The 136,223-nt window shown below is 36.4% G+C and overlaps 1 protein-coding gene across 1 annotated transcript; it reads left to right on the top strand.

Annotated features, from left to right (window-relative positions):
• The first annotated feature begins 82,033 nt into the window (after positions 1 to 82,033).
• On the top strand, positions 82,034 to 123,229 carry LOC108668489 (nephrin). The gene is made up of 14 exons (XM_018155720.2): positions 82,034 to 82,877; positions 103,030 to 103,156; positions 104,295 to 104,503; positions 104,800 to 104,910; positions 109,018 to 109,221; positions 109,690 to 109,841; positions 111,781 to 111,925; positions 112,670 to 112,800; positions 113,385 to 113,544; positions 115,436 to 115,719; positions 117,755 to 117,886; positions 119,290 to 119,719; positions 120,041 to 120,141; positions 122,576 to 123,229. The coding sequence occupies exons 1-14, from the start codon at positions 82,109 to 82,111 to the stop codon at positions 123,119 to 123,121; spliced, it is 3,501 nt and encodes a 1,166-aa protein (XP_018011209.1). The 5' UTR covers positions 82,034 to 82,108; the 3' UTR covers positions 123,122 to 123,229.
• The last annotated feature ends 12,994 nt before the right edge of the window (positions 123,230 to 136,223 follow it).

Genomic DNA, 136,223 nt, shown 5'->3' with positions numbered 1-136,223 from the left:
TGTGAATTAGACGCCTATAAAGTTATTCAATTTTTAATGAAACACTATTTTGTAAAAAGTGTCAAAATGGGCCCATTGCCCCACCCCTGGGGCAATGGGCCCATGGGCTTGGGGCAAGGCGCCCACCCTTGGTCCCTTTACCACAATTGCATATTTTTCGTTTAAAAATGATAAAACAACACTTTACAGTTAAAAATAAGAAAAATGTAATAAAAAAATGACATTCATTTATTAACAACTCAAAAATCATATCCATAAGGACCATAACTTGAAAAAAATATACTCTTGGCTTAAAAAATCTATCAGTGACGTGAAGAAAAATATTTCATTGACATAACATTATATATCCTTGACTTGAAAAAGATATCGTTGCGATAAAAAATTCGTCCTTGACATGAAAAAATGTATCCTTGACTAGAAAAAATATATTTAGTTGATAAGAAAAAAACTTCGTTCCAGTTTCGTCCATAATCCAGATATTATGTGCAGAGATTTTGTACCTAATCGTGATTTCAGCCAACACCATAAAAACTCTCATCAACTTTTGGCTCATTGGTGTTGACTGACATCAACTTTTGGCAAGGCAAGAGTCAATAACTCGAAAAGTGGTCATAAATACGCATAACTAGAAACTAAACCTGCTGCCTTGAGGCGGCAAATAAAAAAATCATGCAATATGAAGTGTAATTTGTAATTCAAAAAGCTAGTCATAGTTTGAAAAGGTCATTGAGACAAATCTAATGATGTATAATACAAGACTTCACCATGGGCGCTTTGCCCCGTGACACGCGTGGGCCCGTTGCCCCCACTAGGTATCATTTCAATTTATGTTGTGTCAACATTTTATTTTAAAAGCTAATAGTCTAAACTTGGTCTCAAAATTATCCCTATAAATATTACTCTGAAAAAATAATTAAAAGTAATTTCAAAATCTTCATCTATAGTAATGGAAAAAAACTTTATTTAGCGGCAAAAAAATTTTTATCTGGACAAAAACAGTTATTCGCAAAGAACTTAATAACGCAAACATTTAGCAAAACGTAAATCCGTGCACTTCATCACAGTGAAACTGTCGACCGGCGGTAGAGAACACGGACCAATATCTGCCATACTTAGCGAGAAACCCGCTATGGGCCCGTGACCCGCAGTGGGCTCGCTGCCCCATGTTACCCTATCTAATCTCATGCGCCGAGAAGTTAGTTTTTATGAATTACAGAAGGTATGAGCCCATTTAAAATTGCTCGTTATATAACTTAGATATGTAGCAAAAATGTACTGGAACTCGAACACCAAAAATTCTCACTAACGGGCTGAAGAAAAATACGCAGCTTTCCAAAACGCCGTTGAACCAATAATTGCGATATCACGAAACCGTTCGGAAGGCACAAGGCCAGTACGGCTTCACCAAAGGATGCAATTGGCCTATTATAAATTCACTCTCTTTTTAATTTAACTTCTGAGCGGTGTATCTCATTAAACTTTTTAAACAGTTTGCAGACACGCAATTGAAGGAATGAATGTTTCTGGCAACGGCACGGATTGGACGGTAGAGGAGGAAGAAAACTATCACTATATATCAGCGTTCACCTTATTTGGAGAGCTACGTCTCGTCTCACTTGTCCGGATGATCTAAATAAGTCAATAATTATTCAAAATATTCAGCGTGCTGCCATGGTCAGCTACCGACTGTTCGGTAAAACTCCATTTACTATTGAAATCAATTAATTCCCAATAAAAAAATTAATAATCTGCAGAATACCCGCTATGTACAGTGATTCAGTTCATTTTAGAACAGTGAATCTTATGTTAACTCTTCTACATTATGTACGCAATTTCACACGACGGTTACAGTTTTTAACAACCAACGCCAATGAAGGTCCTGTAAACACTATAAGAGAATTCATTTTTCTTGTAGATTTTTGTTGTCTGTTACTACCCTCTTGATCTTATCTCTGTAGCCGATATTCATGGCCAGCCTCTAGAGGCTGTGCAAATGAAAGGATGGTTCATGTGGGAATTGTCACCAAGGTCGAGTATTGTATGAGGAACCTTAAGAGGATCACATTGATTAAGGAAATGATTGTGGACACTCTACGTGATGAGCAGATAATTTTTCGTGAAGCCTAGAATGAATAAATTAGCAGTAGCAGAGCGATCTGCTACTATGTTGATTATGTAGATGCCTGATCACATTCACGGATCAAAGGACGAGTATAGAATGCTAGGAAAATATTAAATAAAATTATTTATCTAGATATATAATGAAAATCAAACACGTAATTTGTTTTATTTTGATTCATTCTAGTTTCTTTGTGTGATTTCAATAATGAGCGATCATTAAATCATGTCGGGTTTCATTTCCTAAGAATAATGAACTAAAAACATGGAAGAATAACAAAAATCGTTTTGCAATTTATTAAAGATGAGCAAGAATTATTTAAAATATTTCTTAGTATGCGTGGAATGAGGTTTTAATCAAGTACTTTCCTATGCCTAAAACAATGGTTACTTGATCTTTGATCGGTAGCCTTGCCTTATCGCAAGCTCTTGAGTGACCACTTTCCCCTACGATTACTCAAGGGCCAGGAGTGAACGATTCATTTATTCTGATGAATAATATGTGGTCTTTACGCGATGGAGTGCACCAATGTATGTAAGTGCCCTGAGTGGCCAATATGTTTTAAAAGCCTTGGTGTAAATACAAAGTACCCAATTAAGGGCCAATGTGGGTGTGGCTTGGGGAGTACGCTAACATGTATATGAGTTCAGAAATACAGTATCTGCAGATCAGAAAGCGTAGTAATTCTAAGCGTTTGTGTCTCTCCAAATAAAAAAAATTTATTAATACAAGGTGTTCGACGAATTATTTGCTGTATAGCATTTTACGTGTAAACCATTTTCACCAACACTTCACTTCAGGCGAGCGAGCGAACAGATTTGACAGTTCCGCTTTTCTCACCAACCTTGCAGCTAGGAACAATAAAACTAACTGCGCGGTACTCGACCTGTGAAACCTGGAAGAAATGTTCAATACGAAACAAGCAAGAAGCTTATTTCACCTGACTTGCATGCTCCCCGTAATGCCAGACGTCACTAATAATTTATTTCTCTCAGTCCGTTTTGACAGCGACAAAATTGCGTTCCATTCAAAAAGCTATACCGACAATAGGAGGCCATTTCCAGGGCAGTTCTGGGATTTTCCGTCGCTTAAATCAGCCTGACACGGCCACTTTCTTTCGATAATTTCCGCAATTCAAAGGAGAATTTTGTACTCTCTGCGATGTCCTGACTTACGCTGGGAAAATTTTTTTAATCCATTGCAACATTGTCAGTGGCAATACTTAAGGTTAAAAATTCAAGCATCAAATAAAATTTATGTACGGGTTAAGCTTTACTTTAATGGGGATGGAATCGAGACCGAATTTTTCTTAAAATGTTAAATTTAGGAAAAATTTCAGGTAAGTTCGTGAAAAGTACTTAGTTCACAATGAGGCCGCCTCAGCAAGTCCCCTCGGTGGCATCGCTTCATAACGAGGGCTTCCGCTGGACGTTAATAGCGGCTCTCTGATTAATGAGAACATCTTCACTAACTTCTCTGCAATTTATCATCACCGCGCGTGAAATTTATGTGCGCCTATCCATTTGATGTTCATACTCATACACTTTAAATTAATTCAAATTAGATTTTACGGAATTAGGTTTCACTAATATGAGTCTTTATGTAAAAAGGAAGTGGAATAGAGGAGTTAAAATTGCCGATAAACAACTTATGATGAAGCGTAAACGGAATTATTTAGATGGTTCATTAGTTTTAGTTATATACTACTCGTGATTATGTTTAAGTGGATATAAATGAGAAAAATCATCGCATTTTTATAAGTTGTCTGGGTGGAAGTTCACCAAAACCACAATCATTTTAGTTCAACCAATTTTAATGAATTTGAAAATATTTGTCAACATTTCTATGCCGAAAATTTTGATGTTATATTTTCGTTTACCTTCAAATGAAAATTGGCATTGTTGGCCATTTAGAACGTAAAACATTTGAAATTATGTTAAGTGATTTAGAAAAACATTCTAATGGGGTATTGTCTACATTTTTAATCTCATCCACATGTAAATTTTTTTAATATCACCCACTTTTAACCGAAAAAATTCGGCCTTGGCCTCACCTGGCCCCGATTCCGTGTGACTTAAAAGCGAGGTGGGGCAAAAAAATTGCAAACTTTCACAGCGTCGCGGTGTAAATAGAAATTAAGGCGATTTTTGGATCTGAATATATTCTTGAACGCCGTACTCATGAATGAGACGGTTTCTAAAAATCATTTTTCTGAAATAAAACAGATTGTGGATTGAGAATTACAACCGTTCTGTTCATGCAGAAATGTTAAATGTTTTCAATTCAAGTCGGTTTACAAGTACCTGATTTATGCACTCTTCAGTTACATTTCAAATAAACCGTCTGCAGAAACACGCGCAAATGTGTAGGACTGGTTTGGGCTGCAATGTATAGCATCTCAGTATGAGTGAAAAAAAAACTCGAGAACAATATTAAACGTTGTTAGGGACCGCCTGTAAACATAATAATTTTATCGATAGTTAGGTTACGTGTTTGTCATTTTGTTTTTGAGTTACTATTACGTGACCTCGTGTAGACCCGCTATGTACCTCGTCATTGTTATGTGATCCACCACAGAGGTTAGTACCTGCATTGTTTATCGTGTGTTGGTCTTCGTGTTGATATAGTGGTGGGTTTTTTTGGTGATATTTAATATTATTATTTATATTAGTTTTTATTTATGTGTTATATTCATTTGTTAGAGTTCCGTTAATTCAAGTCCTTAATTTGTATTTATTTGTGTTTTTTCAGCGGGGCTCCGAACCTAGGACATGATTAGGAATTATTAGGCAAGGGCTATAAAGAGACATGGTTTAGGGTTTTGTTTTCTTGTATTTATCGTTCTTTTGTTATTATAGTTCTTAACTTATCAGTGTTTATTCATCCTTTTTTATTTGCGATCATTGGCCAAGTGTTCGGGGTCAGATGATGTTTATTTATTGATTAGTTCCCAACAACGTTCATCCAGTATTGCAGTTTTGTGACAAGTAAATCGGAACAGAAATACTTACGTAATCGAAACGCTTTTAGGCTGGTGCGAGGAGATATGTGGAAAAGGAACTTGAATTTTGGTGTAAGAACTGGGGCAAGCACCGGCAGTCAATCAGCAACCGTCAGAACTCTTTACTAGCGACACTCATGCGCTCCGTTCTCGAGTTGGAGTCAACTTCATTATCCCTGTTCTTGAACTCCACAGATTTAATTCCTTATTCCTGCATTCAATTCATTTTTAATTCCTTATTCCATTATTCCTTATTTCCTTTAAGTTGAGTGTATGGAATGTTAGATTATCACTAATATGAAAAATTTAATAAAGTTGTTGCCGCTGTTAGTGTTACTGGTAACTGGTGTTAGTGTTACTTCTTCTGGTAGTGTAATATTAAAAGCTTAATTGGTGTTAATGTATACGACTGCATCGCATCATAAAATACAGTATTGTTCAGCACTAATGCATTGCACTCAAGAATTATATTCCTTCGCAATCAGTCATTCGATGAATTTTAAATCCGCACCAATTAAATACTTAACATGAAAATGCCCTTACACATTAAAATATTCATATATATATGCCTAATTAAAAAATTCAAAGGCCTTCATCACCTCTGAAGCGATGCAGCTGTTAGCCTCATCCGGCTTTTGAATTATCTGTAATAATAAATAAACTGTAATACACTGCAGTTATTAACTTGTAGCTCGCCGGTACACAGAAATCATAAGGCACTTATGGTGTTTGTTTCATTAATGCACCCAAACGCCGAGTTGCTCAGCAATTATTTTTGCAGCGCCCTAGAGCGCTAAGTTCATGGAGCCTCGGCAACCCTCTTAGGGATGTGGTTGCAGCGATGCTGCAAGTTTGCTTCTCTGTTAATTTCCCAGGAGTCACGGAGGTATAACAATGCTCGCAAAAGATGTTTCTGTAAACCCTGACTTCTACTCCTTGGTGGTGGCAGGAATCCCACACAATATCGGAGTTTGTATATTCCCGAAGTAGCTCTCCGAAGACCAATTGAAAAATTATATTAGCAAGTTTATATTCATAGCACCATGGTTATAGTCAGATTTCGTTCTCAATAATACGAGTTGCGAATCACAATGAGTGCTTATAGGAAAAAGAACTAAAAGTTGGCAAAAAGTTTTATGATATCAAGATAAAGTCCTTTCGCATCTCTTGTAAATTCATGGTTTTATATATTGATTTATTGTTGTCGCAGCCATATTTTATGTATTGATGACATGAAGGCTGCGACAAAAATCACAATAATCAATCTCAATAACAACGGATTTTCATACTGTACAAACCCGAAGAAAATTCACAGGAGCGCTTATTAACATGAATGAATTGAAGGCCCCAATGCATATGTGATTGCTTTAAAAAAGCACAAGTTGGAAAAGACCGAGAACGCACGACAGTGCAGGGACATTGCTGCCAATGACCTCTTCTGGCTGATTGGAAGCGAGTCTTTTAAGCTCGACAAGCTTAATGAAAACCACAGCCATTCAAGAGAGGCCAGTCGACGGCCGACGCTCGGCCGGTGCTGGCCGGACACACGTCGTGTTAAAGTTCCTTGCTCTAACGAAGAGATTCGAAGAGATTTTCTGTTCTGAGCACTACAGTCATTAACGCCCTTGCAATTAAACAATTTTGAAAAATCCAAACCATTTTATAGTTAAATATTTCATATTCAACTGATGGACAAAATTAAAAAATGTGAGGAGAATTTCAGCAGTAAAAATCTCCATTTGACGCTTGCGATTGGCGACAATACGAAGGGCGTGTATGAAATAATTTTCTCGAATTTGCATCGAGCATCACTGTATTGAAGGGCCAGTGTAATGTCACAGTGCCTAAAGCTATCTGTTACATCAAGCTATATTTATAAAGGCCGAATCCTTCCTTTCTCAACACGCCTGTTTAAAACCATACAAATTTAATCATTTCTATTCAAAAATATTGAATAATGAATTTAATCTTTAATAGAAGATTACTGTGATTACCCCTAGATTACCCCTAAGTAAGTTACTGCGACTAATTCAACTATTCAGGTAAATAAGAAAGGATTTGCTACTAGAAACTGGACAAGCTTTATTTAAGTTCGAAGGATGGATTCACGGCTGGCTCGTTCATCCATGACTGGCCATGAACATCACACGAATCACACCTGCACGTAAACAAACCCAAACTTGAGAATTATTTGAATAAAGCACTTGGCTAATTAATATCAGTGTTCAACAAAAAATCGGTAGAATTCACAAATTTTCAACGGTCCAGTCCTAAAGGATCATCCAGTTTTGAAAAATTGGCTAGGAGCGATGTAAGCAAGGTTCTGGTCAAGAATCAAGCCTCACCTCTGACGTCTCCGGAGCTTCCAGGAGTGTAGCACCAGAGCGCCGCCGCTGCCGAGCAGGAGAACGTCGAAGAGTTCCAGGTATGAGAACCACGCTCTCGTCGAGCCACCACAACGTCAGACCAAGAGGAGAGCAGGACCGCGGCCGAGGTAAGATGCTGCAGGTATGCCTTAGAACTGTTAGGCAAAACACCGGTGAAGCGGAAGCACCGTGTGGTTTGAGTGGTGTCAGAAATAAGAATATTCTTGACAGAAAGATTTTTCTTCAGCTTCGGCTTGAAACCGGCCAGAAAAGCGGATTATTATGACTAATAAATTTAAAATTAATTCCACCAGATTTTTGTACAATTTCAAGCTGTGTTAAGCTGAAAATTCAGTCTGTACTAGACGCCTTTTTAAATGCCCAACTAAAATGTTTATTGAAAGCTTTTGATTCGACCCGTTTACCTGATATTCTTCCAATAACTTTAAAAATTTATCATTAAATTTCCCTCCGTTACATCATCCACAGCGTCTAAAAGAAACAATTTGTTACAATACGCCAAGGGGTCATTAGGAAATTTGTATCCGTTATTTGTGAATCATCTATGAGTTAGATTTCCTAGAAATGATTTAAACATATTTCTGCCAAGTCTATGCGAGTATACGAACTATTCATGCGCTAGAATAACGGCTAGATCGACTGAAATGTAATATTCGGCGGAATTCATTTCCCTTACTCGGAACGCAACCCTCTATTTGAAGGGTGATTTTTCCAAAGCGTTATTTGTATCTATCATTTTAGAATGTATGTTCCTTCAGAGCTCAGGCATTATATAGCCTCATCATTTCCACCATCAGCTGGAAATGTTCCCAGCGTGAATATTTCCTGAGCGTTGCCAGGGAATTCAGCTGCATTGCCATGTTTTTGGGCCATTAGCAAGGCTCGCTTCTTATAGAAGCCGTCCGTCCTCGCGAGCAAGACTGCAAAGTATGGCGAGCGCCGAACTCGGGGCCAAAGTCTCGCAGGATTTTCTCGTCTACGAGACAGAAGCATGTTTTGAATACCAAGCGCCTGCTTCAGACGAGACCAGCCTCTTTAGCATAGTCACTCTTGCTCGATGAAGAGTTAACAGAAGTTGCTTATGGGCAGTGAAAATAAGACACGGCACGCACGCATGCAAAGCTTGCATGCATGGACTACAGTGCATGGGTATGTTGTCTCATTGTAATCTCTTTTTTAAACTATTTTAGTCTTTAGTTAATACAAGAGCTATAAGATTAATGAGTACAGCTATGTTACTGAGGTAGAAGAATTAAAATTCACGAAAGATTTCACAAGTGCTTTATTATTTAAGAAATTACCGCACACGTGATGAGAGTTTGAAAACTTCAGACATAGATTTTTAACTTGAAAAATCGAACCCTCGCTCTTATTGCTCGTCGGATGGTCTAGCAATACTAGTTTTTAACTCTATCAAGAAGTAGTTTGCCGAAGTTAATTGGGCGTTAATTCAAGATCAGCTTTACTTGAGTAAGAAGCGGACAAAGAGCTATAAATATCAAAGTGGAGGTTTTCCAAGATACTCCTAGATATAAACCAATTCATCAATAAGTAATTTACGAATAACAACCTATGCTTCCCATGCAGAGAAGCTGTGCCCTCGCAGCACCAGAACTGCACTCTCTCGGTTGCAGCATCAGAACAACAAAACCTACGACTTTTGAATCGGCCGTTTTAACGAGCCCCACGCCCTCCCCCTCTCATGTTGTCTGTCCAAAGTCTCTCAATGAACGTAAATATTCGACAGACAATGCTCGCTCCAGAGCACGTTCTTCGTGACTCTCAAGAGCCCATCAAAACTCTTCGCCAGCATCTCTCGCCGCCGACACCAACATATTCGAGTTCTGATCGACGACTGGGAACCGATTTTGTTTTCACTGTTAACGCGGTTTCTTTGAGAGACAGAAGGCCTGGTTGTCTTCTGTAACATTTATTTGCGTCATCACTTTCTGGTAATCTCAACAATAATGCCGCTCATGTCTTCATGGCGATGCAAGTTTTGTGTCTGTTGCCCAATTATATGTATTTAGTGCCGATGGATTATGTAGCCGACATGTATTTGGTTACTTCTGTTTCTAATTTAATTGTTTCATTTTCCGGCAATAATTCACGAGGTTAAAAGAATTCTCTAGAATGCACAAAGCCAAACTTTAATAGAAGGATAACTTGAGAAATAATCGCTAGAAATTATGTTTCAATTTAATCATGATGAACATTTTTATTAAATCAGCAGCTTAAAGTTACAGACGAATTAACAGTAAATTTGAAAAAAATAAGTTTTAAAAAAATCATTAGGAGCATGATATCAAGCTGATTTACCATCTAGTCGATATCATTCAGCTAAACTCTAAAGCAATGTATAATGTAAAAGGGAAAAAATATCTCGTCGCTTTGAAGCCACGTATTGACGGAAACCTACTTCCATGTCTCATGATGTTTTGCAATCATTGGGTTTGATCTTCCTTGCCCTACTCTCGCTTGCCGACGGCTGTTCAGAGCGACAAAAATTTTTCAGGGGAGATGCCGGCCTGAGTTTTTGGGAGCTTAGCAATCATCGAAATGGAGCGGCATGTTCTGAATTCCTCACCAAAATGATCGGTGACATCAAGCAGTCGAAGGACGGCCCCTTGCGTTTGTATATAGCAACGTTCGCCTCACTTTGCTGCTTGCAAGACACGATGTTTATTTTCATTTCTTCTGGGCTTTGAGTACGATCAAAAATTTACCTGAAGTTTTAACCTACGATAAAGGAGCAGTGGAAGCGCGACTCTTTTCTTTTAGTGTTCTTAGCATTTTTTCAACACGCACCGATCACTGCAAGTGATTTGTATACATCATAAGTATAATGAATAAATGCTTGAAGATTGATTCATTTTGCTATTTTTCGAAAGTGTTTAATTTTGATAAATGAGTAATTTTACATTGTATATTCGTTTGCGAAGGATTTGCATTCACAATTTTCCTTCGGTCTTTTTTTATTCAAATATAATAAGATCAATAAATGTTAAAAACTGGTAATATAAAATTAGCATTTCACATGATTTATGATTGAAAAGTAAAATCATCCTTTTCGAACGTGGGTCTCGACATTATGCCAATTGTATATAATCAAATAAATCTTCATGATTAAAGCACATGTATCAAATTATCCCTTCTATTAACTCGAAAGCCAGCACCAAACTAAAACTTAAGATTCTAAAAAAATATTACAGGTATTTTGTGAGTGACACACGTGTCCCAGGCAAACAGGATATTTGAAATGTGTGTTTGAGTAGAATTCAACAAACCGGATATTAGATTCCAAGCGTTATTCGGTAGATTCTATTGATGCTGCCAAGAAAGTGCTTCCCACTCTTATAAATCAGTTCACTGTTTGCTGCTCACCTAGCTATCAACTATAAATACATGCGTTAAGCTTGTTTCTCGAATTTGATTCCTTATTTAATTAAATTTCTGATGCAGAGTTACTCTTATCGTAAGACCAATGGGTTAAATTTTGAAGTTGCAAATAAGTCGTCAAAACGCAGCAAAATATCAACCTTTAGAATTATAGTTGATTAACAACCGAGACTTCTTCTAGTTCGTGCCTATAATCTGCAGTTTGTGATCGTGTGAAATTTATTTCCCAAAAGTCGCCGAATTGAGGCAAAAGTTGCCATAGACTGGACATAAATCATGGAGCTGCAGCTTGGGCTTGCTATAAAGTTACTTAGGAAAGACCAGGCTGGCCTTTCTTCTCATATGAGACGGGTCGTAAATTTCCTTCACGCCGACCGACTTGTTCTTTATGTTTAAAAAAAATAAATGTATCCTGAAATCAAGAGGGAGTCATCGGCCACAAGGTTTCGTTGAAGGAAGGTTTGCTGGAAGCGATGCTCCTTTGTTGGTCTCATCAGAGGCAAGCTTCAAATTATAAAGCTTGTAGCTCGAAAAAGGCCGTGGCTGAGTTAATTAATTTTAGCCTGATATCTACATATGTATAGTTCGATCAGCAATCTCATGAGCAGTTAAATGATCGATATTTATGTTAAGGAATCTGTAACTTGGAGAGGTTTTCTTTAACTGAGAATCAGTTCATAAAAAGTATGAAATTGAAGTTATTGTTTAATTCAACAAGTTTTTAACCAATGAAAGCGGGAAAAGTTGCGTAGATGGTCAAGGTTTAATAGAAAACTAAAATTTCTGATCTCACCAAGAAAATCCAAAAGTTTTGTAAAGTTAAAAAATACTTAAAATTTTCAATAATTATTTATTTTATTGTTCTTAGTTGCTGCACAGATTTTTAAGATCAGAAAATCTACGGAACGATCGCTCGCCCTGCGCGGTCTCTGACACGTCGTGATTTATACCTCGCAAGAACAAAGAAAGCTCAGCTCTGAAGATTGACTTCAAATATGCCATCAATCATTGCGGTCTTCATGCACCTTCACCAAACCCGCCATTAGCGTTCGTCAAAAGACTACGTGAACTAAACAAAGTGTAGATTTACATTTTCGCTATTTTTTCTGAATTTTAAGGGCAAGAGCACTAAATAATGAAAACATTTATACAAACACTCGATATATTCGCGGTTGTTTCTACAGAATTAAACGTATTTTGATGTTTGCATTACGAATCATTGATAATAATTTTCTTGACGTTAATATCTTTTCGACGTGAAATTCGTCGTTATATTTCAATATCTCGTTTTATAGGAAGCAATCACTGACACCGGTGATTTATTTCTAGAACGAATTTTAATTAAAAATTCTATTTTTACGTGCTTCGTTTGGCGTCGACCTAACGCCAAGCCCTGGGTAGTGCTCGCGAACGAACGATTGTCCAAATAAACCTTGGCGAGCCTTAGTTGTGAAGCAATTGCTTCTGTTTGCTGACTCTCCGTTGCCAGATAAATGCTTTAACCTTACTATTTCTGAAGCAATAAAGCTCTTCGTGAATCTGTGGAATTCGAAAACCCTGAATTCCAAGACTCACGAGCTGCAGTCTGGCTTTTCCTCGCTGCTGGAAGCCAGCTGCGAGGCTTGGGTATTTCCAGGCTCCAGCAAAATCTGCAGGGGCATTTCCACTGTACAATTTTTGATTCGTTGAAATGAAGTGGGAATAGATTTTATTTAGCACGACTAGTTTAGAACTAGAACACATCTCACAGCTCTCTGTGACTTAAACTTTATTGCGAATCCATTTAATCGAAGTCGTTTGTTGAGCTGAAGGTGCTTTTTGAGCGTCAACTATTTAAAATCTAAGCCAGCTATAAACAATTATTTAGTTTATTCAATATTTATTGTCAATGCAATAAATAACAAGTTATTGTAAAGAATTTTCGGCTCGAAAGCGATGTAGAAATATTCTTCTTCAATTTTTTTTGTATCGAAGGTAAATTACTTCAGTGTAGAAATCGTCTAGCTAACACGAGAAATTAGACAAAATTTATTATATTTGGTTGAATACTGCAGGCTTAAATATTGATCTGATGTAACATTACTGAACAACGAATCTAAATGGTTTAGATAATCCAGCATGTAGGATTCATGTACTTAAATCGTGCAGTTGAACGCAATTTATATAATAAATATATATTATATATATAATATAGTATATACATATAACGCAATATATATAATATATTTTCTTGCCGGTGTTCTCGAGCTGCACATGAGTAGCTTGTAAGCAACAGCTTCCCGTGCTCTTGGTTGCGACGCAACTTTTAATTAGAGATTAAAAATGCGCTGCAATATGCATTCAACTTTCATAGGGGTCAGTGGAGCGGTCCTGTTGGAATATTAATCTTTTCAGTCCACGAGCCAAATAAATGGCGCTTTCAACGAGAGATGCAAGTTTAATTCAACTTTGGGACCGTCGCGTAAATAATTTCTGAATGAACGAGGATTATTTCAGTGGTGAAGGAGTACGTCTGCGTAGATTTATTCACGACCGATGACAAATTCAAATGTTTCAGTCAAGGCTTTAGTGAAAAAATTCCGTTGAAGTAATGGAATATGAGTTTTTAATTTATTTCATATATGACAAGTATGAAAATAAATGTCTCGACGATAGAGACTAGCATTAAAATGAATCATTAGAGAACTCTTTTTCTCTTTTTTCTTCTTTTTATCTTTTTATTTTATCATGTGCAATCAATACAAGATATTTCCAGAACTCGAACTAAAATCTTAATTAATTTAAACTAATAAGTCGAAATTAGTATCAAATTTATTAAAAAATGTATGTCCTGAAGGTACAGGCTCTATTCTTTAACTCATAAATGATATTGTATATAGTTGCAACTTTTTAATATATTTTTATGAGGATTCATAAGTTCGTTTCCCGTTTTGATTAATTAATAACACTAAATCCAGAAATTTTTAGGTCAAAATCTGGCTGGAACCTGATTTTATTCGAAAATATAGGTATAAATTTAGGAGGAAGAATTTCATTAGATACGAGTCGAAATTGATTCGGCTACAAATTTGATTAACTTTTGCCAGTGTATAAATAAGAACGATATTTGATTTTTGTATAAAATCAAATTATATTCGACTCAGCTATAAATTTGAACAGAAGCCAAACTACAACTGTACAAGAATTTCAAAGGTTCCTAAATGAATTAACACCACACGTCATCTATTTGCCGACAGCGAAGCCGCCAATGACGAAATAAAATCTAATTTCGATGGCGTGCCTCCACGAGCCGTGATGTTGGACGATGTCTTGCGATGTTCCGAGTCCTGCTGATCCTGTCGAGTAGTTCATCATAGCGAGCAAAAATGCAACGCCAGGGCTCGTAACCAAATCATCTGCTTAAAAATTCTCCGTGTTTTCGTTCAAAGTTACCCTTGGAAATTTAATTGATTTCCTCGAAAGTTTAGATGGGAGCGAAGTTAGCAGGTGCCATTTTTATCAAGGAGGATTGAGGAGGGCAAAGATCAGACGGAATCAAGAGCCAATTTATATATGACGAAGGGAACAATCATGTTGGTACCTGCGCATGATCAAATTGAAGGATTTGGAGGCAAGAAATTACAAGAAATGTTCGATGCTTTTGGCAAGTTTGTTGCTGGGCGTCTGAGGTTAGACCTAAGAAAATAATTAATTAGCATTGATCACGTACAACACAAAATAAAATTTCAAAGACAATTTTCTAACCATTGAAATAGAAGCGTGAAAAAAAGACAGGATTATCCAATAATCGTGGTTTGATTAGCTAAACTTGAAGTAATGGGTTGATTTTCACTGTTGGTTTATGATAAAAATAATAATAAAATTGTAGGTCATACTATCCATTCACATATTAAAATCGAAATTAAATACATGATTCTAACTGATTCCGAAACACATAATTCTAACTGATTTGAATGCTCTTTATAGTTCGAAATAAGTTTTAGTTTACCGAGGCTGCTTAAGAAAAATCATCTGCTATCACTAGCACTCCGTTCAACCCCTTTTACTTATAAACTTTTCATTCACAAACAACATAAGAACACAACATCATAGAACGCATATCATTAAACATTTTATTTGCTGGAAAAACACTGGTTCTTATATAATTACCCTCGCACCGGTGCAGACAACCGTAAGTTTTTAATGCCATAACTTACGAGTAAATTTTGATGCGTAACTTACTTGATTTCCTCGCCCGTGAATTATCAAGTTTGTTGAGTATTGATTCATCAAGTTTTATTGCTCACAGTTCACAGATCAGCAAGTGTTCTATAAGTTCAAGTTAGGTTGGAGAAATTTAACAAAGTTCTTAAATGTTGGGGCAGAGAACTGACGCGGAACCCAAAGAAGAATTGGTGGAGTTGACGCGAGTTGAATATTGGCCGCTCAAGCGTCAAACGTTTGTGATTTTTTCATCCACAATAAGGCTGCAAAAACTGTGCATCAATTAATTGAATGTATTATATCTCGGTAAATAGACTATCGTGAGTCCGATCTTGCATTCCTCTGTTGACTCGCTTGTGTCTAATATCTTTGGATTAAGAATGATTGTGAATACTTATCAACATTTGATTAATAATTAGAGAAGAATTTTTCAAATCACCATATACTGATTACAGCAGATGTACATCAAATGTTTCACTGCCTTCTATCTTTTGAAATAACCATCTAATTACTTTACGCATACTTCAGTCGGTTCTATATTCATTTCCTGGAGCTCAATTTAACTTTCGTATTCCTGAATTAATGGTAGGAGTTCAATAATAATTAGCATAGAAATGAGGGAATTTTTATCGGACCTGCATGACTACTCGTACCTGCTTCTGCCTGGGGCAGGGTAGATCAGCGGTTACCGTTCACAATAACAGGTTTGAGCAGCGAGTTGTTGGTTCGATTCCAGCTACCTACGATAACTCTGGTCAAAACCAGCGAGGTGGCCTGGCCTTAAAGCGCAGCCAAATAGGAGCAGTGAGTTGCATGTTCGAGACCTGTAATAATCTGCAAACATTTTAGGGTATTGAGAATCTGTGATTGATCTAATGGCCTTCAATTAATGCTTATAATTATGACTAATGTTTCTTTATAGCTATTACTATTACTAGACGTGTTCGTGTACTCGTACTTGACCGTGAGTATAGCTTGAGTACAGGACCTTCAAGCGGTGCGCGAAAACAAAAAGTTTGGGAGCTTCTTATTTAGGGTGAAGAATTGATAATACAGACGCAATCACGGCCAGAAGATTGATTAAAGAGCAAACCAAGTGCTGGACTTCTTTCAATATCGAGGCCAATATTCACGATTCACAATCAAGTCTGGGGCCGAATGCTCAACAATAAATACACGATTAATGTAATGATTCGAAATCTCAGTGATTCAAAATTCTAATATCTGAAACATAGTGACTCGTAACAGTTCTAGGTGAATTTAATTTAGTCCGCTATATTTATGCATATATCGTTTAACGAAAACGGTATCCTAATTATCAGTAAATTTTATTGAAGAATAGTAAATACTATATGATACTATAAATTTTACTAAATAAAGAACACACCATGACAAGCAAATTATGACCAAGATCAACAGCGCTAATTTCATTGTCGCCCGAAAAGAACGTTTTAATAGAAAGAAAATAATTATTGAGACTAGAATTTTGATCAATATTTTCCATTCTCTTAGGAAGCCGGCCGTATACAGCAAGAATTCTCATTCATCGACTGAAGCCATTGGAATTTTGTTGCCGGGCGACGAATAATGCAAGCCATACCACGCAAAGCTGTATAATCCCAGGGGTTATTTTTCCTTAATTTTGTAAAATAACGCCTGATTACTGGCCCTTTGTTACCCCTATTTGCGCAGGCATCTTTTGCTTGTCTCCTGCTAAAAAACCTGGCATGCAAATGAGAGTCAGGAATAGGTTCACCGCTCGGTGGCCGCTAACTCTGCGATAATTTTGAGGATGAATTCGAGCAGCTGATGAGCTCCAGATTTGTTCGAAGTCGGCGAATTTGAACAAATAATTTGAAGTCGAAAATTTTAAACAAATTATTTTGAAGTCGAATATTTTTGAACAAATAATTTGAAGTCGAAGAATTTGAACAAATAATTTCAAGTCGAAAAATTTGAGCGAATAATTTGAAGTCGAAGAATTTGAACAAGTAATTTGAAGTCGAAGAATTTGAACAAGTAATTTGAAGTCGAAGAATTCGAACAAATATTGAAGTCAAAGAATTTGAACAAATAACTTGAAGTCTACGAATGGCTTGCCGTTTGAACATTACTAAATTTTTAGAATGGCAGCAGAATTCATACGGATGATATAGCATTAGTACTTCGTTTATCTATGGAATGAAATGCTTTGTAGGTACTTCCTCGCGAGACCATTTGCAATCTGTTGATGTAATGTATAGTAAATTTTGAATTTTGGGGGGATTTTCTCACTGCTTAGAAGTATATTCATGGGAATAAAGCCTCAGTTCCCTTAAAAACTTTCTCAGATGTTTAAAGTTAATGATAAATCTGATATGCGTTTCTATTTACTCATTTATTGTTGAATGGATCAGGCATTAAAAAATCAGGACTGATCCATTATAAAGTCATGGAGCAGACATTAATTTACCTAAATACTCCAAATAATAAGTCTAGTTTGTGAAGATAAAAATAATTTTAATTTTTTATGGGAACTTCGAATAAGTTCTTCACAACAATGGCAAAGGAAAATGTCAGCAATAAAACATTCAATTTTATAAGTGCCATACCCCACATATCTAACTAAATAAACTAACTTTCGTAAACACATAAAAAAGCGACTAATACGAAAAGTTACAGTGAAAATGCTCAATAGTATATGTTATCTTTAGTTCCAAAAATACTTAGTTAAAAAATATTATAAGTTGAATAATTATTCCTATCTCAAAAATATTAATTTAAATCATTCGACGCACCAACAGTATTATTCACAGCGCCTAAGCAAGCTATCAAAACTAACAACCATTTATTATTACATTTCATAATTGATGAATCTCCCAGCACACAGTCGAGAGTTCTTAACTGTCTCGCCATAACGAACCTAATGATTGCATCAAATTACCTCGTAGTTCTAGAGGTTAGGGAAAGCCCCGCGGCTCCCCTGACGGTTTTGCCGCAACTTCGGTACAAAGCAATGGTAAAAGTTGGCTCGTATTCATTTAATTTCAATTATTGGAATTGAATTCAATTGCAGGAAGAACAGTTTTGGCTTGATAGCGGAGATTCCAATTTGGCTTAATTGACTGGCTATAAATGAACATTCAAATTATAAAGAATGAGACTGAAGCTCATATGTAAGTAATTCTGACGTACAATTTGTGTACGATGATAAAGCATTCGTCGCAATGGAAAATAATTGGCAACGAAAATGAATTTGAATGAGAATTTTTATGCGGACTTGGAGAATTTGTTCATATACATATATATATATAGGTGCCGCAGAATTAAGAAACAATATAAAACAATTATTGGAACGAAGAGTGGCAGCTCTGTCACGTCACTCAACGAAACCCATCTCGTAACATGAACAAATGAAATAAATATATTTGAAATAATTCTTCATTTGAAAATTAGACAAAATCATTCTACGAGAAAAGATCTCGTCGATAAGCTCACGAAGAGCTTTGGGTATGGCCTTTATTGCTGCCTCAGTCTACGGTTACAATGTCTATTTTATGTCATTTGTATCTAAAGTAATTACTAATGCAACGATGTTGCAAAATTATTTGCCTGCAATGGCTACTTGCTGAGCTCATATCCTCTCATGCAGCTTGATGAAAAAACGTATAAATGCCTCGATGCTTGATGAACTCATCAAGCATCAAGCATTTTTCGATGAATTGTGTAGCTAAATAGCACATCATGATGTGGCCAAAGAGAACACGATAGCATGACTGCAGAGCGCACGATTAAGTGGCTACCACACGATAATAGTTTTAGCAGTGCACGATAAAGTGACTATAAAGCACACCTTAAGTGATATAAAGCGCACGATAATATGGCTAAAGCACGTGATAACGTGGCTGCATAACATACTATCCTTTACTGAGTGACGGATAAGGTTCGTGATTAATGTGAGAAAGACAAGGCACTCCAGTCTTGTTGCTCAATTACGAGCGAGGTCTCGTTAAGACTGCTAGTTTAGTCAGGATAATTAAAGACCTTTTCAACTCAGCTCTTTGTACTCCGATAACAAAAGAAAGAAAAAGAGGCAAAACTGCGATCCATACACATGACCTTTACGCTGCACAACACCAGACAGAGCTTCGTTGCACAATGTAAGGCTGTAGGTTCAAGGTATGCTGGAACTTAACCGTAATCGTCCGCATGAAAGAAAGGAGTAACAATAATTTTTGGATTCGGTCGTGTATGATTCGTGATGTTGCACGATTGTGACATAAAAATTGCACGTCATGCACTTGTTGTAGGGTATCAAATTCTGAGCGCAGGTATGGGACATAGTTTGTAAAACGAATTCTATATAAATGAATTAAAGCTCTACTTAAAAACTGCCACCAAATGAATATCAACGAAAAATAAATACGTCAATATTGTTACGGATTCGCACGAAGAACAAAATTGCAGCGTTTCTTGTTGATTTTTTTTCAGAGAGAGACATTTCATTTTGAGTTAGAGTAAGAGCGAAGCTACCTAATCCACGTTCAAGGTAATTGAAGAAAAAAGTCTTATTTGATGCAAGAAGAATTTCTTTGTAGGACTATTCTCAGTTACACTTTCAGGATTGCTAAATTCCCGCCCCAGAATTTTCTGATTAAAATGCGACGCGAGTCTTCAACCCGGCGATGCGCTAGCAAGACTTGCGGCTATTCACAGGTAACACGCAGCTAAGTGACAGCCTCGCTCTATTCGACAGACCAAAATTGTGAAGAGATGACACCGTCTCAGCACTGGCATTTCAAGATGCAAGTGCTGCCAAGAAAGTCTCGAACTTCTCTGCGTACGATGGAGTTCATTAACGGAGCTCGCGCATATCAAGCTCGAATGCGTGTCGGTATAGTGTCGTGAACTGGAAGATAGTGATGGAAAAGTTGCAGTCCTCTCAAATCTATCTCAGAGCGGCATTGCAATGAGAACAGCGTAAATTTATCAAGATTGCATGTTAGAAACTTTTTTATTATAGTGAAATTATTTCTTCGTTAAAGTAACAACGAGCAAACAGCATTTTATGCTAGCGGTAACTCATTACATCAATTCACATTTTTCCAATAAGAAGTACGGAAATGCATCTTCAGAAATGGTACTCATGAGTCACACTCCTGAAATGGCGGGGTCAGCGCAACAACCATTAAGATGTGGAGCAGTTGTCATTCCTCACTGGCATTGACTTTGCCGAAGCAGACATTGATTAATAGACGACCCTGATACAGGAGGGAACTCACGGAATAACGCCATTGTTGGGGCACGGTCAATAAACGTCGGACTGTTGCACCAACAGCGAAGGCGATATTTTGTCCGCAGGAGTGACTGCGATTTCTATTTCTGGCATAAAGATACGATGCTCAAAATGCCGCGATTGAGACAGTGAAGAATTTCAATTCAATGAATCAGAACGAATGGAATCTTTTCACTTACCTTCAGTCAGTGTTGGTGAGTTATACAAGCCTTTTTCCGAATGCTGGACTACGACGAATGCATAAAATCTCGAGACAATTTAAAATTAGTTGGAGAAAAGTTGTTATGCAAAAGAATTAGTTTAAAAATTCGGTAACTGGCATCTTCTAACTGATTGGTTACGGCGAGCTACGCTAATAATTTCTCTATGCTTTTCGTTTTCGTATCCAGAAGCCTGTTGTTCGATTGCAGTGACCATCTGTTGTCCAGATTGTTTTGAAAAAAACGCGGAATTATTTTATCTTATCGTAAAACTCACAAGTTTCAATAAGCATGCAGCCTCTGAAAATTCATTTAAAGGCCCAGGCAGCTGCTATAATTAGTTGGCATTGTCGAACACGTCGGTTGGGCCTGGTTAGCGACATGCCTTAATCTCAGAACTTTGACGAGCTTTCCAAAGCCCGGCAGATTGAAGAAGCATCTTCGTGAGGCCGCAAGATGGTTTCCTTGTCTCCATTCGAGCGAAGAGCTTCTGGAGGACTCGTGTGTTCTTTTGTGTCTGCCGGGATTGCACTGAGATGGTCGTTAAAATAGAAGCGCACCAACGTCTACGAACCGAAAGATCATTGTGCGTATTCAATAGGAACTGCTTCGGCACATAGAAATAAAAAATAATGAGGTTCCACCTGAAATTGTAATGGAAGTCACAGAATTTGGAGACGTAGATATTTTTTAATTCCATCATTGTTGCACGATTAAATTCTTTGTACCATTCAAAACACTGTAGATATGTATACCTCACAGTGTAATAATATCCGTGTAAATTGTAGCAATTGTACACAAATATTTTCTTCCTATTTTTATTCAGTTGTAATTTTTGGCTTAAATTTCACAAAATGATTAAATGCGCTAAATTTTACAATATTTGTTAATTTGAATTCTGACAGCCTTTCGAGAGCTTGATGGATTATGAAGTTTAGCTGTTCCTCACATGAACGAAAAATTGGACATGAATTTTTCTTGGATTGTTATTGCGATTCTTTTCCGTATAAAAAATCACGAGCTTTGAAATCGCTACCCAAATCAAAATAGTAGGCGAATTTTTGGTGGCCAATTGATGGCCGATAGATGGTTGTATCTGGTGTGGCTCACACCACATGCAACTCTGAGCAATAAGATCGATCATCTTTTATCTGTCGAGGGAATAACACAGTATATTCTTGAGCTCTGTTTTGTTTCCGTTCACACTACTCTACAGCCAGAAAATACGGCCCACAAGTTCTATCGAGGAAGTGGAAGATAGTTTTTTAAACCAAACTTTGCGGGTATATTATTTCAAAAGTTTTATTACTTATGCATAGTGTTGACGATACAAAACCCTCACCGATTTTCTTCTTTCCTTTGATGTTACATTCTGGTAGCATAGACTTGTATAGCATTTATAAAATGATTCTTGTTTACGGGCGGGTCATAAACTGAATCAAGGCAGAGCCCAAAAAAAGAATAAAAACTTATTTGTTTAATTCTGTGTTCGAGTTTGATCCCAAGGTATTGAATCTGTTATTTATTCGATAATAAAAAGTAGCACTGAATAACATAGCACAGAGGCACGCTTCCTTCCTGATAATAAACTCCTGATAATATGCCAGTAAGCCAGCATCTTTTGTTTGAATAATTAGGCATTTAATTATGAAATTTACTGACAGATTGGAACGCTTCTAGAAAAGAGGCGGCACAACTACAAAATTTCATAAAAACTGCAGCTACTGACATCCAGCGAAAAACTCACTGATTAAGTTTTTTACATTTGATTAAGAATGGGGTTGGTGGACCTATACTGCTGTTACGTACGTCACTTAAAGTTGTTTATGGTCAGGAAAATTAAGAGTCTTGTCAACCATTTTCTTCTGCCATATAAGGCAAGAGTTTTGAGCAATCTAAAAGATACTGAAATTTTTCGAAACTGGCCAAAAGGCCTCGGAAACAGCGAAGTGGTTCTGACGACTAGCAAAGGATTACTAAAGAGAGTCCTGAGCATTTCTTCGACAGACCCACAACTTGCAGACTTGAAGTTAAGAACAAGTTAATGGACGCAAAACTCTTCAAATGATATTTTATTGGCTCTTTATAAAATGCAATCGAAAATTCAACGAGCGAGCAGCTCACTTTGGATTGAAAGTTCGAAGCATTAGTAAAGTTTATTATGGGTATTGCAAGTGGCTCGTGAACGCTATAAAAACGGGGACAGCTTAGCCGGCAAAACTTTTGATCTCAAATTTTAAAAATAAGTTTCATTCAACTGTGACTCTAAGCCGCCCGAGTCTCAATTATAATTTCTTAGTATGCAAGCTTGATCTATTCATACGAAACAAAAACTTTAGACTAAAGTATTATCAAATTCATGCACAAAATATTTGAATTTTATTTGATAGTGTCTTTGATATGTCAACGTGATGCTACCCAAATAAGTATAGAAAGTGAAGAAAAATCAACGCAACCTTGACCGGAATATAGCATAATGGGGAACTAGATTGAAAACTCTAAACCATTCTAGAACATATAAAATCTTCAATTAACGTAAATCGTGCGAAATAATCGAGCATAATATTAGAGACATCGAACTCGGATATTGCCTCTTATTTCGTGTTCAGTAAACCAGATGTGAAAAGTAATTAATTTTTGCACCATGAAAATTTTAATTAGCTTCATAACATATGAGCTCTGATATTAATAGGTGAGTTATTTAACAGTGAAGCAGTCTGTGCCAAAATTCAGATTCAGAATTGATAATGCACAGAAAATATTGGAAGCTGATTTTTTGCATCATAATTAAGGCTAGAATTATGGTCTGATGAAGCCAAGAGAATATAAATCAATGCCTGCGCCAGTCATGTGCGAGACGTCGCTCAAATGAATTCAAATTGCTTCGACACATCCAATCTCGCTTGATGTAAGCAAATTAATATTCCATCAATTTTTAGGCTTCATCGAGAATTAATTATTGACCTAATGATGCCCTTTTATAACCTTTGCCATGACTACCAACAAAGAGAAACTGTGATGAACCTTTCAAAATTCAAGGACTAAACAAACAATTAATAATTACTGTGAACCGCAAGCTATATTTGGCCGCAAGCACGCTGTTCACTAACACATTTAGTGAAAACATGTATTGAAGTTCACTAGCACGTGTGGAATAGAAACATGCATTGAAGTTCACTAGCACGTGTGGAATAGAAGCATGCATTGATGTTCACTAACACGTGTGGAATAGAAGCATGCATTGAAGTTCACTATCACGTGTGGAATAGAAACATGCATTGATGTTCACTAACACGTGTGGAATAGAAGCATGCATTGAAGTTCACTATCACGTGTGGAATAGAAACATCCATTGAAGTTCACTATCACGTGTGGAATAGACGCATGCATTGATGTTCACTAACACGTGTGGAATAGAAACATGCATTGATGTTCACTAACACGAGTGGAATAGAAGCATGCATTGAAGTTCACTATCACGTGTGGAATAGAAGCATGCATTGAAGTTCACTAACACGTGTGGAATAGAAGCATGCATTGATGTTCACTAACACGTGTGGAATAGAAGCATGCATTGAAGTTCACTATCACGTGTGGAATAGAAGCATGCATTGATGTTCACTAACACGTGTGGAATAGAAGCATGCATTGAAGTTCACTATCACGTGTGGAATAGAAACATCCATTGATGTTCACTAACACGTGTGGACTAGAAACATGCATTGAAGGTCACTAACACGTATGGATTAAAAACATGTATTGCAGTTCACAGCAATATGTGGTCATGAAAATCTATTTGATCTTGAGTGAAAATATGACTCGCTGACTAAATTCGTTTGTGGAAGAAGGCCGGCTGTTCGCTCGATGGATGTTCCAATTAGTATACCGTATACATCTCTGGTCAATTTTGTTCATGAAGGCGTTTTAGCTACAACTTTTCCAACGCTGTGGTCAATTTACAGTAGCGCGTTCGAGTTTTAATTTGCATGTTAAATATACGACAGTAAAAATTAAGTTCAAGGACTTTAGAATTTTATTTATAAAGCAAGTATTGGACCATCAAAATCCTGTTACAACTCATCATAGGAATTTTTTCTTGTATTGAGCAAGAGCTCGGAACGAAACTCAATGACTCTCTTAAATTTCCTGGAAATAAAGTATCAGAAATTTTTCCAATGAACCTCGTTGAACATATCAAAAGATTTCACATTCTGTTTTATTTCCGAAAGCAGAAAGTTTCTTGCTGAGCTTCATGTTTGAGGAGAAAAACATCGTTCAGGACTGACGACCATGATTGACCTGATAGGTTTAGGTCTTGCAAATGTCGGGTCCGAAGAAATTGAATTTTTTCAGAAACTCGACATGTCAAAAGCACGTAAAAAATCGTCCAAGTTTTTGGGACTGTCTTGCTTATCTCGGCCCTGCGTGTCGCTCGACTGGTCCCAATACGAAGTTGAACTTTGTTCAAACTGTAGGCCTATTTTCTAAAGTATTTATAAAAAAATTTGAAGCCGATTGAGGTATTCTTGTGGTGTATTCTTACCGTGGAATTATAACGCTCAATTTCTTCTAGAAAATTTTTATTACTTTTTGTTTTAGTTTATCAGATTGTTTGGTTGGAGAATTGGTGAAGTGGCCGCCGAAATTGGGATGGTTTTAAAACCTTAAATAATGCAATTCCGTAGCAATTGAAGCATAAAAGTTATTTGAAAACTTCAAAATCTTTAAATTAGTTTGTAAAGAAAGTCAAAAAATTATTTTCGATACCACCGCTTTCAGTTCCCATTTCTAATAACGTAGAAGTACTAAAAAAATGACTTTGAGCATGACAATTATTTCAATTTCTGAAAAGTTAATTTGAATGTACAATTTTCCAATAAAAAAGGCAATGTAATGTGAAGACACTGGCCTCGGAACCTCTTATTTTATTTGCATCTATTTGGCCCAAATTGTGTGAAATAACAATTTGTGTTTTCCTGAGAATCGAAAATTAATTCTTACTTCTAGGAATGAAAAGTGAAATCGAAGCGTTTTGAAAATGAGTTATGTGTAACAATATGAGAAAATTGTACTAATGCTTAAAAAGTTTTTCCGCTCTACTCAGAAAAACTTTATTTCCCTCGGATCTGAATTCACTTATTTTGTTTGGACTCTTCAGAACAATTTAATTTACCCTTTGATGCAGAGTAGACGGTTAATTTTTTAGTTGTTCATAACTTGACTGTTGAAAAGATTGACTCCATAATCAGAAAAATTTGGCAAAGAGTCATTAATTGAAACTGACAATACTCTTTTCTTCAAATGTATCTCCGATTAAACAAAAATTAATATTCTTGATCATGAACCAACTGCATTTGAAATGATACCAGAATTAATTCATGTTGAGTTTTGTTGATAATACGACGCAAATAATTCGACTGACTTAATATACTAATATTAATAATATAATATATAAAAATATAATATTTAATAATTCGACTGAATTAATAATACGACTCAATAAGGCAGTCGAATACATTGTTCAAAATTTCAATTGTAAAATGTATTGATTAAAAATCAATAACCTTGTTTATTATAATTATAATAATTATTACTCTATTATTGTGTGAATCTCGGGGAAACACTTTCAAATGCACAGATAATACGTTCACCACCTCAGGGAACTTAACCTTGGAACTGAAATATTCAAACATACCGCGCATGTCATTTGTGAAAGATTCGGACCCTAAGCGACGGACACATTTGTATTAAGAACTAAAATTCGTTAGCTTTGAGAAAGCCTTCCCCTGAAAGTCATTCCCCTAGCTTCCCCTCCAAACATTTACATTGTAGCTGCGTGCTGGCTCTGGCAGATGCATGCAGACTCCATTGTTGACCAACAAGCAATTGCACACGTAACGTGCAGGCTTTCTTGTGATTATAAGCAATAGTTTTACGGCTGGGAAGGTAATAGCTGATTGCTCCGTGTCCCTGTAGGGGTTATTGAATGCTGCCTCTAGGGCATGTGTCCGCACGCGATGCATGTCATTTAGAAGAATTTGGAGGAATTGTGATACAACGAAAGCAGGCTGAAGAGAAAAAACGTACTGTTATGCGTCGTTGGTTATTTATGAAGCGCTGTGGCGAGCAGGTCATGCAACAATAAAATTCAATTCCAACTAAGCCCCGTTCCATTCAATTAATGTGACTCTATTGGTTCAGATTGCGAGCCCCACGATTGGGTGTAAAAATATGAAATAACTTTGTGGACTATATATCGGGAAAAATACTATACCAAAATTTCGACTATTCAAGCTCCAAGTGCTCTATAGATAAATTTAATACCGCACAGACCGATGTTTCAACCGCAATGCCAGAAGGCTATGAAAAATAAGGATACAAGTGAATAAGATCTCAAAGCCCGTATTAATAGTGAATAAATTAATGGGATTCGTGATAGTGAAAATTTTACGCTGAAAGAACATTGATATTTAAGACCACAAAGTTATTTCAGCATCAAAATATTTCAGTGTACCAATCATTAAAAATCATATTTTTTACAAAAAGTCACTATAAATGAACAAGCAATATGGAAAAAAATACTATAATAGATTTTCTAATTTTTCAATCTAGTTACCAATTTCACCAAACAGACATAAGCACTTTAAATCGAGTCACATTTTAAACAGAATTCTCACAATAAAACAATTTGCGCAACATAATTTCAATTATATAAATAGAGTCAAAAAAGCCTTTTTTTATTTGGGTAAAAAAGTCTATGCTGTTCCGATACACAGCTAAACTTTTGTGAGAAAGTCACTCAGAAAAATGAGCTAGTCAGGATGAATCACTTGTGATTATCAAGTTATTTTTAAAACACTCTTTCTTACTCACTTTTACTCCGCGTCTGCTTTCAGTCAATCGATTATTCTCGAGGGGTTCGTCTGTCTCAATTCTTGGGTCACGTTAGAAGATATGTGTGGTAGAAAGAAGCGAAGAAGCCGAGACACTCTAACGGTAACAGCGTGAAAAATATTGAGCACAATACCAATGTTGAATATTTCCCGTTCAGCATATCCGATGTTATTCAAGATATGCATCAAATCATATTGACTTTCCTACATCAGCAGCTATTCAGCTTTAGCGTTCAATAAAAATTTGCCCTGCGCCAAAACCCCTAATGCACACTTGAACGTATGCCGTCCATTGCGACCGCACGTCCGAACTTCTAATTGCCGCCATTAGTTTACTGCGGAACTGATATTGATGGAGTTCACCCATGCACCTCCTGAAATTCCAAGAGTTGGTAAAATACAACAGCGTTTGCATTGAATGTCCCCATTTTGTTTACAAATGAGTTTGGTCAGCGACTGGTCGTGCCGTCCGTAGTGTGTTATTCTTATGAAATTCTCTTACTTTTGAATGACATCATGACATGAGATGTTGCTCTCAGCTATAACAGTTTTTTTATTACATGGGTAGAACATTTTGCATTATTTATGTAGTATATAAACAAAAAATTCTCTAACTTCAGTGTATTGTATGGAAAGTAGCAATTCTTTTCAAAATCTATATCAAAGCAAAGAACTGCACCATAAAATCAATATAAAACAAAAATCTCCATGGTAAGTACACTAATATCAAGCAGCAAGGCTTAATATTAGGTTAATTATTTTAAATTCCATGTTGCAATGTAGGATGATGTTGCGGACTTGACATCGAGAAAGATGTTGACATTGAAAAGACTTCAACTCTTGAATATCGGTCTCAAGATATGGTGTATTTAGAGCTTCAGTGAGCAGGTAATACGATAAATACGTGCATCAGCCGAAATAATTTAAAAACTGGCCTTGCATTTGCTAGTGAATCTTGATGGAACTCGTCGTGTTTATGCTTATGGACTTCTATTGATGGTCCTCAAAACAGCAAGTCATGCGCATATTAGGACTGAAAGACGCCTTTTAGACCGTTAAATGTTGGCAGAAATGCAAGTAGTGAGACCCTTTTCTCTGATATGGGCTTTTAAGTAAATATATATTGATATTTATGTTATTTTTCAATTTATAGAGTGGTAATAAGTATTTATCCATTCTATATATCTTCCAATGCATAGGCGTTGCTAGTATGAAAAGTACAGGCAAAAACAAAAATGTTAAGAGACACACATAAGCAATCGGAATTTCCCTAACTGAAAATCCCTGACAAATTTTACACAGTTTTTTCTTCGCGAGACAATATAACAGATTTATTTTTATTGAATTTCGCGAGATCCTTGGTGGGGGTCTAAAGAACATCCCTCAATATAAAAGAGTTAGTTTGTTTGTTCTCGAATTTTTTCAGTCAAGAATATATATATGCAAGGATAAATCTTATAATATTCAAAATAATCCGTATTTTGATATGAATCTTCCACAGTTATGCTGTAATAACAACAGTTTTAATGGATCGTCTACTATGTTGTCAAGACATGTACCACAATTATATTCCTGGGCCAGAGAAAGCAGTCCAGTCACTATAAACATGACTTGCACTCATGTTCCTGAATATGTCGCAAGTTATTCAAGATATGCGCACTAAGTGAAATTCTCTGCGATGTCACCGTAATTAGCTTAATAATTACTACAAGACTAAGTCCAAGTGAGTTCATTTTAGAAAAATTGCAACGACTGCAGTCTAATGGGTGTAATAAAGTATTTCGGAGCTGAAGGTCTGGCGCGTATAACGAGCTCGCACACAAGTCTCTCAAACGACTTGCATATTAGAGAGTGATTGTAACTATCGACATTATATTAAAATTACATAATTATAATTATTCTATAGCAATAAATGTATATGGTTCTATAATTATATTTCATATTCATTATAGCTATTATAATCGCATTTCGTTTACAACCGGCAGCGGAGCGTCGGTCATTCTTACACCAAGAGTTTACGCGAGACAGTTTCAATTATTCAAAATTAATATTAGGTACACAAAAAATTATTAATTACATAATTTTACTTTTTTGTAATATTTTTACTATTAAATAATACACTTTATAAACGTTTTTTCTCTAAGAAGAAACTTTTCATCCTACATTTTAGAATTTCATCCATGTACGAACAGTGTACAATATTTTTTTTCCAGATTTTCATTGCATAATGTGGAGTAAATCGACTGATCGACAATAATCCGAATAAACACGCATAATTTAAATGTTTGGAACATCCGAAAATACAAACATTATTACAAGGTATAAGATTTTAGAACTCGTGTCATCTCGGCAAGGCTTCAATAATTGATGGTGCTGAGAGCGAGCGCGCTTCACAGACCCTCAATGACGGAACTTCAAAGACACAAGTTGTGCTAATTGCCACATCGCTTATACATGCGCACTGTCAACCCCGCCCCCTCGTGGGACATTTGTGTAACATCGTCGATTTTGTACGGCTTCATAATCAATCAATGCAACTGTTGTAACTTTGCATATATGTTCAATATGATTATCTATAGTCTGTTTTATTAGGGATATTATCGATGAGTAATATTGGTGTTTTCTAGTAAATGTTTTACTGAGTCCGCTTCCCGGTTACATGAATATGAAAAGAGGATGATATTCGTTTCGCCGTGCAATGTTCCACTTAGGAACCAATTTAGCATTTGAAGATACTCTTGAAAGCAATATAAATGAATCAAGATATCAAATGGAGTCTAAATGAAACTCCCAGTATTCAACATTAATATTGTCAAATCCTTAATTTTCAGTCACAAATTTCACTGTTTTACTCTGCAATTGTTATTTGTGTCTCAGCTCTTGGTATGAAGCTACACTCGTAATGCGGTAGCATGGATGACCAGGAACGCTGCCGGATACATGGAAATGGAGGCGCTAGGCAGAGTGCATTTCCTGTTTCCTTCGTGGCAATATTGAAGCTCTGTTGATTCTGATCAAATGCAGCGGGGCATATATAAACATAACCTTGAGCCAGCTTAGCTCCAACAAAAAATGATGATACACGTGTGCGCCTGGGAGACGGGTTCATTCGAACGATGCATACCATGCAGCTTTGGACTGAATTTCTTACGAAATACATGCATTCTGTGTTCTGGGGTAATATTCTGTGTTCTGGAACAATATCATGTGTTTTGGAAAAATATTTTGTGTTCTAGACCGGACTCGTAATTGGGCCCTGGGTGCCCTTGTCTCGGTGGGCCTTCAACCCCGAGAAACGCAGCAATTTTTCGATCCACGGATTTCAGACGTCAACGAATTTGCAAAATAACGACCAGACATCACACAAATATTTTTGAGTCGACAGAAATTTAATCATGCGTTCATTTCTAAGAAGAAACTCAATTCCCAATGTGGTTTTCAGATTTGAATATATTTTTGGTAAATATTTTCCACGAGATTATTTTAGGTTTGTTATTGCTTCTATACAATTGCCATATATGCAAAAATTAATTGAAAATGTTTAAAGATGTCAGGGTAATTTTCTAAAAAATAAGTTTGATCGTAACAATTTAATTGATGGCGCCGTAATCTCATGACCCCTTGAAGCACCGTGCATCTCGTGCTGTAAACTCTGGACCCCTAGCAGCACCGTGTATCTCGTGCTGTAATCTCTGGACCCCTTGCAGCACCGTGTATCTCGTGCTGTAATCTCTNCTGTCTCTTATACACATCTAGATGTGTATAAGAGACAGTTGCAGCACCGTGTATCTCGTGCTGTAATCTCTTGACCCCTTGCAGCACCGTGTATCTCGTGCTGTAATCTCTTGACCCCTTGCAGCACCGTGTATCTCGTGCTGTAATCTCATGACCTCTTGCAGCACCGTGTATCTCGTGCTGTAATCTCATGACCTCTTGCAGCACCGTGTTATCTCGTATCTAAATCCCGTGATGTCTTGTTATGCCGTATCTCATGTAACACTTTGTTGGACCGAATGTCCTTCACCGCAATGTGATGACACTTTGTTCCGCCGTATGGCTCCTACCTAACTTACATAACATTTTTATGCAACGTATGTCTTTTAACGTGATTTCATGACACTTTCCTCAATAATCAATTTTCGTGTCCACGTTAATGGGGTCGTTTGTTCAACGATCGTTTACTGACAGCCTAACAATATAAGTTACTTAGACAGACATTCTCATCAACTGGTGAATAATATTTGTCGAGAGTATTTTTACGTAATATAGTTACTTTATTCGCATCTTCAAAATCGTTGCGAACTTTCTTGAAAACCGAGATCAATTTAAATTATCGGTTTGATATATCGAAGTGCAATGCTAAATATGCATGACATTTAAAACGTTTTTATTTGAAATATCACTCACCACGAAATTCGAAATTTGTTGAAATTCGCCACCACGACCGCAACTTCGTTCCGAAGATAATCCCATTATTCTTAGTGATGTCGACCTTCGCATCGCGAGTTTTCATGCACGTGGCAAATAAGCATTTGATTAAAATTAGTTTTAAATGACCCTCTGTAACCTTTGTTCGTTACGGTAGATTCTAATTAAAATCTCTCGTTCTATTCAATTTAATTTCCAAGGCAATTATTATATCTCAAAGCAGTTACTATTCTTGGCTTGGACAAAGCCATCAGATCTCATTAGATGGAAACAATGGAATCATTTGGGCGGTTAATTCAGGTGTGATATAATTAATCTCACAACTAATATCAGGTATGAACTTGTGCTGAACTTTTAAAAGAACAAGATTTATGTTACAATAATGATGTAGCTGCCTCAAGTAACCTCTGTTCGTCAGACCACCTGCAAAGTTTCATTTTATTTTACTTTCATTTCATTTAACTTCAGGTGTGATGATTTTACGTTGATAATCCATTAATATCAAGCAAAGTTTATTAAACTCTTTAGAGTGGAGATCCTTTGACATACTCAGAGCGATGATGACTTAAATCAGGGCCCTAAAAAACACTCAAGTCAAAAACAACGTCTTTAATAGTTCGAACTTCTAGAAAAATCTAGGTTTCACCTCTGAATTGACTTAGCGACATGGCGGATACAATTTAACAATTTGTAATATAAATTATAGCTGAGGTTAAATTTCATAATTGTGTTTGTTGGATCCCGAGATTTCATCAATGTCCTGAGATGTAATCCATGCGGGGACAATCGAGCGAACCCAGTTAATTTGCCTGGTGCCTTTGTGCATACCCAAGGCAATCGAGCTCTTCAGCAGCAGCACGCATGTGTGTCAACTGTGTGGGTGTGTGTTAAGCTGGTATGTATTAATTCTGTCCGCATGTTATTTGTGTTGGTATAATTTAGTGAATGGGCGTATGCGTGTGAGAGTATGTGTGCGTGCAAAACGGTCTGTGTGCGTGTGTGTGTGAGAGAATGTGTGAAATAGTTCGTGTGTGATAAGATATGCGCATTCTGAGGCAAACACACATACTCTTAACTACTGATCATACAATAGCTAACATTTAACCGTACAACTCAATCACTTCCCCCATAATAAACCCCATTTTATAATTACCTTGGCTTTTCACTGGCGGTGACTTTAATGCAACACGCCACAAATTTCACTCCTAATGCCATTATTTGAGTCCAGTGTGAAATATTATTGCTGAGGCAAAAATTTACTTCTTTTTCTCAGTTCCGTGGTGGGGATTTGCTATTGGTGTGACCGCAGAGCAATAAATTAGCGTCGGTCTTAGCCGGATCAGGAGGAGGAAAGCGACTCCGACGCTGGCTTTCTGCAATTTGAGTCAAGCTTATTGAGAAAGCGATAGGGCCTTTTTATGAATTAATTTTTGAAATTATTTCTAATTTTTACACTTATATTGTACCGCGATAGTAGTAGTATTGTAAAATTAATTTTGAAATAATATTTGTAAATCTTTTAATATTATTACCCAAGGTTGATTATTTTTAGATATTAATTCATCGAAAAAAATATTTGTAATGTTCCGAGGAGAAAATAGAGTTACGTCGAATGGCTGTAAGAAAAAATATTATTTTATTTGATTTGATGATAAAAGGGATTGTACGCCCTGCTATATAATGTGGACAATGACGATTTTCTTAGCTCACATAAAGATATCCGCCACCAATATATAATAGGCTTAATGTTCACATAATAGGCCAATTACAGGCAGCCGAGCATTTGCAGGAGTTCCGGCACTTTTGGCGTAGTTATACCGTTGAAAATCATTTATAATAATGCCGGAAAAAACTAAAGGTTGAACTGGCTGAGCAAATCAACGATTGTTAGTTCTTGAAAATTCAACACAGTTTACAGCATTGCACCCGTTTCCCCTTAACTTTCTGAACAAAACTTTTGAATTCCATGAACTTTAATCGAAAATGTTCCACCCCGACTGTGAAGTTTCACCAAGTAAAGTGATCATTATTAAAGTTATTATGTAAGTCCCAAGCTTGAAGAACAGAAATTCTTCCAGTAAAAAAAAAGTTACTCAACTTCCCTCTAGAAAACCGTTCACAAGGGACGCACAACGAACATTAGCGTTCACAATAGTAGGCGAATGTGTTACATTCGCTGGTCGTATAACTTCAGTGTCACAGCTAAGGAGGAAGATGGGCAGAGACGAGACTAGAGGTTTGGGGAACTGTATTAGGTTGAATCTGATTTACAACTGAAGGACAAAGGCTTGCTGGCATTACATTGACATACTATTGACAATATAGTAGTTCTATTTGAATTTGTTCATAATACGTAAACACATCGCGAACGAAAGACATCGTTCGCGAACTTTTCTAGCAAACCCACTAATTAAAGCGCGAGCTTGTCTTCACACCTACACCAACCTCTTGCTTGTGAATGTTTGGCAACGGCGATTCATGCAAAGCTCAGTCGTTGTAAATAAGCCGTAAAACGATCTTAGCGGTGGTGTGATTGATAAGTGTTTGATAATTTGATAATTTTTGCATCTTAATAATGAAGTTTTTATGGAACTAATTTAACATACTGACTCTAGCAGGGTATTTTTGAATTGGTAAGAATTATTTACTCTCATGAGATTTTAAAATTACATTTAATCCATTGTTAAATATTAATTTGGTCTTCATCTTGTTAGTTCCAACGAATTTCAATCTAGAAATTCAAATCTGGACTACAGAGTTATTCAAAATTTTTGACTAATAAATAAAATTATACGCGTTGAAGTTTTTTTTTAACTCATCCGTAATGCTCGTATCGGAAATATTAATTTTATAAGAATATGAATAAAATAGTGACCTGAATTTCATCAGTCCCAGATGAAATGTCACACTAAGTTTCAATGAATATTTCTTTTTCGATTAATTATTCTTGTAGTTATCTTACTTCTAATCAGTTTCGTCCATTCGACTTTAGAATTACGATTTTTTTACTAAATTAAACTCATGAAGAGAATCAGTTCCCAGGGAATAACCTGCGCACCTAAGGTGTTTTGCTCGGAGTAACTTCTTCCTTTTGGCCTGGCGCTGCTTTTTCTGGATGAAAGTTCCCAAGTTCCAGAAGATGGATGTTTTTGGTCGCCAGTTGAGATCGGGTCCACAAACCGCGGCAAGGAAAGCGCCGAAAGATAAACTAGGGAACACAACTTTTGGGTAGAATTTGGTCAACGAATTCTCTCGTTGTACACTCAGAGGAATTAATGGGTCATGTTATCAAATTTGATACAGACTTTCTTTAGGGAGCAATGATAGTATTTTTTGTCGGGCCAAACTATTTTTGGATCACCCACGCAATGTCCAAAAATGCATCATTATTTAGGGTGCATAGAAGAAACATTCAACTCGTACAATGATAGTAAAAAACATATTTCTTAAGTATGCCTACGTACAAAAGCACTTGTATTACACGTACAAGCAGATCATAAAAGTACGTTATGATACCTACTAGTGATGACACTGTATAAGATGTGTCTCCAGAGACAAGGCTGGAGCAGCTTAGCGTGACAAGCGGGCTTGCAGGCGCCACAAAACACAAGCCATTAGAGGATAGCTTCCGTGCCCAGACCTCCTTATTCATGGTGCCGCTGCCGCGCACCACGCACATAAATCCTTACGCCACAGTGCGCATGGTGCTGACTCAGGGATCCCGTCCGGAGATTATAGAATAATGTGGAGGTAAAATGTCTCCACAGCGCGCATGGTGCTGACTCGGGGCTAGCGTCCGGAGATTATGGAGAAAATGGCTGTAAAATGCCTCCACAGTGCGCAGTGTGCTGACTCGGGGCTAGCGTCCGGATATTATAGGATAATGAGGAGGTAAAATGTCTCCATACGCGCATGGTGCTTACTATAGGGGCTAGCGTCCGGAGGTTATAGGATAATGTGGAGGTAAAATGCCTCCACAGTGCGCATGGTGCTGACTCTAGGGGCTAGCGTCCGGAGATTATAGGGGAAAATGGCTGTAAAATGTCGCCACAGTGTGAATTGTGCTGACTTTGGGTTCTTTTCCGGAGATTATAGGGTAGAGTGGAGGTAAAATAATTTCCCCGCAGTGCGCATGGTGCAGATTCAGGGCTTGCATCCAGAGATTATACATTGCAGTTGATCTAGCATTACATAACGCTACGTCAGATGAAGAATTGTAAACAACTGCAGGTTAATAAGTTTGTAAAAAGAAACATACCGAAATTTTGAACGTATTTTCTCAACGTCACATTTTTCTTGTGCTGATTACCATTCAGGGACACATGCACAGACATCAAAACAAATGAAAAAGTAATCCACAACTCATCTTATCATAACTCATCTTACATGCTAATACATCACGGTGTTAGATTGCTGTGCTTTTTTTATTCCCCAAAAGTTGCACGGTCAAATGGAGATTTAGAGCGCGCCAAGAACCCCTATAGGTCAATACAGTTCGTCGCACTCACTTAGGGTTATTCCACCTTGTGGCAGTGATACGTCCCTTTGTCCAGCCAAACTGGGTCAAAATGACCCACACACAAGCAAAAAGTGCATCGATATTTATAATAAATCCCAATCGTTTATTTGAAGTAGTATATGCAGGGCGGATATTAATCTGCATCAAGAATAACATTATATTTCCAGAATAGTTTTGTCATCCGACTTAGGCATCACTAATTTGTGGATTTGCTCTATAATTACATTTTCACTTATCGTTATATTTTCTTCAACCTGTGTCTTATTTTATCATAATAGAACTTAATGTTATAGTGCTGGATTATGAATAATACATTTCACATTGTGTACTCAAATTAGTGGAACTTTGTATAAATTGATGCAATTTTGCCTTCTTTGTATGCACTTTGTCCTCGTCTGCTTAATCCTAACCAATTTGACCCAGTAAATTGCTGCTAAGTGTTACATCCGTTCTCTCTTCTTGGCATGTAAACCTGTCACGATTTGGACATAATAACCTATTCATTTTTGAGTGTTCCTTTGCTTCCCGTGTAACTCAAACTTCTTTAATAGCGCTGCTGGTGGACTAATTGTAGCTAATTTAGGTCGCACACAACTTAGCGTCGCTACAAACTTTTTTGCAGAAAATTCGTGGCTATGCTTGAGAGCTAAGACGGTTGAACGAACTTGTGTCTTGCTTAGCTTCATTTTCATAAATTGAACAGTAATTAATAAAACTTGTGCTTTATGTGAATCATTTGCTCTAAGCTTGAATTATCTATAAAAGTTCAAGTATTTGCTAAAAAATTCTCAACTGAAGAAAAATTTTAAAATGGAAGCCTATAATGAAAAATGATATTTAGTGAAATAATGACTTGCACAGTGAAGCAAATTTTGGAGGAGTGCGCAGCAAATAGAGAATTCAAACAGTTGCAATGCATACTGAAAGCTTGATGCGTTAACGTTGAATCCTCAGAGCTTATCGACTTCAATGTTAATCTCTTTTCCAATCGCAGCTGGAGTGCTGCGATTGGAAATCGCGTTGCTGCTAAATCCCTCTATTCAAGAGGCTGGTCAAGTGGCATCGCTTTGAACTTTAAGAATTTCGGCTTTGGCTTAGTGAACAACGCAATGCATTCGACAAAGATCAAAGTCCCTGGATCTATTCACTGCTACACTCGTCAGCAATCGAAGAAAGATGTGACTCTCAGTAGGTATTTAATTTCAAGCTCATTGGGAGTTGCATCGTATTTCAGAGCCATTTAGTGATGAGTTGGATTTTGAGGAGTATCTCTATTTGTACTCGGTTGATACCGCTTTCATATTTGCTCTTTGGGAAGAGAGAAGTTGTGCGTCCATTGCACGAATATTTACAAATATCTTAGTTACACTGTTGCCGAAGTCGGGAAGAACAAGCGTCGTGTAGCTGCATTCAGTGGTATATACATCTCAGTGGTAAATATCTCAGTTCTTACCATCCAGTTTACTTCACTCGCTGTTCATTACTATAGCGTCAACGCAAAAAAAAAGTTTCTCGTAGTAATAGGATAGAAATACGCTAAGCTTAATAACTATATTAAAGTGCACAAATAGTTAATTTCATAAATGTTACCTCGCTCAATCCAGTAGTTCAACCTTTCTAGGATCCACCTAGTTTTGGAAAGGCCTCTCAAAAGTGAAAAGCGTTTTTTAACATAAATTTTGCTGATAATGGACCACTCCAAGAAATCTTGCTTTCTCTACAAATAATGGATTTTTAGTAGACAAAATATTTCTGTACCACAATTTCTTCATCTTAACTAAACTTCTTGGAAATTCTCCAGGTTTGTGGTGCTAGCGCGCACATCTCTCGAGCCTTATTCCCGGCCCTGGGACGAGACGTTGGACTGACGGTAGTGCGGCTACTTGTCTTCAAAAGTGTCACATGGCGCTGAATAATAGCGCGACACCGTCTACCTCACCTGCAATGTCTGATGAGACTCATTCGAGTGCCTAGCTCAGAGTGGATCTTCACCAGGAAAAAAATTCCACGTACATTTAACATAACAAGGAAACGTTTACTCATCGAAATTCTTCTGGCCGAAAATACGGTACGAAAATCTTCCGTCAAAAAACTAGGTGGTTTTAGTTAGAATCTCATTGAAAAGCATGCCCCTGTTTCGGCTGGTGTCTACAATTAATTGTTTTACAAAGCACGAACACAATACTTTTCAATTAGTTTTTTTTTCTTGGACGTCGAAAATGCGAGTCATTGTTGCCAACAAAACATTATGTACATAATTAGCTGAACGTTCGAGCTTGGGCCGAGGACGTGCTTACATAAAGTTAGTAGATCTATCAAACCTTCTTATCTGGTAATACAAGTATTTAATCGAATATGATGCTCATTGCCGATTTTAACAAACATTTAGAACCATGAACCTTTATACTTTATTCTCCTTCATTAAAAACGATGTTCTACTACACAAATATTCTCTTCGCATTGGTGTGGTTACTGTAAAAAACGCAAATTTTTCGTGGAAACTCACTTCACCGACCGTCACAGTTGCATCAGAAGCCAGGTCCAATCTTCCATCCCTTGCGTGCTTTTGATGCATAGAATCGAAAGATGGCTGCATTCCCGCCAGGGTCTAATAATCGTGTGGAGCAATTCTCACTTCATTTTCGCCAGGTTAGATCTGCATATTAGGTTTATAATATCTAATGCAGTAAATCTTGCTTAAGTTGGAGATGTGTCGCGCATAAACGACGTGCATCTGGGAGAGAGAGGCTCACTTATGATGCGAGTACGACTTGCAAGAAATGTGCCATTAATAATTGTTCGCAGCGATGAACAGATAAACGGACTTGGTAATAAAAAACCGTGACCAGCGTTAGCATTTCTTCGCAAATGAACGTTTAAAAATTAATAGAATAATGAATTCAAACCAAATTTGCAAGCAGAGCACTCACAGGCGAGACCAAGGCTTTTGAAAAGACCAAAATGAAAATTTATAATCTTCAATTTAGATTTGTTTCTTATTTTATTGTTTTATGACAAAGTTATTTACTCCCAAGAGAGCGTCTTTTCCTCATACATTTGTCGTAGTTCTTAGCTCCTGGGAAATGAACCGCTCTCAATTTTTAATAACTTAGCATTCCGACCAATTGCTCTGCCTCAACAGCACAGCATTTAAGGTGGCTCAGAAATTGCTCGCCTCGGCCGAGACCACAGTTTCTTTTGCTACAGTCCTATTTTATGTTTGCTATCGAGATATTGAAGGCGAAGTATCCGAAGCTCTTAGGAAGGTGTCTTTTGGAGCATCCAAAGATCAAACCAATACTGAGCAAGTATATATGGCCTTCGCTTCCATAAACTGAGTTCCTACTCGCTGGCCTGCCGCCTGATACATAATGCATACACTCCCGTTGGTGGAACCTAAAACTGGCATTTCCTGTTAAAAGTTTCCATATCAATAGAATATCAATGGGAGCCTTAGAGTGAAACAACACTCAAGCGCCGTGAAAACAGGAAGCTTCATTTCACGATCGTGCCAGAATTTTCATCCATTTTATCCTCAGGTGTTATCGTGTCCAGCCACTTGCTCCGTGATAGATACGCTGTAGAGCCCAACCCGGATATTATTTTGTGTTGAGAATGGAAGTATCATTACGCTGTACATAGAGCAATGCTCCTCTGATTAAAGTGCTATGATACGCGTAGGATACGACAAAGTTGTGTTTTAAGTCGCGTGTTTTGTCCGTCTTTAAAGTGAGAAAGTGGCTGGCATTTTTCATTTAGAACTTTCACTAAATACATATACATATTGCTGAAACCTAAGGGGTTGCTAGGTCAGTCAACATTAAGTGACAATCCAATTTAAGGCGGAGCGACGTGCAACAATTCTCAGTTTGTTTAGAATTCTTTGTGATTCAGCCGTCAGGGCTTTGAGGGCGACACAAAAAAGCTTGCTCTAACTCTGTTCTTCGTTACTTCTGAGGCTCTAAAGTTGTCCTGGGAACTTTGGAAATGAAGAGACGTTTTATTCGGACGTTGCACCATTTTCTCCGTGATGAGAGGGACTTTAAACTTTAGGCTCTAGGTTTCGGTCGAGAATACCAGCACTGAGAGCAGCCCAGGCTTTTTGTACCAGGAAGACAAGTTAGGATCAATTCAGCAGCAAAAAATTATAAGATACAAAAATTTAATTTGTGGAGACGAGCTTTCAAGCAGAAATTAAAAACTTTGTGGAATCATTTTTTTTTGTCTTTGATGAAGATACGTGCACCTTGGTACCTAATGATTGAAAATTCTTTTTGTAAATGTGGAAAACGTTGTGCCATTTAAGAATTGAACCAACATTGTCTTCTAAGAGTTGCGTTGTTTTCAAATTTTGCCCACGATTAATCATAATCTCGCAGGAAAAGCAGAATTTTTGCAATTGATTAAAATTCCCGCGCTATTATTAATATCATGATCACTGTACCGTCATTAACCGAGACTGTCTGAATAATAGATTCCAAAATTTCAAAGCGAAATATTAGCAGGCATGAATGTTATTACGTCTGACTTTATTCGGGTCTTTATAAACCCAAAAATCGAGCGAGGAAAAATACATTCAATGAGCTTATTAACTTCCAACTCTAAAGAAAAAAATAAACGCATTCGTATTCTCCTGAAAAAATTTCGTATACAGATCCGTTTCACTTCAAAAAGTAAACGTGCGACCTACTGAACATGCAGGTGTTGGTATTAAATAAATTATGAGTGTACCATAGACGATGTACCAGAAAATTGTAAAATAATTATAATTATTAAGTGCCAATATTAAAAAATTCTTAATAAACCAGAGACATAATGTAGACAAAGCTATCGATATTAAGAAATTCTGAATAAACCAGATATACATAATGTAGACAAATCTATCGATATAAAGAAATTCTGAATAACCAGAGACATAATGTAAACAAAAGTATCGATATTGAGAAATTCTGAATATACCGCGGACAGAACTTCAGCATAAAGCTGTCGCTGGAGGTGTCATGGCTGCCGGCGTGTTTGTACGGCACCGATCAGGCGACGTGAGATGGCTCGTACAACGAGCCACTAGGGCGTCGTAGGCTTGGCGCAGTCTGGGGTCTACATGGCAGGGTAAAAGGGAACGGGAACTGGACAGAGGTAACAGAGCATGGAAATCAGAGCAGTGGAAAAATATAACTCAGTACTCACTGCAGTGAGTGACAGAGAGCGCATTTTCTCGTCGACGAAAACGTGAAGTCACGGACGGACAGACAGACGGACGGACATGGCAAACACAATAGTGTATTTTATCCATAAATGAGTCAAAAAAATCAATGTGTAAATTGCGATTGAAATGAGGCTGAGAAAATAAGGCTTTCACAGCAGGGCCGAGATAAGAGCAAGGGAAAAGAGTTGAGGAAACTGAGAAAAATACATATGCTGTGTAAGAAATAGCAAGAAGTTGGGCAACAGAAAATAGAGCTTCTAAAACACAGCTGGGGAAAAAGGGGGTGAAAACATAATGAGGGCAACAGATGAAATGAAACTCAGTAGGAGAACCAAATAAAGGAAGGAAAACATGGAAGATAGAATTAAGGGGAAAAACATTGGAAAAGGCACAGAAAACGATACGCAGGATAATGATTATTATCAGGAAATACGCATGACCATCACCGCAAATTAATAAATACAAGAGGAATTTAGTAAATTAAGGCGCATCGAAATAAGAATACTTGTGGAATTTCATCTTGCAGTTGCTCACGGATAAATCTAGCATTTCTCTATTGGTAATATCCGTCCGTACAACTTGTAAATGTTTTCTCGAGAGCTACAATCTCATGAACTACTACAAAAATAGCCAAAACTTCCTAAATTTCCAAGCATCGTTTGATACAATAAATAAAAAACTTCTTTTCTGTGATTCATGCGAGGCTTTAGGTGTGCGCAGCAGCTGCCAAAATATATAAACCAGCCTGAAATAAATGATCACTGGCACGCTATAGAAAAATTTTGTTCACCAAAATAAATACACTCCAGTTCGTTGCAGATAAAATACGCAGCGTTTTTCGTTGAGTTGAATGGTCCCTGTACAGAAATTTCTGGGCTTCTCTGTGACGTAAATCCCATAGCAAGATCTTCTTTCCATCGTCCGGCGATTTGTTGAGATGAGACGCGAATCCCGGCAAAGTTTCGATGCTTTCTGGACAAGATATTTTATCCGTGTCACCGGAACGGCACCCGCAATCCACCGCACGTGCTGGAGAACTTTTAAAAATCCGTAAATTGTTAGGATGGCTGAGGATAAGCTCTCAGGCACGTAAGCTTGGTTCTAGCTCTAGAGATGTTCATTTAATCTGCTCTAGTGTGGAAGTCAAATGAAAATATTCCTAGACGAAAAATAAAGGACAAGAACTTTGGACCGTTACACAGCACATGCGTTTATTTTGCCTCCACCGAGATCCTTCACGGGGAAATTGTCGTTTGGATGTACAAACACCCGTAGGTTATGACCTATCAATTACTTCTACAAACAAATGATCATTTCTCAACTACTGATTTTTACAAGATAATAAGGAGTCTGTGTCAAACGTAAAGAGTTGCAGTATCTTGCTATAGAATAAATTCACTCCGTTTATCCTCATACATTACTTAATTATACAATCAAAATCTGATGTAATAACAGGCGTTCCCCGGATTCTTTTGTCTAATGTGAATTCTGCCGCACTTTCAAAATGGCATTGTGCGTTCAAAGTTTTCCGAAATATTCCTCTGTAAAATTTAAATTCGCAAGCCTTGCAATAAATTGCATTGTTTTGTTGTTTTCAAATGGCAGCGACAGTTGATGTAAACACTTTTATTTGAAATAATTGACAACAAATAAATGAGAGTTAAGCAAAGAAACATAAGAATTATAAAGCATTTATTTTCGAGAGGAGATTATTGAGCTCATATTAACTGTTTTTTCACTCTTTCTTATATTAAATTAATAAATACAACATAAATTAAGTACTTTTTCCGAACACGGCATAGCCGATGCAAGAGGTACTTGAACTCTTGATGAGGCACTCTGTTATAAATGTTTATCGTTTTTAGCGCATTTTCTCATTTATGGAAAAAAGGCGCTATTGTGCTCGTTATGTCCGTCTGTCTGTCCGTCCGTCCGTCCGCCTGTCCGTGACTTCACGTTTTCGTCGATGAGAAAATGCGCTCTCTGTCACTCACTGCAGTGAGTACTGAGTGATATATTTTTTGAAGTAATAGCTTGCAGTAAACTTTTGAAATATAACTTCTGCCATGAGTCATGGGTCGAAATTCTTAGCGTTACCCATGCTACCATATTAGGCACAGTAAATTTCGTTTATATAGTTTTAAAAAATTTAAGCAGAGGCATGGAAACTTTAGTTTAGAAATGATTTGATTAACATCATTATGATTAGTCGATTAATTGGTTGAGGCGATATGTTACCCGGGCCTCGACTGATGCGTTGCTGAAATTATCGAAATAAAAAGAGAATCAAATATATTGAATACGCAGATATTTCGAACTACACTCATACAAAGATCGTCAGGAATGGCACCCTTTCAAAATTGGCCTATCGGCAATAATTAAAAGTAGAAGGCAAGAAGAACACTCGTCCAAAATTTTGGATCTTTGATTTTTGATCCCGCCATTGACAGTCACAAACATGCTTTGATGGAAACAGCGTTGCGCGAGGGCCATTGAAGGCTACTTATAGATAACAATGACCCATATAGCTAAAAAATTTGATCAGTACTCACTGCAGTGAGTGACAGAGAGCGCATTTTCTCGTCGGGCATGACGAGCACAATTAATAGCGCCTTTTTTCCATAAATGAGAAAATGCGCTACAAATAGAATAGGTTTTGAAACAGCGCGTGTAAAACTTGTTTCAAAATTGCTTTAAGTTATTGATTTTTGTAGTTTTAAGAGAGATAATTAGGTCAAACCAACTCTTTCATCAGTTCGTTTTATTGACTCTTCGAAATGAAGCTTCATTGAAACAACCTGTATAGTGGACTCCCAATTGATGTCGTATATTGCCTTAGAAACTTTCCACGAATAATGAGAGAGCTTTAGAATTGACAGTGCGGTCTAAAAGTTGCTCCCCAACGTGAACATCAATGACCAATCTTTCATGACAGGACTTTCAAGTTGGAACGGATAACTTTTGCTTTATATTTGAAAGACGTCGTCCCTTGAATCTAAAGTAGAGGAACTGCGATCACGAATAGTGTGAACGATCTTCGGTCCACGCGGCACAAAATTATCACCAACAATTTTTACATGCAAATTAGATAGATTTTTTCAATGTACGTGACTTGGTGGTCTTATATCAATAATAATGTCAAAAAAATCAATGTCAAAATTAAAAATAAAGATGTTCAATAAATCATAACGTAAAACTGAATGGTGAAGAAAAATTTGTCTTTTTTAATTTAATTATTTATGTTTTTAATGAGTAAGAATATAGGATTAAAGTTGTTAGGAGCTTGTTTTTATTTCCAGCTAGATTCGTGTTTTCGCTTCGTGCTGAATTGAAGGTAAAAAATGTCCCAGAATTTGACGAAAGCTTGAGACTGAAAAAAAAATCCCAAATTCTTCTGGAAAACTAACCAGGAGAAATGCGACTACCTTTTCCTGAATTTCAAATACTCTGAATAAAGAGAAAATTTTCGCTTTTGAAGGACAAAAGCCTCTTGTATTTACAACAGAGGCTCGTCAAACAAGCTCGGAGCGGCGTGTTGTCCGCAAACCAGCGCTCTAATTTGCCCGACATTTTCTCCGGATTTAGCGCTAGCTTCTCGCTACGTAGACTAAATAACGGAGGCTCGCTCTCATATTATCATCCCACGGCCGAATAATATCCCTGCGTAGGGATAAACACTGCATGTTTATTAATGAATACTACCAGCATTTTTAATGAGATTCTATTCGGTGGCCTGAACTATGGAGTAAATCGTGAAGTATATTAAAAGCAGTAATTTTTTGTTACAAGTAGCGTAACAGTCTGATTTTCAGTTACACTGAAAATGATTATTTAATATTGTCCAGATAGTATAACTTTCTGCACAAAGCATTAGTGTGTCGTGATAACGGCACTATATGGGTCAGGATGACCCACACAAAGGCATTATGTGCATCACTATTTGGACAAAGTCTCTTTCATTCCTCCGAGTGTAGTATCTGTGAATTGAATAACATGCGTTATAAAAATTAAGCATCATTGCATTATTAGTCCCTCTGTTGGTTTAATAAGGTTATACCAAGGCTACACAGAAACTAGGGAACGTTTTGTAATAAAACGAAAACTTGGTCCAGAAAAACTATTTTATTATATACATCTGAAAGAGTGACTAAAATGCTACTTTTCTACGTAGTCAACAAAAAAATTTAGGCACTTATCGTAGCGGTGGACAAGTCTTGTTGTTCTTTTTTTATTACAAAACGTTTTTGTTTTATTACAAAATGTTACCTAGTTTCTAGATAGCCCTCGCATAAAGCTTCAGGCTCCTTGAAACACTCGAATACGTACTTTTTCCTACCAACAAAATAATATCAGAACAACTCCGGTGAGCCATCATTTGGTAGGTTTGGGGAAAACATGTTCAGAATTTTATGCAAGTTTAAATTCGAGTATCCGGTTTTGATGTTGATGAAACCGGTATCCTGTTTCATCATTGATGGATCCCTGAGAATGTATGTTGAAAAATGTTCAAAGAGATTTATTGTTACCTTCACAAAAATTAAACATTTCCTGGTGCTGTAAATGTTCTGATGGGATTTGAACGATGAAAGGATTGCCCATTGGGCTCGGAATAAGTTTTGTGTGAGGATCCACTGAAATAATGGAGAGGGAGCAGCCTGAAGGAATTGCCTGGAGAAAAGTTTTTAATTGCAAATGAAATTAACTTGGAAATTTTTTCCGATTGCGTTTCCATCGCTATAAAAAATCTCGATTTAGACTTGTTTTGAGGAATTTTATTTTTTATTGCCTCGAGAATTGAGACGAGAATTTTATCCGAGGTATATTATACGCAAATATATTAAAGTTGGTTCAAAAATGTATAACTAAAATTTTAGGTTAAATAAATCTCATACACATGCATTTTGTCGTAAACTAAACATCTATACAGCACTTGTATATATATTACATATATATATGCATATATATTACGAAAATTTTGATTTTCCTAACAATCTCTCCTAGTTATAGTCTTAATCTAGGACAGATTAGTTAATATCCATTCAGCCATATATATATTTCGTCATAAAGGCATATCGAATCGTAATATTTATCGCTTGATCGAAGTTATCACGCATCCAATGATCTATCCTGCCTCATTCTCATTATAACTTAGAGAAAATAAAAGCTCTGGAAACTACGACTCAAATTATCGCATATTCCCCTCCTGCCCGATCCCGGTACAATGGAGACCAGAAGTCAACACGAAACAATGAATGCATCGCAGTTTCCGTCATCTGGCATACAGTGTGGTAATGAGAAGCCTAAGTCGAGACTGATAGTTCTCATATCCGGCGGATCTTGAGACATTATTCATGAATCTATCGTCTCTTATTCCCGACCAAGATCTCTCATTCCCGCGAGCATTACTCTCCATATCAGACTGAAGAAGATCAAGTCGTGCCTAGAGTGCAGGAGCAGGTTGGAACTGGGTTTCTTTGTTAGATTATTTTATATATATCCACATTGTTTCTAAAAAACCAATGAACGATCAAATTATTCGGAGTAAAACATCGGTACTGGCGGTGTCCACGATTTATGTTGAGAACGCTTACAGACCAATTAGTTAGCCTAATTAGAATTCTGGTCGTTTCTTGATTTCCTTATATTATTGTCGGCCTGGTAAAATAAATATACGTTGCTAGATTGCTTTTAAACTTTCGCTCATCACTGATAAAATTCTTGCCTTCATCTTCTCTTCTAACCTCCAAAAACTCTCCAAATATCACTTCCCACTTATAATTACAGCTACAGTCGCGCCCTCTAAAAAACCAACACTCCATGCAATCCCCTCCTCATTTGTTTTACTTGCATATTTACATCCATACTTGACTGCTCATAATTTGGCATTGATTTAGCTGCCTTTAGATGCTGATGATATTTGGGTGGACATGTAAGCAAGTATGCTATGCAACAATGAGACATAAATGCAGTATAGTCAGTAGTGTAACCGCTGAAAATGATCAAACTAACCTGCAAAAGAGAAAGTGCAGGTGGATAAAATGTTCATTTTAAATGTACTGTCCTTACCATTTAACCTTCAATAATATGAGGCATTCTCTTTAGCTAACAGCATATTTTTAATCAACCATTAAAAAATGTCATTACGGGAAATCACGATAACAATGAATTAATAAAAGTGCAAAATAATAAATCAAAACGTTAAAAAAAAACTCCTAAAAACTTTTTTCTCGTCACAATGTCCATGCAATAAATCAAATAAACCTTGACCGAAATATCAATCTCGATTGTCACGCAGCAGGTCGTCCGCTCGGGGATCATGAGTTATAGGTTCCATTTCTAGGCTTGACATTTAATATCAATAACTTACCTCGGCAAAACGAGCGCCATACAACAAGGTATCGCACGTTTAGGACACAAAACGCAACCAATAATCATCAAGTCGATCACGAGCGTGGCTTGGAAACTTTTCACGTGTTTTCTCAGTTTAGGCGATGGCCTCGTATATTTTAATAGACCAGTTCTGAGTTTGTTTGCTTCGTGCGATTGCCCTCTGTTTGCACGGGTTGGAAGTATCCATTGGGACAGCCAGTGTCGCTCACGAGCGCCCAGGGCTTAACAGCGAGCCGTTATAGTTCGTAGAGCAGAAGCCCTTTTCGCTGGCACCCGTTAAGAGCACGTTAGAGAATTCCTGCTACTCAGCAGGAACGTAGAAGACATGCATAAATAAAGTCTCGTATAAGCCAGGACTGCAGATTTAGAAGCGAAAATATTTGAAGAGGTTATTGATGTGGATGAATTCAGTCAAGAATTCATATAAGAGAAACTTTCGGGTTTTAATGAATGAAAAAATATGCTTTTTTAAAAGGACTTTTTAAAGACAATACTTCTAAAAACGCCAGTGTCACCAATGTTACACATGTGCAATCAATTTCTTATTTTATATTTAATTTTATGCGCCAGCGACGTTTCATGTTTACCCACCCTAATGCCATTCTGCCATCGGCACGCTAGACCATATATTGACTCGTGGTGTCTCAACTGCCGGGAATTAACTTTAGAATACGGATCAGAGCCCAGTATAAACTGCAGATTCCCTTATTTTGACTGTTTAAAAAGCACAATTTATAGATTGTTGAATATCAACACGCAGCTGTAATTATTCTACAATCTAAAAAAAATTCTGCAACTGCTTGTAAAGTAAAAGATTTCATACAAAATCCTTTTTCATACAAAACAGAAAAAATTGATTACCACTGATTGATCACTTATGCGGTGATTCTGTATTATTTCAAGCATTGTCTCCGACTTACGCACGTGCAAAACTTCAGATCGATTGACAGGTAAAAGTGTGTCAAATGTCGATTATAAGATTTGTAGCAAACAGACAAAAAACAAGAAGTGAAGTTAAAAAGAAGTGTGGCAATAAGAATGAGTTCTAATGCTGAATACAACATTCCTTTAAAAAATCTATAACTTATATCGACCAGCCAATCATTGTGTGATTTCAGAACAATATTGTAAATAACAAGCAAGGAACCGTCTTAGATTTATAAACATAAGTTCAGCTCGAGTTCGCTGAGACTGCGGCGGTGTTGGGCGGTGCTGCAGTGCGCGTGATGGCAGCAGATTGTTTTGCCCAACTACCCAGGAAATATTGCCGTGATTAATCAAGAGTGCAAGGCTGTAATTACAGACGCTCCACGCCAGCAAGAAATTCCGCTCCAGTATCGCTGAGGAGTAGACCGACTTTTTCATGCATCTTCCAAATTTACGACTTTTCTCTTCGAAGTTACGATATTTTTTCTTCTCGAATTTCACCCTTGAGCCACTGTATAAGCGGATGTAGTTATTGACAAGGGCACATGGCTCATATGTTCTGTTGCTGAGGGTTACAGCCGGACTGTGCTGTCTATATATGCAAATATTTGTCCACGATTATTTAAAATGCAATAACAAATTACTAGTAACTCTTTTAAATTTATAACTTAAAATAAAAAACAATGAATAACCATATTACTGTCATGAGAGATACTATATATCGTTTTTCAAGATAAATTGTATATTGTATATATTTTGGACACATGCAGGTATATGTTCTATAAAGAAGCAAGTATACTATATACTATCTGTATATAATATTCTACAATAAAAAGAAGCATAATATATTATTTTTATTTTGAGGGTCGTCCGACCATGTGGCTCAATAAGTAATAATTGGAGTTTAATCTTTTATTGAATAACGAATTATCGGAATGGTCGTTTAAGATTCACTTCTTTTACGCCAGAAATACTTAGATTCCTCCCACGTGTAACGAAAAATTGGACGAAACTTTACATCATTGAAGGAATTTTGTACGCAGACATTAAGTTCATTTTGAAAAGAAAATGTGACTAATGCAAATTCAATGCATTTACTATAATCATGTTTAAATAGGGCACAACAAAGACAATTAGCAGAATGTCTCAACTAATTACTATAAATTCACCGTTCTAGCTAACGGAGAATAATGGAGAACATAAATAGAAATTAATTGGACGACATAATTAGGCAACATACATCACCAAATCGGCTATAAAATATCGAAATGCACAATATGAAAAGTCGATTCTTTCTTCCATAAAGTTGTAAGACAACGTAAACCTCGTAACATTCTACACGAATTCCTATAGAGTGCAAAAAGAAAGGTTAAACTCTAGAAATGTTTTCTGTTCGTTGCCTCAAGAAAGATTCATTCAATTATAGTTGCTAAACTTAGACGTAGAAACAAAAGGACTTTCAATTTCCGGGACATTCGAGCGACACTTGTCCCTTTTCTACATCTTGCATCCAATCTTTTCAAGTTGTTCTTAAAATATCCATAGGGCCGCTTTTAGTCGACGGTCTGGAGAATTGAGTGTCTTCCGGTGGATTTTTCCTTTTTCTATTTCACTTTTCCATTTCTTGCAAATATAGCAATAATATATATAGTGCGCAAGAGTCCAATGTCCATCATATATTTTGACTGAACAGTGCACTGGCAGCCATTAAACTAACCGCGAACATTCATCTTGACATTTTTACCAAATTGCAACTTGTATACCCCTGCCACATTTTTAATCAGACATAACGTGAAAATGTTATTTTTAAAAATGACACAATATAATCAAGTCCCTGCAACCTATGGCAACGCAGTACATCAAGTAAGTGAGCTGGATCACCGTCGATGTTCATCTATTTTTAAAAGCAAGTCGATGGGCCTGGCCAAGTAATAAAGCTAGACAATGTCCTCGTTATGAAGCACGCAACAGATTTTAGGAGAGCCACGCAGCCGAGCAGAGACGCGGTGCTACCGTGATTGAGACTCTCATAAACGACAGCTATCATACTTCTGTATCTTTCATGTTGACAAATCGGGGCTCTAAAAAACAAAATTGTAATAAAACGTAGGTGGTACTAACAAAGCATACGGGTTTCTTCTTATAAAAATCGTGTATTGTGTGTTGGAGTGGAGCAAAACAATGCTTGATGTCGTAAATCACAATGATTGCTCGACTTTTTCTTGATTTGGGAATTAAATAATTATCTGTAGCATTACATATGCATGAATTCATTCATATCCCTTAAGTCATGCAAGCAATAAATCAGTAGATTGCATTCGATATCACTAGCTATTCGAGTATATTCTAGGGCGATATTAAATAATCTATCAACTTTTTTCAAGACAGACTGAAGTCTTTTTATAAATTGTACTCTGAGAGGATCACATATTTATCCCCGCGTATCCGAAAGAAATCTAGGGCAGTGGCATTTATATTTGGTGCTGCTTTCATTCTCCAAGAGGGAGTATTTTATAATAGAACATAAGTGGCTCAAATGTTTATCGGATTGAAGTTTAATTCTAATTTGTTTGATTTATTTTCGAAATTCGATAATTTTCAAAATTTCGAATACTAAAATTTAATCTATTTATTTTTTTACAAGCAAAAATAAATTCAATTTAATTCCTTAACGTCGCTGCAGAATAAAAATGACTTACTGACCAAGCAATGAGAAATTATGCGCATGTACTGATCTTAAGGAATTTAAAAGCAAAGAAATCGCACTAATTGTTAGTGCGATATAAGGAGACTGATAATTTACTGATCTTCATATGAACTTCTTCGACATTATTATCTCGTCCCCACAAGTGAATAAAAGGAACGAAGTGAAGAGCTTAAATTCCTCATAGTTCTAATCGACCAAACTATTGAATTTATTACTGCATAGAAATTATAGAACGTAATAAGGCAAGCTTGGTTTATTATGGCGAATTAAGCCCCATTCACAATTTCATAAGGCAAACGAACATAAAAACATGAACCTCGTGATCAGAAATCTAATTGTTGCATTGCAGATGAAGAGAATTTATATTTCATCGAGTAAATAACTTATTAAAATAAAAAAAATAAATAACCTATTGTTTGAGCGCTTTGATGAAATGTAACATATTATATTTATAGTACGAAAGTGATAAAATTGTTCCTGTAATATAAGAATATATTAGATTTCTTCACTTCTTGAGCACGCCGGCATCTTACATTAATCAATATTATTTTTACGGCATTTTGATACCGACGTGCTCGGGGTAGCAAAACGTGCAGTCCTATAAGGATCTCTTTCCATATGAACCCATGCGCGGTCTCGTATTCATGAATTAGATGTCAAGCATAGAATTCATGAAAAATTTTCCGAAGTAACCATGAAGTTAATATAATCATCTAAACGGGTATAAAAATTCAAATAAATAAAATTTTTAGTAAGGCTCGCAACACGCTTATGATGTCACATGTTCTGACCGCAGACGCCTCCTGAGAGTGGCCATGAATTGCACGCTAAAGCTGCAATAAATAGCACTAATGGGCAGATTACGGCAGGCCATCCATGCATGCCGGCGCTACCAAAAACCTGTAGAGGTTTTTATCGATATCTCGCCATCGTACGTTGCGAGCTGCTGGATCTTTGCTCGCCGCCTTCACCGCCAGATATACGATGAGAGCCAGAAATTGCGATCCATGCCAAGCGCCGCAGTAAAAAGCAATCTTTCAGTCCATAATTACCAAATTAAAGGTGTAAAATATACACGGAAATTAATTAAAGATAATTCAAAAAAGAAATAAAATAAACGTCACATTTAAATGAGAAAACCACTGCTTTCGTGGCTCGTAAACCAATGCCGGTGCGATTCCCAGTGTTAAAACTGCGCATTTGGACGGAAATTTATATCACTGTCTAGGACACAGTCTCTTGTAATGAGCAAAAATCTACCCAAAGATGTAAACAGTACGCACAGTTCCGCGACATTGAGCTTATATGCATCGTGAACGAACGTCGGGAAATGTCATCGTTTTCCGGCTGTGGGCTCAAGTGCTTGGTCAACTCCTAACTCCTGCAAGCGCCATTGCATTTTGCAGTTCATTTCGGGCTGGACAAGCTCCCACGCCTCGCATCTTCAATTAGTGCACAATTTAAGCTCTATTTGCACGTAATTTGTCGGCAATTGATCGGTATTACTAGAGTGATCCTCCTAATTTCTGCCTTGCCGTTTGCAGTTCTCGTGTGAAATTGGAATCGTTAGGCTGCAACTCACACCAGATACGAGATTGTCAGGCCAGGTTGGATGTGATGTCCACGCTGTGCGATCGAGTCCCTGGCTGTTCTTTCGCGACGGGAAGCTGAGTAGGAATTTCAAATTTGTCTTTTTATTACATGAACACATACAATTGAAATTATTGTTTGTTTTTATGATAGTCAGTATCGAGAAGAGTCTAAAATAGATGTTTATAAAAATGCTAAATAAAATAATAGTTTTTAGATGTGCCCACTTCAATGCCGATTTACGATAGGTATACACGACGAAAGAAATCAGCAATGGATTAATTGAGAGAGGCTTACTGTATTTCAAGTTTCCCTTGTCTCCCAAACACAGTAGACTTGCACCTAAGTTATTAAAGCTTCATGAAACCAAATTAGAACCTCCGATTGTTGAAATTATAGGAAGATAAACTGAGTTTAAAAATAATCTCCTTGTACCTCTCGCAATTTAGATGCATACCAATACGTCAAGGGATTCGCAATAAGAGCTTCCATAACTCCTATATGCCATGACTTCATCCGGTGTGACGCGCTACAATGCCGTTACTTTGCGCTTTCCCTGCGACGAAAGTTTGGATATGCCTGGTGGAAAAGCGAGGGCCATACGGAGCACTCAGCGGTGAGTACAGCCTGCATTAAAGCCGAGTGCAACTCGGAGTTTTTTTCACTCATCGCTGCGGGCATAGAGTCAATTTCCTGCATTAGAATAATGATAAAAAGTTTCATGTTGGTACATTTGTTGGACGAAGGGCTTTCCTAGACTGGACACGAAAAGACAAAAATTAGCTGGATTGGTAAAGTTAGTCACCAGCGTGTGCTTGCTGGTAATTTCACAAAATTGCATGGATATATAATTTATGGAAATTCAAATAGTTTATGATTAAGTTGTTGAATTTCCCCCAGAATCAATTTATGTATACATATGATTTTACTCAATTATCTGGATTTGAAAATAATTCTTCATTTTTAGTTGTGCTAATTGTGTGGTAAATGCTGAAATGCAAAAACGTTACCAGTCAGGAATTGGCGCAGACTGCGCTAATAAACGCTTGACACACTCTGTAGGTATACGACAGTCACGTTTCACGGCAGCAATGTCCTGATACTGTCGCATCAGGCAAGCAATGTACTCAGCATGTAAACCTACGAAGTTCTACTGTCACTTCTTTCTCTACTCGAAAAGAAACTCCTCATAAACACCAGAGGCTGGATAATTTCCCGAGGGGTTTGCCTAAATTGAATACAAATGCACGCAGTGACTTAGTAATGCGTTCTTAGGAAGCTGTCCGACCGAACGAAGAGCCTCTAAGTCCCGAGACCTGGACTGTCTTCAGGGCGAATGGACACGCAGAAAAAGAAGCTTCGAACCAACCTTCAAGTGTGACCTAGGCATCAAATTTTAAAATACGTTTGTTGACTTTTCTCTTTCTTGATACTTATGGAAATTGTCTTAAAAATGAATCAGTATTAATTTGTTTCATGTGTAAGTTTGAAATTCACTTACTTTTTACATTTTTGTGGAAACGAAATTTTGCATAAAAATGTTCATTTCATAGATGATATAAACTAAACGTGTTTATATCTAACTTTATTGTAAGCGCGGTGTTGTCCGATCAAAAGATATTTTAAGCAATGAAGGTAAAAGCAAATAAATGGAATTTATGTCACAGTGTTTGCCTTATTATCACTGCTAGCCACGAATTCATATAGAGAGAAGGACAGACACAAATCATTTAGTTTCGATTATACCATGTCATGGTCTTTTGAGTCTTAAGAGAGTCCTGCTGTAAAAAGGTAGGGTAACGTGGGGCAGCGCGCCCCCCACTTTTTTTAAACTAAATTTTTGCTGAAGTTTTAATTGATACGAGGTGGTTCTTTGTGCAATAACTAATGAGGAATGTATGATGTGAATTAGACGCCTATAGAGTTATTCAATTTTTAATGAAACAATATTTTGTAAAAAGTGTCAAAATGGGCCCATTGCCCCACCCCTGGGGCAATGGGCCCATGGGCTTGGGGCAAGGCGCCCACCCTTGGTCCCTTTACCACAATTGCATATTTTTCGTTTAAAAATGATAAAACAACACTCTACAGTTAAAAATAAGAAAAATGTAATAAAAAATATGACATTCATTCATTTATTAACAACTCAAAAATCAAATCCATAACCTGAAAAAAATATACTCTTGGCTTAAAAAATCTATCACTGACGTGAAGAAAAATATTTCATTGACATAACATTATATATCCTTGACTTGAAAAAGATATCTTTGCGATAAAAAATTCGTCCTACATACATGAAAAAATGTATCCTTGACTAGAAAAAATATATTTAGTTGATCAGAAAAAAACTTCGTTCCAGTTTCGTCCATAATCCAGATATTATGTGCAGAGAATTCGTACCTGATCGTGATTTCAGCCAACACCATAAAAACTCTCATCAACTTTTGGCTCATTGGTGCTGACTGAAATCAACTTTTGGCAAGGCAAGAGTCAATAACTCGAAAAGTGGTCATAAATACGAATAACTAGAAACTAAACCTGCTGCCTTGAGGCGGCAAATAAAAAAATCATGCAATATGAAGTGTAATTTGTAATTCAAAAAGCTAGTCATAGTTTGAAAAGGTCATTGAGACAAATCTAATGATGTATAACACAAGACTTCACCATGGGCGCTTTGCCCCGTGACAAGCGTGGGCCCGTTGCCCCCACTAGGTATCATTTCAATTTATATCGTGTCAACATTTTATTTTAAAAGCTAATAGTCTAAACTTGGTCTCAAAATTATCCCTATAAATATTACTTTGAAAAAATAATTCAAAGTAATTTCAAAATCTTCATCTATAGTAATGGAAAAAAACTTTATTTAGCGGCAAAAAAATTTTTATCTGGACTAAAACAGTTATTCGCAAAGAACTTAATAACGCAAACACTTAGCAAAACGTAAATCCGTGCACTTCATCCCAGTGAAACTGTCGACCGGCGGTAGAGAACACGGACCAATATCTGCCATACTTAGCGAGAAACCCGCTATGGGCCCATGACCCGCAGTGGGCTCGCTGCCCCATGTTGCCCTAATTGGTTTTCAGTGCATAAAGAAATCTCATCTTTTTTTAATGTGCAGGAAAAAATTTTATCTACTGATGGGCTAGAGAAATAATTTTATTTTCACATGCATATTATCGTTTTATTCTGGAATGATAAATATTTTTTTAAATATGCTAAATAAATGCTAAAATATTAATTCGTTTGCATGCTTTCACCGCATCCACTGTTCATATTAAAATGCTACAGTCGTTCACTACTCCGCTACTGCAGATGCCCTCATCTGATAGAGCGCATCATGCAGTCAAATTGGTGTATTATGAGAGTCTTAGTGAAGAATTAGTGCGGTAATTGAGCAACGAACTATCACGTGCAATGAGAGCTACTAACGCAATTCGGAGGGATAACGGAGGACGATCGGCATTGCGTGAGTCCCGACAGTAATTGAGTGACATTATCGAAAGTCCCTGGTGCAGCCTTCTCAACGCACTACGTCCTGTGAGGTGCGTGAAGTAATGGTGATATGCAGTAGGAGTGATTATGAAGAGTTAAGGTTTAGGTTGATGATTCCTGTGCTTTTCGGATAAAATCTACTGAGTTTAGATTCACCGATTCACTTTTATTCGGCCAGCAATGTACATTTGCACTCGAGGTATGCCTCTAAATAAGAATACATTTTCATTCGGGGCAGGGAATCGAATCTTGTTTATAATAATGGCTGTTATTTTTTCCCTAAAGAGGCAGTTAAATTTAATTGCATTACTTTTTATTTTGTTTTTCACAAAACTCTACATAAAAGCCACTTATTTTCATAGATCTAATATTCATGCCTTATATCTGAAGAATGGATAAACGTCAAGTAATCTGAGTTTTTTTCTCTAACTCGTACCCAGTTACGTGTTCGCGTGGTGGTTCAATTATTCAATGGCTCTTGAATTAAATGGGCCATCTTAAGGCATTTCTCAACCAATCGTTCGGCTTAACATTTGAAAGTGTGAAGTTCTCAGCTTCAAGCTACGAAGACCTTTTCAAAAGAAGTTATGTAAGTCCTAGAGACTATAATGTCTTTTCCATATATTTTCTGTTTTGCTTCATTTTGAAATTTGAAAAGTTGCAGTGCTGATGCAAGACTAGTTGATATTGACTTTGCCCTTAAATATAATTTTCAAAGTACATTTTAGATTTTGCGTAATGTTGAATGAGACGACGACTCTAACCAAAACTTGATTACTTGTTCACATTATTGTGTACAATATTTAGTTAATCTTACGTGAAATTCAGTCTTTAATGATCGTACATGAGTTTGAAGCTTATGATCGTAAACGAATTTCACTAGTTTATCTGCCTTGGCACTATTTTAATTCGAAGTAAGAGTACAGATCCATGTACCTACTCTTTTTTGCATTAACAAATGGTTCAGAGGGTTATAGCGCACCAAGTTCTAAATAAAATTTTCAAATTTTTTTCAAAGACAATCGGAAGCAATATGGAGATTAAATTTATTCCTTGTTCCCAAGTCTGTCTCCGTTCAGCCATTGAAAGGCAAAGTATCACGCTGAGAGTCTGCGTCGGTATACTAAATAAGAATGTATTTCCCGTTATTTATTTTACAAGTCAACTCTAAAACTGAGAAACGAGTGTCGGTCTTGCCATTTGGTCTCTATTCCCTTGAGTAATTGAAACATACTATAGTCGGCAGTGCTTCGAGGAGCCCTTTGAAAACCCAGAACTTTTTACTTCATTTTTGTGTTGCTGAGTGAGAATGATTTGTTTGCAGGTACTCTTCCATTGCCACCGCCAGTTCGCTTGGCCATCGCGACAAAAACCATGATGAATTTCAGCGCAGCTGTAAAAATGGTTACGGATTTAAGGATGTACTGTAGGATAAAGCATAAATATTTATTTAAGGTTACATATGAAAAAAATTTATGTGACTGGACTCAGGCAGAACAGAGCTGGTGAGCAGGAAAAAAGGCCAATTCGTGTTAAAGCTAATAAAAAATTAAGATTAGGAAGGAAATAATAATAAGAATTTGAGTGGGCAATGTTGAGGCAATTTTTAATTGAACAATAATTTATCACAGAATGTTATAGTCCATTATCAATTATTGGACTAACATTGAGTTGATGATGCGTTCAACAATGTGATATCGCACGTAAAAACCTGATGGAACGTTAATTCCATTTTTATATTTCTTATAAGTTTTTTCCTGTGAAACTTTAGGAATCAGGTTTTCTAGTGACTGCCGTACGCATATTCGTTTTTCTAATGGACGAAAAATAATAATATACGTTTAAAAATTACATTTTAAAGACAACACTTCCAAAGAATCCAGTATCTCCAATCTTACAGATGTACAATGAATTTCTCATCTAATTTTCGAAAATTAAAAAAATGTACTTTTCAATTTTTCTAATATATATAAATTTTTTTAATATATAATTTTTTTCAAAATTATTTATTCTGTTAATTGATTCATGCATTGTCTCTGATTTCACACAAGTGTGCAAAATTTCAGATCAATTAGACAGTTAAAAGTGTTTCAAATATCAGTTATAAGATTTGTAGCTGACAAAATATTTTTTCAATTTTTTTAACATTGAAAAAAAAATAATTTCTAATTTTTTAAAATCATTTATTTTGACATTTGATTCATGCATTGTCTCTAACTTTACACAAGTGTGCAAAATTTCAGATCGATAGGATAAATAGAAGTGTATTAAATTTCGATTATAAGATTTGTAGCAGACAGACAGACAAACAAGAAGTGAAGTTAAAGAGAAGTGTTGTAAAAAGATAGGAATGATTGAATATTCACACAAAGAAAACATGATTTACTATTAACTCAGCTGCATGGTTTTGAGCGTACACTTTAACACTAAATTTTGTATTTTAACTCAAGTAATGTGACATTTGGAATTACTTATTTGAATTTAAAATAATGTAACATGAACATATACATATTAATATTTCACATGAACATATACATACATTTACGGCATAGATTCATAAATTTCCTATACTTACCTTAACCTTGCAGCATTACTGCAGAAATACCGGCATGCCATATGCAGTGATAACGGTTAAATTAAGGTCCAGCAGCCCTTTACCGTAATTACGGCCGTGCAGGCCTCTGCCTTGTTAATATCTTGCAAATCTATCGACGTTTTATGTCACAAAAAGTTCTTAAGTTCATATACATTACAGCTGTCATTGATTTATCTATGGCATCCTTCACTAATGCAATAAAGATCAAGACGCAGGCTCATCGCGTGAAGTACGGAGCTCTTCAAGTAATGAAAGGATATAAATTATAAGCAGAAAATGAGTACCTATGAAAGATTAATGGTTAGATTTCAATTGATCCTTTAAAGAATTTTTTTACATGTGAAACCGTTAAATGATAAATTTGATTCCTTGCTACATAGAAAAGAAAGTTTTCCGCTAATCGATTAAGAAAATTTGATTCCTTGCTACATAGGAAAGAAAGTTTTCCGGTAATCATATCACATCGTGATTGATACTATTTTTAGCGCATTTTCTCATTTATGGGAAAAAAGGCGCTATTGTGCTCGTCATGTCCGTCCGTCAGTCCGTCTATCCGTCCGTCTGTGACTTCACGTTTTCGTCAATTAATGTCAAAATGCGCTGAAATGTCAATCACTGCAGTGAGTACTGAGTTATATTTTTTTATTTATATAATGGTTGTAAAGAATCCTGAGGTGATTCCTTAGGTTCGTAGGGTACAGTATAGAAGGCATGGACACGATTTGGGGGTTAGTACTTATTTATCGGTTTCTGAAATAATCCAAAAAAATTTTTTGAGGAACGAATTTAATTAATGTCTTAATTCGTATTCCAACTATAAGTAAATCATCAATCATGTAAAAGCAAATTACTAATAAATTCTCACCAAATTACTGGAGCTATGGCGTAAATTACTCTCGGCTGACAGACGAGTCATAAACGAGTTGGCAGATACAGGAAAGCTTTATACTCTAGAGTTCTCGTCCTAAGATAAATGAGCATGCTTTCAACAATTGTTATTAGTGGACACACGTCAGGGGACAAAGGTGGAACACTTGAATGTTCCACATACCTGGCTTCGTACGCTGAATTTTTAAATAAACCTATATTTTATTTTCAGCCTTTCAATTGGACAAAAATCTGAATGTCGTGCTGACCCATCGAGTTAAAGGTGGATGGGTGATATAACAACAATTAAGAAACACATTTTTGGCCAGCTAAACGTCTCCTGCACTTTTATTAGCTGTTGAAATTCAGATCCAATATTCCCAAGAATATTGAAATTCCCTCTGAATTGGATGCCTTCTCTTGGATAACGAAAATCGGTAATGATGCTCACGAATGGCGCAGTTGACAGACGCTTAGAGACGACGCGGCTGTTATGGCGGCTCTCTGACGAACGTGGGAACGAGCGGCTGTCCAAATTTTTCCGCATTCCGTCCTCGGATTCTGATTCGGGTTTTTGGGATTCCGGAGAATAGGTCGTTGGAAAGCTAGGATCTTTAGGCAGACGAAAAAGTGAAATAAGTTTTCGTCAAATTGATGCATAAAGTCAACGGAGAAGTTATGAAGAATTAATATTGAAGAATCTAATGTTCAAATGGCTGAAAATTTTTAATACTATGTGTTTCTTACTATAACGAAGGCAGCTTCCTCAGATTTTAGTGGTTGCCCATTTTATGTTATTGCACACATAATTCTTGTTCCGTAGTGACTCGTTTTTTTTCTTGTTCACTTCCTTATTTGCGATGCAAGCAAACTAATATTATCAACCTTTATGCTGTGCAACAAACATGCGATGAGGCAAATTAAAAAAAATCGATTTTTGTCCGTAAGTGACCTAGATGTAACTGACCGTCGATTCAAGCAATCCTCTGAGATATGCATCAATTGTTCATTCTGGACACTCTAATTTGATTATTGAAGCAACTTGTAAAGTTACAAACTTTAATAAATGTTAGTCATGTCGTATAGTTTCAGTAACTCGACACCAGAGAAAGTATTGTTCGCTCACAGGTTACTGAGTTAGAGCCAGTCTCATTGCTTATGCTGAGGTCCAGTTAGCCAAGGTCCGCAAATTAACAAACTATTCAATTCAGCAAAATAACTTCTCTGTGCCTCCGTCAATCAACAGAACATACGACCCAGCAGAATATATTCCCAGGTCTCTTGCATGTAAGATCCTGGCCCACCAAGTTTGCTAATGAGATGCTTAATAAAAATAACTTAAGCCAACTTTAGGTGAAACATTTAAATTTTATCCAAAGGAGTAAGTGTTTCATTAATTGATTTTTATTAACTCCAATTCATTCCTGCTGCAGAAATTGAGCCTGCATTCTGAAACCCTAAACCCGCTTACACCTGAAACACTGCTTGTAATTCAGACCTTCATTGGAAACTGATATAATTATAGACGTTACTTTTTTTAAAGACTAATTTGAACTTAAATTAAAATATAAACTTATTAATCAGTCACACTTTGTGCAAGCCATCGATGTCAACATTTTTTTCAGTACACGCCATGCCAAGAGCAAGCAGATCTGAATTATTGACACGACTTACGTCAGAAATATCATTAGGTTTAATGGAGAGCCTCATTTGTGCGCACGACCCTGTCTGTTTATACTTCAATGTGATTTATTGTTGGAATTAATTTAATCGGTTGAACCACGCTGAAATGTCTAATGTATATTGAGTGAGTCGGAGTTACTGTTATTATTTCAAATTGCGCCACTTCAGGCGCGATGGAGGTCTTAAAACTACGTAACAGTAACTTTCTGCGCTGTGCCTTAGAAAATGAGTCCCTCGGGTCCATTTCAATCGAAAGCGATAAAAAATGGGAATGAACGTCCCTGGAATATTCTACGACGTGAGAAGAAGCTAGTTCGGTTGAAGAAATTAGTTCGGCTGAAGAAACTAGTTCGGCTGAAGAAAATAGTTCGGCTGAAGAAAATAGTTCGGCTGAAGAAACTAGTTCGTCTGAAGAAACTAGTTGGGCTGAAGAAAATAGTTCGGCCGAAGAAAATAGTTCGGCTGAAGATGAAACTAGTTCGGCTGAAGAAACTAGTTCGGCTGAAGAAACTAGTTCGGCTGAAGAAACTGGTTCGGCTGCAAAGAAAAAATGGCAATTAAGTTTCATGAATGTTTATTACTTCCAAGACCTTCAAATGAGTCATTTTGCAATTAAAATGCGAAATAATGATGCAAAAAATTGCAAAACTGAATGTCCTGAGTTATCAGTGCTGTGAGTTACTGATATACTGTGATAAACAATCATTGATGTAAATATGACGCTAATTCATCTATAACGACTTATTTCCAAAACTAGAGTTAGAAATAATACTTCTAGTTTCTAGATGAATCAGAACTTCGAATTAAGTAAACTTTAAGTTTGTTAATTCGTATTGTTTTGAAGATTCAGAATGCTGCTTCTTTAAACCCCGCACATTTCATACCTGTTGATGAAGCGCTTCATAAAGCTGCATATTTTCAAATACTTCAGTTCAAATTAACTTGTTTGGCATTCCTGGCACGGCGTCCCTCTTCTTCATCGACGACCGTCGCTTCCGCTACAAAATTAGGCTTCATAATTTTTCAAAGTTCCTAATTCATAGTCAAATTTGGTTAGTTGCCAAGTAGATTTTGGTGGCCGAAACTTCCGACTTGATGTTCATTAAGAAACTCGAGGCACGGGCTCAATTCCAACACAATTAACAAAGTTGGATCTGGTACCGCTTGTATGGAGCTAAGATTTTCATAAATGACAAAATAATATTCGTTTGAAACACTATGTTTCTCTTACCTGACTTATTGTGCAAAATGCATTACGATTATAAATGTAATTTGCAAAAATATGACAAATTAACTTTAAAACAAAATATCACGTCAAGAAAACTTAAAGTGGCGATGTTCCAGGGCAGTGAAACGTCTAAAATAATCGTTAATTCATTCGAACTATTGCAGAGGGACATTTGATATCAGTGGATACAATAAAATCTAACACAGAATTGAGCCATCAGCGCAGGACTAAATATTTTCTCTGTTGAGAATATTAGAGAAAATTTAATCCTTTGACAAATCCATTCACGCATAGTTGCTCGTAGTGGATGTAAACTAAAATGCGACGGGGTTCAGGAAACTATGTTACAATGTTGGTCTCCACTTCCTATACAACCTCTTTAATTCGCAACTTTTTTATTTAACCTTTTGTTTGTGTTTATGTAATGATCAATCAAGTAGTGAACACAACCGGAAAGAAGAAAGAGAGTAAATCGGAAGAAAACGTGAAAAAGAGACCGACGGTAGTAAAACCGAAGCACGGTTATCCACTTAACCTCGAATAATATTCATAGTCTGCCTACTTTTAGCTAATCTGAGGAGAAAAAAAATAATTTAACATAATAACCTAAGGAATACACTTAAGGGGAGCGTCTACCCTAAAAATTATCTCGGCTATTTACAGTCGGATCACTCTGAAACTTGGTACACATATGTAAAATGGAAAAAAACTCGCATTTTGTTGGTGTGAATTTTTCGAAAAAATGAAAGAAAACGTGAAATTCTTAGAAAACGGCTATAAAAGGGGGTACTGTAGAAATGGATCTAGTCCTTCGCCCCCCTTTCATGAAATGTCGTGAAATCATTAATCAACGTACAGATATGGCAGTGGTACCGTTGGATAGGGCAGAATGTCAGCTTTAAAATGAGTATAAAAACCGAAAAAGTGAAAATTTTCAATTTTAGGGTAGACGCTCCCCTTAATCCATGACTATACAAGACATAGTTAAGCCAAATAGTCATTTTCGTGCAGTAAATTTACTATAACCACTTAGAATTATGTTATAACTATAACTAAGAACTGTAACTTACTTTTAACTATTCAACTAGCGAGCGGCGAAAACAACTTGAACGTTACAGACGTGATCATGATGCTTTGAGATTCTCGTTTCACCCTCGTCATTTACGATAACATTATTACATTATTCCTCAACTTTTTTATGCTTACATTGATATTTTTTCCGATAGAATAAACCGTGCTTAAAATTTCATAGTACGTAAAATTTTGCGTGCTGTCGAAAAAAGTTTGTATTTTTGTATATAAGAAGACCATCGATGTAAATGTTGGAGACCTGTCATGTCTCAGCCTAAATAAAGAAAATATTTCAGCCCATATTTAGCAAATTTTCTTAGTCATGTTGATTTTCTCACAGATGCAGACTCGATCCTTCCGTTGAGCAGATGGACTGCGGGAGGTAGAGCAGCTGTTCCAGAAATGCATTTTACATGAAGCTGGAGAGCATCGGAGCTCAGGTTTCACTCGAAATAACTCGGCGTGAAAACCACACCGATTGGAATTGCACTCCGCTGAATTCCAAGAGCGATTCCAAGACATGGCTGAGGAATTCTGTCGTCTTAAAGCAAGATATTATTAAGACGGCATTAGAGTCAAGCGTAGAATTTATAGTTGTGATCGTCATAGTATTGTGACTACATGTTAAATTTTTTATATTGTTTACAAATTCTGAAATTAATTCGAGAATTTTAACCGTATCCAAAAATAAAGGTCAAAATGGTGTTTATTTAAGCCAATAGCCCAACAGTAGACTAAATCTTATGAATATTTTCTTCAAGATACAGAGCTGGATCACAGGCAACCAAGATCACAGATACCCAAGATAGCAATCAACCAACATCTCTGTTAACCAACATTTCAGACAACGAACGGATCTCATATATCCAAGATCTCACGCAACCAAGATATCAGACGGCTAAAATCTCACGCAGCCACAATTTTCCTTAAAAAATTCAATGTTCGTGCGAATCTTTCCACGCGATTTTTTTGTGAATAGAATCAGAACTCAGTTTCACTAATTTTATCAACAGAAATTGATTAATAAATTTTAAAACAGTCTGAATTCATCAACGTCTCCCTTCCCTTTCAAACAAGTAATTAAAAACATGCAGCAACTTCATATGAATTAATTTCAATCTTGGTGTCTGGTGAATGCTGCAGAAAATAGGGACATTTCATCTAATGTCAGCGGCGAATGATGAAGAAATTTTCTTACAATAAAAATCTAGTTTCATTGTACGTCTCTCTAAAGTAAGAAAACGAAAAGACCCATAAAAATTTCGTTCTAGTTACCGAACTTTCATTACCATGAAGGTCGTCGAAGTTTACCAGATCTTTCACCGACAACGAATCGATGATTTTTCTTTCTTCCAGAAGTGAGATTAATTGGTCAGCGAAAAAAATCTTTTGATGTTCCCTGTAATTAATGTGGGCGCAGAGGTGCTGGTTTTTTGGTTGGTCAGAAACTCGTTATATTGGCCAGACTCTTCAGAAAATGAGAGTTACTTCGCCTATCCTCATAAAAATCACGTCTGGAATGAAAATGCACGTAAAGTGCATGTATTGATTACACTGGAAATAAATGTAAAATGAGTGTCGGAATAAAAAGCATGCAAATTGCACGTATTTGTTGCAATAAAAATCCATATGAAGTGCACGAATAATTTTGACTAAAAATGAATGTAGAAGACCGTGCATAAACGAGCGCAGGACGCGTCATGCGTGAAGGATATCGCTCAAGAGGACTCCCAGGATTCTTGGTATTACAGGCAGTTGTTGTGCGGCCAAAATGATTCCTTAACATGAACGAGCACCGTGCCAAAAGATTAGATTTTTCAGAATAAAAATTTTATAATCCTAATCACACTTTTGTACCCTGTAGAATAATAGTAATTTTTAACGGCAATTCCATTTAATCTGTTGGTTTAAATTAAATTACAGAGGAAACACCGACTTTTGATAAATTGAACAAAAATTATCTAGGACCGTTTATTATTTTATTAATAATTTATGAGCCGTCATAACTCCATATGCTTCGATTAAAAATTTCTGTGCGAGATACAAAAATTTGCTACTCACTTCAATGTTCTCAATTTTTTAAAGATTTTTAAACAAAACAATAGGGTACGGCGATAAATTCGTTATAAATTAATTCAAGTCTGAATATCCTATTGTTGGATCATTCAGTGTTAAAATTTTACATGAATGGTAAATTTTAGCGCTTTGGGAAATTTCTAAAGCATGAACTCTCCATATACGAAAAGATTTTTTTACCTATTGCAGTTATATTTTAGTGCACGTTACTTACAGGATATTGATCACTACATTCTGTATTCAATGCATTTCTTTCGGGAAATTTCGAAACCTTTTTTTATTTATACTAATATTTTACGATACTGGTTCGTATATAAAAAATTCAATACTCTTTTAGATGAAATGATTTTTTAACCTCTTGCAGTTATATTTTTTATTACACTGGTAAACCTTCCTAAACAGAAATGTGTTTGTAGGCGTACGAGATAGCCTTTGCAGAGCCTTTTATACAGGAAAGGTTCTGCATAAACATGTTTTGATTGGAGACTACGTTAAACTTTACTCGAGTCGCATCCCTCATATACAGTATATTCTAAACAGGATATTGCCGCTTCGCAGTCGTTGTTTTGTTTCGAACTGCATGGGTTTTATTGGTTGAAAATTTTTTTTTCTTAAAATGCATTAGCTGCACATCCAAAATCTCTGTGATATTATCGGGAAAAAGAATTGATGTTTTAATCTGATTATATTGTTGCATAAAATAAAAATCATCTGTTTCCCTCTGAACTTTCAATAGGTAAATTTTTGTTATAATGAAGGGTTACAAACAGTTTGAAGTCATAACATCAGCAATGAGTGCAGTGTATGTAAACACGCCCAGCTATATGTAAATTACAGCCGTCAAAAACATTACATTTATTATGTACATTACATTCATCATGTAATGTATAGCTGTGGCTTGAAACACATGTGTTGGAAAAGTTTATTTTACGCTTGAACTTATGTTGTATTGAACTGCGGGATTATTTCAACATATAATAAAATTGCCGGCCTTGCGAGTGCTGTATCGTGCAACATAATCCCTAGAACTAAAACTATATAATGAAAGATCGATGTTCTAAAAAGTTTTTAACATGTACTGGTGCATTAGGTTTGTTGCTTCAGGGACAATATAAATAAACGAAGGTTCAGGTGTAGTTAATATTATTATGAGAATTGTTCTGAAAAATTATAGTTAATGATTTTATCCACAAAAAGTCCTCAAATAACATACACATTTATATCTAAAGAATTAAATATTGGGATGTGTACAGCTACTATAAAAGTTAAGTTTTTCAATAAACATAAAACTGCGCCAGTACGTCATCTTATCCTAGCATTGGCGAATAAGGTGGATTTATATGACTTAGGTGAAATTGTTTTCATATTTTTTGGAAACATTATGAAGTACATGAATTACATCTATTATAGATCTATATATTATATAGATTGTTCTGCAATAAATTATCAAGGTCAACTGAAATCCCTAATAAAACTTTATTTTAAATATTCAAAGAGATAAGATAGATTTCACTAAAAAAATTGGTTAAATCATGACACACATTCTTGAACACAGCATGAGCAGAGAGATTTGGACAAAGTCTCATTTATTTCTATGAGTGTAGAATAACCAAAACGCTGCTCTGACGGGCTGGACTTTAATGGCTTCATGATATTTGTATCAATGACATAAACTATTCAAAGTCCATCGTATGCTGAGGTGCAGCTTTCATACAAGAATCATTTCTTCGATTATATTATTTGCGCGGCAATTGTTCCGCTCTTTACTCTGTGATATAAATTAAATTTATATTTGAATTCAGTGTTTGATACCTTCAATCGGTTATGGAAGATTTGATAGAAGGTTTTACATTAACTTTCGACACAGTGTGTGAATGCTTTTTGTATTGAAACATAAGATACACTATAAAATGGTATCGAAACAACTTGGAAAAAAGTCGATTTTGTTGAAACAACGTTCAATCAACGTCATGTCTACGTCAAATACCTGGTGTTGTAAGATCAATAAGCATTGATCAGCACGTGAAATATGTCATAACGACCGAGCGTGTATCTGATTATTAATTAACTATTAGTAAGCTATTAATCAGTTAATAATTAGCAAGATTTGATATTCAACATTCATTGGTCAGTAAGGTGAATAAATATTTGCAATCCGAAGTTGATATAAAACTCACATCTTCGTCTCAGAGGTAGGATTTGAATTTCATTAGTACGTTTATCAGCCCTGACTAAAGTTACTTCCGAGCAAGCGTTGATATAACACTGACATGTTTGTCTCTGTGGCGTTTTGAAGCATTGTATTCAATATAGCATTGATTAGTATTGACGCGAGATAATTACCTCCTAGCGCTGCTATAACGCAATTTTTCTAGATTTAATGGCCGAATTGTTTAACTGAATCTTTATCTTGGGATTTTGGGAGAAAAACCGATTTACGCTGCGCCGCCCCAAGGCAATTAGAATATTCATTGCGTGGAACTGACAGCAGAACCCTGAAGGTGTCGTTTTTATATCAGCGATAACGAAATTATAGGTATTCTGCTGATTACTTCCTTCAAAGGTTCCTCGTTCATTGCTGCCTCATTATCGCATTTGTATAACAATTAATTAAAAATCATGGATGAATATTCTTGTTTCTTTGATGGCCGTTGAGATCAGGCTTTTGTATTCAAATTGATTTGGATAATTTTTGGGGAATAGTATTTTTACGGTTAATCAAAACTTACTTTTTAGTCGTTCAACAGAACTTCTCGCCAGACAATTGTTCTCTATTGTATTCTATTGTTACTCCTAGAACTTCTAGTTTCATCCCGAGGCGACCCCAGTCCCAGGCAATAATGGCATGGCAATCCATCAGAAGCTCGCTGACTGCCGCAAGAATGCACGTTTTGACGCTCCTGTTTCAGAACAAGGACGAGTATAAAGAGAGGCGCTTTTTGCAGGATTTTTGTCGTTTTTTTCATACTCGAGACACCTGAGCGAGCAGTTAAATGTGAGATATATTTATTTATAGAAATGTGAGATGGATTTAGAATGGAACATTCGTACCATCTTTCATTTTATGTCCTGGTGACCAAAACTGATGGTTTAGAAATTGTTAGAATCATTAAGGAGGGATAAAAATGGGCTTGTGCATGGAATTTTCAATTACATTTGTGGCGAGTGAATATTTGATTACTTTTATATTTTAGTCTCTAAAATAAATGTCATTTAGTTGCTTGAATTTTTTAATCACCGTAATAGCGAACTTGTCAGCCATAAAACGGGATTCTATTCAAACCCCCAACTCGGTCTCTCGGTTTACGTCGCTTGACGTAGATTTATTTGCACTGAATTCATGGGTTGTCTTGACGGGCGCTAAATATATATTCTTGCACGGCTGACTCGCGTCATTCTCTTCAGCTAAAATAGTTATATCCGATTATATATAACCTCAATTTTTGTGAAATTGTGGTGCACATGTTACTCATTATATAATGTACTGTTGTCGTAGGTATAGTGGCAAACAAACAATGAATAAAATGATAATGAAAACTAAAATAAAAAAATGATAAATACAATAAATTAAATTATAAATAAACCGTGCGTTTCCATAGCTCATGTTCAACTTTAGGGTTAGAGATTCGGAGCCTTTCTGAAATGCAAAAACAAACCAAAATTTAGGACTAGTAATGACGAACTCAACACTGAATATGGAACCGAACACTATACACATGAATAAAGAACATTCATACATATATCATTAATTTAATGATATTAATTGAAGCCCCGCTCAATTTACACGCACATTATAATCATAAGTGTTACCAGAACTATTGTAACCACGTACTTCTGTGGTGAATCATGCAACAGTGACAAATAAGAAAGCATTTATTGGCGAAGTGAGATGAGGATTGTGAGTCAAAACTGAAATGACAAATTTCACGAATCCTACTGCAATTCCTAACACTGTCACAGTAGCAGCCCGATTGCTTGAATGTAGCTATTAAGATGTGAACTAAGTAAAATTGCTCGCAAAGTGCAGTCACGAATATTTTTATATAAAGCACATAATAAAGTGAAAACTCGATTGGTAATTCGTTGCGTATTTAAATAATTTCTGTTGTACATAAAATCATTTATACTCCAAGATTGAGCAAAAACAAACTATCTTCTCATCGGCGATCAAAACACTACAGGATCCATTGAGCCAAAATTAAAAGTTTTATTAGGATAACTATTTCAGCACGTCCATCACCTCAATTGAAATTAATAATAATTTGAAACAATATGTAATACATCAAGATTCATCTCTCTTCCTCACCTTCAATGAAATTAATAATAACTGAAATAAAGATAATACAGCATGATTTAGCACTTCCTTCACCTCAATTTAACGCGTTTCTTTGATCTCATTTCTTGGACGTAATGAGACCAAGCGGAACCTCGTTAGCTCAATATGAAGTTTCAAAACGTCTTTGTCGATGCCGGGGCTTTTGACGACTGCTGAAATGGCGTCGAAAATTTCGTATCTGTGGCAGTCCATACGCAATAGTCGTATTAATGAACGTTCGTCTATAACTGGCAGCTTTACGAACGCTTCATCACTCATTCCATGCACAAATTTTTCATTGCGTTCGGTTTTAAATTTGATCTTTATTTTTAGAGAGTGTCTCTGGGTTCGGTCACTAATGGATTGCGTCCCTGACTGTATGAAAAACATTATTTCACTTCGCACAAATGAACACCAGCTTGTCTCCACCGAGATCACTTTAGTAAATGTTTCCATCTCTCATGATTTGATTTTATTCTTCACTTTCAACCAAGCGCAATATATTTGAGTATCGAAAATTGTCAAATCAAATCGTATTCGAAAATTGTCAAATCCAACTAACATTCTGTTTGTATCTTCTGTTTGTAATGCGGCTAATTTTATTAAAGTCGTGAACTGCCACGGTTTCCAACGGTCACAGCACATCCCTTAAAACTTCGTCTAATCGTAATTTTGGCCAATAACTCGGAACTTGACCGAAGAGTTTTGCTGAGTGAAGACGGCAACCCAAGTTAAGACTTCAAAGTTCCGAGGTTGAGGAAATAAGCCCGGCCGTAAGACCGGTCTAAAGACTGCAGACCCAGATCATATTTTAGAGAAGTTGGAAGGCCGGCGGCCTATGGACATACAAATAGGCCTCTAGCAGAGCTCCCGCAACTCCCGCGGCTCCAATAACAACAAATTACCCGTGTTTTCCAAGGGAATATCGAAGAAGCGTCGAACTCTCCCCGCTGTCACATAACCACTTCTCGGTGGTTTTATTGAGCATCTGGCCAGCGACGTCTCGTCTTTACGCAGGCGATGAAAAGCTGGGCATCACTGCTCGCCAAGAATTAAATATGTTAGACATAGATAATGTCTTTTTTAAATAAAACATTCATAATTATTACTGTGAAGTACTCATGCGCTTGATAATGAAAAATAACTTAGGGCCTCTTTCTTTATTTTCCTTGTTGCGGTAGCGATCTTTTGCTCGCGTTTCCATGAAACGCGGGCCCACTGGCATGTACCAGGCATATGCCATTCACGATTAAGTCCAATATTCTTTAATGCATTTCCAGAGAAGCATTCACAACATGTCAACTTGGGCATGGCAGGTGCCTTGCACGACTGGGGTGAATTATTCTATATTATTCTATATTTCTAATTCATTAAAGAACATTAGACAGGACCGTGCCCGGCATATGCCTGGCACGAGGCCGGCTGTATGGTGTGAAACTGGTATTGTTTTTCAAGGTCAAGTTTCCTCTAAAAATTGTGCAGTATTTACTCGCTTTAATAGATGCACGCATGATTTCATTTTGGCAGAAGTAAAATCTCTGTACAGATAATTTGATTGAAAATATTAATTTCCCTGATTATTATGAAATCAGGTGAGTCTATGTTAACACCGAGTGAATAATTCTCACAATCATTTCCGCTAGAGTTTCTAAAAAAACTTATGTGAAATTAATTTGTGAAATAGACTGGTTATTAGTGACCAAATTGTCGTATTTTTGTCCTATTTAATATTGGATATATAATTTTTATCATAATTTGCTTTGGGGTGATTGATTATTTTTGCTGCTCTGCTGGAAAATTAACATTTCAGAACTACGATGAGATTTCAATTCGCTCTTCCTTGATAAAAGAACTTATTTTTGAAGCAATGATAAAAACGCGTTACTTACAGGATATTGTTCACTACATTCAGAATTCAACGCATTTTTCTATCTATACTTATGCCTTTTCTTATACCTATACTTAAACCTTTTCTATCTATACTTATATTTCACGATACTATAGTTCATATATGGATTAAATTAAAAGTAACTTTCCTGACATTACCTTGAGAAGGAAAGATGAATACATTCTGAAATGGTATTTAAATTTCCTAAATACGCATGAATTTTTTTTATCCGAGAAATATTGCGGAACCGCTTTATTTGCAGCCCATTTGATGCACATGGACTCGCTCAAATATCTTTTAAGCGTTGAGAGATTGCATTATTTTTGACCGTTTCTTCCCTTATTCGTTGGCCTTTTGACCTTTGTAAGTCGGAAGCTTAAATTCATAAGAAGTTTCATGAAAGCAGGCCGTCTTTTTAAGCGCCATAAAAGATCCTTAATGCCGACTTGAGTTAAATTTCTGGTCTGCAAGCCGCTAATGTTTTCTCGAGGCTCCATTTCTTTTAAAACGCTGGCCATTTTCGAATCTTGTCTTCTTCGAGTTGCTGGCCGTTTTCAAGTCTTCACTGTTTCAGAGACATTTCTCTCATGTTGCTTGCTGTTTACTCGAGCTAGCCTTTTATTCTCTTGCGTAACTGGTCATTTCTGGAAATTCTCTATCCTAAATCTGCTTGCCTTTTCCGCGTCTTTCATTCTCATAAATTATAGGCCGTTTTTAAGCATTTTCTTCTCTTAAGTTTCAGGCCGTTTCAGAACCTCCTCGTCTCGTTAGTTTCGGGATGTTTTCAAGCCTTCTAATCTTGTCCATTTCTGGTCGTTTCCGAGCCTTCTCTTCTTTTCAGTTTCTGGCCGTATCAGAGCCTTCGCTTCTCTTCAGTTTCTGGCCGTATCCGAGCCATATAATCTTGTCCGTTTCTGGCCGTTTCTCTTTCCTCAAGTTATTGGCTGTTAACGCATGGAGGACGTAGAGAATTTTTCGGTGAAGTAACTTCACAGATTAGCCTCGAATATTGTAATTAATTTTCATAAATACGTTTAATTTTCATAAATCCTACTTTCAATATAAACAGCAAATAATATTGACTATGAATCGTTAAATCGTTAGAAGATTTCAAATCATACTGATAGAATTGCAGTAACCCATTTTATTTTCAAATAAATTCGGAAAACATCGGCGTTCTTGTGATAGGAGCATTTTTCCAAAATTGGTTATGTTCAATAATGGCTAATAAGAAACAACCGATACAAAAAAAACACTGGTCATTCTTTGCGATTGTTCTTACGTAAATTCATCAATTTATTTAATCAAAATTACTGGATATTTTTCTTCGCCGAATGTTTCTGGCTATTGGAGATCATTTCTAGACTTTTTTTTTACCAATTTTACGAGTAATTCCTTACTTTGTCTTTCCAAATATCGCGACATTAATCAGCCAGTTGCCTGAGCTCAGTAATCCAATAAAGCTTCCTTGAGCTTCCGGAGCTCAGCAATCGAGCGATAGCAGCTGTTGCAGACCGAATAGTGTTCTTTACGATAAGTATATAACTACTATAATTAGAGGATTAATAATATAAATAATATTGAATTTCAGTAATATCAGTTATCTACATTTCAGTACCACTAGGCTGCACAGAATAACAACGTTCAAAAATACTCGAAATTTTTTCAAGTGACCATATTCAAAAACCTTTACGTGATCAATACTGGCAAGATCAACAAGCTCGAGGTTTACTTGATATATAAATGGAATCTATGTATTCATTCAGGATATGATAATTAACATATTCAATAAATAATAGACTTATAATCTCTCCTGATTACTATAAAGAATTAGTTCAAATCAGTTGCCAATAAATCATCAAAACGCATCAGCTTCGTAGCTACCCACGTTCTTCACTTCTGAAGCCTTCATGAGAACCACTTGCTATACCTATATGTCCGTTTTGTCTTACAAACTTCGTACAGTATGTCAGGGTATCGGAAAGGCTGAACGGCATCAATCGAATCGATTGGTAATAATGAACAGATTGCACAATAATTTTAATTGAATATAAACGAATAGACGAATACTTAACTTAGGAACAAAGCAAGGTCCTTTGAAGGAGTACAGATAGCCGGCGGTAGAATCACAGACGACTGACATTAGAATCACAGACGACTGACGATACGTATAGTCACAGACGACTGACGGTAGAGTCACAGACGACTGACGATAGAGTCACAGACAACTGACGGTAGAGTCACAGACGACTGACGTCGACTGACGGTAGAGTTGCAGATGACTGACGGTAGAGCCACAGACGACTGACGGTAGAGTCACAGACAACTGACGGTTGAGTCACAGACGACTGACGGTAGAGTCGCAGACGACTGACGGTGAAATCATAGTCGACTGACGGATTAAGCACAGGCGACTGGCGGATGAAGCACAGACGACTGGTAAAACTGGGTTTTTTAATAGGTCTACTGACGATAACAAAATGCTGTGGTAGTCTTGCTGTTAGCTCGGATGTACCGGATAGTCTCCCCAACCGGAACTTCAATGGATACAAGAGAAATCAGCATGACCCCTTGATTGTTTGAAAGGTTGTATAGAATATTATGAACACGGTAATGGGAAATGAAGATTATCCATCAAGTGCACACATTAAGCTACTAACCTATGGCGCTGGCGACTATAGTATGCGTGGCTGAAGACCGGCTAATAGATTCATATTATGACGCCAAATGTGGACATTACCCTACGGTAAACTAGAAATGGCTTGATCCTAAAACAGTTAAAAACAGCTCGCACTACAGTAGCCTCTCACGGCAGTCTCTCATATGCACTTTCGTAAATGTGATATAATCGTGATGCTCAGAAATGTAAAGAAAATTCATGCAGATATTTTGTTCGTAATTAAATGAATAATATTTTTATCCTCCTACAATAGCCGGTTCCATAGGCCTTTCATTCAAACCGCATAGCACTCAGATTTTGTACCAGCTCGGCTTTATAATATCATATACTGCTCCGCGAAAATATGCATCTTCTTTTAAACTAAAAATCCTCGAAAATTTCCTGTGATCTTTCATCATTGGAATGATGAAACTTCTTATCATCCTGCGAGTCAATGGCATAATTATGTGAAGTGATCACACGGCGACTTCCTCCTTCCAAGGAAGAAGTAATATTGGTGTTGCTGGTGCACACCGGAGATGAAAGTGACTGTTACCTTGGACTTTGGGTCGGGTTCACCGGTAACCTAAGTCATCAGGACGTATTCTGGAGTCGTCTTGAGTGGCCTTGGCCACTTCACTATGGAGTCCTGAAAGCAACTAACTATGAAGCACTTGTAGATCCCCAAGGAGAATCGTGGTGAGTTACGTAAACTAACGCACAATGCATATAGTAAACTTTTCATATCCTTTCTTGTAACAACCTTAGTGTGTTGAATCTTCGACTGCGGCCGTAGAATGTTCATGCCTGATAAACGTCAACTACTTGACTTGTGATCAATATAACAAGAATTTGACCAGTCCTAACCGAACCAATCCGAACATTTGACCAGTCCTAGCATCTGGAAATTCCACGGCTTGATAATCCCTTAGACTATTGTAGCATACCGAAGTCCTGTAAATGTATGACCACCACTGATTAGGCGGACATAAATCGTAACTTCATTAATATGTACAAATATTTGGTCAAGTGCATTTTTAATCACTCAATTTTAAACAGCTACCAACTTCAGTTTCAGGCGAATAGGTATTTTTTTTGTTCACAGCTAGAGATCAGTTTTAATATATGACGTTTCTAATGTTGTTTGCCTTAGATTCTGCAATCTTTGCACTCGTAACCTTGCTGATGTGCCGCTTCGAACATAAAGTATTGGGAGGGCTGCTTGGACTCGCAGCTCCCCTGCCGATTGCTCTCCAGTGGGCCTTACGGCGCGTTACCGACGGACGCTTACGGCCCCATCGGCGAAACTTCCAGCAATTCACTTACACGTAAAAATAGGAACTCTATTATTGAGTTTATTTAATTCATTCCGCATAAATCAATGTTTCTAACACCTGATATGTTCCAGAAACTTGTTTTTCATAATTACGTATCAATGTTTTCCTTGCTTCACTATGCATTTTTATTACTTTCCATCAGCTAATTCAAGCATCTAAGTTGCGTCAATCATTCGTTCACATTCTATTACTATACTCAATTCATATCGTGCATTCCCTGAATCGCTCTTATTTCTAATGAACTTTACGTATTCGGCAGGCTCATCGTTTTTCTTTGTATTTAAGTACGATGCAAAATAAAGCTAATTATTTACAATGCAAATACGAGGGAATTATTTCCTTTACAGTGGATAACAGTGATACGTCGCTCGTAATATTATAGATTCTTTATTTAATAATAATATACAGTATATACCAGGAATATATTAGAAGTAAAATTAGGAACAGGCAACTGTATATAAAATTTATATCTGCCAGTTTGGGCTATTTTGCGTGCGTTTGATAGTTGCAAGAGCCTTGATTTTTTTGTAGTTTTGGAACACGATTGATACAGAAATAATATTTGTATAGCTGTGAATGGATGTTTTTTTGCGAATGGAAGGACTTGTAAACAAAAATGGGTAATATTTGAAGTGAGTAATAAGTCTTGTATAGCAGTAAAGGGCAACGTTTGATGCGAGTAATAAGTCTTACATAGCAGTAAAGGGCAACGTTTGATGCGAGTAATAAGTCTTGCATAGCAGTAAAGGGCAACGTTTGATGCGAGTTATAAGTCTTGCATAGCAGTAATTAGAGACGTTGGATGCCGATCTGCTCTATGGTTCAGCTCTTTGAAGAACAAACTCCGACAGGCATAATTATTCTCTTTATTTCATCGTATTGATGCCACTCCGGTGTTTTGAACGTGAATAAGGTCAAATCTCCCTGTAGCTGCTTCTTCAGATGGAGCAACGCTATAAACAATTCAGTATAATTTTTCAACCTCCTGGCACGCCTAGCTCTAAATAGACGAGCAGATTCAATAATTTAAATACCAGGTTCACTTCACTGAACCTATATCTTGAAGGAACAAAGCTGCAATTATTGAGCAAATCTGCACACTAAACTATAAAAATGAATATAAGCTAGATGTATACGGGATGTCTATAATAAATAAATATGAGACACCACTACACAAGAATGCGTAGGCTGGTCATGAATTATTTATATACATATCATGGACAGGTAACTGATAGCACACACACGAATAGAGGCCGGCCTGGTGATCTCGCTTTCATAATCCACTATTTCAGCAGATTTTGTGATAAGGAAATCTCTAAATGGCATGTGCAATCGCCAAGGGAATTGTGAGATTGTTATCTCAAGGTTCAATAAACAAAAGATCTTTACAAGTCTAATTATCCTAACTATTAAGCAGAGAGGCGCATAAGAGTTATCTGAGAGCAATAATGAGAGTACCGACGTAATGAGAGGAGTCGCGAGAGAAGGACTCCGCTGTGCCCTAGAGGACGGACATTAATACTTACAATTAACACCAATGAATGAATAGTCTGACTATATTAGCACGATATAACCTTCACTAATAACAAATATAGAAAACAATAGTTAACCTCGTCAAACTCATACCTTAGAGTCGGGCTCTGCAGCCTCAGTAGCTCAGACCACCTCGCAGGGACATACAGGACGAAGTGCTTCTAATTCTATGACTAGGCTCAAAGAAAGGTTGCATGCCTGTCAGAAGTACGGAATGGGCTTACAATACTACAGGAATAAACTGCGCTTATATTGCCTTTGATTTTATATTACCATGATACAATTGATATAATTTAATACGGTGTTTTTATTTTTTAAACGATCGTGCAAATACATCAACTCAATTTTATCTTAAAATCAAATTTAATTTTAATTTAACCCCTGGTTTAATTCTTTCCATAGCTGAATCACTAAATTGGTAAATAATTTTTCTGCCAATTTCGATAATTAATTTTTTATTGAATTACAAATGCACGATAAATCCGAATCCATGAATTAACACATTTTTCCTCGTGATGATGCGTAATCACCGGACTTATAGAAAAGTGAAAAGTTAAGCTCTCGTAATAAATATATGTTCTGAGTCTACTTGAAAGTGTGCAATTCTTATCAAATTGAGCAAATTTGCACTGGGCAAATTTTCCCAGTGCGGCATGCAAAAGGTTATGTTAAGTACAAGGACAATAAACAAATTGGACTTTTATTTTCGAACTTGGTTCAAATGGTCGGAGCCTCCGATTGATAAATGCTAAAAATCGAGCGAATTTGCCACGCGAAAAAGGTTCTAAAACTGTGCTTGCCAGCGGAGTGAATAAAGGTTCGTCGTAATACGAACGACTAGACCCGGCACAACATACTGTAACTGCAGAAATTACATTGGAAAATAAAATTTAGTAACGCAGTAGTAACACTCAAAATTATAACGCTGCCAACACAAGTGTTCCTCTCAATTCACAGTCAATGCAGTCGGCTTGGGCTTGCCGTCCGGTCTAAATTGTTCTAACATGCGAAAAAAACTTGTTAATAAATTGTTCTAACATTCATGAAAAAGTAGCAAATAAATTATTCTAACATTCTACAAAACCGGTGTAAATTGTTCTAATATATGGAAAGTTTGAATATGAATGTAGTAATTTAAGCTTCGGTCACATTCGTTGGCTATTTAGCCAATTCCATCGTAAAAAAAACTCCGCGATTTCACCGCCAAGCACGACTGAATAGATAACTTTTTATTGACAGATCACCCTAAATGCAGGCATAATTATCAACAGAATTCATTAGATCCAGAAAAACTTATGACATTTTGCGTAACTACAATCATAAATTAGAAATATTGGCCTGAAGTTTGCATCGGGCGTCGACTGCAGTTCATGTGACAATCTACCGCTAATGTTACATAAGTCGCCACTCCGCAGATACAGCACTTAACTCGCCGGTCGTTTATGAAAAATATATTATCTGGTCAGAAATAATATTTGCAGGATTCAATTAACACATAATAACTACGAAGCTGTTTCGATCTTGCTAGAAACTATGGTCCAGTTTTGTTTATAAAATAGATCGTTTCAAGAAGAACCCGACGACGTTGGGTCTGTGGCGACACAATTTAAGTGCCATTGACGTTAGTTCATTTGGTGAATTTTGCTTCCGCACTTGGTGGCCTACAGTTTCTTGGAGCATAATTTATTGTGAATTTTGCGCATTTGGTCGTCAATATCTAATAATTTGTTTCATTTTCTCTTTCATTTTGTTTCTTTGTCTGTAAATTAATTATAACTTTAAATTTATTTCAATTTTAAGCTGCTCTCCAAGTTTTTACAACGGTTGGCGAAATGAGGCTCCCATATTTTGACTGCAGATTCCTGGAATTTTAAATTGCTATTTTTTCAAAACGACTTCGTTCTTTATTACTTGATAGCATTTTTTACATTTGTTGCCTTTCTATATACAGTTAGAAGTGACTTTTTAATGTTAACTGCAAACACAATGCAAAGCTTCTGTCTGTATTCATTAAAGATTTGCCAACAGGAAATCAGCGAATGCGAAATTGAATTACCATGACTGTCATTAAATATAAAATTACAAGCATATCTTTTACGAGAACCTGGAAAAATTTTTAAACATGTGACAATGGAAAAAAATTAGCTAGAACGGTAAGCTATTAACATATTTATAAGGCAATGGGAAAAAATTAGCTAGAACGTAAAACTATTAACATAAATATAAAAATGACTGGAAATATCGGCTAAGGTGTTGACGCTCGGTCTGCTCCGGCGCGGCGGCTGCCTCGCAGCCCTCGCCTGCGAACCTCCCTCAGTGTTGCTGTGGCTGTTGCAGAGTGCGTGTGTGCGGTGTCGGGTCCATCGTCCCTCTCCAGTTGTGCAGGGTTTTTCTTGAATGCTTATGTTTTGGAATCGATAGGCCCTAATTTCATGTTCTTTATTTATGTGACCACTACATAAGTAAAAATTGTCTTTGAAGTTCCCTTGCTCCTTCTGCTAGATTTGTCTTGATTTGATAGACTAATTTCGATGTTCGGTGTAATTGTATTGTAAAAATATTGCGTAATAATCATAAACAATTACTGTACGATAAAATCAACTATTATTCTACATTAATTTTTAACACACGAATTTTAGTATTTTATTTATCCGAAAATATGTTAGTTTCTTCTCAATCGGAAATAGATAACCCAATATTAATGTCTGTTTGTGAAGCCAGCAATCGCTAATACCATTTTTGTTCGGTGTAATTGAGAAGATTACAGAAACTACAGTTGGCTCGTGCCAAATTCTGTGTTATTAATAATTGCATGGAAAGCATAAAAGTCGTGAAACTACTTCGCAAACTATTTGCTTTTGCAAGCTCTTCACAACCTGATAATTGTGCAAGTGTAAGGGAAGTTGTGATATTTTTACCGAATTACTAAACTTTTATCCCTTGTATTTCTATGCATTGCAATTCATAGTGCAGAGTATCTCGCATTAAATTATTCGGCTTCTTCACATTGTAAGCCATCAGTGAACAGATGTTGTCGTCAAATGCCGCGCGTTGACAAAGTTGTAAGAAATATTCCGATGAAATCTTTGCAAAAATAAGCTTTGCTCTTTAGCAATCGATGAGTGCAACTCGAAAATTATCAACGATTCTTGAAGCGAGTGATATATTTGAAAAAAATTTATTTGAGATGCTAATTGGTGCTCGAAATGTTAATACGAGAAAAATTCATGGCTTTTTCAGTTATGCAGATCCTTTTTTTTTTAGCAACCTTTCGGAATATCATAAACGTGAACGACATATTTCTCCAACATATTTCTGACACGTCGCACTCATCTTTTTTATATTTTTCGCACTCTTCTCTAATTAATGTGTCATTTATATTGCGACATATTTGCGAAAAATGACTGTCCAGAGAATTTAAAATTAGAATCTTAAGAACTTAAATAAAAAAAGACAGTACTGCGACAAGAAAACGATCAATTTATGAGGTTAATTTGTAAGTTTCCATGATGTTAAAATTCCAAAAGAATAGCTTTAAAATTTGCGTCGATGGGCCTGCCTTTCTGCAGATGCTATTATAAGTATTATTTACATAAAGAGTTACAGTAACGTCGAATTGCAGGGCGCCATAGAACTAGAATGATAATTTTCACTTCCGTTCGATCGCTTGAACATATGTCTTCTTACCTTGCATTGAACGGCGTAAACTTTGTTCTTTTGAAAACCAATGTTCTCCTTTACAAAGAAGATTTTCCCGAAATTATTTTATACATTGAATTTGATAATGGAAATTTCTTTTACTTTTATATAAAAAATAACACAAATTGGTTATTGGTACTGTGACATTTGCCCTTCAATTATATATTTCTTATCTGTTTCAGACGAAAGTCAACATTGAAAATGACATTGAAAATTAGTTTGGATAATCACACAGTATTGCCCAAATATCCTTCACGTTACTGTACGATATCTATTCGGACATAAGTGGCGTTTTATTGCTCAAGCAGTTGTAGGGCTCACGTTGAGCCGGTCAACCAAATCAAATCCTATAGATTTCCTATTACTAATTATAATTATGCACTCTAATTCAATTTAAAGCTTTAAACACTCTCAATCATGGCTTATGCGTTCGGAAATTTTTTAAAATTTTTTATATGGTGTATTTGCGCTGCCAATCTGCAAGGCTCTTGTGATGGCATTCATATTGCAAAAAACTTCGACTCTAGTATGAATCAAAATATAATGAATAACAAAACTGAAGCAGAGTCTCGCACCAAAGGAATCTCTGAAGTTTTAAGCACCATTGAAAATTTAGAAAATGAAATCGCAGTTTTGAGTCGCGGTTCTTTCGAAGAAAAAGAACTCAAGAATAAAATCATTCGATATGATAGTAAATTTAATGGGAATTTATTTGGAGCAAATGTGAATGACTATATTCACCACAACTATGATTTTGATATCAATAGAAGTGAAATGGAAGGGAATTCGAACAAGAGCGTTAAGTTCGGAATGGAGGCATCAGCGATAAACTTCCGAGAAAACTCAACTGGTGATGATAACCCGAACTCTGTGATACAGAATACCGATACATTTATTGGTCCTGCGAAAAACTTTCGAAAGTTGACCTACAAATCATACAAATCTATCGGAAAACCAAAACCCTTGGAACACAGCGAAGAAATCCATTCAAGATCTCTGGTGGAACAGAAGACCTTAAAACGTCGTGGTAAGATGCACTCTTCCAACTCAATATCGGCGAGGAAAAAGTCAAGGAAAAACGCTGGAGTTTTTGAGTCCATTCGAGTTGCTGGTTCTGGAGTCGACGATTTGGCCGGCGGTTCTTCGAGGAAGATTCGAAGTGCTCCTTCCGGTGCCCTCAGTGATAGTGAGTACATACTAAAGTCCAAGATCCCATTGACTATTATTATTAATATATTTAATGTCATTATAATTTTTACTGTAATGTGTTGTTGTTATTATTATTATTATTATTATTATTATTATTATTATTATTATTATCATTATTATTATTACTTTTATTATTATTATTATAGGTATAATGATTTAATATGATTTTTATTGCCTTGTAAAATATTCACTATGTCCAATTCCAATATCTCAGTTATACGGATACGCAAATGCATAATGCACAAAAATCATTACAATCATCTGAGTGCTCTGCACTTTTGAAACCGATACTTTTCGAATCAAATCGAGAAACTTTGTCAATGGCTTGAGCTGTGTTGACTACAATCAACGAGTGCGATCCTTGGACCAAGTGATCTACTGATTACACATGCATTTTAGAATTTTTGAACTGACGATGTATAGCTGGACTGTAAAACATTTTCAGTAAAAGATATTTTTTTCTTGCATATTATTTTTCTTACTTTTAAATTTATAGTAATTTGTCATTCAAGCCAACGAGTGACATTAATGTATAATCCAGGAATGCTTCAATATTCCTCGAGTGGCCGCAAGTTGAATGGTTGACTGCATTTGCCCGCAACTGATAATTTCATTGAATTCAGCCGAGGATTGACAGCTGCATTACTCTAATTGACGGCACTGGAGGCAGTCGTGCGGTCGCTCTGCAATTTCTAACATAAAAACTAGCCGTTATTCTGTCATGGCATATGCGGCTGCTCGCAACAAAGATGAATTATTAAAGAATAATAACTTTTGGATCTATAATTAAAAATTTTTAATTATATTCGTGGTATAAACAGTAAAGAAATTCAGAGCAACATACGAGTATTGGTAATGTGAATAAGATTATTAACTTAATGCGTTACATGGGTACGTGGTGGTAGGATGTGCTAAAACTGCTACCATCAATGAATTGGAGCTGAAAAATAATTCACTTTTAATTTTTATCCATCTAATTCTGTCTTTTTTGTACTCCAAATTCGTACAATAACTCCTAATACAGTTTTTTGCAGAAATTTGACACAATCATAACTGTAAATTTAACTGAAAAATAGTGAGCTATGTTTAGGGCGTCTATGACAAACATTTAACTTAATACTATCACAGCATTGTAATAAAAACGAAAAAATAAGCACGGAATGCAGAACTTGGTCTACTAAGTCTCAGCTACTACCTTATATTATTGTGAACGTTCAATAGCTTGCGACTCGTGTACACTCTTGGACTGCGGCACACTGCGGCCATGTCCCATAACTCAGAGAAGTGCTGTTCCAAGTGACAATATTCCGCACGTCTGACATCAGTTTTATCGAGCCTCAACAACTTGTATGAGGTCTTCGTGGAATGTAAATTGGAAAATAAACGTAAGCCAAGACCATCGATTGGAGAACCAATCACGGTTCACTATCAAGGTGAGCGGTCCAAGAAGCAGTAAGTCACCAAGATCTTCACTGCCTCGTCCACATCCTGGGAATGTAGAGGAGATAAACTGGGTCTCTGCTAGCCTGAGATTCCTGGTCGTCATGTGACGAGGATTGTTCGCCTTTCAGAACTGTCGCTGAGCTCCAAGTTGGGAACGAGCGCCGGAATTTAGTCATTCTCTTGAATGCCTGGTTTGCCTCATAAGAAAAGTTAAACTCTTCCACTACATTTAATATGTTTGATTAAAATTCGGGACTACTGTTAAATGTTAGGTGATCTTTTCAGAAGTTTTATTGCAAATTAAATTTACACAGTCTTGAACTGCCTTAAACTCGTGTTTACGTTAAAGAGAAACTTTTACAATGCTGCTTTACGGAAATTTCATTCACTTTAAATAAAAATAATGCATTAATTATGTGTATACTGGTCTTAAAATGAAAAACTATTTAAATTCAGCCAAATTTATAAAAACTGAATTTTAGTTATACATTGCAATATAATTCAATAAAATGCAGGACTACACTGCAATAAATTGCATGTTGTGTGAACCATGAAGGCATATTACTGAAATCATGTACAGTTTTTGCCGCATGTTGTCAGCATTAACTGTGTGCCCAGCGACATTCTTTGCAAACTTTTGGCCCAAGTGCTGGATAAAAGTTTTTGATTGTGAAAAAAGTTTAGGTGGAGAAAATTTTATTTGTTACGTAAACTGTCGATGCTAAGGTAAAGTTGAATCATTTATTTAAAGATATGGATTGCTTGACATCGATCGCTTGGAACACTCGTCATATCGGAGGAGTGAAGATGTAAGAGCACTCTCTTCGTCAATATATAACAGTAATATCAATATATAAGGAACAAATTGCTTGTCAATAAATAGCAGGAATATCGACATATAATGTTATGACCGCTACATTCCCTTGCAGAAGTTCCGTTAGAGATACTGAAGCCTTCTGACCAATTACCGTGGAGTTTCTTCGCACATACTGAAACATTTCAGTCAATCACCGAAGAGTTTTGGAGCATTTTCTACAATATTTTAAGTTAAGCACCAATCGCTAAGCTAGCAATTATTTGCGGAAACATTACTTAATATATGCTAGATTGTGACATTACCAAAGCACAGAATATCATACCACAAAGAATACATAATTTGATCGTTTTTCTATCTTTTGTCTCGTTATTGACGTCATGACAAATGCTTACTTCGACGCATTTTTTAATGGCTGATTTTATTAACATAATAATCAGATATTATATATATTATCGTTATGTTTTTATCTAGATCATGATTATTATTTGTAATGAAGTGTTGCTGCAAATTTCCCACTACTGTATGTCAGACTACGAAGTTTAAGTAGGACCGACTCTGACGTCGGTGTTAAATTGATTATAGCCGTCAGATACTATGCCGATCCCGACTTGCGTCCTGGTTCCGCTCTTATAGGATTTTGACTCAGACGCCAGGGTGAGTTGCGTGCTATGGTGGTGAAATTTAGCTTGGAATACTTGATGGAATATCGTGATTTTTGTGTATATAACGACTTGTCATGCGTAGATATTTACTTTCTGTTTTCTGTTGTAGGATCGTGCGTTTTCTCAGATCTCCATGCGTAAGCTCTCTCCTCGCATTTTGCTCTCCTCGCACTTTAGCTTCCTCCGCATTTAATTTGTTAGTTCGTTTAATTCATATGCCGCACCTGTTTGATTTGTTTAGTTTCGATTCGCCGTTTATCTTTAATAAATAAATTTAAGAAAGTTTGTTTGAGTAACTATCCGCTCTGTCCAAGCTTTTGCTGATTAGGCCAATAGGGAAGTTGCATTCAATTTCCGGTCATTGGTGGACGTGACAATTAGACCATCCGAACTTTGAAGTGACGCGATTAATTAGCTATTATTCAAGATTAGTTCGTCACATTATTAAATATATTACTGCAGAGTATCGGATTTGTAGAAAGTATAGTTTCATTATTTATTTAGATAGTTTTATATTAAGATACAATAGCTATTATTGCAGTGTATTTTACTACATCTACGTTCTTGAATGTCATGTTCATATCATTGTTTATTTTACCTTATTTATCAGTACCAAAGAATCTCTGCAAACAAAAACTGTGACCTATGCCTGATATTCGCAGAAAGCACAATTTTATTATTAGTGAGAGAAAATAAAAAATTATTCTCGAGTATAATATTCTCCTAGTTTGACATTCATCGCAGACAAAAAATTTTACCGCAGCAAGATGGCAGCCAGCCCAGATGGTTTATCACCTACATTGAGCGACGAAGGAAGACTGCAACCTCATTAATTGATTATTCAAATAACTAATGGATTATTGTACAATATTACTAACTAATAATTGATGGGAAATATTTGAGAATGTCTAGAAATCTGGAACACGTAAGTGCGGTGATGGATAATGACGACACAGATGTAAATCATGTAACTGCTGTGATGAATAGTGACAGAGTTCCAAATCATGTAATTGTGGTGATGAATAATGACACAGTTGCAAATCATGTAACTGTGGTGATGAATAATGACACAGTTGCAAATCATGTAACTGTGGTGATGAATAATGACACAGTTGCAAATCTTGTAACTGCGGTGATGAATAATGACACAGTTGCAAATCATGTAACTGTGGTGATGAATAATGACCCAGATGCAAATCGTGTAACTGCGGTGATGAATAATGACACAGTTGCAAATCATGTAACTGTGGTGATGAATAATGACGACACGTATGCAGATCATACAAGTGCGGCGATGAATATGTTCTTATACAAATGTTCTTGTATGACCTAATTATAAATCAAAGATATAATCTTTGTTACAAAGAGCTTGAAATAATATAAAATACTAAAATAATAAAATAATATAATATAAAAATGGATCAAGTTGAATCAATCGAAGTTTGTTCAATAGTTTTCTGATTTTTCAATTTTATCAACGTACGTTGATCTGAAGTTCTGGCCAACAAATTATAAAGAAAAATTGGACTGAAGCATGGATGTGCAGAACTATAGACATTTTTCTCTGATATTCACGGGATACGGCCGAAGTGATTGTGTTTTCTATTTCTGTCTGTTTCTTTTGTCAGGTTTCGATTGTGCATATAGGCTTGTCGTGCGTACAGAGCCACTCTCTGTAGCCTCCTTTAACTAATGGCAGTGCTCTCGCTACAGAGGAAGGCAAATACAGGAGCCATTGAGGCCGTGAGAGAGAAAAATGAACGTCCATGATGCCACTCGTCGTGCAAACAACGAGGTAGACCTCACGCTCCCCTGAAGGATTAGGTCATTATTATTCCAATGTTTAGGTTGTATATACGAGAAAACACATGGTATGAATTTTGTTATTCATATGGGTGGAATTCGAAATGGTTTAAGAGGCGTGTTTCAAATTTCGGAGGGAGTTAAGTTCAATATTAAAAGTACAAAAGAGAAGGGGGGATTTTAATGGGTAACTTATTTCTGATTGATTGACAGGCTTGACAATGATCAAAAAAAAAGTAATTCGTTGATTTGGATATGATTTATTATTTGATATGATAGGTTTGAGAGTAAGGTATAGCTATTATTTAAGAAAGAATAGAAGATAATGTGAATGGTCTGTAAAACAAACGGATCCCTCATTCAGCCCTGAATGCAAGATGATCTCAGAGCTTTACACTCACATGCGCGTCAGAATCTTTTGTCAGCATACTTGAGAAAAACTTATTGAGGATCTTCGAAATATGTTCTTGGAAAGAGGATCTTCGAAAAAGAAATGGAATAAATTGCATGCGCTGCTTGACCAGTTGGCCGTCGATTTATATTCCTTCTTTCCAACTGTTAAATGAGCGACCACTAATTAATAAACTAAAATTAAATATCATAAATGATATGACGGCCTATTTCCCCGGTTTTCATACAAATTATTGTTTCTTCGTAGCAAGAACCAATCAATATATATCAAATGCTTAAGCTTAGAATTGCCTGATCGAATAATCGCCCGACATTAAGCAATGAACCTAATATAGCAGATATATAATTTTATTCATATATTCATTTAGCCTATTGAGATTATGTTGAGTTTTCATGTTCACACAGGAGTGAAAGTTTGCCTAAATTCATTTTTTGCTGCTTATTAAAAAGATTATTATATGAGGCTTGTTAAAATTTTTAAAAATTCATTGAAATGCACTCATTTTGTATTTAATTTCCAGCCCTCACCAGATCAGCTCATTAATTAATTGGTTAATGAGAATATAGATGTCAGTCGTCTTTTTTTTCCGACGTTGCTTAAAACCGGAAAATATACAATTTCATTTTTGCAGAACAAATTCTCTTTAATTTTGTTTTTATTGTTTCCGAGATGTTGTTAAGGCAGTCCTGAAGTTAAAGAATATTTTTACGGCCGTATACAAATAAATACATTTTGGCCAGGCAATAATTTAAAGACATAAATTTTTTGGTTTTAGCCAACAAAAAATTTCAAATCAGCCTTGCTGTGTGGTAACGACCAAACAAGCCCATACGATTTCTATTCACGAACGTCTAGCAGACTGTAAGAACGTCTACTTGTTGGACGTCGGTGACAAGCTTTTGTTTCTCAAGATGCTAGATAGTCTGCATAATCTTTCGCACATTAAGATTATGCAGAACCTAGACCGGGTAAACGTGCAATATTATTGCACAATATTTGGGTAGCGCAAAGCGCTATAATATTGAGTGTCTAACTCTTTATAGGGCCTAGGGGGCATATTGATGGTTTACGCACTATATTGTGTTATATTCAGAATCTTGAAAATATAATGTGCAGTCGGGAATTATTACGTCGCTTTTGCTGTCATTCCGAAGAATGGTTTTGTGCGGGCGGAGGCCGACATTCAGGCTTAATTGATTTAATTATCCGTAATATCGAATGCGCAAATGATGACTCGACAAAACCTGTCTGCCACGCCCGATTCTCGTGAAATTTAACTATGGTTGTTTCTAATTTATTGCTGACAAGCACAAATCTATCTCGACAAATTTTTACGTTCTGTGTTTTTCCTTATGTTGCCACGGGCCAGAGTGCGCAAAAATGGAAAACGGAAGAACCCGATCGGATAAAATTAAAATTTAAAAATACACTGCTGCTCAATAATATAGTTAAATTAGCTTAGAGCTTCTATAACAACAACACGGAAAGAAACTTCGAAATTCTTCAAGCCGTATGTAAGCATTTGCTTAGACGCACATGCTTCTCTAAGCCGTAAAATCGCATTTCCCGAGACAGGCATGTGACTCTAAGTCGTAAGTAAGCACTTGCTTATACATGCATGTCACTAAGGCTGACAGGCTTAGCTTTGTTATCTCAGGAAATAATCTAAATCTCTTAATTGGTGTTGCGATTTTTTGCATTTTATTGTTCACTTGCTTTGCAAGACACACGCGTGAGCCCCACAAGCTTCGTATCATTGAAGATAATGAACACGACGTCAATGTCAGTCATGCAGCACGCAAACCACCGACCCTACTAACGAAAATCAAACGAATACAATTTGTAAAAAGGAGTACCTATAAATTAGCACCTTCTAAATGGTAGCAAAAATAAGGAAAGGATCGACCTTTAATAAAACGCATCGATTATCAATAAGCTTAGTTTTATTAGTTATAGACAAATTGTTATGTCGCTGAGAATAACATGCAGGAAAACAGGAGCCAATCATCGGTATTTACTAATTAATTACGTACAACTATGAATTTTTTTAGCAAGCTTCAAGAAATAGCCTAATTATATTTACCTCATAATCACTTTACCAGCCAAAAAAATGTTTTACGAGAATTATGACAAAAGTTGAGTATAAATTTAATTCAATAGCTCATGTACAGTAGAATATAATTTATTTAAATTCAAGGTGCCGAGATTTCGCATGGAAATTTCACCCTAAAAGAATTAGAGCGCGGGCTTTGCGTGCCCATGTCCCGTATCTGTCCCCGCGGGGTCTCATCAGATAGCAATTGATTAACGAATCCTCAAAACGCTAGAATAAAAGTCAAAAGGCGAGCCAGTGAGAGAATATTGCATTCACAAACTAACTCACCCAATGGACTTCAGTCAGTCATTCCCAGTTGTGCCTTGATTAAGAGCAAATTGGATGTGCGATCTCTGTCATAAGCTCGAACGTAACACCACTGAAATTTAATGGAAACTGAAACTGAACGAACACCACTGAGCTATAATTGAAAGACATCAGATTTCATGAAATCACTTCCATTCATTTGGAATTCATTAGCAACGTTCATATTTTTGCCTGAAATTGAAGTAATGTTGGATTTTTATTGTTAGAATATCATAACCTCAGCTTTTCGGTTTATCGAAACGCTACAGCGATGCCCGCCTTCTAGCGATAACCTAACCCTAGGGGTTTGAAATTTCGCTTCGTTATTTTATCTCTGCCCTAAATGACCAGAGGCTTTGAATGCCATCTATGAATAGGATAGAAACTTTTCAGGAATAATGGTAAGTAAAATCAGATTTCAAACATAAACATTTTGTGTAAACTCCTTAATCAACAAATTAACTCAAAAATTCACGTAATTATTTTAGATTTAAGTTTTAATTTAAAAATTTTAATTTATATTAAGATGATTTGAGAGAAACTGAAATTTATACACATCAGAAAGCAGGCTGGAGAGTTGGGAAAGGGCCACATTGCTTTATAAATACGGAAAAATTAAAACATTTCTGTGAATAATAAGCGTGACAATATGATAACCAAATTTCCGTAATATAATAAAAATCATTAAAATTCTGCCGGTAATAATTTGACATGCTACTCTACTATCGAGTATCATCCCCAAAAATGAAACAGGCTCTTCGCGTGGTCACAATTTTAATACAACCTTCTAAGCCTAATTGTGTATTATAGAAAATATTCGGTTAGAAACTATAGCATTTCTTAAGCATGCAAAAATAAAATTAAAGTGGAGCTTCAGAAAATTTGCTTACTCTACGATTTTTCTATATATCTTTTTCCTGGAAAATTTTCGAAGACCTGTACAATTCTCGGGAAAGATTTATAACAAAATTACCGGCAGCTTCAGATTTTTGTTGTTAACTTTTAGCCTTCACTACCGTTGAAGAAACCTGCGGCAACGTTGCGTGCAATGCGACTGAAGGTTCAAATGCAGAGGCAAAAAAGGGTTAATGGAAGAATATGGCAAGGTCATTGCCGCTATTGGGGAGAGTCTCCAATATGTGCAAGGGTGGATTATAGCGACGCTGGCCCAGGCACTTAGCACTTAATTGGGCAATTCAAGGCACTCTTGAGGGGCATCTTCCCCACAGACGCACGCTTGCCTAGTATCCTATATCGTTTATTTAAAGAATGCAATTAAACGAGTGTTATTCTCCGGTTCATCAGGAAAATGTTATTAGGAGGATGCTATATTAGCGAACATTAATTAGTCAATAAGTTAAAAGATATAATAATCAACACATGCTAAAACTCAAAGTCACCGACAAAAAATGTAGGGTAAAATGCGTCAGGGCGCAAAATTCTACAACTTATGAGTACCGTGAAGAATAATTATCTAAAATCCAGTTAGATCGCTTTTATTTTACGATAACATGGGCATCATTTGTCGTTTTTTGCCCAAGCCGACGCTGGTTACTTTCAACATGTGTAGAGCATTTGCCGCTGATGAAGTCACTTCCAGGGCCCCGATTTATCATGTTTTGTGGGAAAATTCACTAAACTTTGTCTTGTTTTAGTCAATTGAACGCGAAGCCCGCGCGTTACAGCGGATTTTCTGGGATTTGAAGGAGCCGTAGAAAAAGGAGCGTAAGGCTTTAGTTGATTGCGAGACGCTTCTGTGGAGAGGCGGTGAGAATTTCAATGGCGTATCCACTTTCCAGCAATGCACCTAACGCTTCAAAATTTTCATCCATGTCGATAATGTCATGAAAATTCAACCGTAGATAATGCCATCAATAATGAATTTTAAACTAAGAAGTTAGATTTTTATCCTGATAATTCTACAAATGAGTTTTTATTTATAAACAAGAACTCACAATAATGACAGTTTGAAATTAAAGAAAAAATATTTTCTAACAAAACGATTTCAAAATGAATGGTTTCAAAGGTAATTTCTAATTGAGAAATGTGTTAACCTTCTCCATGAATAAGTTTATGACCCAATTGTTTCAACCACAACCTTTTATTTCGAGTTCTTTTCTAGTAGATTCCATGCAATTTTTATGACGAGGAATATTAGTCCTAATCACGTATCAAGTTTGAGAACTTCGTTCAATCCTTAGATCGCTCCCAAACCAGATTTGGTTGCTCATTAATTTTTCTTGTGAAATAATGAGACTATATATGCGGGCAAGATTGCAATTTCAGATTTGGTTTTGATATCCAATGCTGAATAAAAATTAACAAAATGCCAACCAACTAAATGCCGGTGACTCTTAAAATATGGGACAAACGTGAATTGTACTTGTCGAGACACGCGAGTACAATAAGAACAGACACAGCGATTGTTTTCGGAATATCTATGACCTGTGTAGGCCAAGTTGAGAAGACCAATCATCCGCATGAGAGTTAAACTTATTCTTTAATCTTATTAGGAACAATCGAAATACAAGCTAAGATTAATAATATGTAGCGAATTGCAATTGTGCATTTTTTTCGAATGAACAAGACCATTACTCCGCTTTCAAAATACGTTATTTACTTATGTTAATTTTTCTACATCAGCACCTAAGGTGAGCGATGGCGTACTATGCAGGAACATTGTTAATAACAAAACTTGTTAATAATTTCGAAGACACCATCTCACTAGTCTTCATTAGCAGCGACGTAGGTTGTTTGAGACGAGTAAGCTGTCGTGTACCACTTGTAATTATGCTAATTTACGTTGAATGAAATCTTATTAGCATAGAAGGCCTTGTGATGGCACTCATTGCACATTCTTTTGAGCTTTCCACTTGGACGTTACAATCCATAAAACTCAATAAATTTTATCTTGGAATCTTCACGGCCTTAATGAAGCTGTTTCTAAAAGATCGAAGAGCAATGGTGGCCAGCAGCAAACGTTTCGCGTCTTCGCTTTTTCTGCTGAATTCTAGCAAGCTGTCTTGAATTCTAGCTGTCTAGCAAGCTGAATTCTAGCAGTCTTGATTGTGACGGTGTGATAAGGATAGAAATTCATAAAATTGGGAATATATGTAGAACCGTTGAAGATTTATTAGCGAGAATTAGGAAGTCTTAGACTTTATAACAAACCTACAAACCAAAGTTTTATTCAGGTGGGGTGTTGTGTCTCCATCATGACAATCGCCAACTTTTTAAATTTAAACTGCTTTATTTACGTATTTTTAAGTTGTACCATATTGAAACTTATTTATTTATGGTTGTTTTTATTTATTTATGATCCAGTTGCGGATTACGCTTGATTCAAATGCATTTCTCTACCCTAGCAACAAGTCAGTTGTCGACATATCTGTAAAATAATGAATAAACTCCTCCGCATCCTGATGGTATCGGGAAAAGGCTTTTTTTAATCCCTTATCAACACGCGCTTTGCGAGCAGCTATAGATCTTTCGCCTGTTTTTAAGTTAAAGAAAATTAAAATAGTTTATGAAAACACATACCTCAAAGCCTAGTTGTTTGAAGTTGTCCTTGATCAAATAAATGGACGTAATCTTTCAATCAACGTCAGGTTATTTCACTTTTATCACCATGCCGGAGTTTGTAATCGATTTTTTGATTAATTAGCGAAACAATTGAATATGACGACATTTAACTTTAAATGCCACTCTCTATTAAAAAAATAATACTTAATTAAAATTAGGAGCCTGAAAAACTGAGAACAAAAACCTAATGAACCGATATTTATGAGAGAATATCTTACCATCATCATGAAGGAGACAAGTCGCTAAAAATCTCCCAACAAACTCCTAGAATTTGTTAGCTAATCAACTTACGTGTATCTGCAATTTGCATCATGCGGAAATTTAGTATAAATTTTCGTGTGCATGCGCAAATATTCGTAGGTTCGATGGCATCATGATGTCTGCAACTAGCCGCCGCTTCCTTAACTGTCCGCATCGAAAAATATGTGAGTTCTTTGGATGTAATTAAACACTAGTTTCACAGTGAAAATAAGAACTAAGAAGAAACTAAGATGTTAAAGATACCATCCGGCTAAATTTCTATGTCACACGACGATGAAAATCATTAAAATATGTGTAAAATGATCTTCAAGATGCATTTCTGACACCGACTTGCCTCTGCGCTATAAAAGAAGCTAACTGAGCTCTGCTAGAATCCATGTCCTCTGGAGGGAAATCTCGCTAAAAGAGTCGCTGTACACACCGCCAAATTCTCCCCTTTGAAGCTACACGTTGGCACTAACAAGCACGCGTATCATAACAAGTCTTAGTCGTCTAAAATGCGGATGATGTCAAGCTCTCCATCTCATTAATCCTGACCAGAGAGACATTAATCATTTCGGTGAATGCTATGTTTAGTTTATTTATCGTTTACTAAAAATTTCAACTTGTAGTACATGAAGTCAAGCAACACATCGCTGAACAAATCTGGGAACAATGCTAAATGGTTTGTTTATGATTTTTTGGTGTACTGAATTAGCCTCATAAATACCAAGAACTTAAAATCTGAACCCTGCATCAACGGCAGTGCATTTGCCTTCAGTTTGCTCCGCAAACACTTGGTCGGAAGTTGCGAATCGAAGTTTGCGCATCCGCGCTTCCTTTAGTTTATGATCTTAGACACGATGTTGACCAATCAGTTTAATATCTACCGACATGCCACAACTTTCGGCACATCCGATTGGACAGTGTATGATGTATAGTACGTTGACGAAATAAAATACAAATAAATATATTCATAAAATCCAAACGGTTTTTAAAATGTTGTTGTTCAGCTTTTCTAATTCTTTTTCGTTTTGCTGACGAGAACATTTATGGTCGAGGCTTCTTTCTTCCCGACGACTCTTAACAGATATTGGGGGCATTCGAGCAGCATGAGAGTCCTATTCATTCCTGTGCCTGACGTTAACAACAACAAATGATTCTCTGCCGTTGACATAATATATACATAAATCTGGCATCAGAAAACTGCACGCACTAACATTTAGAAGAACGGTGCTATAATAATCTCTAATATTGTGAGTATTGATGCATTGATAAATGAAATGTAGCTAATAATTACGATTATCAGAATTTCAAAAGAGAGATTCATAGAGAAAAGATGACGTGTTATCAATATCATCTCTTAAAAATTGTATTTGCTTATTCTATTACTTTTGAATCAGTGAGACTGTTTATCCTATTGCCAAAAGTTCTTTACTGCCATTTTAGCCTCCGCTTCATATAATAGTCCTCTGTGGAAGGATTTTGGTATAATTATTTTTAATAAAGGAAGAGTTCATAGTCATCTCCTATATCTTGCTAATTTTTTTCAGATTTGCTTTTAAATCATTAAAAATAAAGATAATGAGGAAGGTATACATTTCATTCAATGAAACGCTCTGACTGATACTTATAGGTGAAAATTAAATTTGCCCGTCTTTGGCTTCATTCTGTTAAGTGATGATTGTAATTTTCAAAGTTTCAATAGGGGTCTTAAGTGTTCAAATTCTGTCTAACATCAGGATACAAATGTAGCATATATGTTTATAGCGGGCAATAATAATCGGGCAATATAATATAATATTATTATTATAATATAATAATCGGGCAATAATAATCGGGCAATAAAATAATAATAGCGGGCAATAATCGAGAATCATGTTTTAGCCTCCTGAATAAATGCTACATGCTGTCAGCGCCAACGTGGTCGATAAAATGAAAACGACATTGTATTGAATTATTGACGTTTTTTATTGAAATTGCATAGAAACTTCTTATAAAATTGTCTTGAAACTTTCAACACGCAACTACAGAATATTCCTGGATTGTGAAAGTCAAAAGAAGATGACACCATTATTTCCACTTAATTGAAATACATCAACTGGAGTCCATATTCTTATGAGGAACTTTTATTAGCTGTAGTGAACTGTTTATAATATTTTTTGGAAAAATGCGAAAAAGATACCATGCATTCGCATTCCCTTGATTGTTAACAAATTCCTGCGTGATTTGAAAAAAAAAGTTATCAGTGAGTATTGAGATGAAGCAATTATTGAAATTGTATTTCAAGAGATAATGAAATATACAATGTTATGTAAATAGGGGACGACCAATTACTGCATTGACTCTGAAAAATGTCAATCAATTTTATGTAGAATTAGGTGATGCCGTGTCAGTGAGCAATCAAAGTACCCTCATCGAGCTTTGTCCAATAAAAATTAGGTATGAGATGCCCTGGCCATGTTAGCGTGTGTGGTTGCACTGAAATTCCTAACTGCGCGTTAGAAAGACGCGCGTTGCAATTCAACAGATTGAGTCGACGTCGTATACCATATACTGCCGTATCAACGCATGCGCTGATACGTTGACTTCACCACAATTTTTTTAACGTGGTGAGTGCACTTCAACATTGGTGGTTGTAATGCTGTCGATGACTCACCGCAATTATCAAATAACATTCTCGGCAAAGTAGTTCATTAAGGGGGCTTAAGTGACCTAGTCTGAGGTCAACGGTGGTAAAAGGTTATGATTATGTCAATCGCTCGATCATACGATGGCTTTCACAAGAATCTAGCCTTCATTTCTTAGAATTTTATGGATAGTTAAAGCGGTGCTAAAAGATTTTACGTGGTTTGGCTGTTAAATTTCGCTGCTAGCCCCCGTATTTACAGCATATAATTTAAGCTAATCCTATAGTACCAACTCTGGTGTTGAAGCACGAATTTGCTTCATTAATACTGTATATCATAATTATGTCAGGGGCCTGATTTTATTATCAGATTATGGTCAATTCAGGCCTAATTTTATGGTATAATTTTACAACTTCATAACATGATAGTATTAACGGCTGGTCAGCTCTTGGGCCGCTAAAAGTGTTTCATTCATACCAACATTACAGTAACGAGAAATTGTGGTTATATTAAAAAACCTTTCAGTTTATGCGATGCGTCAGTAACCCATCAAATTTGACTAAATAAATGTATAACATTTGGATAAAAAACGGATTCAATTACATTTTAGTTCCTGAACTTCAGTTTCAGCGCACAAGCTGCATTTCAAAAGTAACAATAGCAATGATAGAAAGACATAAAAAATTTCTTATTATAGTTGATACTTTGCGCTGCTCCGGAGCACACAATTTAACTCATGCTTCAAAGTCAGAGTTTATGCCTTCATGTGGAAGAATGTAAATAAATTACCTGATTAAAAAACTTATTTAAGCAACCCTTTGGTTGAATTATTCTTAACAAAGGTCGTCCGTAATAAATCGATTTTGGGTAAGTCATGAATTTTTGGTGACCAGTTTATTAGATCAATTAAATTTCATTTTTCTCAATACTGAAACTCATTTCAATCGGACACTTATGAGTTTGAAGAAAAAATATTGCATCATTTCGAAGAAGGTTTGATTCTCATTCCAATTTACAACTTTTCAAGCAAATTACTCAGCAGTATAAGCCTAAGTATGTCTGTCATTAGTCTGTATATTTAGTTCACCAGATATTTAACAGAAAAAAAAAAACAAGCAAATTGATCACATATTTATTTAGAAATTCCAGGAACGTGCTCCATCATCAGTTCAAAATTTTAGCAAATGCAAGTAAAATACATTAATGGATTAGCAAATTTTAGTTAACACAACTCTCAGTACAGTTTTCTTTATTATAAGGAGCACATGGACGTAATTCCGAACTAACGACACTCATCTGTTATTGCGCTCGCTGATGGTCATTTGCAGAGGGCACTCGTTTCCAGTAATGATTAATGAATGATTTTGCATCAATCATTAATGATCGCTGAAGAATAAAATGAGAAGAAGACGAGTGAAGTATTGAAAATGCAAGTGTTTATTAATCAAACATTATTCTGGTCGGGGATGATAGTTTGCTTAAATTAAAAACCTTGAAACCATACTACAAGGATTTCTGCTACGTGGACTTCTGCAGGGTGACCCAGTGGTTACAGTTCAGAGTACCAAGATTGGCGCAGAGAGGCGCGGGTTCGATCCCAGCTCTGTGCGCCAGTTTCTGGTCAGAATCGGCAAGGAGGCCGGGCGGTTAAGCACAGCAGAATTGTAGCAGTGAGTTGTGAGTTCGAGACCGCAACAAGCTGTGAATGTTCCGCGATATTAAGAAGCGGCGACAGACCTACAGTCTAATAAACGTTGAAATCGCTACTATATTATTATGTCTTACTCATATTAATGGAATTTAAACCTTAATCAAATTGCAATCGTTACTTTACTAGTACAGTCAACATTTATCAGACTTTCAGACATACTAATAAATAAATCTCCCTTCTTCATAACATGCATTAAATCGCCTGTACAATACTGTCGGAATATGGTTTCGGAAAAGTCGTATAATTCGATTTCTTCGAAATCGAATATTCACGGAAAGTCATAATAAAATATTGCTTTGAGCGGTGTGCAGTCCTGGGTAACGGATTTCTAATATTAATTTCTCATATTCATGACTCAATATTATGTAAGCAATCTCCTCATCTTTTTTCTTCCATTTTCGTACCGTTAGCTCGATATTGATTAGTTTATAGGCGGCCATTCGAGTAAACGTTCTGCTGTAAATTTTTTACGAGGCCATGTAGGTCACGAAACTTGGAGAGCTCTTGTGCGAAAATGATTTTATTTGTAGCGATGTTAGCGTGACATTCGGGACATTGAAAAGAGCGGGCAAAGCAATCGAGCTTAGTTGATGTAATGCTATAGTGCAGGGCTAGAAACTGCATATTATCGTTCATTTTTAGGGTCTGTGAATGGAGAAATGATTGCTTTGCTGATGGAATATTGTAATGATTCAGGAGTCAATTCAAATGCAATCATTAAAGATGCCGAAAGCTTAAAAATGTATAATCTTATTTCAGAAGTGAATAGAATGTTTTCTAAAATTCATAAGCTTTGTAGAAACGAAGAAGGTGAGCAAGTTTGGTCCGCTCCTGCAGTGGTGAACACACAGCATTATTGGAAACGTTTTTTATTCATAGGAAATGCAAGAACGGAATAGCTATAGACTCATCACATTAGATTGTTCTTTTCAATCGTTTCGTTTCGTTGCTCCTTCTTTCAGACTTCGTTTTTTCGTTCGCAATTCGCAGCGAATAAATTGCTATTAGTTTAATCAACAGCCGACGAATAATGGCGAATAATGTAACAGTGAATCCAAGTACGAATATTAGTGAATAAATTTACCGTAAAAATATCCATAGTCGTCTACGCTTGGGTAAACTTTGCCAAAAAAAGTTTTATCCCTTTTCACCACCTTAAAGATTTCATTATATTATGCTCGTCGTTAGATATTGATATTTCTTATTTGTCTTGCATGAATATTACTAATAAGTCATAATTCAAGAATACTCAGCCGAGATTGAATTTAAACTTTCAGTTTCACTTGTGTGAATCCATAGATTGTTTTTCAGGACATTCAAACATAACTCCTTAAGAATGTTGAGCATTTATGAATAATAATGGAAGTAAATCCAAAAAAGTTCAGAATTTACGGCCACATTTCACTTAATAATACATACCAGTAATTTTATTGTCAATGAGATTGATGGAGGTCCTTACGGAGAAAGAAATTCCGACTTAACATCTCGGAATAACTAGAAAATGAGGACCATAAACTAATCAATGACATTGCTCAAGGTCTCCTAGAAAAATAGCATCACAGGCGGTAAGCTGAAAATAATACGTTTTTAGCGCATTTTCTCATTGATGTCCGTCTGTCTGTCTGTCTGTCTGTCTGTCTGTCTGTCTGTCTGTCTGTCTGTCTGTCTGTCCGGTTGTCTGTCCGTCCGTGACCTCAAGTTTTCGTCGACGAGAAAATGCGCTCTCTGTCATTCACTGCAGTGAGTACTGAGTTATATTTTTTTGTGAAATTGCAGGTTAGTTAATTGCGTGAGGCTTAGCCGAATGGCTATGCGATCAAGCGGAACGCTGCTGAATGCAAGTTATATGAGCACTGCCATTGCCAGAGAACAACTAAAATAGCACCGAATTAAACGATGACCATGCATTGTTACCGTGAAGCCTATTATACAATTGATGCCATCTGTGGCTACTGCTCACCTAATTAATGCAGCGGTGACTGATTCAATTATTTTCATTCCCAATTGAAACGCTGAGCGCTTTGCCGATTGCAGACAAAAATTTCTTTGATTTTTAGTCTTGTTTGAGCAAATTTAATTTCCGGGGAAATTAAATTGTGTGATATTATTTATATTAGAAATATAAACGTCTTATTCGAATAAAAAATTGAAAATATTTACCATGCAAATGAACCAGAGTGTTTCATTGGACTGCGGAGCATCACTCGAGTTATCATCACCTAAGTTATCATTGACGTAGCCACTCCAGACGCCTCTGAAGACATCGTTGGAACTCCTTGGAAGCACTCGATTATTTTCATCCTTTAGAGTTAAGTCGCCTAGAAAGCCATCAAGAGGCAGACTCGATCTAGTTGCTCGAAAGCTTTCTAGTCCAATATTGAGTGTTGATAGCTTCCGCCGAGCTTTGGCTCTAGACTGCAACGACGCGAGTTTTCAAACACCGCACCGTGGCTTCAGTCCGGCTTGCAACGCAGTCAATGTTGTCTCTAGCGATGAAACTCACCGTTTTGGTCATAAAAGGCTTCTTGTGGCTTAAATTAAAAAATAGATATTTATAAGTAATGTTTAAAAATAGACACTTCCTGATCGAAAATTGTACACTTATTTATTTTGAGATTGGAATTTTCAATGAGAGAATTCATCACGATCTCAGAAGATGAGCTAACCAGAAAATTTTAACTTTATTAGTTCTGAGTATTTAAAAATACCAAGCCGGAATGAAATGTCATGTATACGAGTACAATGCCAGTTATGTTCTTCTTCTGATAAAAGTTTGCACACTCAATAACCATCCCAAATACCATACTCTGTCTATATGGTCAGCAACTCAGCATTATAGTACAAATTATATGAATAACAAAATTCATTATTTATTTATGAGAACCTGTCATTTGTGCGGAATACAGCACATACGCGATATCTAGGGGATGAAAAGTTTGTATGCGATTTATATGAACGCTTTGATGAAATAATATAGCATATTTAATTTCTCATTCTACGAAAATTCTCGTCTAGCCAAAGAATTATGCAAACTATTTTTTAGAGAGTGAGATCTTGAATATATTAAATTTTTATAAATTCATTTCAAATTATTCTTACCTGCCCCCCCCCAAATCTAATTTATGTAGTAGGAATTTTTAAATCACAAATTCCATCCCAACACTCGCCTTTTCTCTTGGTTTCCATGAGTTTTGATCAAGACAAATTTTCCAAGAACGCAGTCCAATCTTGGAGACGAATTTTGGATTTCCGCCGAACCTTTGCGACGGAGAGCGGTGCTGTTTTTACGTACATCGTAACTGTATTATGGAAAAATTGATACCAGAAAAATACCGTGAATTTGATATTTCGCTGTGGAGTAAATGGAAGAGTCGCTCGGTTTATGGAGATTTTGGGAATTTGGAAGAGTGGTGCGCTGTGCAAAAAAGCGGGCATCTTGAAACACCTCTACTAGAAACGTGGAACATATCGATTTTATTTTCCTTCGTAAATTTATACGAAGAATTGTGTAAAGTATTTTTAAACAATTTTCCATGGCCCAAGTAACTACCATTTGCTCGATTTCCCGTTATTTCACGGCAAATTTCACTTAACATAAAAGTCTTGTGTTTTTAAGCGCTTCTAAAATATGTTTTTTCAATTTTTAAACATTTGAGATTCGCGTGAACTTAAAATTTAATCGAGAACGCTAATTGTGGATTTTTAGTGCGTCTAATTAATGGCACGAGCCAAAATAGATCCAAACATGACCTGAAAGATTACATTTTTCTAACATCAACAAAGATCCGTGACTGACAGGAAGTGAACTGATACTTTCAACCCTAACACATTCGAGAAGAAAATCTCTTCTCTAAGAAGACGGTAGTCGTAAATTTTATGGCAGAAGATTCGTTGTTGGTCTAAACTATGGAAAAACAATGTGTCAAGCTAAAGAACTTCATTTATAAAAACGTCTCGTATAGTGTGAATCTTATCATAACGGAAAAGTCGAGGGAAATTTCATCTTCGAAGAAATAAGATTAAGACTCTAGAATTTAAATCATGGCTAGAGGATAAATATTAATTTGTTTTCTAGAAGTCGTGAGGTATCGCTAAATCTCAGACATGACCTAAATTTTACGTTCTAGAACGTAATTCATACTTACATTAATTATTTCCGAGATCAATGAAACTCAATGGGCATCATTTTCATGCAAGTTATTTGATATGTCATAATGTCATAAAAACTAGTTCAAGAGAGATGACACTATAAAAAGTTTTACCTTTCTAACCGTAAAATAACAGCGGCTTGCCATGATAAAAAAAAATAGGAAAGAACAAATAGCTCAACTTTATTTTCGACACACTTTTCACTAAACGAAATCGTAAATCGAAAAACATGAGTACAAGAATATCACGTTTTATTAAAATTATTTTCCCGCTGTGCAGGTCCTTTAACAGAGAGGTGGGCAGTGATAGGCGGTAAAGTGCTACTTCCATGCGACGTCACTCCTCATCCCGTGGGAGACGCTCCTTTGCTGATGCTCATTTCCAGAGGCGAGACTCCCATTTACAGGTGAGCAGACTGCTTCAGCTCATCGCACTCAGTGCTTTATTTCCAGCGCTGGGACTGCTACTTACAGGTGAGCAGACTGCTTAAGCTCATCACAGTAAGTGGCTCCTTTCCAGCGCTGGGACTCCTACTTACAGGTGAACAGATTACTTAAGCTCATCACAGTAAGTGGCTCATTTCTAGCGCTGGGGCTCCTACTTACAGGTGAGCAGATTACTTAAGCTCATCACAGTAAGTGGCTCATTTCTAGCGCTGGGGCTCCTACTTACAGGTGAACAGATTACTTAAGCTCATCACAGTAAGTGGCTCATTTCCAGCGCTGGGACTCCTACTTACAAGTGAGCAGACTGTATTAACTCATCTTGGTAAATGGCTCATTTCGAGAAGCGAGACTCCCATTTACAGGTGAGCTAACACTCGTCAGACTTAGTGGAGGCTATCAGACTAACACTCATATTTACTGGAGAGGAGTCTACCCATACACATGAAACTCAGTGCCAGAGGCATAACTCTTATATACACTCAAACACATCATATTTATTGGACGTATCCTTAATCCCACGAGTTTACGTTCATAGATCATCATTATTTTGTAATCATAGAATATTCATTCGTTTTCAGCAGTCGTTGTGGATTGCGTTTTTACTATGAAGAGGAAAATCAATTCTTCCATTGTGTTCCATTGTGTAGAAGATCATTTAGTGGACTTATTTCGAAGCAGGAAATGAGTGTCTTCTTATTTAAAAATGGTGTCTTTCTGTCTTATTTTCATTCGTGGATAGTATATTCCGAAAATATTCATTGGTCAATCACCCATTAATAATCCTTTTATAGAATGTTCTTTAACCCATATCCCATCACATTATTTTATTTCTTAACAATCGTACCTATTGAAGGCACATTTGTACCTTCCCAATCCAACAAATGTTAAACTTTTAATTTTTAATACGGACTTCAATGGCTGCATGGCCTAGTGAATGCTCATGGAAGCGGCCGCTGGGAAATTATAAACCATTCGATCCATGGGTGTTTAATTTTCTTACGTAACAATCGTATCTAGTATAGGCGTACCTGTACCTTTTCAGACCAACAAGGTTTTAACTTGAAGTTCTTAAAACGGATTTCATTCGGGTATACGCAGCGTGGACGCCCGTAAGGGTGGGCGGTTGGACTCGTCGATCCACTGGTCCTCCCCCAACCATCTGGCTACACGCGCCCGCTTCCTGATGGTCGGCGGAGGGGCGCTCGAGATCGACCCTGTGCATAGCGACGACCAGAGCGACTACCATTGCAGAGTTGAGTTCCGGGACTCACCGACACGCAACTCCAGAGTTCGTCTCCAGATTGTTGGTTAGTGTTCGATGTTTGAATAAAAAATAATTATTCGAATAGTAAATATTATTTGAAGAGTAAATATTATTTGATGTTGCTAGAAATCCCGATACATAATTCCAAACAATTGTGTATAGAAACCGAGTAGCATGATTTTAAGAAACTACTTAACAGTTCTTTTTGCCAGCTGCTAGTCGAGAGTTTGTAAAATTGAAGCTGGAACAATGACATTACTTTGAATCTTTATGAAATTTCATATGTAATTACTTATCATTTCTGTTTGAGTTAATGAACAATTCTTTAACGTCGAGCAGTGGTGCCGCAGATGCCTCAGATCACCGACGAAGCTGGCCGTAAGCTGACAGGCATGATCGGGCCCTACGACCTGGGCGAGACCATCACTTTGGCTTGTCACGTCAGAGGAGGTAGGAAATTCTACAAATTTCCTACCTAAAACCCCGGAAAACACATATTCTATGATTTTTAAACCATGGGTTTGGCTTTAAAACCCCGAAAAACCCTTATTCTATGGTTTTCAAACCATGGGTTTGGCTTTAAAACCCCGAAAAACCCTTATTTAGTGGAGGAAAAATTCATTTAATTACGGATAATTTTAGTGAAATTCAAATAAATTCCACGGAAAAACTTCATGCGGCGAATTGAGTTTGATCAAAACAAAGGTACAAGAAAATATAAGACGATAATTTGAGGCCGTTATATTTACTGGGAAGGCCATAAATATGAATTTATGAAGGCCATTTAATAGTTATATTAATATATTTATTATTCATGTGTAGGCCATATAAACGAATATTGATTAATAGAATAGATGACGACGTTTGTAATTAATGTCCATTCATTTTCATGATAAATAACAAAATGTGGTTTAGGAACATAGCTCAGGCAGATCAAATTATTATTTTAAGCACGAAGTTAATTTAGTAACAAAATTGAACATCTGAGCGCATGGAAGAGGAAGAGCAGTCTGTTTTTTTGGGAGGGGGGGGAATTCATATTGAACGGACTTCCTGTCAAAGAAACCTATTAATCTTTGGCTGGCAACCCACTTAAAAAGATTTCGATAGCTTAAGGCGCATATGCACTCGCCGAATTTTTTTTCCCGAACGTTCAGGCACGTTCACTCATTTTTTTTTTTACTTCTGAAAAGCATTCGCGAACAGGCAGTCTGAGGAACCCCTGGGAGTCCTGCGTCGGTAGTGATAATGTCATAAATCGAGACAAGCCGTCGAAAGGAAAGGTGCGGATTGTGAGAATTTTCGCTTTGGAGAGGAGCAAATTATGTGGCTGATGCCAAAATGTCATTCGCGCGAGTATAGAACTCGTTCAGTTAGGACACTGTCTTACAAACGTTTCCATTAGAAACATTATTTTACATACCGCAATAAGCATGCTGTCTTTGAACTAATCATCGACGTACATATCTGGATTCAAACAAAAATCAAGTGTAACTCAACACGTAAACTGGAAAAAATCATAAATCACCGAGCTGTCATGAATATTTGAAACATTTTGTAACAACACTTGGTTTATCGTAGATCTAAATAATTAAACGCATCTTTTACGCTAAAATTCGCTAAATAAGTCACATCTGTTGTCTGAAGGCTGAACTCCTCGACAAATTATTATTATTTCAATATCAAACGAGCGTGCCTTACTTTGCTAACTGTTGAAACTTTCTGTGTTTACATTAGCATAGCTTCGTCTGAATGGTAAAGGTGTCCTTAGCTCAAAACACTATTCTGGTGAGATGTGTATGCATCATATCTGGAGATCTAATGAATGAAAATTATTTAATTCTGATTATTATCACAGTTCAGGATCTCATTTGAGTAAAGATAGGACGATTGAGATATGAATACATGAAATTTTTCTGTAATAGTTTAATAAGTTGGATATTAAAACAATATAAATATGAAATTTTATTTAATAATTAAATAAGTTCCCGAGTTATTTCGGGCAACATACCGATTTCGCAAATAGGTGATCGACATGAGTTGTTTTTTTACATCGAACTCGCGTTATTTATCGTGAGACATTCACTGACACAATTTTCACCACTAATTGTCGTCGTGCTGTGATCGTGACCGAAGTTTCAGACCTGATGAACACGACATTTGATTTGCACGAGTAATTGTTTTTTCTTTATTAGCGGGACATAACTCAAGTCAGGCATCTTGTTTATGAACGTTAGGCGAATGTTTAATCTTTCATGTCCCAGAGCTTATTCACTGCATGCATCTAATTATTCCTAATTGGTTCAAACAAATTGGAGCACAAGCAGAGCTACCAAAAGCAGACATGCATCAGAATCGGGGTTATGTCGTAAACTGTATCAATTAGGGAATATGTCGGTGACCTTTGGTCGCAAATGTATTTATCAATTGAAGTTTAAATTACCATATATGAGCTTTTTTTTGTTAAATCATATTTGTCAAGAATTACAACGCTCACAGCAGTCTCGAAAGAATAGTGATCAACATAGCAGCGAAAAATTAGTTTTGAGACTTTAGAATCATGTCATTTTTGGTTAATATTGTTTCCTCTAAACATTCACTTATTTATTTTTACTATCAAATAAGTTACTGAATTTCGGATGCCGTCGAAGTAATTATATGAAAACTATTCCCGGGACATACTCACCTATGTTAGAGCATGATTCAAATTTTCATAATATATTATTACCCGTGGAAATCGACAAAGTTTTTACCAATGAGTAAATACCAACCAAGGTACATATATTATCATATTGAAATTTTAGGCTAACTCTAGTTCAACGGAACGACTCATGGTTGCCAGTAAGAAATGTTCATGGTGACAGAGATATTGAGTATTTATTTAATATTATTAATTTTATTATTTAGCAATAGATGTTATTTCTAGCAAGTCCATGAACTGTTGAAACGACGTCAAATTCATTAATTGTTCCCGGAATTTTCAGGCATCGTTCCAATTAACCTCTATACAACGCTACTTTGTAACCTTAACTTTTCCATTGTAATTGAATGAGACTGCGCGATCCCAACCCTCATATTCATCAATATATTTAGTTAGGACGATCAACAGATCAAGTTATCTTTGGATGCAACCGTCCAATTAAAACGGGTTTATAGGATAAAAGCAGCCAATCACAAAGTGATAGGCACAATTTTAAACTGATTGAAAATACGAAATAGAATAGGAAATCTAAATCAATGGCACTAAATTTAAGTCAAACAATAAAAATGTGTTAATGAACATAAAGATGCATTCATTATTAGCTTTCTATAAAGACGCTAAATTTAACTTTTAAATGCTCCATTGAAAACAAGTAGTTTAGTTGTCGCAGAAACAATCTAAATACGAGACCCGACTGCAATTAAACGACATTCAAATGAAAAACCTTCTCCGTACGATTCTGTGAACCATATTATTTCATGTCAACAATACTTATTGTGACAAGACGCAACGTCAATTATCAACGCGATCAAGAGTCATTGCAAAATCAGTACAATCATATTATATTCGCCATATACGATTTTGAATAGGGGGGGGGGTGCAGCATTGATTCTAGGCCAGTTTGTAAAATTTAGCCAAAACTATATAAAAAAAATAAAAATTTAAGATTTTTTTTAATTTAAAATAAATTTAAAAAATTTTAAATTATATTAAAAAAACTTATTATTTCTTCGTTTTCATCAAAAAGACTAAGAAGTAAATAACAGCGATTAATATTGTTTATAATGTTTCAACCAGTTGGTTGAAACAAATGGTGTATCCCTAAAGATAACGATGAAAATTTATACGTTATATTAGCCCTCGACCACGCGATATTCCAGCCAAATATACTTTGCGTGACCTCTATTAACGAAGTCAAACTTGCTCAAGTTCCACAATTGCTGTCAGATTAAAGAACATACTGGATATAAATTTTTTTTGGCAACAATTAATGTTCTGTAAATTAACTATATTATTTATTATTTATGGAAGAGTTCATTCATTAGCGTATAAAAACATTTAGATGAATAAGGATTCAAGTCCTTCAAAAGTTTCACTCCGTGAAACCAAACACATAAAAAAAATCCTAATATTTTTTACGTGCGGCCAATAGAATTATTGATTTGTTCCTGATAAAAATCTTTTTCTGATCCTGTCCTCGATGAAAACTAAGTTATTTACAAGTCAGTTGAATAATTTCTTCACTGAACGGGACTTTAATTGATAGAATAGAATTTGTCGATGTGGTGCATTTGCTGATTTTTTACACCTGCTTGCCAGTGAATGAGTTTAGAATTACTAAACCTCGAATTTCGACTAAAAAACAATTACACCTTAAATACTGATCACGCTTCACTTTTTTTAATACTATAGTATTATAATTATTGTCATTTGGCGTAAAATATGTTACATCGAGAAATTTTTAGTTAGGAAGTTGTGATGAGCTCATTGTTCGTTTCGAGAAAGCATTATATACTTTCACTTGAAAAAGAGTTTACGAAACTAATCGTCTGAATTTTTCTCACGCTACTGCCCAGGTTATCCTAATCCGAGGGTGACGTGGTGGCATGAGAGGTTCTTACTGGACGACCTGAGTGAGGTGACAGAAGGTGTCACCACCGTCAACAGGATCACGCTGCCTAACCTCAGCCGTCAACACCTTGACAGGAAGCTCACTTGCCAGGCTGACAACAGCAACCTCACCAAAAGCCTCCAGGCTTCAGTAACTCTCAATATGAGTTGTGAGTCCGGAGAAACTTTCAGACGGATAAGCAAGTATTTGAATTTATTATCACTGTCAATGAGCCATGCATCTAAGTCCATGTAGCGACTGGAGACAGAACGAGTCTCGATTTAAAGCTTAAGGCACAGTCGACAGTGCAGGTGTTTTGTACTTCACGTTAAAAAAGACGACGGTACATTCGCTCGATTTTGCAGTGCACCCTAAGCATCTTACAACTCCGAGATTTATTAATCACTTTCTTTGGTTTAATAAAATTCAGCAACGCTCAGTCCTTTGGTACTTTGCAAGCAAATATCAACTCATTTGTTGTAAAGCGAAGGAATAAACGTTAAATTGACAACATTTTGAAGATAAAATAATACCTGCAGCGACTTGGTCTTACGAAAATAAAATTTCTTGGCCTTAATGCAAAATGCCTATGTCTTGAATACCGTCAAGATTTTCAACTTTCAATTTTTTCCCTAAGTTCCCCCAGCGAGCGTGGACATCGTGGGCTTCGAAGGGCCGCTGTCTGAGGGACGACGGTACTCGTTCTCATGTCAGGTGACAGGCTCGCGCCCACCGGCCACCCTCCTGTGGTACGAGGACGGCATCGAAATCAACCAGACTAAAGCACTGGTAGGCGAGGGGCATGCAATCTTTTTGGTTTGAAAATTTTATTGTTAATTATATTTATCAATATTTTATGGTTTTATTTGAATCAACCAGACCAAAGCACTAGTAAGCGAGGAGCATGCAACCTATTTTTGCTTGAAATAGTTTAATAATAATTTGTTTATCATTATTTTATGGTATCATTCGAACCAATCAGACTAAAGCACTGGTGAGCGAGGTGCATGAAATCTATTTATACCTGAAATCTTTGAGTTATTAATTTGTTTATCATTATTCTATGGTATCATTTGAATAAACCAGACTAAAGCACTGGTAGGCGAGGTGCATGCAACCTATTTTTACTTGAAATGTTTTTTTATTAATTATATTTATCATTATTTTACGATAATAGTTAAATCAAATAGATTTTAGCCCTGTTAGGCGAGGTGTATGAAACCTATTTTTGCTTGAAATTTGTTATTCCCAATCTGTTTATCATTATTTTATGATAATAGTTAAATCAAATAGATTTTAAAATGGTAGGCGAGATGCATGCAACATATTTTAATGTAAAGTATTGGTATTTTATTCGTAATGAAATTCTTTATTATTTATACAATTATGGAAATCTACCAAACTGAAGTACTGGTAGATGACATGCTTGTAATATATTTTTACTTTAAATAATTGTTAATTTTTTCGCATCGACAATATTTGTTATTATTTTACATAAGTATTGAAATAAAATGGCTTAAAACACCAGAGCATGTGTGAATGGAAATCATTTTTAGGTGAAATAATGACATTCCGTTGCTGTTAGTAGTGTGCCTTATATTACAAAATATATAAAGAAACCAGACTGAAGCATCGGTAGACGATGCGCATGAACCTTATTTATACTCCAGAAAAATGTTTTGTGGTGATCAATGTTCTGCATAATTAGTAATGTTAACGAACTTAATTATTACGCGCTTATGCCTCATTTCTACACGATTTATTTTTATTTGTGGAGTTCACTGTTCACTTTCCGTTATAATTAGTACTATTAACAGTGTTAATTATTTTACAGATGGAAACAAAATAATGAAAATTCCTAGTTCTCCAATAATCATTTTCAATATTAACGAGGAACGTAATTGGTTTTCCCTTCATGTAAAAAATTCAATTTAATCACAGAGAGGCGAATTTCGACGATATTATTGACATCACTCAGTGGCTATAAATAACCTACTTGTGCATACATCTAAGCTCGCCTCTCGTATAATTAGCAGAAGGTCTATTTGCAGACATTTGTAGAGACCTGATAATTTCCGATTTAAATTTATGCTCCAAATTAGCCAACTTCGTCTGAATTCAGTGCCAATCTTCACATTTCTCAATTCAGTGATAGAATCAAACAATGTGTTGAGATCCAGACATTATTAATTGATGAAGCCTGACATTAAGCCGCTAGATAATTCCTTCTTCTCAGGTTCGCGTATTATAATCATAGCAGTTCAGCCTAGATCGCTGTCAAAAAGATATGATCATTGTGGCGAATGCTTATTATGGTCAATTTCAAGTAAAAAGATTGAGGCCGGTTATTTCTGTAGATTTATTAGCTTTTAATATCGTGGTGATGGTTTAATGGACAATTAAATGAATATTCGAGGGTAATTGGCTGATTGTGTATTCATTGTTATTAAATTTTCAAATTTTACATAATATGTTCATTTCAATTATGCAGCTAAAAGCTTTTAGAGTGTCTATTTGAAAACTGTTAATTGGTTAAGTTTAACCTCTCCGATGATTCAGTTGAAATATGAAATCTGCGAGTTTGAACAGTATCCCAAATGAAAAACGTTTGCTCTGGTAGAACAGCTATGTTCCTCCTACCAATCGCGTATTAATTTTAGCAACAAATATTATGGGAACGACCTCACTAATATCCTTATCGGCAGCCTTGTTATTTTTGCCTTGCTAGGAAGTGCATTCCGAGGGCGAGACGCAATCTACACTCGTCGTCAACCCGACGCGCGCCGATAACGGCAAAACAATTTCGTGTCGCGGCACAAATCCGCTTATCCCGGACCAGTCCAAGGAAGATGTTCGTCTCCTGACTGTCCACTGTGAGTACCTAATATCGTAACAGCGACTTGGTAATCAAACTCGAATGGCAGGTTAGTTCGAAACCTAATAGCTGACAAAGTTTTCAAGTACATATTTGTGTGAAAGAATAATTACGTTATTATCCCTGTGAATTGAAATTTAATTATGAAATTTTTAGCAATTAGCTTTTTGAAAATCGTATTACAGATATCGCACTATACAATAATAGCTCTACGCTATGGTTTCATTAGATAAAATTACAAATGTAGTTTATTCAAACATCATCATGTTTAATGATGGTCATACAATAAACTGACTGAAGCCATACGTTTCGAATCCAACTCATAACAAGAATAAGTTGTGTAAGTTTAATTACCATTCGTTAATTGTTAACCAAATTCCTGATTAATAAATAGAAAACAGCACCTAGGATATAGTAAGTGAAACAATGGTTCAGGAAACATTCTAGAATATTTCTAACAGCTCATCGTATTTTCGGGACTCTGCTTACCATCGAATCTTGTTTACTCATTTCATTTATATTTATTTTTAAATGTCGATTTAGGTTTTAATATTCTCAAAGTGAAATTTAATTAAATTTTTGATGTACTTGTTTTCTCGGTTTTTGTACTGACAATGGAGCTTGACTCCGAAGTGCTTTCTCTTATAAAGAAATAAAAAATTCATTCTTGGATGAATAAAAATAATCAAAAATTTATCCTTACTTTATAATTAACACCATTTTTTCTGCGTTGTATACCAAGATCCCCCCGCGATGAGCGTAAAGCTGGGCGCCAACCTAGACGCGCGGAGCATCAAGGAGCGGGACGACGTGTACTTCGAGTGCATCATCGACAGCAACCCGCCTGTGTCTTCCCTGCGCTGGTTCCTCAATGTAACTTTATAGGAATTTTATTATGCACAGAATAGTTTTATATGTCAGCAGACAAGACATTTTATTATCGTATAAGGCAATTAATATTAAAATGAATTGTCCTAAATGTGCGGCATGAATGAAATGAAGAACAAATTTCTGAGAACGGTAGTCGATAGTGAGTATTTTTCATTAAATAGAGCATGAACGCATGATATATACTATATGATATAGCTTGCAAGTATGAATCAAGTAGTAACGCATCAGTACTGAAATTATATTATTTCCTCACAATGAATCAAAACGTTCAAGCAGAGACACTAGAGACATTTTGAATTAAAATGAAAATAGCAGAATCAGAAACCTCGTCGAAATCTTCATTGTGCAAGTTTCTTTTGAGGTAAAAGAAATTAAGTGGTTCTTAACATAACTTTTCTGAACGCAATCTTAAATGCTGATCAATAGTATATTACAAAAACACAAGTTGTTCTAAATAAAATTGCAGAGGTATTTCAATATTCCAACTTTATTTATGAACACCTATTCATTCTTCTCCTTCAAACTAGTTAATCAAAGAGAACACATTTGTTTAATCATCTGTTTAGGGCGAAGAAGTGAAGCACAACACAGACGAAGGGATCATATTAAGCAACAGGAGTTTAGTGCTGCAGAGAATCTCCCGTCGTATGAGCGGGGACTACACGTGCGCAGCCGCCAACAGCCAAGGCGAGGAACAGTCTCAGCCTCTGCATCTGGAAGTGCAGTGTAAGTAATTGAGTTATTTCTATTTTATGTTTAGTATTAATTGTTTTCACTAAGCCACCCTGGTTGAGATCTAAAGTAGTAAGAATTGTTTATAAATCAGGAAACAAAATGAAAGGCGTTGGTGTCTTTTTGAACGTTGTATTTTTTTGCGCATATGTAATAGAATAAAACGGTAATAACAAGCTGACTGTAGATAAAATGGATTGAGAACATTATACATATTTTGACACTAAAGTTTATAGGTTGATGATTCGCACTTCAATTGTTTATTCCAATAATCTATACGTTAGAAAATGTCATCACCTCGAATTTATAGGTCTGAAAACATGAACACGCATGAGTAAACTTTTGTAACACAATGCAGGATAAGGTAAAATAGCAATGGGATGAATCAATACTGACTGTCCTGTACTGTACAAATTCACCAATGGTTTCCGTACTTCAAATCGCATGCAATTTGAGTAGGTATTCTAATAGTTAGCGACTTCGTATTTTAAAAATCAACATTCGAAAGCAGAAACGAATATCCAACCATTACAGCGAGCGTGCTTAGCAAGTTGTAGTAGAGCTTAACGTCATTATCAGACACTCGAGGCTGCTGGAGCCGCGAGTGTTTACAAAGCCGTATTTCAGTACCCGAGCGAGCCTGCCTGGCGAAAGAGATAGACTCGATAGGAATTCATCGATCATCCTTGCGAGCACCATTTCCATTCAGCGAACTGGCATCGGTTCGATGCAATTGCGAAGCCTACTCGATGCCTTCATCAAAAATTCAGCGAAATTCAAGAGTATTCCTGAATTTCAGCTCCACAGATACAACACTGACTCGAAACTCTCATTCGCTGTGCGCTCAAGAGTTTTTTTTTTCGTTTGAAACTAATCTTCCGGCTCTGCATCGCAACTCATTTCTAATTATTATTGTTCAGTCCACGGGAGTTTTATGCTAGTTTGTAGAATTGTAGTCAAACAGGCGAATTGATTCAGGACCATTCAAATGGTATTTATATCACAAAGGTTTATCATTACTAGATTCAATATGCAGCGTTGGCTTTTTGCTTGATATATTAATCCGCCATAATCTCGACATCATCAAGCAGATTTGAACAGCAATCATCGCATGATGCGCGTGCCTTCAATTTCAAAAATTCGAAATTAAATCTGAGTGTAAATTTATTGACGAAGCATCCTAGATCTTTAATATGAACCTGATTTATTTTTAATACAAATGGAATTTATGTTCCATTTTTTGCTTCGATCGGCGTAAATTTGCAATTATTATTTGGGCGTACACATCAACTCATCGACTCATGAATGATGGTGCAACATTACAGCGACATGTACTTCACATTCACATGAATCAAACGCAATGACGACGTTGTATGCTTAAGGCAAACTTTTACGCAAATACGTGAGATTGAGTCCGCTCTAAAATAATAAAATAAATTTATGTGTATTTTATTTTACATATTATGACGTAAATTATTCGTTTTGCGTGAAAATTTCTGTACTTTTTTTCAATTTGTGTAAAAATTAAAAATATTATTGAATTTTTATCCCAGAACATTTAGCTGAAATATGTGGTCGTAAAATAATTACTTCAATAACATTAACCAGATTTGGAACAGTACTCTGATAAAATTTATGTGAAGAATACGAGTACTGTTCCAAATCTGGTTAATGTTATTGAAGTAATTATTTTACGACCACATATTTCAGCTAAATGTTCTGGGATAAAAATTCAATAATATTTTTAATTTTTACACAAATTGAAAAAAAGTACAGAAATTTTCACGCAAAACGAATAATTTACGTCATAATATGTATTCACCTAGCCAATAACATTGTATGACTTGTAATTCAATGCTCATTTGATGTCACTGTTCGCTCACAGTCACGCCAGTATGCGCACCGAACCAGCAGTGGGTGTACGGCGGAGGTCGACGAGAGCCCGTGAACCTCACATGCTTGGTGGAAAGCTCACCAATTCCCCATGCCTTCCGCTGGTCGCTCAACACCTCGGCTTCGGACATCGTGGATGTCCCGCGGAGTCGCGCGTACAATAAAGGACTTATGTCTGTGCTGGCTTACACGCCTCATACGCCGCTTGATTACGGAGCTCTGTTGTGCTGGGCGGAGAACAGCGTCGGCTTGCAGCAGCGCGCCTGTGTTTACCAGGTGACTGTAATCTAATGGAATGTAATGTAATTATTGAACGATTTTAAAGCATAGAGTTTGAAATAATTCCAGGGAGTTGTGTGTATAGATTTATTATTATAGGATTGTTCAAAGGATGACTTCGACAATTTGGAAAAGAAATTGGTTGTACTTACAGCCTACAAACGGTTGTCCAGCGCATCTGGCTAGGATATAATTCCTTAGTTTAGATCAATGGGCTGTACGTTTAAACATTTTTTATTGTATTATACCATCGCGACTTGTGTTTATCGTCGTTTAGAAAATGCGGTCGTTTTTCACAACGTGACTAAGACAATTTTTACGCGCCACGTTGAAAATATTTGTGATCGTAGATGCAGCTCGCGTCGAGGTATAACGAGGGGAAGGTACGTTTTCACTCATTAAAATCATCTGTGCTTCGATGATTTTTTAGCAACACAACTTGACTAAGACCATTTTTACGCGCCACGTTGAAAATATTTGTGATCGTAGATGCAACTCTCGTCGCGGTAACGAGGGGAAGGTTTCCACTCATTAAAATTATCTGTGCTTCTATGATTTTTTTAGCAAATTCTAGCTATTTAAACAGGTCAGAACGATTATTTATGAATCATGAAAGGCTTAAAATCTTTTGTGTAGGTCGAAAAATATTCAACAGTGAAATTAAAATAAAAAAAATACGAATTCACTGGTTTTTAGACTAGCAGCAGAACATTTAGAGCGCTTAGAGATCCATTACAAAAGTTTGTTCAACATGTCCATTATGTATTGCCTCCAGTTTTGACATCCATTAGTGCCCTTCCTATTAAATTTTCTACTAGAGCGTTTATCGTTGAACCTATGTCGCAATTTGCGCAATTAAAATAAGTTGAACAGTTGATTCGAAGTGACGTACTGGGCAATAAAACATTTTGCTCAACCAGCGAATAGTTATGAATATCAAAGTTCAAATCAATACTGGTTCCTTTGACACGTTTCGAATTCGCTGGTAATTACCTAAATAAATATAACTGCCATAACTTTTAGGAAGGAGCCATCACTACTTTACCATCAAACATTAATCGAAAATTCCACATGCACTTAGCTATGGGAATAGCTCTTAGAATATAAGAGCACTCATAACGTTTTGATGTGGACCTAATTTAGATCGCGTGCATACGCTTGCAAAATATAACCGGGTAATCCTCAGATCAAGAGTGAAGTTTTATTGAGCCCTAAATTGGTTCTCGAGCCTAAGGGTTTTATGTTATTGATCATAAATTAGTTGTTCAAGTGTCCAGAGATTGCTGCTCCGCGTCGAATTAGTTAAAAAAAAACGAGAGAAAATAATTGAAAGACGTATACAAATATTTCTTTGACATAGGAAATAAGTGAAAGATGTATACAAATATTTACTTGATGTAAAAACTAATTGAAAGATGCATATAAATATGTCTTTGATATAGAAACTAATTAAAAGATGTATACAAATATGACTTTGACGTGACGTCAACATAAAATTTCAATTTCTGCGATTTGTGTGCAATTTCAACTGTGTTTCTATTCTCTTTTTTGTTGTGTCCACTATTGATTTCTCATGAGGACAAGAAGTAAACAATTACATTAATTTAAATAAGATTTCATGTTTGTATTTAATTGAACTAGATAATTTGATCTAGACTCTCGTAATTTCAATTTCTATAAAAGCATCAATGTTATAAATAAAAATGAGAAACAAATTGTTCCAAAAATATTTTTTGCCACAAATAACTAAACCTAATTGGTTGATAACCAAAAACGTGCATCTTGAAACGTTTTGCACCAATTACAATGTAACATGGTAAATATTGTGTCACAGGTTGTGCCGGCCGCTGTGCCGGAGCAGGTGGCCTAACAATGCAACATGGTCAATATTGTGTCACAGGTTGTGCCGGCCGCTGTGCCGGAGCAGGTGGCCTAACAATGTAACATGGTCAATATTGTGCCACAGGTTGTGCCGGCCGCTGTGCCGGAGCAGGTGGCCTAATAATGCAACATGGTCAATATTGTGTCACAGGTGGTGCCGGCCGCTGTGCCGGAGCAGGTACACAATTGCTCGGCGTGGCACAACAGCAGCGCCAGCGGGCAGGTTGTGCTGCGTTGCTGGCCTGGCTGGGACGGCGGCTTGCAGCAGACATTCAGTCTTGAGGTGTGATGCGAAACTGATATTTGCGATTACATGTGAGTAAATATAAGAAATAACAGTCTTCTATAATGGCAGGGCTGCATTTACGCCGAATTTTATAATAATTGAATACAAAATTCCTGATTTGAAGCAACAGCACAGGCGGCGTTTGTGCGAATATAGCTAATAATAATCGGTTACCAGTCAGTATCAAAGTGACTGTGAATTGCAAATCTAATTAACTCTATGTTAATTATTAATAATATATTATGACCCTCAGTTTCGAGGCAACTGTGAATTGCTAGGCTGAATTCATACAAGTAAACTAATAAAGGGAACAATGATATGTACAACCTTCAATCTCTAGGAATTGACCTATATAATAGCTTTATTTATGCATTAGTACATGATGGCGAATACCTTAGCAGACAGATCTAAAGTCTTTATATGAAAAACAGATTTAAAGATTAAAAACCGAGTCTCGAGAGATCAAACGATTAGCCTATAGCTAAAAAATTTATTCGATTCTAATACAAAAACGAACAATAGCAGATTCAAGTTCAATACCTGGCAGAAGATTCGTTTATAGCGACGATTATTATATCATCACTCTGATTATCACGTACAATTATATGTGATGGCTTTATTATAAAGCACACCAATCTACAAAAAGATCTCGGAAACTCAAGTCATCTATGTAACAATTAATGCTCGACTCTGAATACTCATCGTCAACTTCCAATACACATTTCTCTGCAGTGAACTTATCTTCACGATTCACGCGCGGTAGGGTGAGAATCTCGGGTGTTATTGTGTCGACGCCGTGAGAAAAACTTCTGATTAATTCAATTAATTCTCCATACGTAATTGCGTTAGATGTGCTGTCTTGGGAGCTGCCCTGATATTGGTTCAACCTTTGCTCCTGCTGTTTGGCAAGTAGACAAGCCAATGCAATCGAAATGGAAAATATTTTTCAAAACTCCTTGGAACTAATTTGGTTCTTCCAATCTCGTTCCTACTAAAAAATAGTATGTGCATGTTTTTATTTCTCCTCTTTCACGAAGCGAGAATAAATTGAAAACTGTTTTATAATACGGTCAGTGACAACGAAACTTGTGTACAATACGACAAAAGAAATTCAAATCTTGAGCAACGGTACGAAAAGATGGTCATCATTTAAAAAAACTCGCAAGATAATTGGCTTTATTGCGTCAAGTGCACTAAATCAACTAACATCGATTATATGAACTAATTTACTATAAATAGAATATACGGTTCGTCTCTTCGGCCATGCATATCGTTGCAAGACGTCGACTTATATCGCTTGGCCCTGTGTCGTTTAGCTTTCTACCTCCGTTCATTGGAAGTTAGGAAATGAGACTGTCTCTTGGTTGGTAACTGATTACATCTCCCTGGTATTCCTCTAGGTACTGGACGTCGAGAAAGACGAAACCGTTGCATCTCTGGAGAACCAACGCTCACCGCGGTTCACAGTGACAGGCCTGAAGCCTGGCCTCGAATATCTTCTACGCGTCACGGCCAAGAACAGTCAAGGCTCTGCAGATGCCGTCACCATGACGCATCTCACGCCCATCGACATCGCTGAAAAACGTCTCAGTAAAAGTCCCAGTAATGTCGGAGGAGTCGGGGTCCCGACGGCCTTGGGTGTCATGGGTGGAGTGGCGTCGGTGTTACTTCTGTGTTGTCTTATGATGGTCATGCTTCTGAAGGTCAGAAATTCCGGAGCCGGAAGGGCCATGCAACAGAAAGCTAAACTCGACATGGATGCTCAGGATGTCCAAGATCATTGTAAGCTGAAACCTGACCGAGAGCCAGATGTGATTTTGATTTCAGCAGGTCAGTATTCGGGTTAATATTAGGTTAATTAATGGTCCACTTATGATTGCTGATACTATGCATTAATCAATCTATAATGATTCTTAAGTAGCTGCAGAGGTAACCGTGGTATTATTTCTTAAAAACGGATATATATGTTCAGAGAACGAAACAGATTTGCACTATTCCTTTTTAGATCGATTTTAAAATTTCGAGTTTAATGAATACCATCAAATGAGTTACGGGTGGCCACTGGCTAGCAGACACTCATACGGCTCTAATTTTCAACATGTTATGCGTAGACATACTGCCATTAAGGAAGTTTTCTGTGTGCTTCAACAGACGGACGAGAACAGACAGACGACATGAACCTTCTGCAGCGAGAGGACTCGGCAGGGTCTGCGGACTCTGCATACAGCGGCCGGCGTAACCTAACCAACAAGGTGATTACGTTTTCTGTGCCCCAATTATGCAGACTTTTAGTTCAAAATAATTAAACCTTTTGTGAAATTTCAAGCCCTTTATAGTTTTTCTTTACATTCATTTGGCCAATTTCACATATTTGTTTATATTCAAAAATTATATTTGCATTTCTCAACACGAATTCAAAATCTAAAAGGTTTCATAGGCATTATTTTTCTCAAAAGGAAATGACGAATTTTTTACAGGTATAATTAAGTTAAGACAAGATTTTACTGTAATTGTGCTCAAGTTCATGCTTTACAATTTCTTATTAACTCAGAGATTTTACTAACGCCTCGCTGAATTTTTTGCAAAAAATCTAACTGTTAACCTAAAAGGTAAGAAAAACAATGGTATTAAATCTTCCAAACTAACTTGTTATTCACCAGAGAAAACAACCTCAGTCCGAACAAAATTCTAATTCAAATTCATCTCGCGAATCTGCGTCTCGCGCAGAAATCCGCATCCAAAATCCAGATATTTCGCGGAAATGTTTGTGTGCGGATTAAGCTATCGATCAGAGTAGTCGATCCGCATCCATTTCTGCGTCGCAATTAGTGGTCATTCTGTGCCCCTCTGAGGCTCCTATGTCGGTAGCGTCGCCTCTCTATAATTGATCCAATGAGGCTATCGAAATTCAATTAAAGGCTCCCATTTGCCTGCATTCAACCTCAGTGCCCAGCTTTGAATGAAAGTATCGGTTAAATTATCACCTAAATTTTCAATGAAATCATTATTTCGATGGAGTTTGAATTCATACCTATATTTTACACAGAATTGCCACACATTATTTTACAATAAAGCTCGACAATATGTCAATACATTAGTTAAATTCCTGCATTCAATATTGAGTAGTATCAGAGTCTAGGAACAATTGAGGCTAAGCTAAACACAGACGATGAAATATAATCAAGTAGGAAATTCTTTTAACGTCGTCGTGCATCAGCAGTTTGCTTCTCATCAGCGAGTTGATTTTTGTTGATACTCGTTGCCGGCGTCACAAAGGACGGCAAGCAAGATTTCTACGCTGCAGTTTGCCTCCCGGCGCAGCTGATGGATGTGTTCAATTCAGTTCAACAATGAACTGCAATCGTTCAAACGATTTTTAGTGTCAAGCCGAAGAAAAGAAAAACGTTGACCTTGTCCCGATTAATTGAGAAAACTGCCGCGAGATGTTCAATCGTGCTTAAAGTAGAAGAACAATTCAATAGCCGAATTCAAAATCTTTTTGAGCATTGTTTTTAATTATTTTTGAAACATACGCCAATTCTCATGCTCTGAAAAGGTTTAGAATTTGCTGTTCATATATGGCGTCTGCTTCAGTCGACTATTTACTATGGATTATGACATTCATATCCTTCACCGATAAATGATCATACATTATCTTCATCACGTCCGTCATCTCTACCATTGTCTAAGTGGTAAAAGCCATTCAAGAAGACTCGTACAATAATCAGAGGACAGACCATAGAGTAAAATGAACAATTTTCTTTTCTTATCTCGTGAGTGTTCTTAATTAAGACGTCTTCTTTTGAACAATTATACATACACACAATGACCAATATTTCAAAATGACCAATTATCCTGATACTCAAAAATGCATTCAGTTAATATTTTGTTACAGTAAGTTTGATATATTTTCTGTGAAGGCTTTACTAAATTCATTCTGAAGCTTATTGTAAAAAGAGAAGTAAATCAATCTATTTGACTAATAACAATCATAAGGATTGTAGGTCGAATATCCAAGGCAACGAGGACGTTCACTGCGCTGGTAAGCAGTTACTTACGGTTAGATTAAGGCAGTTCCAATACAGTACATTAGCGCACCGCGGCTGAATACCTTGGAACTATAGCACCGTCCATAATTTTGGCTCATGAGAGCAGCGGAACAGCGCTCTCCCATTTGCTGCCATCATTGAATTGAGAGGCCATCTTCAGGGATATAAACGTCTAATTCCACGCACCCTTCATCACTCGTAATGGATAATCCAATGAGCTTTGATGATGCTCTTGAAAGATGACGTGTGTTTGCTTTGACGATGCCTCGCTCTGTTTTTTCACCAAAACAGACCATTTTTGCTTGCGGTTACAAATACTGTAACGTCTATTACTGCACGTGGTCAACTCTGGTACATTATTCATTTATTTAAATTAACTGTTTTTTAATGTACAAAGGACAGAACCACTGAGAATTTTTATGACGTTAAGGTTATTTGCAACTGGCAATCACTCATTTAATTTCCTTACTTTCTCCCCAGGGCCCATACAAACCAATCAGCAAGACAATGAGAAGAGAGATTTATAAAAAGTAAGATTTTTTGGACGCTGACTGTCAAAATTCAATGTGAATTTGTTACCTGATGTTGGTAACCATACGTATGTCATTAACCACCAGCATTATTTTTGGTCCACCAGAACAACGTGGCGCCAAGTGTTGGACCCAACATCGATTACCGAGATGAGTTCCGAGTCGACACTGTGGTCCCGGAAGCGCTCTACATGCATCACGATCGCCTTCAGTTCCGCAACTCCACGAGCGAAGTCATGTCTCAATTTAGCGGCCTCCACGATGGCGAGTATCACAACTCATCACCACTTCAGTATTCTCTGGAGCGAAGGCTGGATGCTGACCAAGCCCCAATGGTTATGATGAAGGAAGAAATGCATCAAAATAGCCTTCCTTACCAGAGTATCACGGGCTCCAGACACACCGCTGAAGCGATTTGTTCTTTAACGAGTCCTGAAGGAACTCTTGAGACGCGTAAAGGACCTCCAAAGGTGTCGTTTAAACCAAGCAAAGAAACTTCTTTAAATGAGCCAGAAACATCGAAGTCTTTGAGTAGCAAAGAAGAAAGTTTATTGAGAGTCCAGAGTTTGAAAGGAAAACTGTCTGGGAAATCGACACCGGGGCGTGTTTTGAGCGCTTCCATCCATTCTCCTCAGAGAGAGAGCATTGTTTAGTGGAATGAACATCCTGCTTGGATGTTAAAATGTCATGTTCATATTGTGAAAACTATACCTTGTCATTTCTATCTCAAGATTTTATAAACAAAATTTCTTTATTGTATTCTAAACTTGAAGCATTCATTTTTTATTTTGTTTTACAGTTTTTAGCAATCTTGTACTCCAATTTTATCTTTAATGTTAGGAAGTAGTTTTGAATTGATTGGTATAAACAATTGTTTGAAATTTTTAGGAATTCAATGAGCAGTATTATTGTAGATAATATACTGCTATTGAGTATTAAGATCGTATTTATTGAGTTTTATTGTGTTAAACATAGAAATTTGAACATACAAGGATTCAGAAAGCACACCTCATATTTTCTTTAATTGCGTACACATTTAATTAGAATCACCACAAAAAGGATTCTTAAATGAAAATTTATCAAATTTCTTTTACTTTAAACAATAATATAACTGACACTGAATGGTTATTTTTGACAAACTTAATCTCAGCTTATTAGACGAAAAATCAATTATTCCTGGAATGGATTTTTCAGTCAATGAAGAAAATGATGTTCACGTGTATATGTTATGAACATCAAAGATTTTAAAATATTTTTTTTCTCATTTTCGATGTCAAGTAATGAATGTTACTATCAAATGGGCTCTTCATAATCTATACATACATGATTGTTAACTGTATACCAATATGATTATTAACCTATACCGACATGATGTTACTTGGAATACTGATAGGTATACCTTCATAAATAAAAAAATTTCAATTCGTCATACTACTTCGAATTTTTTTTTACCCTGAGGCAAAGGACTGCAAGCTGCAAGTCCATGTTCTGTCCTCTGGGTAGTTCGTAATGAATGTCCTCCTTGTAACTAAACATTGGAAGAACTCTGAGCCAGTTGCAACATTGGACGTACTCTGAGCCAGTTGCAACATTGGACGTACTCTGAATCAGTTGCAACATTGTACGTACTCTGAATCTGTTGCAACATGGGACGTACTCTGAGTCAGTTGCAACATTGGACGAATTCTGAATCTGTTGCAACATTGGACGTACTCTGAGTCAGTTGCAACATTGGACGAATTCTGAATCAGTTGCAACTTTGTACGTACTCTGCATCTGTTGCAACATGGGACGTACTCTGAGTCAGTTGCAACATTGGACAAATTCTGAATCTGTTGCAACATTGGACGAACTCTGAATCTGTTGCATCATTGGACGAACTCTGAGTCAGTTGCAACATTGGACGAACTCTGAGTCAGTTGCAACATTGGACGAATTCCGAATCTGTTGCAACATTGGACGAACTCTGAATCTGTTGCATCGTTGGACGAACTCTGAGTCAGTTGCAACATTGGACGAACTCTGAGTCAGTTACAACATTGCACGTACTCTGAGTCAGTTGCAACATTGGACGTACTCTGAGTCAGTTGCAACATTGGACGTACTCTGAGTCAGTTGCAACATTGGACGAACTCTGAATCAGTTGCAACATTAAACCATAGAGTCCGTTGCAATCGAGGAAGAATATGTCGAGCCTCGATACAATTTCAACGTCAGTCGACTTATTGTATATTCCCTAGATGTACAAGTTTTGATAATAAAATCAAATTGTGCGCTCTGTAGCTATCATTGTCCTTCGAATATTAATCGCTGAAAACTGTGGGAAAAATCTGAATTCATGCGTCAATTGCAATTAGCATTACATGACATTTATCAATTATTCAACATAAACATCAATGCTGGTTATGTAATATTTACTCGTCTTATGAGCATAAAATTACGTCATTTTCGTTGAAAATTTGTACACTTGTACCTTAAGGGTACAATGCTGAAATATCGGTAATTTGTCGTACATCACATCCAACTGCATCATAAACCGTGCTTTATAATCGCATTAAGTAATTAGACCTCACATCACGCGCCTATACGGCTGCGAGTGGGTGTAATAATATTGATATTTACTACAAAGGCTCTCTGCTTTTCGAACTGCAGGCGTGGTCGAAATAACAGCAAACATTCCTTTTTCAACATTTATTGGGCGGCAGTCACAGTAATACTTCCGCCAATAATTCATTTTTTGGCTGCTTTTTAACCTGCAGACGACGCCAAAATTCTGCCAAGCATTCTTACAGGAGCTTGCACGCTCTCCTGCTGAACACTAACTCAAAAAAGCAAAAAAGTTTTTGTGTTTATATCACACCGCATTTGAAAATTTGAAAACTTAAATAATCTATATTAGCTTATCTTGTGCCATCTGATGGTAGAATTATTCCAGCCAGAAATTTTGCCTGAGTGTCGGAATCACAAAGCAATTATTAATTATTTAGATTCTCACGAGACATTCACTTAAAATATTAATCACGAGACTAGTCTTTATCCCGAAGTCTTGAATTTATTCTTTCAAGTTGATTATTAAATAATCAAAGAGGTCACCGTTTTTTCAGATAAAATATAGAATGGAGATGAGGAAGACTTCGTTTGTTTGTTTTTTTTTTCTCTCTCTCTCTCTAAATTTGCTCTAAATCATCAGACACAAGTGCGTTTTTTATAAAAATATGTCAGAAAGTGATAATTTATATTAAATAATTGGGTCCAATAAAATTCAAAAATTTGGTAAAACGTGAGGGATTTTTTTTTTTCTTGCTTCCGAAATTCAGCAAATGAAAACCCAAAGCGTTCAATTTTGTTTCAAACTACCACAAATTTCACGCTATCAAATAATGCAGCGGCTACTGCGTGAACACCAGGCAACATCATGCACCACGCAGAGGTTTATTTTAAAGAAAGAAATAGTGAGGGTTAACCTTACTGTCCAGATGGCGTGATGCGGAGCCCTTCGATCCGTCAAAGTGCAATTTATGAGATGGTCTGATAATATCTAGGCCGATCATTTTCTGCCAAAAGATCGTAATTTACGAGAACAAAAAATTCTCGCCATTCTTACAGAAATTAAATTAAAAATGTTACTTATATGCGAGTTTTTGTAGGAACATATTGCAACGTATTATATTTGCTCACTTAATTACACGAGATAGAATTAAATAAAAACAAATTGCACAAATTATTAGCACAATTTGTTTTGCATATATTATTATATATGCACTTTGCTGAAAACCAAGAAAATTGTTCAACAAAATCATCAAATCAAACATAAAACTCTAAATTGCTTGCGATTATTTTGAAGGCATATACGTTATCTTTAACTGCCAGACGATTCATCATGACGGATGAATATTAAATAACAAAGCTCCCAACAATATTTTATCCTCATAAATTGAAATTCGATCAGTTTGCCTCTAAGAATTACTCAAAATAAAAAATTAACGACTTCAAGTTCAAAAAGAATTCAGATCTCTCTCACGATCAATATGCTCACATATTCTATGTGAAGTCATTAAAAAGTTTACAGTATCAGTGATACGTAATTGCATTTTCATTGCTTGTCACGACATTTGAGCTGTAATTCCACATGTGACATCGTTAACACGTCTAAGCATCCGTGATGCTTATTTACATTTCAATATTTCTCGGCTCACAGTTATTCTCTTTTAAAAGATTAACTCTGTCTTAACGAGGTAAGAGGATCTCAATAAATTAACTGCTTATGAAAGTTCCCCCTGACATGCAAGCTCAACATTTAAGAATACATGGAAGATTAAACAGGTACGTAAGTTCACCAATAACATTGTAACACTGCATAGATATCAAGTTTGGAGGCAACGTTCAGCGAACAACCAAAGACGAGGTTGGTTGAGATCGATCGTTTGTGTGCATGGCGCCCTCAGCCTGCGTGACTGTCTTAAGAGCCACATTTTATATACGGCAGCCATAGACGAATAACAGCCTCTGCACGCTCATGCCACGTGCACGCTCATGCCACGTGCACGCTCATGCCACGTGTATGCACGCTCATGCCACGTGTATGCACGCTCATGCCACGTGTATGCACGCTCATGTCACGTGTATGCGCGCTCATGCCACGTGTATGCACGCTCATGCCACGCGTATGTACGCTCATGCCACGTGTATGCACGCTCATACCGCGTGCTTGCACGCTTATGCTACGCGCACACACGCTCATGCCACGTGCACGCCCGCTCATACCGCGTGCATGCACGTAAATGTTACGCTCATGCTCGTCTCCTTCATTTGTAAGATTATGATACCTGAATTCATTGCAAGACTTATCCTTAAGGTCTTTGATAACTCGAAGTCTCTGCCAAACATGACATTTGATTTCTTTTCACGACTCTCAACATTTGATGTTTTGACATTTGATGTCTTTTTAAGACACGCTCACAATTAATAAGCAAGAAGACACCGACTGCTGCTCCAGCGCCGCTGTTCGCCTGAGCGTGAGATCGCTATAACATTCCAGCAGCTATATCTTTATCGCTCCCCTCAACCTTCCCTCAAAAAACACGCGAGATAGCAAGGGTTCCTCTTTTTTTAATTCCTTTTGTTGTAATCAAATGGATGGGGACTCGAAAAAATACGAATAAAAAATTCCTCCTAATTGGAACACCAGGAAAAGTCCCTCATCCAATATTCTCGTAAGAAAAATCTATTACTAAGAATATAACATTATTGTTGGCGACTGACGCATGGTTCGAATAGAAAGAATGTAATCATGAAAAATAAAGACGCTATGTTGAGAACAATTAGGGATAAAATAAATCTTTTTTCTGACGCACCAATTACTATGTACACAATTTTCTAAGTAAACAATTTAAACACTGAAAAATAGTGACAGTTGAACGACCACTACAAGACCATTACCATCAGGCAATTAAGTGCTAGATAATAGAAGTTCCCATAGACGCTAGAAACATTTAATTGAGTCAGATTTCATGTAAACAAATTTCACAGTTGTTATTCTACGAATTTGTTGAATTTCGTAGAATATTTTTTCTTATCCATCAAACAAGGTAGCTCTAGGTCGTAAAACCTTGCATTGACGTTATTCTCTAATTTTAGAGACACCGTGATGTAATTTTCCATCACCTATAGCCCTTTCGTAGTTTAATAGAGTTATATTGCAATATCCATTAGGAATTGGTTTATGTATTTATAAATATTAGAAATTTAAATCATGTCAAAAGTACACAGAATATGCACCCTGCTGTTTTACAGAATAATTTTAACATCACAATTTCATAGGCAGCTGTTTAAAAATCACGTCCAGTCTGTTTGAAGAGTAACTTCGATCCACAGCAGCCTATGTACTCGTGGCATTGAAAATTACAGCGTAAGTCATGCGAAATGTTGAAGCCAATTCATTCTTATAGATTAGGTAGCACTACATGTTAGGTAGCACCACTGTCCTTACCGTTCACTAAATCTAACTTCAATCAATCCATTTATGACCATAAATAACATGGCAAATTCCCTTCAATGGCACGACATGGACCCATAAATCCCGCATCTAAGAATCATCAATCAAGGGGCAGACCGTAACTGAAATTAACGAACACATACTGCTTGACGATTGTGTCAATAACTTCTTTTATGTTCTTAGTGTCAATTTGTCGCATACACATCGACCTCGGAGCAAAGGGTATGCAATTCAGCCAATAATACAGAAGACCATTCAAGTACGAGCTTCTATATTGAGATAATATTTAATTATTCCGTTCATCCTTTATCGAGTTTCTTTGGTCGTCTTATTGGTGCATAAATCATTTCATTAGGTAGCATGCCGGCAGCAAACGTCCACAGGAGGAGGTGGAGTTCAGTTGAGAAATTTATAAAACGGTCAATGGTGTCCAAAAAAGATCATCAATGATCCGAAAATATCTGTAATACCAGCAGCAGTAGCCCGTTGCCCTCGAATTTTGTCCTCGCGCCTAAATATTTTTTACTTTTTTCTAGTCTTTTCACTGCACCATGAGAATCAACACCACCATGTAAATATGGTCGCAGAAGATATTGTTGCACTGTGAATGATTCGGTACATGACCGTCGAAATACCGCAATTTTAGTATTGTATTTATTTAAGAGATTTTTAAGTGAACAATGACTTACTTCAGAATAGGGAAGCATAGATATTAAAGCCAACCGAGAATGAAAAACTTATGTCTTTATAATTATGTCTTTATTCTATGAGATAAAAATGTCGTAAACCCGAACTTTAAGCGCGTTCCACGCTTAAGCGTGTTCCAAATGATTTGCCGTCAGGGCATTAATTATAACGCAATTAATTTTTTTTCTACTGTCTTAAAGGCTTGTAAATAATAATAATTATCTATAGCCATCAATTTCCCAATGGGATTCACGGTATCAAAGATAAGTTTTAATGTATTGCTATTTTAGTTGTTATCCTGCAACGGCAGTGCACACTTGGACGGAATTGATTGGTACGTTATTGATAGAAGGAATTCGATTTTTCATAATATTTTGATTTGAGCTGCCGGCTGCTGCCTGGATATATCATTCCGATCATTGAAGAGCAGCCGACCTGCCGCAGGTTATAGAGAAATACTTACCAAACTCGTCCTGTGCTTCCTCCTAAATACCATTTAATTTAACCATTTAATACTTAACGATGGTCGTCCTACGCTACCTCCTAAATACCATTTAATTTAACCGTTTAATAGTTACGATGGTCGTACAATGCTCGAAGCTCCGAAACATTTACTGTAACCGTTTAATACTAACGATGGTCGTCCTATAGAAGCTCTACGCTCTTAACCATTTAATGTAACCACTTAGTACTTAGGATGGTATTCCTACGCTCGCTGTTTATACAATTAATTATCGTGCCACGATATGCATAACTGAATAACACATTTATTATCAATAATTTGGATGCAGTTTAGAAGAAGACAACATTTTTCCAAAAAATAAAATCAATTATCAAGAAAATGAATACATTTTAAATGAAAAAAACCCTGTGCATTATCAAGTACAAAGTACATTTATAAAAAGTAAAGACTCGCAACAGAAATTTTAATTGTATACGATTTCGAGCGATAGATAACAAAATGATTATCATTTTTATTTGGCTTCAGTGCGAACGTTCCTAATATAGACGAATAAGAAATATCTCTCGATTGTTCTCTGTCGTTCAATGCCGCATTGTGCCATTGTGAACACATCCAATGTTTATTGTAGTCCACCTTCTGATGCCGACACAATATAGTATGGAGTGTACACGATTGTTTTAACCGAAGTTCGATGGAGCGACTATTGATTTCTTGTTCAATAAGGCCCTGAATCGAATTTTTACATTCACCTGCAATTGTTAGTAGAGCCAAGGTTGCATGATGAGAAAAGAAGCTTAAGGCTGTGTGTACTGTGTACAAGCCCTAAACTTAGCGTATAGGATTAGGCCATCGTGCAGACTTGGATGAACGTATAGGCAAAGACAAGCGTGTAGACTTAAGTAAGCATCTGTACCTAGGCCAGCGCGTAGACTTTGTTAAGCGTGTAGACTTAATTAAGCGTGTAAACTTAGTTTGGCGCATAAACATAGGCAGGCGTGTAGACTTAAGTAAGCTTCTAGACATAGATCAGCCTATAGACTTAGTAAATCGCATAGACATAGGCAAGCGTGTAGACTTAAATAATCATCTAAACATAGTTCAGCGTAAAGACTTAGTTAAGCGCATAGACATAGGCAAGCGTGTAGACTTATGTAAGCATCTAGACATAGGTCAGCGTATGGACTTAGTAAAGCGCATAGACATAGGCAAGCGTGTAGACTTATGTAAGCATCTAGACATAGGTCAGCGTGTAGACTTAGTTAAGCGTGTAAAATTAGGTAAGCACATAGACCTAGGCCAGCGTGTAGACTTGGTTAAGCGTATAGACCTGGTCCTACATGGCTTAATAGTCTCAGCGTATATACGAAATTATATAGTGCGTTATCAGTGAGTATAATTGTTCACTCAAATTGAACACGCATAAATTGCAGCTTGTATTCAAACAGCAGCGAATATAACATTCATGAAGTATTTTTCTACGTATATTTTTTTTAGTGCTGCAGCTTTCTGTTCTCTTTCCCCAACGCCTGATCAGAGAACCCTAACGCCTTACCAACGCCTGACCATGCAGAGGCTGCATTTAACTCTCTTGACGGTCATTACATTTCAATATTATTTTGTTACATTTTTTGAAAGCATTATAACTGCATTTAATCTTGCATTTGAAACTAGCAGGCACGCACGACGTTGTTAATCCCTGAGATTTAGCTATCCAGCCTTCCATGCGAGCTTTCATTAGCTTTTTCGAACTGAAATGATTTGAAATTCAGAGAGGTTAGCGCAAGGCATCAGCCAGCAATGACATCTCTTATATCGAAATTTCATGAAATTTTTATTTCATTTGCTTTTGCGGTTTTTATTTCTAATAATAAATTTTGATTTATATGAAATTTAGTTTTTCAATACAACTTCCGATCATTCATTATTCTACTGAATCAAATTTCGAGCTTAAAATTTCATTTTAAATTTTTTTCTCGAATAATTCGAATCATCAAGCAGCTCTTTTTTTAACAAAAATTTTAATCAATTAACTCCCCATGCATAGAAACAATGAATAATGGACGATCACCGGTATCCCACTTATTGTAAAATGTCGATAGAAATAAAAATAAAGTATCCCACATCAAGACGCCCGTTATTTATTTATTTTTCGATGAGAATGAAGTTCCTTACTGAGATTGTGTCGTACAACACCATCGTTGTATCAACGAGAGCCTCACAATGTAAGCCTTTGTCCTGTATTTACCCAAGAAAATTGGCATCCGATAAATAGGGATTGCCTGCACTGAATAGCGAGTAGCTACACTCGAGTGAAAATAAAGCTGAGAGCCTTGAAAAGACAGGCTGCGAATTCTCTCCAGAGGTAAAGTCCGCCAAGAGCAGTTGTTACGAATAACAATAACGTGGCAAATTTGTTTTAATAATGGAAAGATATCTATAGCTTTTTTATCGAATAAATTTACTATTGGTCATAAATTGGAAAAAATAGCTTTCGGAAAATCAAATCAAAAATGCATTATCAAGTTGAAAGAACGTTTTATTATTTAAAGCGTTCGCTCTTCTCGCAATAACTGTACTTCGACTTGATGATTTTCTAACACATTTTATTCATACGAGTTCAAATACAGAACTAAATTTAGTATCAGAGCGGACAATTTATTTCCGGACCTCATAAAATTTTATCAAGATTGATATGAAGTCACTTGCACTCGCATGCAATTCGCACGCGCTATCGCTATTCGTTCATATGCAGGAGTGATATTGAAATAGAGCTGCACCTATCAGTAAAAGCAAATATGGCTTCGAATTTTGCCGTTCTGGAATAAAATGCAATTTGTTTTTATATGGCATTTTTGACTTGCGTGTTTAATTTACTGGTAAAATTGTTTCAACCTCTCGAACAGCCCTTGCATTTAATGACTGATAGAGTTCTATTTGGAGTAGGACGTAGCACCTCACTCCAACACGTGTCTTGTAAAAAACTAGTAAAAATTACACTCTCTAAATTTCAATAAGTTCCTCATGTCTCTAAAGAAGTTCCATGTAGTTATTATGAGGTCTTTGGTATTTGCAAGCATGCAGCATCTGAAGGCGCATCACTTCCATACCGTGGCTTCTACGAGCACGGAATCTCGGAAGCTCATAACGTCGCAGACGACGGCTGCTCCAAGGTCCTGATATTGGCTTCGGCTTTATGGAGATCGTCCAGAGCTGAATCTTGGCATTCATATATGCCACCTATGATATTAAATATGCCTTAGTGTCTCTGACGCTACCTACCGAGCGATGTCCTAGAACTCAATAAAAGACTGGCGTTCTGAACAATAAACTTTGAAACAAAACTTCAATTTTTTTATATTGCTGGAAATATTTTTCTTATGGAAGAATATCGCGTTGACGCGGACAAATATTAACCTATCTATATTTACAGTAAATTTACAAGTTCTATGCTCCATTACTGAATTCCCTAAAATCACATTTTTGGCATCTTAGCAGTGTTTACATCGTTTGTTTGCTTCAATCGCACAATAAGCAAAAAGTTAGAAACACATAAAGTTTCCAGTTAAGTCAGTATATTTCAATTGAAAATGATTCGGGGAACTCCTGTAACTGCAAATTCACACCAAAGATATCAAAAGTTTAATTGCCATTTAAAAGTTAGGCAGCGGATATTCACGTAAAAACAAATCGATTAACAATTTAAGCGGGAAGGAACAATATGCACTGTATTCTTTTGTTGTTTAGACAAGGTATTGGTTTGAAAAGATGCGAAAAATGAAACTTCTAGCGTGCAGCTTTAAATATTAAAATCGCTCCCAGAACAGTGTCGTACTTTTCAGCGTAATGACGGACATTAGAATGAGGTGAGTGGACGAGTGGGATTCCAGAGCAATAACTCCTGCCCCGATTTTCGGTCAATGTAATACAGAAATAAGCGACAGCATTCCGACCAATACTGATGCCAACTGCGAATAACTGTTCACATAAACCGCGGAGAATACATCATATGAGCAATAATAATAGCCTTATTCCAGAAAAAGGAACCAAGTTTAATATTTTAAAATCAGTGAATACAAGCTAACGTTCGTTATATATTACGCGAATTGAATCTTCCTTTCATTTTTGCTGAATTAATCTTTCACTGAACACGTTGACACGTTACCGAAGTTCGGTAATATAGTACATATAAAACATTTTACGACTGTCAATCTCAGGAACAACTCCAAACTATCGCTTAGAAATTGTTAGAAAAGCCATTCTACACACACCGTATTATCTGGGCCTATTCCTTTGGTCGAGCTTGTAAACGCGAATTGTGGGTTATTTGGAGTATAGCTGGAATAGTCAATTAATAGAGGCACATGGCATTGAATACAAGATATGACTTTTCACCTGAGATAGGCATCTTTAGCCTTGTCAAGTGAGATTACCAACAGATTGGCCTCAGTAATTCTAAAGTTCAATGAGTGAATCTTGAATCTGTGATCACTGAAAGTCTGTGTCAGCACAGAAAAACAGAAGATGACAGAAGTTTGTATAAACATGCACCATGCCAATCTGTATTGATCTGTGTCTGTGTACTTCATGAATAAATCTTTCGAACTGCAATGTCTACATGTGACCTTACACGATTTTTTGAGTGCTCGGCTAACATTTTCAATCAACACAAGGACGAACGATCACCTTGGTCTTCATACGATGCCTCGGCTGATGTGACAGCTGACAGGCCCGGCAACATGGACTTTTAATTTAAATTGACGCGAAGGCGGACGAAAACTTACTCAAATTTTAGCTAATTATATTGCGACAGTGATGGGTTGTATTGAGATTTTTGCTGTTAAAATGAAGAGTTCGTATTGCTGCACGTACAGCGAATATTCTTAAACTTAAACAAATAGACAACAATGCACTTGGAAATAATGGAGCAGATATGAATATTGTTGATGTCATATTATGAGTGGACATTATGGACACAGTGATACCCAATCGCTACCGACATTTTTATTACGTCACACCTGATATTCGTATGGTTTTTTTCAAAGGCCATAATGAGATGCTTGGTAAATTTTGGGTTCTCTACGTTTCGGGCAGCTAATGAGACGCAAACAAATTCTTCAAAAACCATATGATAGCAACACATGTCTGTTTTTATCAATGTGGCTACAACAATTTATCAATTTGCAAGTAACATTCGCCCGTAAATGCCTCTACATTAGATAAAATTTAATTTTTTAATTAGTGTTTAATTACGCAGTAGCAAGAACATCGTAAATCGTAGTGGAAATATTGGTTATTGAATATTGGCAGGATTAAGTGATTATTCAGTAAGGGTTTATTGATATTAAGGGTTTTACTGACAACTAATTCTATGTTAATTACTCGCCTGATCCGAACATCGAGTCTGCATGCCCTGGAAGATGGATGTCTTTTGTCGCCAACCATGTTTGGATCAAATATTTTTAATGCCACAGTAGCCATCTAAATTTTCAGACAAATGATAGTTATAAATTATTCCGATCGTCATTAATTTTGACGAACGGGATTTAACTTTGTCTCATTTATCACCAGCGCAAACTAATTACTTGCATCACAATTTAATTTTTAACAGCAACGGACTTTTATCGCTTAATCTAAAAGGTGTGTTTTTCCGCAAGTTCAAATACTAAATGGCGCAGCGTTGGCCACGAGGCTCGTAAAAGCTTTTGGCGTGCTAATAATTATGTTTATTTAGATTACACGTGTCCCACAAATCAAACAAGTAATTACAACTTTCCTTTTTAAAATTAATAGCGACGCACATCCTACAACTCAGATAGCAGGAGGAGACATGACATTTGTTATTTATAATTTTTTGCTGCAACATTGGAAGTTTTGACTGACGGTCTAAACACGAAGCCTGATTTCTGACGCTGCTGGCACTGGCACATCGAGGCCAGCAAAACACAAGTCGTGATTGATGGCACGCAGCCCAATTCCTGGCTATGGCGGGTATCAATCAAGCCTATTACCAGCGATTTATATCACGATTACCGCTTAACGATTTTTTATAACAAATGTACGTCATAGAGTAACGATTACGACCATTAAATGTAAAAATAATAGTAGGTATGATTTATTATGTTACACAAAAATGCAGTTTGATTCAGACTCTCTTGCCTGGTTTCAAACACCATCATTTAAGAAAGTCTTGCTTATTTGTAGCCAGTAAGCTTCATCATCATTCCTGAATATTTTTCCTTAATCAGAATATTTTCATATTCTCAATTCTTCCACTTCTTAGAGGCTCTGTTTTTTCGGTTTTAGTTTAATCTTCTCTTAACTGCTTTCTATAGTCTAGTGCCAACATGGAGGTCAACATTTAAGGGCTCGGCGTTCGCTAAACTTACTCGCTCGTCCGTATACTTAGCTCTTGAGTACAAAATTGCTTAAAAATTACGACGCTTGCAAAGCAACTTAATTACCGTGTTGAAAAAACGTCTATCCATTTCTCGAAAATTCTTGACCTCATAGCGTTCGATATTTTTTTATGAGCAGTTTTTTATGACCGTGACTTTGACGCGTGGTGATGTCCATTTCAATGCTTCAGGAAAACTAAATGTTGGATCCGAAA

Source organism: Hyalella azteca, unplaced genomic scaffold (genome assembly GCF_000764305.2).
Source record: "Hyalella azteca isolate HAZT.00-mixed unplaced genomic scaffold, Hazt_2.0.2 contig6341, whole genome shotgun sequence".
In the NCBI taxonomy this organism is placed as follows: domain Eukaryota; kingdom Metazoa; phylum Arthropoda; class Malacostraca; order Amphipoda; family Hyalellidae; genus Hyalella; species Hyalella azteca.
Note: the sequence above shows the minus strand (reverse complement) of the source record. Positions and strands in the feature narration are given on the sequence as shown.

Excerpts from the sequence above, each read along its gene's own strand:
- LOC108668489 (XM_018155720.2), top strand. The coding sequence starts at position 82,109 with ATGGCTTATGCGTTCGGAAATTTTTTAAAATTTTTTATATGGTGTATT. Across the intron at positions 113,545-115,435 it reads TCTGCATCTGGAAGTGCAGT|TCACGCCAGTATGCGCACCG; the intron begins GTAAGTAATTGA and ends GTTCGCTCACAG. Across the intron at positions 120,142-122,575 it reads GGCGTAACCTAACCAACAAG|AACAACGTGGCGCCAAGTGT; the intron begins GTGATTACGTTT and ends TTGGTCCACCAG.